The 144,179-nt window shown below is 48.3% G+C and overlaps 1 protein-coding gene across 1 annotated transcript; it reads left to right on the top strand.

The window, feature by feature from the left end:
- Positions 1–68,539: 68,539 nt before the first annotated feature.
- On the top strand, positions 68,540–130,764 carry LOC143926785 (vomeronasal type-2 receptor 26-like). The gene is made up of 3 exons (XM_077450832.1): positions 68,540–68,638; positions 70,011–70,302; positions 129,872–130,764. The coding sequence occupies exons 1-3, from the start codon at positions 68,540–68,542 to the stop codon at positions 130,762–130,764; spliced, it is 1,284 nt and encodes a 427-aa protein (XP_077306958.1).
- Positions 130,765–144,179: the final 13,415 nt, after the last annotated feature.

Raw genomic sequence — 144,179 nt, 5'->3', positions numbered from 1 at the left:
TGCCCACTGTCATACCCTCCACACTTCTCTCCTGTACATAGTGCCCACTGTCGTACCCTCCACACTCCTCTCCTATACATAGTGCCCACTGTCATACCCTCCACACTCCTCTCCTGTACATACTACTCACTGTCATACCCTCCACACTCCTCTTATACATAGTGCCCACTGTCATACCTCCAACATTTCTCTCCTATACATAGTACCCACTGTCATATCCTCCACACTCCTCTCCTGTGCATACTACTCACTGTCATACCCTCCAAACTCCTCTCCTATACATAGTGCCCACTGTCATACCTCCAACACTTCTCTCCTATACATAGTGCCCACTGTCATACCCTCCACACTCCTCTCCTGTACATACTACTCACTTTCATACCCTCCACACTCCTCTCCTGTACATACTACTCACTGTCATACCCTCCATACTCCTCTCCTATACATAGTGCCCACTGTCATACCTCCAACACTTCTCTCCTATACATAGTGCCCACTATCATACCCTCCACACTTCTCTATTGTACATACTACTCACTGTCATACCCTCCACACTCCTCTCCTGTACATACTACTCACTGTCATACCCTCCATACTCTTCTCCTATACATAGTGCCCGCCATCATACCCTCCCTCCACACTCCTCTCCTGTAATTACTGCTTAGTGTTCTACTCTCCACACTTCTCTCCTGTACATATTGCTCACTGTCATACACTCCACACTCCTGTACATATTGCCAATGCTCACTGTCATACCCTCCACACTCTTCTCTTATACATAGTGCCCAAAGTCATATCCTCTACACTCCTCTGCTGAGCATACTGCCCACTGTCATACCCTTCACACTCCTCTCCTGTACATAGTGCCTTCTGCCATACCCTCTGCACTCCTCTCATCTACATAGTGCCCACTGTTAGACCCTCCACATTCCTCTCCCTCACCTGCACATACTTCCCACTTTTATACCATCCATACTCCTCCCCAATGCCTCTTACCCACAAAAACTGTTCTTTAAAATTATACTGAATATCCTCAATGTTACCAGCTCTAGAATGGGCACTTTTGTCAGTTCAACTAAAGGAAATCTCACAGTCCTCATATTTGTTCTGCCCCATTATTAGTACTTATTTCATTTTGTAATTACTATTGTGATGTATGGAGGAACACGGGGGATGTCAGCTACTCTAAATATAGCACTTGTAAAAAAAGCGTCCCTGAAAATATTTTTGAAATGTTGACAACTATGCACTTAGGCACTGCCCAAGGGCCACAGGGTCAGTAGGGGGCCCCATGAGAGGCTCCTGTGATATTAAAGCGGTAGTAAACTTTTCTAACATTACTACTTTTTAGAGGCCCTGGGGTAGGTTATGCCATAATGTACAAGTATGCCCAGCATATTAGCACATTAGGGTACACTTACCTGTCAGACTGAGCCCTCCAGTGCTGTGCTGTGATCAGTCCGGCGGGGCACTTCCATCTTCACCCGGACTTCCTTCTGGGTTCTGTGCCTTCCGTCACTTGCCTTGGCCAGGCTGCGTTGATGTCATTCCCACACATGCTCATGTGCATCCTCTCTCTCCAACCCCCCCCTTTCTCTCTCATCCTCCCTCCCTTACCCCTCACACCTCCTTCATCCCCTTTCTCTCTCTCTCTCTTTAATTTAATTTGTTATAACAAAAAACAGTTTGCATTTTTATTTAATTATTGTTTATAAAAGGCCCCACCAAAATCCTCAGCACCAGGCCCATGATGTTCCTAATCTGGCCCTGAAGGGGCATACACAAGGCAATAAATGACAGCACAGCCCCCTCCCTTTCTCCTGGCAGAATCAGGGACCATCTAGTCTACTTTTCTACTAGTCTACATGACTATTTATCAGAAGTTCCAGCACGGCCTGATGACAAAATATGATGGAAGTCCCATTTATTATATGTATATTAATCCAAAAAAATTCTGTTGGGCTGTGAATATACACAAACAAACATACATTATATTACCAAAAGTATTTACACACACATTTAATGGCATCCCAGTCTTAGTCCGTAGGGTTCAATATTAAGTTGGTTCACCCTTTGCAGCTATAACAGCTTCAACTCTTCTGGGAAGGCCGTCCACAAGGTTTAGGAGGGTGTCTATACGAATGTTTAACCATTCTTCCACGAGTGCATTTGTGAGGTCAGGCACTGATGTTGGACAAGAAAGCCTGGCTCGCAGTCTCCACTACAATTCATCCCAAAGGTCTTCTATCAGGTTGAGGTCAGGACTATGTGCAGGCCAGTCAAGTTCCTCCACCCCAAACTCGCTCATCCATGTCTTTATGGACCTTGCTATGTGCACTGGTCCAAATCATTTGGTGAAGGGGGAGATTATGGTGTGGGGGTTGTTTTTCAGGGTTTGGGCTTGGCCCCTTAGTTCCAGTTTGGAACAATTTTATAGTCCCAACTTTGTGGGAACAGTTTGGGGACGGCCCCTTCCTGTTCCAACATGACTGAGCACCAGTGCACAAAGCAAAGTCCATAAAGACATGGATGAGCAAGTTCGGGGTGGAGGAACTTGACTGGCCCACACAGAGTCCTGACCTCAACCCAATAGAACATCTTTGGGATATATTAGAGCGGAGACTGTGAGCCAGGCCTTCTCGTCCAGCATCAGTGCCGACCTCACAAATGCGCTTCTGGAAGAATGGTCAATCATTCCCATAGACACATCTCCTAAACCTTGTGGACGGCCTTCCCAGAAGAGTTGAAGCTGTTATAGATGAGAAGGCCTGGCTCTTAGTCTCCACTCTAATTCATCCCAGAGGTGTTCTATCGGGTTGAGGTCAGGGTTCTGTGCAGGCCAGTCAAGTTCCTCCACCCCAAACTCGCTCATCCGTGTCTTTATGGATCTTGCTTTATTGGTGATGGTCAAACATTCCCATAGACACACTCCTAAACCTTGTGGACGCCCTTCCCAGAAAAGTTGAAGCTGTCAAAGCTGCAAAGGGTGGAGCCAACTCAACATCGAACCCTACAGACTAAGACCGGGATGCCATTATAGTTAATGTGTGTGTGTAAAGACAGGTGTACCAATACTTTTGACAATATAGTGTATATTCAAATAATCAAAATCATGAAGGTTCATACACTGATGAGAATAAAGTGTTATAAGTGTAAAAAAATGGAAATTCATCCATATATACATGTAAAGGTGTAACATGTGCATTCATCTATAATAATATTCAATAAAGGGCCAGGTGAGGTATACAGATTGAATATTTTCAATAAAAGTGTCAGTTATTCTGTGCAAAGCATAAAAAACCTCAAATAATGTTCATTCAAAATGCCAAATCTTCAAATGTGGAATAAAAATGGTAAATTATTTAGACAGAGGAATCCCAATTCCAAAAGTGCTCCAAGTAACCCCTTGTCTGTGCTCCACCATTAGAGAGGGACGAACTTCCGACGGGACGTTTCACGAACGCGGCCGAAAGTTCGCAAACCGCAAAGTTTGCGGCGGGCCCCATTGACTTACAGGTCATATTTGCAGCCACAAAATAATTACTAGCTGTGCACACATAGTCCCACCACATGGCCACTGACATAACACATGTATGAGGTGAATCTGGGATCGACAACTACAAGCATTCTTTTTTTATCTGTGAAAATTTGACAATTCAGAACTTAGGAGCGCATGAAGACAATGGAGGAGAGGAAAGGTCAGGGTAGGCTATGAAGAGGGTGCAGGAGATGATCACCAGCACCGTGATAGAGTGCACTGACACCAGCACCATGATATAGAGCACTGACACCAGCACTGTGATATGGAGTGCACTGACACCAGCACCGTGATAGAGAGCACTGACACCAGCACCGTGATATAGAGCACTGACACCAGCACCGTGATAGAGTGCACTGACACCAGCACCGTTATAGAGTGCACTGACACCAGCACCATGATATAGAGCACTGACACCAGCACTGTGATATAGTGCACTGACACCAGCACCGTGATAGAGAGCACTGACACCAGCACCGTGATAGAGAGCACTGACCCCAGCACCGTGATATAGAGCACTGAGACCACACCAGCACCGAGATAGAGAGCACTGACACCACACCAGCACCATGATAGAGAGCACTGACACCAGCATCGAGATAGAGAGCACTGACAGCAGCACTGATACCAGCAACTCGCTGCTGGGCCCCAAAATATGACACAGCTCAACCTCTTCAAACAGGAGGATATGGGCATATAGTACGGTGTGCTTTTTTTGTACAAGGAAGTGAGCCAAATGTAGAAAAAAGGTCAATGTGCTCGATTAAATACATTTTTTAAAGAATTATGCATATACATGGTCTACTGGTCACATGTGTTGAATTCCTCCGAGATCCATGCCTCATTCATTTTTATAAATGTGAGGTAGTCAACACTGTCGTGAGCTAAGCATGTGCGCTTATCGGTCACGATCCCCCCTGCTGCGCTGAACGTCCTTTCGGACAGGACACTGGACGAGGGACAAGCCAACAGTTCCATTGCAAATTGCCCACCCAGTAGTCCAGGGGTTCATCACTCCTCAGAGCGTCCACATCGGCCGTTAACCTGATGTAGTCGGACACCTGACGGTCTAGACGTTCCCTGATGCTGGATCCGAATGAGACCTGTCGATGGGTCGGCTGAAAGAATGACCTCATATCAGAAGTCACCAACACATCTTCAAACCGCCCTCTTCTTGCAGGTGCTGTTGGATTGGTACCCGCAACTCCTTCTCAGAATGCAGCATTTCTCGAAGCAAGGTCTGTAAGTGCTCCATTCTGACAGCCCTCTGTGACGGCGGTAACATTTCTGCCATTTTGTGTTTGTACCGGGGGTCTAAGTACGTTGCCACCCAGTACTGGTCCTTGACCCTTATGCTTTTTATACGGGGGTCCCTGTTAAAACACTGGAGCATGAAGGCCCCCATTTGCACTAAACTGGAAGCGGTGTGGTGGCCAGGCTCCTGCTCATCATCCAGGATAATGTTGTCCTCCTCGTTCTCCTCTCCCCATCCACACACAACAACAGGATCCCAGAAAGGTTTAAAGCATGCTCTTCTTGCTCCTCCTCATCAGCCCCGACACCATCCTCCTCTGACTCCTCTTCAGACTCCTGTTGTTGACTTGTCTCAGATAGAGTAGCCCCCCTGGGAATTCATCCAGCATTGCGACTTCCTCATCTTCCTGCTCCTGCTCCTCCACGGCTTGATCAATGACACGACGCAATGCACGCTCCATAAAGAAGGCATAAGGTACCATGTCACTGATGGCGCCATGGCTGCGACTGACCAGTTTGGTGATCTCCTCAAATGGCCGCAGAAGTCTGCATGTGTCGTGCATGAGCAGCCACTGGTGTGGTGAAAAAAACCCCAGCTCCCCAGAACCTGTTCTGCCACAGAGTTCATACAGGTAGACGTTAACTGCACGTTTCTGCTGGAGCAGCCTATCAAGCTTATAGAAGATTGAGTTCCATCACGTCGGGCAATCGCAAATTAGACGTCTGACCGGCAGATTGTGTTGCCGCTGAATGTCAGCAAGGCGAGCCATGGCCGTGTAAGATCTTCTGAAATGGGCCGAGATTTTCCTTGCCTGCCGCAAGATGTCCTGGACCCCAGGGTATTTGACAATGAACCGCTGCATGACCAAGTTTAAGATGTGTGCCATGCATGGCACGTGCATGATTTTGCCCTGTTTCAATGCGCTAAGCAGATCGGCACCATTGTCACACACCACTTTACCAAGTGTCAAATTGAGCGGTGTTAGCCACTGATCTGCCTGTGAACGCAGAGCTGAAAGGAGTGCTGGGCCAGTGTGGCTCTTGGCTTCCACGCACAACAGACGCAGTACGGCATGGCAACGTCTCACCTGGCATGTCGAATAGGTTCTGGGGAGCTTCAGCGGCGCAGCGGAAGAGACGCTAGCAGCGGAAAAGAAGGAGTCAGCTGAGGAGGAGAGAGAGGTGGATGGAGTAGGAGGAGGAGAAGATGAGCCAGGCCTGCATGCAATCCGTGGCGGTAAAACCAAATCTACACGGGTGCCACGGGTTACATGCTTGACGGCCGTCAGAAGGTTCACCCAGTGGGCAGTAAAAGTGATATACCTTCACTGCCCATGTTTGCTAGACCACGTGTCTGTGGTCAGATGTATCTTGGCACCGACACTGTGTGCCAGAGATACATTCACTTGCCGCTGAACATGGCCATAGAGCACTGGGATGCCCTTCTGTGAGAAATACTTCCTTCCTGGGACCTTCCATGTTCCAATGGCCACAAATTTTCGAAAGGCCTCCGAGTCCACCAGTTTATATGGCAGTAGTTGGTGGGCTATGAGTTCTGACAAGCCAGCCGTCAACCGTTGGGCAAGAGGGTTATCCAGCGTCATAATTTTTTTACGCTCGAACATTTGGCCCACAGAAGCCTGCCTTTTTGCAGAAAAATGTGAGCTTGCCATGATGGAAGGTGGAGTGGAGGACAATTGTGAGGAGAGAGGAGAAGGAGAAGTAGAAGAGGAGGCTGGATTGTGAGAGCCTGGAGTGTGGCTTTGTGTGTTCCGTTGCTCCCACTGGGCTCGGTGATGGCTGCTTATGTGCCTTCTTAAGGCGGTCATCCCTAGGTGAGTGTTGGGCTTACCGCGACTTATGCGTTGACTGCAAAGATTGCAGATGGCAACACTATTGTCAGCAGCGGACAGGTTAAAAAAAGCCCACACTGCGGAGCCATGTGCCGGCGTCCTGGGAGCGCCAGATGTGACCGTACATGGTTGATGCCTCGCTCCTGATACATTAGCAGTCTGCTTTGTCCCTCCTGTGCAATTTAAGTTCTTCCTGCTTCTCCTCCCTATCTGCTGGTCCATATCTCCCTCTGAACTCCCCTCCTCTTCCTCTCTTGTGGGCACCCACGTGGCATCAGTAGACACGTCATCATCGACGTCACCTTCACCACCGCTATAATTAGAGATCTCGGAGTAGGCTGCAACAGCGGGGACCAACCTCCTCCTTGGGCTGATCTGGGTACTGTCATCAGACTGATGAGCGGCGGTTGCTGCTACCTTCTCTTCCTGATCCAAAGCCAAGAGTGGTTGCGCATCAGAAATGTCTTGATATGGATCGGAAAATAATTCCTGTGACTCAAGCGGAAGGTATGTGGTGGTGGTGGTGTTTGTGGTAGTGTCTTTGGGAGTGCACATAGCAGAGAATGAAGAAGAGGGTGCAGAAGAGTAAGGCTGAGTGAGCCACTCAACCAAGTCTGGTGCATCGTTTGACATAATCGCACGCACCTTCTGCAATTTGCCACTTTGGCTCAAGTCTGTTGCTCCTGCCCTACCCCTACCACCCCCGCAGAAGGGCCTGCCTCTTCCTCTGCCTGTCATTTTTTAAATAACCCTGTGACAAAAGTCTCTAGAGAAGTGCAATATGTATGTGGAAGAAGATATATAACACCCCGCTTCAATCTGTCGTTTTTGGGGGCCACTGGTCTATCACACCAGTTATAATACTTTTTTTTATTGCATTTGTCGCTCTCTGTAGTATCACAGAGTATTGCAGAACTGCTCAGCAGTCACAATGCTGCACAGTGGAAATGCACTATACTATGCTTTCTATATGTGCAAGTATTTTAATACGTGTATTACACACCTATATGCTGCACACCAAATAGTACACCTATACCAGTCCTTACAAGGACCTTTGTGGACTAAGTAGCTAGTGATTTGCAGACTGTACCTCAGTCCCTACACTGATAAAGGACTGTTGCAGAATAGGGCAGCAATCTGCAGCAGTGCACCACAACCCTATATATTGTACACCTATACCAGTCCTTACAAGGACCTTTGTGGACCAAGTAGCTAGTGATTTGCAGACTGTACCTCAGTCCCTACACTGATAAAGGACTGCTGCAGAATAGGGCAGCAGTCAAGTATAATATTCTTTCTATATTTGAAAGAAAGTATATTATATGTGTACAACCCTATATACTGTACACCTATACCAGTCCTTAAAAGGACCTTTGTGGACCTAATAGTAACAGCTAGTGATTAAACTGACTGTCCCTGCTGCACACAGCGTCCTGCCCCTCCCTGCACTGACAAATGACAGGCTGCTTCAATCACCAGCACAGCAGTGCACTCAACCATATATACTGTACTACACCTATACCATACCAGTCCTTAAAGCGGGAGTCCACCGGGACTCCGCGTTTTTTTTTTTTTTTTAAAGCCAGCAGCTACAAATAGTGCAGCTGCTGACTTTTAAAATAGTGACACTTACCTGTCCAGCGCGCCCGCGATGTCGGCACCCGAAGCCGATCTCTAGATCGTCTCGAGTGCTGCCGCCGCCATCTTGGGTATGGGAATCAGGAAATGGAGCCTTTCGGCTTCATTTCCCGGTTCCCCACTGTGCATGCGCGAGTCGCGCTGTGCAATAAGGACGGTCCCCGCTGCCTCTGGGATCTGTGTGTTTCCCAGCAGTCAGCGGGGCACTTGTGGAAAGGGGCGGGCACTTGCGGAAAGGGGCGTAATCTACGCCCCTTTCCGCAGAGAGCTATCCCGGAAGTGGGTGCAGAATACCTGTACCGTACAGGTATCTGCACCCCCTCCCCCCTGAAAGGTGCCAATTGTGGCGCCGGAGGGGGGGAGGGTTCCGATGAGCGGAGGTCCACTTTAGGGTGGACCTCCGCTTTAAAAGGACTTTTGTGGACCTAATAGCTAGTGATTTGTGTCACTCACTACAGTCTCTCCCTGCTCCACACAGCAACCTCTCCCTACACTGAAATAAGACAGAATGTAAAATGGCCACCAGATCAGGTCTATTTATAAGGTAGGGGGAATGTCCAATTATCCATGTGCTGAAATGTCTCAATTGGCTGTCCTGTACCCCATGATGGATGTGTCATCATGGGTCAAAGTTCTTTCACACTGTAAACACATATTCCCGACGGGCAAACAGCGGCAATAGTCGGCAATAGTCCACTGATTGCGCGAATTGCGAACACGCAAAATTTGCCCTGAAACCACCGCCGGGCAAACAATTCGGCCATGCCTATCCACCATAGATAATGATGAATGGAGGCTTACCAGATGAGGAGACCCCAAATGAGCTCTAGCCATGCATTAGTGGGCAACACCCCCCACTGTGTGTATGTAGGTTACACTCCCTTCACACAGGGCCAGATTAGGAACATCATGGGCCTGGTGCTGAGGATTTTGGTGGGGCCTTTTATAAACAATAATTAAATAAAAATGCAAACTGTTTTTTGTTATAACAAATTAAATTAAAGAGAGAGAGAGAGAAAGGGGATGAAATAGGTGTGAGGGGTAAGGGAGGGAGGATGAGAGAGAAGGGGGGGGGGTGGGAGAGAGAGGATGCACATGAGCATGTGTGGGAATGACATCAACGCAGCCTGGCCAAGGCAAGTGACGGAAGGCACAGAACCCAGAAGGAAGACCGGGTGAAGATGGAAGTGCCCGGGCCCCGCCGGATTGATCATAGCACAGTACTGGAGGGCTCAGTCTGATAGGTAAGTGTACCCTAATGTGCTAATATGCTGGGCATACTTGTACATTATGGCATAACCTACCCCAGGGCCTCTAAAAAGTAGTAATCTTAGAAAAGTTTACTACCGCTTTAATATCACAGGAGCCTCTCATGGGGCCCCCTACTGACCCTGTGGCCCTTGGGCAGTGCCTAAGTACATAGTTGTCAACATTTCAAAAATATTTTCAGGGACGCTTTTTTTACAAGTGCTATATTTAGAGTAGCTGACATCCCCCGTGTTCCTCTATACATCACAATAGTAATTACAAAATGAAATAAGTACTAATAATGGGGCAGAACAAATATGAGGACTGTGAGATTTCCTTTAGTTGAACTGACAAAAGTGCCCATTCTAGAGCTGGTAACATTGAGGATATTCAGTATAATTTTAAAGAACAGTTTTTGTGGGTAAGAGGCATAGGGGAGGAGTATGGATGGTATAAAAGTGGGAAGTATGTGCAGGTGAGGGAGAGGAATGTGGAGGGTCTAAGAGTGGGCACTATGTACATGAGAGGAGTGCAGAGGGTATGGCAGAAGGCACTATGTACAGGAGAGGAGTGTGAAGGGTATGACAGTGGGCAGTATGTACAGGAGAGAAGTGTAAAGGGTATGACATTGGGCACTATGTATAAGAGAAGAGTGTGGAGGGTATGACAGTGAGAAATATGTACAGGAGTGTGGAGGGTATGACAGTGAGCAATATGTATGGGAGAGAAGTGTGGAGAGTAGGACAGTAAGCATTAATTACAGGAGAGGAGTGTGGAGGGAGGGTATAATGGTGGGCACTATGTATAGGAGAAGAGTATGGAGGGTATGACAGTGAGTAGTATGTACAGGAGAGGAGTGTGGAGGGTATGACAGTGGGCACTATGTATAGGAGAGAAGTGTTGGAGGTATGACAGTGGGCACTATGTATAGGAGAGGAGTGCAGAGGGTATGACAGTGAGTAGTATGTACAGGAGAGGAGTGTGGAGGGTATGACAGTGGTTCTATGTATAGGAGAGAAGTGTTGGAGGTATGACAGTGGGCACTATGTATAGGAGGAGTGTGGAGGGTATGACAGTGAGTAGTATGTACAGGAGAGGAGTGTAGAGGGTATGACAGTGGGCACTATGTATAGGAGAGGAGTGTGGAGGGTATGACAGTGGACACTATGTACAGGAGAGAAGTGTATGACAGCGGGCACTATGTACAAAAGAGGAGTGTGTAGGATATGACAGCGGGCGTTATGTATAGGAGAAAAGTGTAAAGAGTATGACAGTCGGCACTATGTACAGGAGAGAAGTGTGGAGAGTATGACAGTGGGCACTATGTATAGGAGAGAAGTGTGGAGAGTATGACAGTGAGCAGTATGTACAGGAGAGAAGTGTGTTGGATATGACAGCGGGCATTATGTATAGGAGAGAAGTGTCGAGGGTATGACAGTGGGCACTATGTATAGGAGAGAAGTGTGGAGAGTATGACAGTGGGCACTATGTATAGGAGAGAAGTGTGGAGAGTAGGACAGTGGGCACTATGTATAGGAGAGGAGGATGAAGTAATCTGGGAAGGAAAAATGTAAAGGTTTGTGGAAGGATGTTTAGGGACTGCGTAGTGGTTAAGCGGGCCATAGATGGATTGAAATTACACCAATTAAGCAGAGACCATGGGATAGCTGGTTTTACACAAGTCAACCTATTAACTGACTTGAGTACAACCAGCCTGTCAGGTTTTCCCCAAAACAATCAGTGCTGCCAGCTATAGTTAGCAACACTAATCATTGTATTGACTGGCAAAACACAATAACACTGCGGGAGTGATCGCCCCATTCACAGGTCAGCAGGTGAGAGGGTGTGTGGGGGCAGGCTGGGGAGAGATACTAGTCAGTCCCTGGGTAGGCACTGGTTAGTATCAGAGCCAGATACACACAGGTTACATACGCCACCATTGTTAGAGCGAGAGCAATAATTCTAGCACTAGACCTCCTCTGTAACTAAATATGTAACCTGTAAAAAAAATGTAAAGCATCGCTTAGTACACAACAAAAAATTGTGCTAACTTTAGTGTTTTTTTTATGAATGAAACAGTTTCTTTACAAAAAAAAGTTTGAAAAATTGCTGCACAAATATCGTGTAACATAAAAAGTTGCAAAGACCACCATTTTATTCCATAGGGTCTCTGCTAAAACATTATATAATGCTTGAGGGCTCTGAGTAATTTTCTAGCATAAAAAAATGATGATTTTTACATGTAGGAGAGAAGTCTCAGAATGGGCCTGGGTGGCAAGGGGTTAATTATCATAAGTAATATACAAATAATTATTATAAGCTCTGTGAGGTCATCCTCTCAGTCTGCTGCAGAGTGTTCCAGCTTGTATCTATACTGCCGCTCTGTATGTAGCTTCTGACAGGTTGTGCAAGGAGCCCCGTATCTCCGGAACCATAGATGATAACAGCCCCATATTTTAACCAGTGCTGGAGTGGGTCTTTAGCTACGAACCCCCCAAATGTGGGGTCTCTGTGACTCCTGATCGGCGAGCTACAATCCTCAAAGTCGATCTTTTTTTTTTTGGGGGGGGGGGGCAAATGGGCCTATCTTGAGAAAGGGGCCTGGAGCTGCAGCTCCAATAGCTCTTATGTTAATCCGGCCCTGCTCCTACTATTCAGATCTGTTCACAATAAAGGCTATTCACAGCATAGCAGAAAGTCAAATACATCTACTGTGCAGCACTACATATATATACTGTAGACTTGACATCATAATATTGAAAAAAATAAAAGCAATCAAGTGTAGCACTAACCCCAGATGGAGCTGCTGGTTTGATTGGGCTTACCGTTACCTTCTCCACCTCGATTTGTGTCTAGGGGTTTCCCGTGGTAGATGGACCAGTAAATTCAGAGACTGATAACAGATCCACATAAAGGTATTTTTATTTGCAAAAACGTAGTCAACGAACAGTCTCTTAAAATAGGATCAGAGGGTTAGGAGGAAAGTTCAGGTTCTCTTAGTGTCAAAGTCAATAATGAAGAACTTGCTTACTTTGACTAAATCCAGAGAATAGCCAATCACAGCTGGATGATCACTCAGGTTGGATAGTCCCTCTCTCACAAGGCCTAGCAGCCAACAAGGTGCTTAACTTAGGAACAAATCTCTGCCACAGACGTTGTTGTAGAACATGTAGAAAACGAAAACTTGCAGAACACTCGTGTGATACCCGGATCTGTCAGCCAGCTTGGCGATATCCACGAGATTGGATTCACTTAGGTACTTCAGCCCCACCAGGATCTTGCTAAGAAGCCAACCCGTACGTGGCCTTCTTCTGAAGAGTCCTCCCCTGGATAGCTACGGAGTTACTGGGCCTCTCCACGACCGGAGCTGGCACCCAAACACCTTAGAATCCTCTCTTTAGTTTCCTTGCCTCGGGCTAGCCAGCCCCGAGACAACAAGTCATGTGGATCCACAGCCCAGGCCATAGCCTTCCGGGGGGCTGGTCAGGAGGAACAGGACCGTGGAGTCAGAACATACTTCTGGACCGGAACCCCAAACCACGTGACATCCGCATTTTAAGTACCCTCTCCCAGAAAGCACAGCAAGAGTGACACTCCCACTGGGCAGGCTCCGAGAGAAAGTAACCTTAAAGCACCCAACCAGACTGTGATTTCATGCCTGCCAGAAGAGACAGTGCCCCCTGTGGCCAGGCTGAAACACCCTATAGTCCAGTCAGACTGATGCTCAGGGCCAAATTTAGAACAATTGTACCCAAACCAAACTGCAGTTTAGGTGTAACCTTAAATTTAAAAAAAACATAGCCTGTGCTCTTCAGGAGCCGGTGCTACACAAGAAACATAAGGATAGCAGACCTAAAGGTCCACAATGGCTCAATAATGCGTGAAATTACACTCCAAATGCCAAACTGAGAAAGTGATACTGTAATTCCCACGCCAGATGTGTCTCCGCCACAAGAAAAACATGTTACAGAGAAATCAGAATGTACTTAATACTCCACCAAACTTCCAACTACCATCCACCGTATTGGCATCAAGGGGGGATATCACTTTAAGCATCCATCTCCAATGGTCACTCGAAATACTCATGCATGTCAAAGAGAAAAAAACAGACAAGAGCTCCACACCTGATATGTTTTTATTAGAAAAGAATAAAATGCACTTACAAGTACAGAAAATGGAACAGCACCAGGGATTATTTTCAGCGGAAACGTGGGGGAACACAGTTTTGGCACCTCCAGCATTGACTGTATGTAATGGTGAGGGGTGCTGGGTTGTGCTACAAGGTCTATTAACTACTTAAGGACCGCCCACCGTCGTTATACGTCGCTACCTTGATGTTAAATACCGCTGTTATGGCAGCAGCTAGCTGCCATAACCCTGGTATTTTTTTAAAAATGGCTGGTGGTCCTCTTTCAGATAAAAGTGGTCTCAGCAGCGGATCTGCTGTGAGATCGCCCCCCTCCCGCCGCACTACAGTCATCTCTGCTGCTTACCGGAGCCGTCGGTAGTGGCAGAGATGATCGGGTCCTTTCCCCTCACTGCCTGGATTCCAAGAGAGGGAAAGATGGCCCCAGCTCAGCTCCATAGCATTGGACATCACTTCCGCCCAATGCTCTTAAAGCGGAGCTCCACCCGATTTTATGAGATTAGCTCAAGCCGATTACCTCAGTGTTATAAAATAAAAACTGGACTTTTTTTTTCCTACTGTACCTTTAATTTCCACATCTTGATCTGCATTTCCTGTATGTGGAGTGTGCTGATATGGGCGGGTATAGTGCGGCTATTTCGTAATTTCCTTTTTGCTGCACTGGCTCCTGGGAGCTTGTGTCATTGTTCCCAGGAGTCAGTGCGGCGGCCCCGGTACGAGTTACCGCGGGATTTCTTTTTTTTTTTTGGCATCACAAGAGGGCAGGAACTTCATGTGACCCCGCCCGTTGGGATGGCAACTATGATGCTCCATGAATTTACTATTGAGTATGCGTGGGAACGAGCAAGGCATGCTGGTAGTTAAACATCAAGGGAACAAGTAAATGCTTGTGGACTTCATATGCCCACAAGCAAGATGGGAACAGCCATCCCTATTTTTTATAAGTTCGGACATCGGGCAGGCTAAATCTAAAAACAAGTGAGTTTGCAATTGTTTATGTGCGATTGTGTGTAGCGCCGGCTCCTGAAGAGCACGCGCTATGCGTTTTGTCATTTAACTTTACCCTTGAACCGCAGTTTGGTTTTGGGTTTAATTACTCAAAATTTTGACCTTAGCACCAGTCTAGCTGGGCTGCATGGTGTTCTGCCTGACCATAGGTGGCGCTGCCATCTCTGGCAGGGTTTAGAACGCAGTCTAGTTGGGTGTATTAAGATTATTCTCTCTCGGAACCCGCCCAGTAGGAGTGTCACTCTTGCTGTGCCTTCTGGGAGGGGATACTTAAAGTGCGGACGTGAGATGTTTCAGGGTTTCGGTCCAGAGGTACTTTCTGACTGTTTGGTCCTGGTCCCCCTGACCAGCCCCCAGGACTTCTATGGACTGGGGTGCAGATCCACCTGACCTCATGGCTGGCTAGCCCGAGGCAAAGAAACTAAAGGAAGGATTCGGAGGTGGTCCGGTGCCATCTCGGTTAGTGGAGAGGCCCAGCAACTGTGAAGGTATCTAGGGGAGGACTCTTCGGGAGAAGGCCACGCAAGGGTTGGCTTCTCAACAAGAGCCAGAACAAGTTGAAAGACCCCAAGTGAATCCAATCTCGTGTGATATCACCGGACCGGCTGCAAGAAACTGGTACCTTACGAGGGTTCTACAAATTGTCTACAACCTTTCAGTTTTACTAAATTGTTCTACATCAAGTCGGTGGCAGAGGCTTGTTTCGATTTAAACACCCTGTTGGCTGCTAGACCTGGTGAGAGAAGGACTATCCAGTAAGGGTGAGGATCCAGCTGTGAATGTCTATTCTCTGGATTTCCTGATATGAGAGACTCTTTTTTCATACTGACTTAGTACTAAGAGTACCTGGACTTTCCTACCTAAACCCTCTAACCCTACATTGAGAGACTGTTTGTTAACTATTTTTGCAAAAACAAATCCCTTTAAGTAGATCTACAGTCTCTACAGTTCTTGGGCCATCTACCTTCGGAAACCCCTAGACGCACACGAGGTGAAGAAGGTAACGGTAAGCCCAAATAAAATCAGCCGCTCCTTCGGGGGTCAGTGCTATATGTGTTAATGGGTACAAAAAAAAAAATAGCGCTTGGAGCTCCGCTTTAAAGGGGAATTTTTTTTATTTGATTATTCATGCCATGTAACTAGGGATGAGCCGATCACCCCCGGTTCGGTTTGCAGCAGAATATGCAAACAGGCAAAAAATTTGTGCAAATTTGTGCAAACATCTATGGAACACGAATGTGAAAAATCAAAAGTGCTAATTTTAAAGGCTTATGTGCAAGTTATTGCCATAAAGTGTTTGGGGACCCGGGTGCTGTCCTAGGGGACATGTATCAATGCCAAACTAGGATTTCAAAACTGCCATTTTTTCAGGAGCAGTGATTTTATTAATGCTTAAAGTAAAAATGAAATATTACTTTAAATATTGTGCCTGGGGGGGGTTTCCTTAGTATATCTGTAAATTAGCGCATCTTTCCAGTTTTCATAACAGTACCACAGCAAAATTACATTTCAAAAGGAAAAAATCTACTTTAAAACTGCCTGCGGCTGTATTGTCGAGTCCCGGGAAATATAGATAAAAATCATTGAAAAAAAAGTGGCAGGGGTTCCCCCCAAAATCCATACCAGACCCTTATCTGAGCACACAACCTGGTAAGATGCAGGAGAAGGGGGGACAAGAGAGCACCCCCCTTTTCCTGAATCGTACCAGGCCACATGCCCTCAACATGGGGAGGTTGCTTTGGGGTCCACCCCAAAACACCTTGTCCCCATGTTGATGGGGACAAGGGCCTCTTCCCCACAACCCTTGCTTGGGTGGGGGGCTTATCAGAATCTTGAAGCCCCATTTAACAAGGGGGTGCCCCAGATTTCACCCCCCCCCCCCTATGTGAATGGGTATCGGGTATATTGTACCCCTACTCATTCACCAAAAAAAGTGTCAAAAAAGTAAAAATGATGTGACTTACGTGTTTTTGCCTGGACAGCTATTATATAGGCAAGGGCGGGCCATCCAGTAATGTAACTGGGTGGCCATGCCCCTTCTGACATCATGTGACATCACATGATGTCAGAGGCGGCGGGGTCACACGTTTTCATCCTCAGCTATATTACAGCTGTCATTGCAAAAAGGCTGGAGTCGGCAGGATGCCTCCCATGGAGGAGGAGGTTTTCCATTGTTTTTGTTTTTTTAGGTCCGTTGGTGCTGGGATTGAAGATGGATTTACATTGCGGCACACTTTTAAAAAAAATAAAATAAAGGAATTGTCCAAAACTGTTTCCTGACATTTTTATTTTCTGTCACTCTTTTGGTGAATAGGTAGGGGTTAAAGGGGGCTTCCAGATTCTGATAAGCCCCCGCCAGCAGACCCCCACAACCTCTGGGCAAGGGTTGTGGGGAAAAGGCCTTTGTCCCCATCAAGGTGTTTCGGGGGGACACCAAAGCACCCTCCTCATGTTGAGGGCATGTTGCCTGGTACAGTTCAGGAGGGGGGGCACTCTTGTCTCCCCCCTTTGCCTGCAACCTGCCAGGTTGCGTGCTCGGATAAGGATCTGGTATGGATTTTGGGGGGACTCCTACGCCATTTTTTAAAACATTTTGGTGCGGGGTTCCCCTTAAAATCCTTACCTGACTTGAGTGGCATGTTATGGATTTTAGGGGGAACCCCCACGCCATTTTTTTCAATGATTTTTATGTATATTGCCGGGATCCGACAATACATTACAGCCATGAGCAGTTTTAAATTAAATTTTTTCCTTTAGAAAATTACATTTTGCTGCTCTCATTCATTACACTATGTACGTCTGCGGTGTAAGCAGCCTTACATAGTGTGGGGTGTGGACTTAGCCCCCTGAGCCATGATCAGCCAAAGGCACCCTGCCTTTGGCCAAATTATGCAGATCAGGTGCATGCCTTGGCCAATCAGCAGCCATCAATGCACTGCGATCTCGCAGTGCATTGACCATCTCACAGTGCATTATGGGGCATTCCGTGGGCACTTAAATTTCCCGCAAATGCCCCATAATGTTCTAAATTTGGAGAACGGGCGAACACCCAATGTTCGAGTCAAACTTACGTTCGACTCGAACATCGGGCTCATCCCTACTGTTCATCCTTGTACTTATGGGGACCCTTGTCCAACACTACTCCCACCTGCACTAACTGCAAAGCTCTTCCCACAATGTTTGTCAATGCCCACCCCTTCCCCCTCTGCACCCCTCTTCCTGCACTGTTCATCTTTTGCACCTCCAGGGCACTGTGCAATAAAACTTTCTCAATGTATCAAAGTTACCATGATCACCGGTTTACAATCGATTGTAATTGATTTTGTCTACAATTGCCTTATTGTTTTCAGTAAAAGAGATAGTTCCATAGTATAGCCCCAAGGCAATAAACGGAGGGCCGGCATGGCAGGGGTTAACGGGGGCTTAGGGTATAGGGAGTTAATGGTAAGAGGGGGCGTTTCAGGGATTAGTAAGGGCTGTTCAGAGTGGGTTATGGGGATGGGGTGGAGCTTTGGGGGGAAGTGAGCTGGGGACGGAAAAGGGGGTGGTCTTCAGTTGGAAGGGGAAGAGTGTGGAACAACTTCCCCCTCTCCAGCCCTACATTTTGGGGGGCATTTTCATGTTTTGTTTTGGGGGACTTGAGCATCCTAGGGAGCAGGTTGTCGCACTTGGCAGGTGCAAGGTCCTTGTAGGTCATATGGGCCCATAAAAGGTATGCTGTAGGGACCAGTCTGAGGTACAGCTCCCAGTTGGTGTACGGGTACCTGCTAATTTTCTCTGAGTCATTGGTTTCGCGATTGGAGGCCTAATGCCTTGTACACACAGTCGGACATTCCGACCACAAAATCTGTCGGATTTTGTCCGAAACTGGTGTTACATACACACGGTCGGACAAAGTTGTCAGAAAATCTGATTGTTTGGAACGTGGTGATGTTCACTTTCGAACTATGGGGCTACTTAGAGGCTAGTAGCCAATAGCTTTGGTCTCGTAATTTGATCTGAGCATGCGTGGCACTTTGTCTGTTGGAATTCTCTACAAACGATCAGAAAAAGTCTGATCTGATTTTTTTTTGTTGTAAAATTTTTGATCCTGCTCTCAAATTTTTTCCGTTGGAAATTCAGATGGAAAAAGTCTGATAGAGCCCAAACACGATCTGATTTTCTGACATTATAATCCGATAGGACCTTTTCCATCTGAATTTCCGACCGTGTGTACAGGGCATTAGAAGTGACTAGCAGGTACAGTTCTGGTTTTATGCCTATTGGGACATTGGGCTCCCTTTTCTTTAATAAATTGTACGTTATGTTTTGTAAGGTTATTGATATGTCAATTATTGGATATTTACATTTGGTTAATAAAACGGCTGCTATGGCCAATTTACTCCAATTATGTGTGGTGTGGTCATCAGATGAAAGGGTGGGGTCAGGGCTCAAGTCCTATGGGAACGCATGGGAACAGAGTTCCTATTCTTTTTCCTCATTATTCCTGCAAGACTTTGAAGTATGTGAGCTGTGTGGCAGGTGATACACCAGCAGGCGCCGACACAGCTCGCAATAGTAAGCGGTGGACTGACCATTCAGGCATTGCCAGTAGGGGGCCCTATGACAGCTTCCTCTTCGATCTACCTGTCAATCACAGCTAGCTGACGGGTAGATCAGGTCCCTGTTGCTAAGAGATTGTATTTAGTCAGACCTCTCCTGATGCGTTCCTCCCCACCGGCCCCTCCTGATTTTCTGTCTCCTCATCCCACCCCCCCCCCCCCCCCCCGTCTCTGCGTGTCCTGTTGAATCCCCCCCTCCTCTATCTTCAGTGCCATATGATGAGAGAACCCAGAGGAGGAGCACAGCTATTCTGCTCACAGGACATGCAGGGAGAGAGGTGAGCTGAGGGAGGAACATCAGTTTGGGGTGGTAAGCTGAGCACAATACCTGACAAAGTTTAATGCCAGGAGGGAAGTTTATGTGGAAATATGTGAAGGGTTGGAATAACAGCGAGTGTGTGTTGGAGCCCTGCAGAGTTTTCAGCCCCCCAAGCTAACATACATCTCCTAAGCAGGAAAACATCACGATCTCCCCAAGCATTCTGTCCAGATAATGTGCAGTTCATTTATGACCTTTCCGTTTAACCCTGTGTTATCCAAACTCTGTCCAATGAAAAGTGTAAACTTACCACATAAACACTCTATATACAAAATAACATTCCCCAATAAAGATCAGAACATGATATTCACATTTGCATGGAAGCACAATTGAATAAATGCTGATTATTCAGAGAATTACCGTATTTATGTTTATTGAGGATTGTTTTTTTTTTAAGTACTAACAGTTAAGCTTCATACATACAATATGATAATTGGATGAAAAATACCACTTTCTTGATCATACATCACGGGACACAGGAGCTTCATTACATAGTGGGTTATATAGGCACCTCTGGTGATTGGACACTGGTTGACCCTAATTAAGGAGAATTCCTCCCCTATATAACCCCTCCCATCCGGGAGGCACCTCAGTTTTTTCGCCAGTGTCTGGTCGATGGTCACGTAAAACTTAGCTCTATGCGGGTCCCGGCGAGGGCCGAAGGGCTACAACAAACCGGATCCATACCTCGGGCCGATATTTGACTCCCAAGATGGTATGGTACCCGGGCCTCGTCTGCCGAAGACACGAGGTTTTGCCTGTAAGTCCTCTCCATTGGAAGACTGGACTCTGGGACAACCAGACTTGGGGTACTGTTTACTCAGGGCGCCCGTAAGTTTCTGGCAGAGTTTTTTACAAGGCCCAGGTAGGAGGATCTTTTCGTAAGAACCCCAGATACGCCTGAAGGTTGGCTAACAATACCCGCCGTGATGGGTGAAGGCTGGAATTGGTCTGAACACAGCAATTCCTGCGGCGGGGAACAGGTATGGGAAGTCATCCTATATATTTAATATATGAATGGATTTCTTCATTGTGAGTAGTTGTATGTCTTACCTGGTTTCCACCACTTGAGGGAGTAAGAGCAGCCTGATGCATACTTACATGCCTTTCAATACAAACACGCTCAGTGAAATGCCTGGTTCTCCCAGCTACTCACGTCTCCTTGCAGTCCCTGCCACAATAAAGGTAAAAGAGGGGTCCCACGCAGATCAGGGGGTCCCATGTCACTCCTTTTGGGTTCTCCCCCCCCCCCGGATCCCGCAGTCCTCGTGCATGCGCGCCGGGCGCGCTCCCGGCCTAATGGGGAAGGGGGGGGTGTGGTTGCCAGCTGTGCACAATCAGGTGCTCAATGCTGCAGTGCAGGCGCCAAAACGGCCGTTTTAAAAGCCCAGAGCGTCAGGGGACTGTAAGGTGAGACACAGGAGCTGTGGGCTGTAAGCATCCGTGGGATTGGATCCAGGCGAACCTTAAGACACCTACTCGGCATCATATTGTGCAGTTAAGCTTATATTGATTTATTGTGAGACTTTAAGCACAACAAAGTGATTGCATTTTACACTAGTAAGGGCCGGTTCACACAGCGAGGCGCGGCGAGGCGTCTCCGACTTACCTCGCCGCGACCTGCGGGGAGCTCAGCAGCGACTTGCAGAGGACTTCTGTATAGAAGTCAATGCAAGTCGCCCCCGAAGTCGCCCCGAAGTAGTACAGGAACCTTTTTTCTGAGTCGGAGCGACTCGAGTCGCTCCTCTCAGAACGGTTCCATTGTACAGAACGGGGGCGACTTGCGGGAGCGAGGCGAGGCGAGCCGTGTCGCCTCGTCTCGCCTCGCTGTGTGAACCGGCCCTAATTCTGCTTTGTAGCTCAGTACTATGTCTCCTCGTAAGAGGGTTTCAGGGGCAGGTAACAAAAGCACTGGCAAATCACCACCTAGGTCCAGGGGTTCCAAAAGTGCATGCAGATTACCATCCCCCTCTGCAAGAGTGGAGCCTGCATCTCAAGACGAGTCAGTGCCCCTTTCAGGCTTTGCAGCCTCTCCTAATGTCGCAGCCCCGGTCTATGTCACTGAGGACTCCCTTAGGGCTACATTGGAGGGTTTTGAAGGGAGGATCATGAATTTTATTTCTGCTTCCCTAAAAGATAGCAGAAAAAGGGGTAGATCCCCTCCCTCTGCTGAAATCCCTCTCTCAGACAGTTGCTCTGAAAATGAGGAGAGATCCCTATCTTTAGAAAGGGATCCTGAGCAGTCGGATCAGTCAGAGGATGAGGAGTTAGTCCCCTCCTCCCAGGCACTCAGAAAGCAGGTGCAGTATTACACTGAATTGGTGCGTACCACGTTCAGAATGCCGGCTGCTGAAGTCGCTACATCCTCTGTCTCTTCCCTGGGAGTCAGGAAAGCCCCACAGACTGCTTGTTCCTTCCCAATTCATCCTTTAATGGCTGACTTGATGTATGAGGACTGGGGACATCCCGATAAACTGTTTACTCCTCCCAAGAGGTTTTCTATGAATTATCCCGTGGAGGAAAGTTTCACCAAGAAATGGGGGGCCCCATCTGTTGATGCGGCTATCTCTTGTGTGAATAAAAACCTAACTTGTCCTTTGGATAATGCGCAGGTATTTAAGGATCCAGCTGACAAAAGGCTGGAAACCTTGTTAAAAGCCTCCTTTTCCATGGCCGGCGCTGTGGTGCAACCTACAGTCGCAGCCGTGGGGTTGTGCCAGTTCCTTAAGGAACAGGTCAAACAAATGTTTGAACTCCTCCCCAGCGAGGAAGTAGAGAAATATGCAGAGATGCCTCACATCCTATGTTTCATAATTGATGCGATTTTGGATTCTGTCCAACAAGCATCACGTTTGTCCCTCATGTTGGTACACATGCGTAGGGCTCTATGGCTAAAAAATTGGGCCGCTGAGATGTCATGCAAGAAGCATTTGGCTGGGTTCCCATTTAAAGGGGAGCGTTTGTTTGGAGAAGAATTAGATAAATTCGTCCAAAATATTTCAGGAGGTAAATCTACACTCCTTCCAGTCAAGAAGAGTAAGCGTCCCTCATTCAGGCGTACTCTTTCTCCCGAAGCGTCAAGCTCTAAACAGTGGTGACGGCCTTCCCAGCCCTCCGCTGCTAGAAAGCCTCAGGGCCGAGCCCAGGGACAGAAGAGGACTTGGGGGCGGAAGCCTGCCAAGCAAACCTCCAAGACCTCCCTGTGAAGGGGCGCCCCCGCTCGGCCGAGTGGGGGGAAGGCTCCTGCGGTTTGCAGGCGCCTGGCGGGAGGAGATTCAGGACAAATGGGTGATCTCTTCGGTATCTCTGGGCTACAGGCTAGAATTTCAGAAGATTCCACCCTCTCGTTTTCTAAGGTCAAGGATCCCCAAGGATCCGATAGAGCGGAAACCGCTACTCCTGGCCTTAGATCAGTTACTATCCCAAGGAGTGATAGTAGAGGTGAGCCCGAAAGATCAGGGTTCAGGTTTTTATTCGAATCTCTTCACCGTTCCAAAACCAAACGGAAGTGTCAGACCTATCTTGGATCTGAGAGACTTAAACCGGTTTCTACACATCCAGACCTTCCGGATGCAGTCTATACGCACTGTGGTTTCCTCCCTGCAGGGAGGAGAATTCATGGCATCAATAGATATCAGAGATGCATATCTCCATGTGCCAATATTTCCCGCACACCAGAAGTTTCTAAGGTTCGCGGTAGAGCAGCGCCATTTTCAATTTGTGGCCCTGCCGTTCGGCCTAGCTACGGCCCCCCGAGTCTTCACGAAGATTCTAGACCCTCTCTTAGCAACTTTAAGAGTTCAGGGCATAGCCGTCATGGCTTACCTAGACGACTTGCTTCTCGTAGAGAGAACTACAACGAGCCTAAGTCGCAGCGTCACCAAAACGCTAGAACATCTGGGCCGCCTAGGTTGGATTATAAACCTAGAAAAGTCGTCTCTGCAACCGACCACCAGGTTGGATTACCTGGGTCTCATTATCGACACCGCTCAGGGCAGGGTGTTCCTTCCAAGGCCAAAGGCCTTGGCCATTGGAGATCTGGTGCGCCTAGTTCTGGGCAGAAGATCTCCCTCTATTCGCCTATGTATGAGACTGTTGGGAAAGATGGTCGCCTCATTCGAGGCTGTCCCGTTTGCCCAGTTCCACTCAAGGCCCCTGCAAAGATGCATCCTTGCGATTTGGAACAGGAAGCCCCAATTTCTGGATCTTCCTATGCGTTTATCCCCCCGGGCACGCAAGAGTCTTGTTTGGTGGTTACAAACCAGAAATTTGCTAAAAGGCAAAACTTTTCTTCCCCTCTCATGGAAGATTGTCACAACGGATGCCAGCCTGACAGGCTGGGGAGCCGTATTAGAGGGAACATGCTCGCAGGGAAAATGGTCTGCGACCGAAAGTCTGCTGCCCATAAATATCCTAGAGATTTGGGCAGTTTACATGGCACTCAGAGAGTGGTCTCACAGACTGCGAGGCTTCCCGGTTCGGATTCAGTCCGACAATGCCACCGCGGTGGCTTATATCAATCACCAGGGCGGTACCAGAAGTCTGGTGGCCCAAAAGGAGGTGAATCGCATACTTGTCTGGGCAGAAGAGCATGTTCCGTGCCTCTCTGCAGTCTTCATCCCAGGAGTGGAGAATTGGCAGGCGGATTATCTCAGCCGCCAGCAGTTGTGCCCAGAAGAATGGGCTCTGCACCCCGATGGGTTTCGAGACATATGTTACAAGTGGGGCACTCCAGACGTGGATCTTTTTGCGTCCAGATTCAACAGGAAACTGGACAACTTTGTGTCAAGGACAAGAGATGCACTTGCTCAGGGGTCAGATGCTCTGACGGTTCCCTGGAATCAGTACAATCTGATCTATGCCTTCCCCCCGAACCCGCTACTGTCACGGTTCCTGGGAAGGGTCAAGAGGGAGGTGAAGTCGGTCCTTCTAGTGGCCTCGGCTTGGTCCAGGCGACCATGGTTCGCAGAAATCATGAAGCTAGCAGTGGGCAGGCCATGGACCCTCCCTCTCCGGCCAGATCTGCTCTCGCAGGGCCCAATTTACCATCCTGCTTTACGCAGTCTGAATTTGACGGTCTGGCTGCTGAGACCCACATTTTAAAAGGCCGTGGTCTTTCGGGGCCAGTCCTTTCCACTCTGGTCAATGCCAGAAAGCCGGCCTCCAGGCGTATCTATTACAAAATCTGGAGGGCATATGTTTCCTGGTGTGAACCCAGGAGATGGCATCCCAGAAGGTATGTCATTAGCAGAATCTTGGCCTTTCTCCAATCAGGCCTTGAATTGAATTTGGCCATAAGCACCATCAAGGTGCAGATTTCGGCCCTGTCAGTCTTTTTTCAAAGACCGCTTGCATCACATTCCCTGGTACGGGCCTTTATCCAGGGGGCTATGCAGATAGGACCGCCAGTCAGACCTCCGGTATGCCCATGGGATCTGAATTTGGTTCTCTCGGCCTTAGAAGCCCAACCATTTGAACCTTTGCATCTTGCTTCGTTAGTCCTCTTGACAAAGAAGCTAGTCTTCCTAGTAGCCATATCCATGGCTAGAAGGGTATCAGAATTGTCAGCTCTTTCTTGTAAAGAGCCCTATTTAATTATCCATAAGGACCGGGTGGTTATGCGTCCCAATAGGTCCTTTCTACCTAAGGTGGTTTCAGGTTTTCATCTGAATCAAGATATAATCCTACCATCCTTTTTTCCAAATCCTCAGTCCATAGAGGAAGAGTCCTTACACACTTTAGATGTGGTTAGAGCAATCAGTCTTTATCTTCAAGCAACTGCTCAGATAAGAAAAACTGACTGCTTATTTATTCTGCCAGAAGGCCCTAGAAGGGGTCAGGCAGCGTCAAAGTCCACTCTCTCGAGGTGGATCAGACAGGTTATTTCTCAGGCCTATAGCTTAAAGGGGAAGATTCCTCCTTTTCAGGTGAAAGCGCACTCTACTAGGGCTGTCAGTGCTTCTTGGGCAGTGCATCACCAGGCCTCCCTGGCTCAGATCTGTAAGGCTGCGACTTGGTCATCAATCCACACATTCACCAGATTCTATCAGGTGGATGTCAGAGGGCAAGAGGATATCGCCTTCGGGCTCAGTGTACTGCAGGCTGCAGTTTAGGTCCTCAGGTCCCTGGCGGTCTATGTTTATGATCTGTGTCTCCCTCCCCTCAACCTGAGCATTGCTATGGGACATCCCACTATGTAATGAAGCTCCTGTGTCCCGTGATGTATGATCAAGAAAATGGGATTTTTATATACAGCTTACCTGTAAAATCCTTTTCTTGAGAGTACATCACGGGACACAGGGCTCCCGCCCCTCTTGGGTTTTACGTGGTTCTTATTGCTTTGCTACAAAACTGAGGTGCCTCCCGGATGGGAGGGGTTATATAGGGGAGGAATTCTCCTTAATTAGGGTCAACCAGTGTCCAATCACCAGAGGTGCCTATATAACCCACTATGTAATGAAGCTCCTGTGTCCCGTGATGTACTCTCAAGAAAAGGATTTTACAGGTAAGCTGTATATAAAAATCCCATTTTTGAAGTGTTTGTGCATATGAGCGTATCATATTTTATTTTTATTTTCGTGGGGGAGTGGATCTTGGGTTGGAGTTCCCACACTTTTTTCCCCAGGACTTGACCCCTGGGTGGGGTTATTGGTATAGCAGGTAACAAGCCATAGTTAATACTATAGTCATGTCTGCTTTGTGGAATGCGGCCAAACTGAGATCTCAGAAGATACCATTTTTTTGTGTCATTTGAAAACCTCTCAATATCCTGCAGGGTTGACGTTGAAGAGTACAAAAGCATCTTGGCGATAATCATAGCTGTCTGGGAGATTAACAATTTGCCCAAGATCCTGCCCAATGTGACCCTGGGCTATCATATATTCAGTACTTGTAATGATCCAATGAAATCTTTGACATATGTCATAAGGATATTGTCTGGAGAAAAGGAAGCTCCTAACTATTACTGTAAGGGACGTGGAGAATTCGCTGGTTTTATTGGTGACAGCACTTTCCATTCAAATACTGCCGTGGCCCAGTTACTTAGTTTGTATCGGTATACACAGGTAAGTGATCATTTCAATATATTATGTGTGTAACACGTGTGTTCAATAGATGGCTTAGTACAGTCTTGGTGGAATATTTTTAGCATTACTTTTCTTTAATGAATGCAGATCAGAATTAACAGACATTTGAATATTTCAGGTACAGAACATTGTATCTAATGGAATTAGCCCCCTGAGCCATGATTGGCCAAAGGCCCCACACTATGTAAGGCTGCTTATATAGCGGCTGTACATAGTGTAATGAATGAGAGCAGCAACATTACATTTCTAAGGAAAAATTTAATTTAAAACTGCTCGCGGCTGTAATGTATTGTGGGAGCCCGGCAATACATATAAAAATCATTTAAAAAAACGGTGTGGGTTCCCCTCCCAAGTCCATTACCAGGCCCTTCAGGTCTGGTATGGATTTTAAGGGGAACCCAATGCCAAAATAAAAAAAAAATGGCATGGGGTTTCTCCCCCAAAACCCACACCCAGCTCTAATCCAAGCATGCAACCTGGCAAGCCACAGGAAAGGGCGAGTGGGAGAACGCTCTCCCCAACTGAACCATACAAGTTCACATGCCCTCAACATGGGGAAAGTGCTTTGGGGTCCCCCCAAAACACCTTGTCCCCATGTTTATGGGGACAAGGGCCTCATCCCCACCACCCTTGACCAATGGTTGTGGGGGTCTGCGGGTGGGGGGTTTATCGGAATCTGGAAGCTCCCTTTAACATGTGAATGGGTATTGGGTACATTGTATTTTTTAATAAAGGAATTGTCAAGAACCTTCAATTTTTGCTTTGACACTTTTTTTGGTGAATGAGTAGGGGTACAATGTACCCGATACCCATTCACATGGGGGGGGCGGGATCTGGGGGCTCCCTTGTTAAAGGGGGCTTCCAGATTCTAATAAGCTCCCCATCCACAGACCCCCCACAACCACTGAGCAAGGGTTGTGGGGATGAGTGTAAGAGTCCAGGGCTTACTACGCATGCACCAATGGTGCGTTGCCGCAAGTGGAAATCCGTGCCAACTGAGCATATGTCAAAGACGCTTAGTGCGCCAACCTGCACCTGCGCAGACTTGAAGGAAAAAGGCAGGAAAATGCCCAGGAGGTGCACAGGAAATTACCTCAACCTGATGAAAAAAGGCGTGGAAATGCCCAGGAGGCACACAGGAAGTGACCTCAAACTTCCCTATATAAGCCCAGCCCAGACACTGCAAAATTGCTGGATTATCTTTAGTCCCCCCTTGTTCCTGTGCTAGTGTGTGATCTGTCTGAACTTGTTGTGACCTGGAAACCTATTTGACTACTCTTGATTGCTGCTTGCCATTGACCTCAGATTTGTACCTTGGCCATTCTACTTCTTTACCCCTTTTGTACTCAGCTGCCAGATTGGAACCGACCCCGGCTTGGATCTTCTTCTTCTGATTAACCCTTTTATACTTTGTTGCCCAACTGGACCTGACCTCGGCTTGAATCTCGGACTAAGGCTTGCACAGTGCTCCGCACCCCTGGCACCCATGCCACTCGGTCTCCACCAAGTCTCTGTCTCCATCTTCAGAGGCTTTAAGGACCTGAGGTACAAGAGAGTCCACCTCATTACTTCGGTCTCACATCAGGTACGTGGCCTTTGTGACAGAATAATCCAGCCATGTATGAGACTGAGGGGAGTGCTTCTGCCTTTGAGGCCCTGTGCCAACAAGTGGCCTCTGTGTCTCAGGCCCTGACGTCCATACAAGAGGGGTACTTTCAACTGGAAGGTCAGCTGACTGAAATGGCCAATCTCACAGTTCTGAGCCCTGCAGAACCACCTGTTATGGCTATGGAGCAGCCCATCTCTACTCCAGCTCCTGAACCACAGGTTCCTATGCCAGAGCGCTTTTCAGGGGTTCGCCACAAGTTCTGGGCTTTCAGGAACGACTGTCGGCTATACTTTACCTTACAGCCTAGGACTTTCTTTTCAGAGGATACAAAGGGCGGGTTCATAGTATAGACTTACTTACAGAAGAACCTCAAGCTCGGGCTCATCAGTTATTGGAAAGGGAGTGTCCTATACTGCACTCACTGTTATAGATGGCCTTGTAGTTTGCTCGGCGGTCGGTTCGCGGCCAATTTTGCTCGTTCGCGATTAGCCAAACCGGTGGACTTCTGGCGCTGTTCGCGCAGGGGACATATGCATGTACATTGTGAAGAACTTTGACCCATGATGACAAATCCATCATGGGGTACAGGACAGGCAATTGAGACATTTCAGCACATGGACAATTGGACATTCCCCCTAACTTATAAATAGACCTGATCTGGCGTCCATTTTACATTCTGTCTTTTGTCAGTTTAGGGACAGGACGCTGTGTGGAGCAGGGACAGTCAGTTTAATCACTAGCTATTACTATTAGGTCCACAAAAGTCCTTTTAAGGACTGGTATAGGTATACAGTATATAGGGTTGTACACATATAATATACTTTCTTTCAAATATACAAAGTATATTATGGTGCACTGCTGACTGCTGTTCTGCTGAGTGTGCTGACTGATTCTGCAGCTGTCTTTTATCAGTGTAGGGACTGAGGGACAGTTTGGTGTTCTGAGCAGGGGCAGTCTGCAAATCACTAGCTACTAGGTCCACAAAGGTCCTTTTAAGAACTGGTATAGGTGTACAGTATATAGGGTTGTAATACACGTATAATATACTTTCTTTCTAATATAGAAAGCATATTATAGTGCACTGCGTGCAGTGCTGCTGACCGATTCTACAGCTGTAATTTCTCAGTGTAGGGAGGGACAGTTTTGTTTTTGGAGCAGGGACAGTCAACATAATAGGACCCCCGGTACAAACACAAAATGGCAGAAATGTTACCACCATCACAGAGGGCTGTCAGAATGGAGCACTTCCAGGCCTTGCTTCGAGAAATGCTGCATTCTGCTTTTGCGTGCGCTGGCAGAGGAGGAATTCCCACTCCCAGAGAAAGAGTTGCGGGTACCAATCCAACAGGGCCTGCAAGAAGAGAGCAGTTTGAAGATGTGTTGGTGACTTCTGATATGAGGTCATTCTTTCAGCCGACAGTACTCTCCATCTTGGTGCTGGTGTGGTGACAGTGCTCTCTCTCTGTGCTGGTGTGGTGTCAGTGCTCTCTATCTGGGTTCTGGTGTGGTGTCAGTTCTCTCTATCTCGGTGCTGGTGTGGTGTCAGTGCTCTCTATCGCGGTGCTGGTGCCAGTGCGCTCTATCACAGTGCTGGTGCCAGTGCTCTCTATCGAGGTGCTGGTGCCAGTGCTCTCTATCGAGGTGCTGGTGTCAGTGCTCTCTCTCTATCTCAGTGCTGGTGTCCGTGCTCTCTCTCTATCTCGGTGCTGGTGTTAGTGCTTTTTATCACGGTGCTGGTGTCAGTGCTCTCTCTCCATCTTGGTGCTGGTGTCAGTGCTCTGTATCACGGTGCTGGTGTCAGTGCTCTCTATCACGGTGCTGGTGTCAGTGCTCTCTCTCTATCTCGGTGCTGGTGTCAGTGCTCTCTCTCTATCTCGGTGCTGGTGTCAGTGCTTTTTATCACGGTGCTGGTGTCAGTGCTCTCTCTCCATCTTGCTGCTGGTGTCAGTGCTCTGTATCATGGTGCTGGTATCAGTGCTCTCTCTCTATATCGGTGCTGGTGTCAGTGCTCTCTCTCTATCTCATTCCTGTTGTCAGTGCTCTCTATCACGGTGCTGGTGTCAGTGCTCTCTATCACAGTGCTGGTGTCAGTGCTCTCTATCACGGTGCTGGTGTCAGTGCCCTCTCTCCATCTTGGTGCTGGTGTCAGTGCTCTCTATCATGGTGCTGGTATCAGTGCTCTCTCTCTATCTCGGTGCTGGTGTCAGTGCTCTCGATCACGGTGCTGGTGTCAGTGCTCTCGATCACGGTGCTGGTGTCAGTGCCCTCTCTCCATCTTGGTGCTGGTGTCAGTGCTCTCTATCATGGTGCTGGTATCAGTGCTCTCTCTCTATCTCGGTGCTGGTGTGGTGTCAGTGCTCTCTATCTCGGTGCTGGTTTTGTGTCAGTGCTCTCTATCTCAGTGCTGGCGTGATGTCAGTGCTCTCTATCTCGGTGCTGGTGTGGTGTCAGTGCTCTGTATCTCGGTGCTTTGGTGGTGTCAGTGCTCTGTATCTCGGTGCTTTGGTGGTGTCAGTGCTCTCTATTTCGGTGCTGGTGCGGTGTCAGTGCTTTCTATCACGGTGCTGGTGTCAGTGCTCTCTCTCCATCTTGGTGCTGGTGTGATCTCATTTCTCTCTATCTCGGTGCTGGTGCGGTGTCAGTGATCTCTATGGCCGCGTACACACGGGCGGAATGTCTGCCCAACTTAGTCCGCTGAACAGTGTTTCAGCGGACAATCCGCTCGTGTGTGGGCTTCAGTGGACTTTTTCAGCGGATTGTCTGACGAACAAAGTCTTACGGAATTTCCGTAAGACAGTCCGTCCAAACTTGGTTTCAGCGGACAGTCCGCTCGTGAGTAGGCTAGTTTGACAGACTAAGTTTGGCGCATGCTCAGAAAGGATTTACACAGCGAAGGTTGCATTGCAGTGTATTGGACGTCAAAATTTTCGTCCCGTCGTACGTGCCGTACACGTCATCGCGCAAGCTTTCAGCGGACTGTCTGCTCATCGTGTGTGGTCAAGTCCGTTCATGCAAATTTTGAACGGACTGTCTGTCGGATTGTCTGACAAACTTAATTGGCCAGATAATCCGCCCGTGTGTACGCGGCCTATCTCAGGGCTGGTGTGGTGTCAGTGCTCTCTATCATGGTGCTGGTGTCAGTGCTCCCTATCAAGGTGCTGGTGTGGTGTCAGTGCTCTCTCTCTATCACGGTGCTGGTGTCAGTACTCTCTATATTGGTGCTGGTGTGGTTTCAGTTCTCTCTATCTCGGTGCTAGTGTGGTGTCAGTGCTCTGTATCACAGTGCTGGTGTTGTCTCAGTGCTCTCTATCATGGTGCTGGTGTCAGTTCTCTCTCTCTATCATGGTGCTGGTGTGGTCTCAGTGCCCTCTATCATGATTCTGGTGTCAGTTCTCCCTATCAAGGTGCTGGTGTGGTGTCGGTGCTCTCTATCATGGTGCTGGTGTCAGTGTTCTCTCTCTATCACGGTGCTGGTGTCAGTGCTCTCTATCTCGGTGCTGGTGTGGTCGCAGTGCTCTCCATCACGGTGCTGGTGTCAGTGCTTTCTATTTTATTGCTGGTGTCAGTACTCTCTATCTCAGTGCTGGTGTGGTGTCAGTGCTCTGTCTCTCTATCTCAGTGCTGGTGTCAGTGCTCTCTCTTTATCTCGGTCCTGGTGTGGTGTCAGTGCTCTCTATCTCGGTTGGTGTCAGTTCTCTCTATCACGGTGCTGGTGTCACTGCTCTCTCTCCATCTTGGTGCTGGTGTCAGTGCTCTCTATCGCGGCGCTGGAGCCAGTGCTCTCTATCGAAGTGCTGGTGCCAGTGCTCTCTATCGAAGTGCTGGTGCCAGAGCTCTCTATCGAAGTGCTGGTGCCAGTGCTCTCTATCGAAGTACTGGTGTCTGTGCTCTCTCTCTATCTCGGTGCTGGTGTCAGTGCTCTCTCTCTATCTCGGTGCTGGTGTCAGTGCTCCCTATCAAAGTACTGGTGTGGTCTCAGTGCTCTCTATCACAGTGCTGGTGTGGTGTCAGTTCTCTCTATCACAGTGCGGGTGTGGTGTCAGTGTTCTCTCTCTCTATCTCGGTGCTGGTGTGGTGTCGGTGCTCTCTCTCTCTATATCGGTGCTGGTGTGGTGTCAGTGCTCTCTCTCAATTTCGGTGCTGGTGTCAGTGCTCTCTATCACGGTGCTGGTGTCAGTGCTCTCTCTCTATCTCGGTGCTGGTGTCAGTGCTCTCTCTCTTTCTCGGTGCTGGTGTCATGTCTGTGCTCTCTATCTCGGTGCTGGTGTGGTATTAGTGCTCTCTATCACAGTGCTAGTGTCAGTGCTCTCTCTCTCTAGCACATTGCTGATGTCAGTGCTCTCTCTCTATCACAGTGCTGGTGTCAGTGCTCTCTATCACAGTGCTGGTGTGGTGTCAGTGCTCTCTATCACGGTGCTGGTGTCAATGCTCTCTCTCTATCATGGTGCTGGTGTCAGTGCTCTCTATCTCAGTGCTGGTGTCAGTGCTCTCTATTACAGTGCTGGTGTCAGTGCTCTCTATTACAGTGCTGGTGTCAGTGCTCTCTATTACAGTGCTGGTGTCAGTGCTCTCTCTCTATCACGGTGCTGGTGTCAGTGCTCTCTCTCTCTCTCTCTCTTTATATATATATATATATATATATATATATATATATATATATATATATATATATAGATCGGTGCTGGTGTGATGTCAGTGCTCTCTATCTCAGTGCTGATGTGGTCTCAGTGCTCTTTATCACGGTGCAGGTTTGGTCTCAGTGCTCTCTATCTCGCTGCTGATGTGGTGTAAGTGCTCTCTATCATGTTGTTGGTGTGGTGTCAGTGCTCTCTATCACAGTGCTGGTGTGGTGTCAGTGCTCTCTATCACAGTGCTGGTGTGTTCTCATTGCTCTCTATCTCGGTGCTGGTGTGGTTTCAGTGCTCTCTATCACGGTGCTGGTGTCAGTGCCCTCTCTCCATCTTGGTGCTGGTGTCAGTGCTCTCTATCATGGTGCTGGTATCAGTGCTCTCTCTCTATCTCGGTGCTGGTGTCAGTGCTCTCGATCACGGTGCTGGTGTCAGTGCCCTCTCTCCATCTTGGTGCTGGTGTCAGTGCTCTCTATCATGGTGCTGGTATCAGTGCTCTCTCTCTATCTCGGTGCTGGTGTGGTGTCAGTGCTCTCTATCTCGGTGCTGGTTTTGTGTCAGTGCTCTCTATCTCAGTGCTGGCGTGATGTCAGTGCTCTCTATCTCGGTGCTGGTGTGGTGTCAGTGCTCTGTATCTCGGTGCTTTGGTGGTGTCAGTGCTCTCTATTTCGGTGCTGGTGCGGTGTCAGTGCTTTCTATCACGGTGCTGGTGTGGTGTCAGTGCTCTCTATCACGGTGCTGGTGTCAGTGCTCTCTCTCCATCTTGGTGCTGGTGTGATCTCATTTCTCTCTATCTCGGTGCTGGTGCGGTGTCAGTGATCTCTATGGCCGCGTACACACGGGCGGAATGTCTGCCCAACTTAGTCCGCTGAACAGTGTTTCAGCGGACAATCCGCTCGTGTGTGGGCTTCAGTGGACTTTTTCAGCGGATTGTCTGACGAACAAAGTCTTACGGAATTTCCGTAAGACAGTCCGTCCAAACTTGGTTTCAGCGGACAGTCCGCTCGTGAGTAGGCTAGTTTGACAGACTAAGTTTGGCGCATGCTCAGAAAGGATTTACACAGCGAAGGTTGCATTGCAGTGTATTGGACGTCAAAATTTTCGTCCCGTCGTACGTGCCGTACACGTCATCGCGCAAGCTTTCAGCGGACTGTCTGCTCATCGTGTGTGGTCAAGTCCGTTCATGCAAATTTTGAACGGACTGTCTGTCGGATTGTCTGACAAACTTAATTGGCCAGATAATCCACCCGTGTGTACGCGGCCTATCTCAGGGCTGGTGTGGTGTCAGTGCTCTCTATCATGGTACTGGTGTCAGTGCTCCCTATCAAGGTGCTGGTGTGGTGTCAGTGCTCTCTCTCTATCACGGTGCTGGTGTCAGTACTCTCTATATTGGTGCTGGTGTGGTTTCAGTTCTCTCTATCTCGGTGCTAGTGTGGTGTCAGTGCTCTGTATCACAGTGCTGGTGTTGTCTCAGTGCTCTCTATCATGGTGCTGGTGTCAGTTCTCTCTCTCTATCATGGTGCTGGTGTGGTCTCAGTGCCCTCTATCATGATTCTGGTGTCAGTTCTCCCTATCAAGGTGCTGGTGTGGTGTCGGTGCTCTCTATCATGGTGCTGGTGTCAGTGTTCTCTCTCTATCACGGTGCTGGTGTCAGTGCTCTCTATCTCGGTGCTGGTGTGGTCGCAGTGCTCTCCATCACGGTGCTGGTGTCAGTGCTTTCTATTTTATTGCTGGTGTCAGTACTCTCTATCTCAGTGCTGGTGTGGTGTCAGTGCTCTGTCTCTCTATCTCAGTGCTGGTGTCAGTGCTCTCTCTTTATCTCGGTCCTGGTGTGGTGTCAGTGCTCTCTATCTCGGTTGGTGTCAGTTCTCTCTATCACGGTGCTGGTGTCACTGCTCTCTCTCCATCTTGGTGCTGGTGTCAGTGCTCTCTATCGCGGCGCTGGAGCCAGTGCTCTCTATCGAAGTGCTGGTGCCAGTGCTCTCTATCGAAGTGCTGGTGCCAGAGCTCTCTATCGAAGTGCTGGTGCCAGTGCTCTCTATCGAAGTGCTGGTGTCTGTGCTCTCTCTCTATCTCGGTGCTGGTGTCAGTGCTCTCTCTCTATCTCGGTGCTGGTGTCAGTGCTCTCTATCAAAGAACTGGTGTGGTCTCAGTGCTCTCTATCACAGTGCTGGTGTGGTGTCAGTTCTCTCTATCACAGTGCGGGTGTGGTGTCAGTGTTCTCTCTCTCTATCTCGGTGCTGGTGTGGTGTCGGTGCTCTCTCTCTCTATATCGGTGCTGGTGTGGTGTCAGTGCTCTCTCTCAATTTCGGTGCTGGTGTCAGTGCTCTCTATCACGGTGCTGGTGTCAGTGCTCTCTCTCTATCTCGGTGCTGGTGTCAGTGCTCTCTCTCTTTCTCGGTGCTGGTGTCATGTCTGTGCTCTCTATCTCGGTGCTGGTGTGGTATTAGTGCTCTCTATCACAGTGCTAGTGTCAGTGCTCTCTCTCTCTAGCACATTGCTGATGTCAGTACTCACTCTCTATCACAGTGCTGGTGTCAGTGCTCTCTACCACAGTGCTGGTGTGGTGTCAGTGCTCTCTATCACGGTGCTGGTGTCAATGCTCTCTCTCTATCATGGTGCTGGTGTCAGTGCTCTCTATCTCAGTGCTGGTGTCAGTGCTCTCTATTACAGTGCTGGTGTCAGTGCTCTCTATTACAGTGCTGGTGTCAGTGCTCTCTCTCTATCACGGTGCTGGTGTCAGTGCTCTCTCTCTCTCTTTATATATATATATATATATATATATATATATATATATATATATATATATATATATATATATCGGTGCTGGTGTGATGTCAGTGCTCTCTATCTCAGTGCTGGTGTGGTCTCAGTCCTCTTTATCACGGTGCAGGTTTGGTCTCAGTGCTCTCTATCTCGCTGCTGATGTGGTGTAAGTGCTCTCTATCATGTTGTTGGTGTGGTGTCAGTGCTCTCTATCACAGTGCTGGTGTGGTGTCAGTGCTCTCTATCACAGTGCTGGTGTGTTCTCATTGCTCTCTATCTCGGTGCTGGTGTGGTTTCAGTGCTCTCTATCACGGTGCTGGTGTCAGTGCTCTCTGTCCATCTTGGTGCTGGTGTCAGTGCTCTCTATCACGGTGCTGGTGTCAGTGCTCTTTCTCTACATCGGTGCTGGTCTGGTGTCAGTGATCTTTATCACGGTGCGCGTGTCAGTGCTCTCTATCACGGTGCTGGTGTCAGTGCTTTCTCTCCATCTTGGTGCTGGTTTGTTCTCATTTCTCTCTATCTCGGTGCTGGTGTGGTGTCAGTGATCTCTATCTCGGGGCTGGTGTGGTGTCAGTGATCTCTATCTCGGGGCTGGTGTCAGTGCTCCCTATCAAGGTGCTGGTGTGGTGTCAGTGCTCTCTATCACGGTGCTGGTGTCAGTGCTCTCTCTCTATCACGGTGCTGATGTTAGTACTCTCTATCTTGGTGCTAGCGTGGTGTCATTGCGCTCTATCACGGTGCTGGTGTGGTGTCAGTGCTCTCTTACACAGTGCTGGTGTGTTCTCAGTGCTCTCTATCACGGTGCTGTTGTCTGTGCTCTCTATCTCGGTGCTGGTGTCTGTGCTCTCTATCACGGTGCTGGTGTCAGTGCTCTCTATCACGGTGCTGGTGTCAGTGCTCTCCATCACGGTGCTGGTGTCAGTGCTCTCTGTCACGGTGCTGGTGTCAGTGCTCTCTGTCACGGTGCTGGTGTCAGTGCTCTCTGTCACGGTGCTGGTGTCAGTGCTCTATCTCAGTGCTGGTGTCAGTGCTCTCTATCATGGTGCTGGTGTCAATGCTCTCTCTCTATCACTGTGCTGGTGTCAGTGCTCTCTATCATGGTGCTGGTGTCAGTGCTCTCTATCACAGTGCTGGTGTCAGTGCTCTCTATCACGGTGCTGGTGTCAGTGCTCTTTCTCCATCTTGGTGCTGGTGTCAGTGCTATCTCTCTCTCTCTATCTCGGTGCTGGTGTGGTGTCAGTGCTCTCTATATTGGTGCTGGTGTGGTGTCAGTGCTCTCTATCACAGTGCTGGTGTGTTCTCAGTGCTCTCTATCACGGTGCTGGTGTCAGTGCTCCCTATCAAGGTGCTGGTGTGGTGTCAGTGCTCTCTATCACGGTGCTGGTGTCCGTGCTCTCTCTCTATCAAGGTGCTGATGTTAGTACTCTCTATCTTGGTGCTAGCGTGGTGTCATTGCGCTCTATCACGGTGCTGGTGTGGTTTCAGTGCTCTCTTTCACAGTGCTGGTGTGTTCTCAGTGCTCTCTATCACGTGCTGGTGTCTGTGCTCTCTATCTCGGTGCTGGTGTCTGTGCTCTCTATCACAGTGCTGGTGTCAGTGCTCTCTATCATGGTACTGGTGTCAGTGCTCTCTACCACGGTGCTGGTGTCAGTGCTCTCTATCACGGTGCTGGTGTCAGTGCTCTCTATCACGGTGCTGGTGTCAGTGCTCTCTATCACAGTGCGGTTTTCAGTGCTCTCTATCACGGTGCTGGTGCCAGTGCTCTCTCTCCATCTTGTTGCTGGTGTGTTCTCATTTCTCTCTATCTCAGTGCTGGTGTGGTGTCAGTGATCTCTATCTCGGTGCTGGTGTGGTGTCTCTCTCTCTATCAAGGTGCTGGTGTCAGTGCTCTCTCTCTATCTTGGTGCTGGTGTCAGTGCTCTCTCTCTATCTCAGTGCTGGTGTGGTCTTAGTGCTCTCTATCACAGTGCTAGTGTCAGTGCTCTCTCTCTCTCTAGCAAAGTGCTTATATCAGTACTCTCTCTCTATCACAGTGCTGGTGTCAGTGCCCTCTATCTCAGTGCTGGTGTCAGTGCTCTCTATCACATTGCTGGTGTGGTGTCAATGCTCTCTATCACAGTGCTGGTGACAGTGCTCTCTATCACGGTGCTGGTGTCAGTGCTCTCTCTCCATCACGGTGCTGGTGTCAGTGCTCTCTATCACGGTGCTGGTGTCAGTGCTCTCTCTCTCCCTCTATATATCGGTGCTGGTGTGGTGTCAGTGCTCTCTATCTCGGTGCTGGTGTGATGTCAGTGCTCTCTATCTCAGTGCTGGTGTGGTGTCAGTGCTCTCTATCACAGTGCTGGTGTCAGTGCTCTATCTCAGTGCTGGTGTCAGTGCTCTCTATCATGGTGCTGGTGTCAATGCTCTCTCTCTATCACTGTGCTGGTGTCAGTGCTCTCTATCATGGTGCTGGTGTCAGGCTCTCTATCATGGTGCTGGTGTCAGTGCTCTCTATCACGGTGCTGGTGTCAGTACTCTTTCTCCATCTTGGTGCTGGTGTCAGTGCTCTCTCTCTATCTCGGTGCTGGTGTGGTGTCAGTGCTCTCTATCTTGGTGCTGGTGTGGTGTCAGTGCTCTCTATCACGGTGCTGGTGTGGTGTCAGTGCTCTCTATCATGGTGCTGGTGTCAATGCTCTTTCTCTATCACTGTGCTGGTGTCAGTGCTCTCTATCATGGTGCTGGTGTCAGTGCTCTCTATCACGGTGCTTGTGTCAGTGCTCTCTATCACGGTGCTGGTGTCAGTGCTCTTTCTCCATCTTGGTGCTGGTGTCAGTGCTATCTCTCTCTCTCTATCTCGGTGCTGGTGTGGTGTCAGTGCTCTCTATATTGGTGCTGGTGTGGTGTCAGTGCTCTCTATCACAGTGCCGGTGTGTTCTCAGTGCTCTCTATCACGGTGCTGTTGTCAGTGCTCCCTATCAAGGTGCTGGTGTGGTGTCAGTGCTCTCTATCACGGTGCTGGTGTCAGTGCTCTCTCTCTATCATGGTGCTGATGTTAGTACTCTCTATCTTGGTGCTAGCGTGGTGTCATTGCGCTCTATCACGGTGCTGGTGTGGTTTCAGTGCTCTCTTTCACAGTGCTGGTGTGTTCTCAGTGCTCTCTATCACGAGCTGGTGTCTGTGCTCTCTATCTCGGTGCTGGTGTCTGTGCTCTCTATCACAGTGCTGGTGTCAGTGCTCTCTATCACGGTGCTGGTGTCAGTGCTCTCTACCACGGTGCTGGTGTCAGTGCTCTCTATCACGGTGCTGGTGTCAGTGCTCTCTATCACGGTGCTGGTGTCAGTGCTCTCTATCACAGCGCGGTTGTCAGGGCTCTCTATCACGGTGCTGGTGCCAGTGCTCTCTCTCCATCTTGTTGCTGGTGTGTTCTCATTTCTCTCTATCTCAGTGCTGGTGTGGTGTCAGTGATCTCTATCTCGGTGCTGGTGTGGTGTCTCTCTCTCTATCAAGGTGCTGGTGTCAGTGCTCTCTCTCTATCTTGGTGCTGGTGTCAGTGCTCTCTCTCTATCTCGGTGCTGGTGTGGTCTTAGTGCTCTCTATCACAGTGCTAGTGTCAGTGCTCTCTCTCTCTAGCAAAGTGCTGATGTCAGTACTCTCTCTCTATCACAGTGCTGGTGTCAGTGCCCTCTATCTCAGTGCTGGTGTCAGTGCTCTCTATCACATTGCTGGTGTGGTGTCAATGCTCTCTATCACAGTGCTGATGTCAGTGCTCTCTCTCCATCACGGTGCTGGTGTCAGTACTCTCTATCACGGTGCTGGTGTCAGTGCTCTCTCCCTCTATATATCGGTGCTGGTGTGGTGTCAGTGCTCTCTATCTCGGTGCTGGTGTGATGTCAGTGCTCTCTATCTCAGTGCTGGTGTGGTGTCAGTGCTCTCTATCACAGTGCTGGTGTCAGTGCTCTCTATCATGGTGCTGGTGTCAATGCTCTCTCACTCCCTCTATATATCGGTGCTGGTGTGGTGTCAGTGCTCTCTATCTCGGTGCTGATGTGATGTCAGTGCTCTCTATCTCAGTGCTGGTGTGGTGTCAGTGCTCTCTATCACAGTGCTGGTGTCAGTGCTCTATCTCAGTGCTGGTGTCAGTGCTCTCTATCATGGTGCTGGTGTCAATGCTCTCTCTCTATCACTGTGCTGGTGTCAGTGCTCTCTATCATGGTGCTGGTGTCAGTGCTCTCTTTCACGGTGCTTGTGTCAGGCTCTCTATCATGGTGCTGGTGTCAGTGCTCTCTATCACGGTGCTTGTGTCAGGCTCTCTATCATGGTGCTGGTGTCAGTGCTTTCTATCACGGTGCTGGTGTCAGTACTCTTTCTCCATCTTGGTGCTGGTGTCAGTGCTCTCTCTCTCTCTATCAAGGTGCTGGTGTCAGTGCTCTCTCTCTATCTTGGTGCTGGTGTCAATGCTCTCTCTCTATCTCGATGCTGGTGTGGTCTTAGTGCTCTCTATCACAGTGCTAGTGGCAGTGCTCTCTCTCTCTCTAGCAAAGTGCTGATGTCAGCACTCTCTCTCTATCACAGTGCTGGTGTCAGTGCCCTCTATCTCAGTGCTGGTGTCAGTGCTCTCTATCACAGTGCTGGTGTGGTGTCAGTGCTCTCTATCACAGTGCTAGTGTCAGTGCTCTCTCTCTCTCTCTAGCAAAGTGCTGATGTCAGTACTCTCTCTCTCTATCACAGTGCTGGTGTCAGTGCCCTCTATCTCAGTGCTGGTGTCAGTGCTCTCTATCACATTGCTGGTGTGGTGTCAATGCTCTCTATCACAGTGCTGGTGTCAGTGCTCTATCTCAGTGCTGGTGTCAGTGCTCTCTATCAGGGTGCTGGTGTCAGTGCTCTCTCTCCATAACGGTGCTGGTGTCAGTGCTCTCTATCACGGTGCTGGTGTCAGTGCTCTCTCTCTCCCTCTATATATCGGTGCTGGTGTGGTGTCAGTGCTCTCTATCTCGGTGCTGGTGTGATGTCAGTGCTCTCTATCTCAGTGCTGGTGTGGTGTCAGTGCTCTCTATCACAGTGCTGGTGTCAGTGCTCTATCTCAGTGCTGGTGTCAGTGCTCTCTATCATGGTGCTGGTGTTAATGCTCTCTCTCTCTCTCACTGTGCTGGTGTCAGTGCTCTCTATCATGGTGCTGGTGTCAGTGCTCTCTATCACGGTGCTTGTGTCAGGCTCTCTATCATGGTGCTGGTGTCAGTGCTCTCTATCACGGTGCTGGTGTCAGTGCTCTTTCTCCATCTTGGTGCTGGTGTCAGTGCTCTCTCTCTCTCAATCTCGGTGCTGGTGTGGTGTCAGTGCTCTCTATCTTGTTGCTGGTGTGGTGTCAGTGCTCTCTATCACGGTGCTGGTGTGGTGTCAGTGCTCTCTATCACAGTGCTGGTGTGTTCTCAGTGCTCTCTATCATGGTGCTGGTGTCAGTGTTCTCTATGTCAGTACTGGTGTCAGTGCTCTCTCTCCATCTTGGTGCTGGTGTGTTCTCATTGCTCTCTATCTCGGTGCTGGTGTGGTTTCAGTGCTCTCTATTATGGTGCTGGTGTCAGTGCTCTCGGTCCATCTTGGTGCTGGTGTCAGTGCTCTCTATCACTGTACTGGTGTCAGTGCTCTTTCTCTATATCGGTGCTGGTGTGGTGTCAGTGCTCTCTATCACGGTGCTGGTGTCAGTGCTCTCTATCACGGTGCTGGTGTCAGTGCTCTCTATCACGGTGCTGGTGTCAGTGCTCTCTATCACGGTGCTGGTGTCAGTGCTTTCTCTCCATCTTGGTGCTGGTGTGTTCTCATTACTCTCTATCTCGGGGCTGGTGTGGTGTCAGTGATTTCTATCATGGTGCTGGTGTGGTGTCAGTGCTCTCTATCACGGTGCTGGTGTCAGTGCTCTCTCTCTATCATGGTGCTGATGTCAGTGCTCTCTATCTCAGTGCTGGTTTCAGTGCTCTCTATCTCAGTGCTGGTTTCAGTGCTCTATCTAAATGCTGGTGTCAGTGCTCTCTATCACGGTGCTGGTGTCAGTGCTCTCTCTCCATCATGGTGCTGGTGTCAGTGCTCTCTATCACGGTACTGGTGTCAGTGCTCTCTATCACGCTGCTGGTGTCAGTGCTCTCTCGCTATATATATATATATATATATATATATATATATATATATATATATATATATATATATATATATATATATTGGTGCTGGTGTGGTCTCAGTGCTCTCTATCTCAGTGCTGGTGTCAGTGCTCTCTATCACGGTGCTTCGGTCAGTGCTCTCTATCACGGTGCTGGTGTCAGTGCTCTTTCTTCATCTTGGTGCTGGTGTCAGTGCTCTCTCTCACTCTCTATCTCGGTGCTGGTGTGGTCTTAGTGCTCTCTATCACAGTGCTAGTGGCAGTGCTCTCTCTCTCTAGCAAAGTGCTGATGTCAGTACTCTCTCTCTATCACAGTGCTGGTGTCAGTGCCATCTATCTCAGTGCTGGTGTCAGTGCTCTCTATCACATTGCTGGTGTGGTGTCAATGCTCTCTATCACAGTGCTGGTGTCAGTGCTCTATCTCAGTGCTGGTGTCAGTGCTCTCTATCACGGTGCTGGTGTCAGTACTCTCTCTCCATCACGGTGCTGGTGTCAGTACTCTCTATCACGGTGCTGGTGTCAGTGCTCTCTCCCTCTATATATCGGTGCTGGTGTGGTGTCAGTGCTCTCTATCTCGGTGCTGGTGTGATGTCAGTGCTCTCTATCTCAGTGCTGGTGTGGTGTCAGTGCTCTCTATCACAGTGCTGGTGTCAGTGCTCTCTATCATGGTGCTGGTGTCAATGCTCTCTCTCTATCACTGTGCTGGTGTCAGTGCTCTCTATCATGGTGCTGGTGTCAGTGCTTTCTATCACGGTGCTTGTGTCAGGCTCTCTATCATGGTGCTGGTGTCAGTGCTCTCTATCACGGTGCTGGTGTCAGTGCTCTTTCTCCATCTTGGTGCTGGTGTCAGTGCTCTCTCTCTCTCTCGGTGCTGGTGTGGTGTCAGTGCTCTCTATCTTGGTGCTGGTGTGGTGTCAGTGCTCTCTATCACGGTGCTGGTGTGGGTTTCAGTGCTCTCTATCACAGTGCTGGTGTGTTCTCAGTGCTCTCTATCACGGTGCTGGTGTCAGTGTTCTCTATGTCAGTACTGGTGTCAGTGCTCTCTCTCCATCTTGGTGCTGGTGTGGTTTCAGTGCTCTCTATCATGAAGCTGGTGTCAGTGCTCTCTGTCCATCTTGGTGCTGGTGTCAGTGCTCTCTATCACGGTGCTGCTGTCAGTGCTCTTTCTCTATATCGGTGCTGGTGTGGTGTCGGTGCTCTCTATCTCGGTGCTGGTGTAGTGTCAGTGCTCTCTATCACGGTGCTGGTGTCAGTGCTCTCTATCACGGTGCTGGTGTCAGTGCTTTCTCTCCATCTTGTTGCTGGTGTGATATCCTTACTCTCTATTTCGGTGCTGGTGTGGCGTCAGTGATCTCTATCTCGGGGCTGGTGTGGTGTCAGTGATCTCTATCATGGTGCTGGTGTGATGTCAGTGCTCTCTATCACGGTGCTGGTGCCAGTGCTCTCTCTCTATCATGGTGCTGATGTCAGTGCTCTCTATCTCAGTGCTGGTTTCAGTGCTCTCTATCAAGGTGCGGGTGTCAGTGCTCTATCTCAATGCTGGTGTCAGTGCTCTCTATCACGGTGCTGGTGTCAGTGCTCTCTCTCCATCACGGTGCTGGTGTCAGTGCTCTCTATCACGGTGCTGGTGTCAGTGCTCTCTATCACGGTGCTGGTGTCAGTGCTCTCTATCACGGTGCTTCTGTCAGTGCTCTCTACGACGGTGCTGGTGTCAGTGCTCTTTCTCCATCTTGGTGCTGGTGTCAGTGCTTTCTATCACGGTGCTGGTGTCAGTGATCTCTCTCCATCTTGGTGCTGGTGTGTTCTCATTACTCTCTATCTCGGTGCTGGTGTGGTGTCAGTGACCTCTATCTCGGGGCTGGTGTGGTGTCAGTGATCTCTATCATGGTGCTGGTGTAGTGTCAGTGCTTTCTATCACGGTGCTGGTGTCAGTGCTTTCTCTCCATCTTGGTGCTGGTGTGTTCTCATTACTCTCTATCTCGGTGCTGGTGTGGTGTCAGTGATCTCTATCTCGGGGCTGGTGTGGTGTCAGTGATCTCTATCACGGCGCTGGTGTCAGTGCTCTCTCTCTATCATGGTGCTGATGTCAGTGCTCTCTATCTCAGTGCTGGTTTCAGTGCTCTCTATCACGGTGCGGGTGTCAGTGCTCTATCTCAATGCTGGTGTCAGTGCTCTCTCTCCATCACGGTGCTGGTGTCAGTGCTCTCTATCACGGTGATGGTGTCAGTGCTCTCTATGACGGTGCTTGTGTCAGTGCTCTCTATGACGGTGCTGGTGTCAGTGCTCTTTCTCCATCTTGGTGCTGGTGTCAGTGCTCTCTCTCTCTCTATCTCGGTACTGGTGTAGTGTCATTGCTCTCCATCTCGGTGCTGGTGTGGTATAAGTGCTCTCTATCATGTTGCTGGTGTGGTGTCAGTGCTCTCTATCACGGTGCTGGTGTGGTGTCAGTGCTCTCTATCACGGTGCTGGTGTCAGTGTTCTCTATGTCAGTAAGGTGTCAGCTGGTGTCAGTGCTCTCTCTCCATGTTGGTTCTGGTGTGTTCTCGTTGCTCTCTATCTCGGTGCTGGTGTGGTTTCAGTGCTCTCTATCACGGTGCTGGTGTCAGTGCTCTCTGTCCATCTTGGCGTTGGTGTCAGTGCTCTTTCTCTATATCGGTGCTGGTGTAGTGTCAGTGCTCTCTAGCATGGTGCTGGTGTCAGTGCTCTCTATCACGGTGTTCTCATTACTCTCTATCTCGGTGCTGGTGTGGTGTCAGTGATCTCTATCTCGGGGCTGGTGTGGTGTCAGTGATCTCTAACATGGTGCTGGTGTCAGTGCTCCCTATCAAGGTGCTGGTGTGGTGTCAGTGCTCTCTATCACGGTGCTGGTGTCATTGCTCTCTCTCTATCATGGTGCTGATGTCAGCACTTTCTTATCTTGGTGCTAGCGTGGTGTCATTGCGCTCTATCATGGTGCTGGTGTGTTCTCAGTGCTCTCTTTCACGGTGCTGGTGTGTTCTCAGTGCTCTCAATCTTGGTGCTGGTGTCTGTGCTCTCTATCACGGCGCGGGTGTCAGTGCTCTCTATCACGGCGCGGGTGTCAGTGCTCTCTATCTCAGTGCTGGTGTCAGTGCTCTCTATCACGGCGCGGGTGTCAGTGCTCTCTATCACGGTGCTGGTGTCAGTGCTCTCTATCACGGTGCTGGTGTCAGTGCTCTCTATCACGGTGCTGGTGTCAGTGCTCTTTCTCTATCATGGTGCTGATGTCAGTACTCTCTTATCTTGGTGCTAGCGTGGTGTCATTGCGCTCTATCATGGTGCTGGTGTGTTCTCAGTGCTCTCTTTCACGGTGCTGGTGTGTTCTCAGTGCTCTCAATCTTGGTGCTGGTGTCTGTGCTCTCTATCACGGCGCGGGTGTCAGTGCTCTCTATCACAGCGCGGGTGTCAGTGCTCTCTATCACGGCGCGGGTGTCAGTGCTCTCTATCTCAGTGCTGGCGTCAGTGCTCTCTATCACGGCGCGGGTGTCAGTGCTCTCTATCACGGTGCTGGTGTCAGTGCTCTCTATCACGGTGCTGGTGTCAGTGCTCTCTATCACGGTGCTGGTGTCAGTGCTCTTTCTCCATCTTGGTGCTGGTGTCAGTGCTCTCTCTCTCTATCTCGGTGCTGGTGTGGTGTCAGTGCTCTCTATCTGGGTGCTGGTATGGTGTCAGTGCTCTCTATCGCGGTGCTGGTGTGGTGTCAGTGCTCTCTATCACAGTTGTGGTGTGGTGTCAGTGCTCTCTATCACAGTGCTGGTGTGTTCTCAGTGCTCTCTATCACGGTGCTGGTGTCAGTGTTCTCTATGTCAGTGCTGGTGTCAGTGCTCTCTATCACGGTGCTGGTGTCAGTGCTCTCTCTCCATCTTGGTGCTGGTGTCAGTGCTCTCTGTCACGGTGCTGGTGTCAGTGCTCTCTCTCTCTATCTCGGTGCTGGTGTGGTTTCAGTGCTCTCTATCATGGTGCTGGTGTCAGTGCTCTCTGTCCATCTTGGTGCTGGTGTCAGTGTTCTCTATCACGGTGCTGGTGTCAGTGCTCTTTCACTATATCAGTGCTGGTGTGGTGTCAGTGCTCTCTATCACGGTGCTGGTGTCAGTGCTTTCTCTCCAACTTGAAGCTGGTGTGTTCTCATTACTCTCTATCTCGGTGCTGGCGTGGTGTCAGTGATCTCTATCTCAGGGCTGGTGTGGTGTCAGTGATCTCTATCATGGTGCTGGTGTCAGTGCTCCCTATCAAGGTGCTGGTGTGGTGTCAGTGCTCTCTATCACGATGCTGGTGTCAGTGCTCTCTCTCTATCATGGTGCTGATGTCAGTACTCTCTATCTTGGTCCTAGCGTGGTGTCATTGCGCTCTATCACGGTGCTGGTGTGTTCTCAGTGCTCTCTATCACGGTGCTGGTGTGTTCTCAGTGCTCTCTATCACGGTGCTGGTGTCTGTGCTCTCTATCTCGGTGCTGGTGTCTGTGCTCTCTATCACGGTGCTGGTGTCAGTGCTCTCTATCACGGTGCTGGTGTGGTGTCAGTGCTCTCTGCTGATGTAAGTGCTCTCTATCACGGTGCTGGTGTCAGTGCTCTCTATCACGGTGCTGGTGTGGTGTCAGTGCTCTCTGCTGATGTAAGTGCTCTCTATCACGGTGCTGGTGTCAGTGCTCTCTATCACGGTGCTGGTGTCAGTGCTCTCTATCACGGTGCTGGTGTCAGTGCTCTCTATCTCGGTGCTGGTGTCAGTGCTCTCTCTCCATTTTGTTGCTGGTGTGTTCTCATTTCTCTCTATCTCAGTGCTGGTGTGGTGTCAGTGATCTCTATCTCGGTGCTGGTGTGGTGTCAGTGCTCTCTATCATGGTGCTGATGTAAGTGCTCTCTATCACGGTGCTGGTGTCATTGCTCTCTATCACAGCGCAGTTGTCAGTGCTCTCTATCTCGGTGCTGGTGTCAGTGCTCTCTCTCCATTTTGTTGCTGGTGTGTTCTCATTTCTCTCTTTCTCAGTGCTGGTGTGGTGTCAGTGATCTCTATCTCGGTGCTGGTGTGGTGTCAGTGCTCTCTATCATGGTGCTGGTGTCAGTGCACTCTATCAAGGTGCTGGTGTGGTGTCAGTGCTCTCTATCACTTTTCTGGTGTCAGTGCGCTCTCTCTATCACGGTGATGATATCAGTACTCTCTTTCTCTGTGCTGGTGTGGTGTCAGTGCTCTCTATCACGTGCTGGTGTCAGTGCTCTCTATCTCAGTGCTGGTGTCAGTGCTCTCTATCACGGTGCTGGTGTAGTGTCATTGCTCTCTATCACAGTGCTGATGTGTTCTCTGTTCTCTCTAGCACGGTGCTGGTGTCAGTGCTCTCTATCACGGCGCGGGTGTCAGTGCTCTCTATCATGGCGCGGGTGTCAGTGCTCTCTATCTCAGTGCTGGTGTCATTGCTCTCTATCTCGGTGCTGGTGTCAGTGCTCTCTATCACGGTGCTGGTGTCAGTGCTCTCTATCTCAGTGCTGGTGTCATTGCTCTCTATCTCGGTGCTGGTGTCAGTGCTCTCTATCACGGTGCTGGTGTCAGTGCTCTCTATCACGGTGCTGGTGTCAGTGCTCTCTATCATGGTGCTGGTGTCAGTGCTCTTTCTCCATCTTGGTGCTGGTGTCAGTGCTCTTTCTCCATCTTGGTGCTGGTGTCAGTACTCTCTCTCTCTCTCTCTCTATCTCTGTGCTGGTGTGGTGTAAGTGCTCTTTATCACGGTGCTGGTGTGTTGTAAGTGCTCTCTATCACGGTGCTGGTGTGGTGTCAGTGCTCTCTATCACGGTGCTGGTGTGGTGTCAGTGCTCTCTATCACAGTGCTGGTGTGTTCTCAGTGCTCTCTATCACGGTGCTGGTGTCAGTGTTCTCTATGTCAGTGCTGGTGTCAGTGCTCTCTATCACGGTGCTGGTGTCAGTGCTCTCTATTATGGCACGGGTGTCAGTGCTCTCTATCATGGTGCTGGTGTCAGTGCTCTTTCTCCATCTTGGTGCTGGTGTCAGTGCTCTCTCTCTCTCTCTCTCTCTATCTCGGTGCTGGTTTGGTGTCAGTGCTCTCTATCTCGGTGCTGGTATGGTGTAAGTGCTCTCTATCATGGTGCTGGTGTGGTGTCAGTGCTCTCTATCACAGTGCTAGTGTGTTCTCAGTGCTCTCTATCACGGCGCTGGTGTCAGTGTTCCCTATGTCAGTGCTGGTGTCAGTGCTCTCTATCCATCTTGGTGCTGGTGTCAGCGCTCTCTATCACGGTGCTGGTGTCAGTGCTCTCTCTCTCTCTCTCTCTCTCTCTCTATCTCGGTGCCGGTGTGGTTTCAGTGCTCTCTATCTCGGGTGCTGGTTTGGTTTCAGTGCTCTCTATCTCGGTGCTGGTGTGGTCTCTGTGCTCTCTATAACAGTGCTGGTGTGGTGTCAGTGCTCTCTATCTCATTGCTGGTGTCAGCGCTCTCTATCAAGGTGCTGGTGTCAGTGCTCTCTCTATCTCGCTGCTGGTGTGGTGTCAGTGCTCTCTATCTCAGTGCTGGTGTCAGTGCTCTACATCATGGTTCTGGTGTGTTGTCAGTGCTCACTATCACGGTGCTGGTGTCAGTGCTCTCTATCATGGTGCTGGTGTCAGTGCTCTCTATCACGGTGCTGGTATCAGTGCTCTTTCTCCATCTTGGTGCTGGTGTGTTCTCATTGCTCTCTATCTCGGTCCTGGTGTGGTGTCAGTGATCTCTATCTCGGTGCTAGTGTGGTGTCATTGCTCTCCATCACGGTGCTGGTGTGGTGTCAGTGCTCTCTATCACGGTGCTGGTGTCTGTGCTCCCTATCAAGGTGCTGGTGTAGTGTGAGTGCTCTCTATCATGGTGCTGATGTCAGTACTCTCTATCTCGGTGCTGGTGTGGTGTCAGTACTCACTATCACGGTGCTGGTGTCAGTGCTCTCTCTCTATCATGGTGCTGATGTCAGTACTCTCTATCTCGGTGCTAGCGTGGTGTCATTGCTCTCTATCACGGTGCTGGTGTGGTGTCAGTGCTCTCTATCACGGTGCTGGTGTCAATGCTCTCTCTCTATCATGGTGCTGGTGTCAGTGCTCTCTATTACGGTGCTGGTGTCAGTGCTCTTTCTCCATCTTGGTGCTGGTGTGTTCTCATTGCTCTCTATCTCGGTCCTGGTGTGGTGTCAGTGCTCTCTATCAAGGTGCTGGTGTGGTGTCAGTGCTCTCTCTCTCTATCACGGTGCTTATGTCAGTGCTCTCTATCTTGGTGTTGGTGTGGTGTCAGTGCTCTCTATCACAGTGCTGGTGTCAGCGCTCTCTATCTCATTGCTGGTGTCAGTGCTCTCTATCAAGGTGCTGGTGTCAGTGCTCTCTATCACGGCGCTGGTGTCAGTGCTCTTTCTCCATCTTGGTGCTGGTGTCAGTGCTCTCTCTATCTCGGTGCTGGTGTTGTGTCAGTGCTCTCTATCTCAGTGCTGGTGTCAGTGCTCTCTATCATGGTTCTGGTGTGTTGTCAGTGCACTCTATCACGGTGCTGCTGTCAGTGCTCTCTATCACTGTGCTGGTGTCAGTGCTCACTATCACGGTGCTGGTGTCAGTGCTCTTTCTCCATCTTGGTGCTGGTGTGTTCTCATTGCTCTCTATCTCGGTCCTGGTGTGGTGTCAGTGATCTCTATCTCGGTGCTAGCGTGGTGTCATTGCTCTCTATCACGGTGCTGGTGTGGTGTCAGTGCTCTCTTTCATAGTGCTGCTGTGTTCTCAGTGCTCTCTATCACGGTGCTGGTGTCTGTGCTCCCTATCAAGGTGCTGGTGTAGTGTCAGTGCACTCTATCATGGTGCTGATGTCAGTACTCTCTATCTCGGTGCTGGTGTGATGTCAGTACTCACTATCACGGTGCTGGTGTCAGTGCTCTCTCTCTATCATGGTGCTGATGTCAGTACTCTCTATCTCGGTGCTGGTGTGGTGTCAGTTCTCTCTATCACAGTGCTGGTGTCAGTGCTCTCTATCATGGTGCTGGTGTCAGTGCTCCCTATCAAGGTGCTGGTGTCAGTGCTCCCTATCAAGGTGCTGGTGTCAGTGCTCTTTCTCCATCTTGGTGCTGGTGTCAGTGCTCTCTCTATCTCGATGCTGGTGGGGTGTCAGTGCTCTCTTTCTCGCTGCTGGTGTGGTGTCAGTGCTCTCTATCTCAGTGCTGGTGTCAGTGCTCTCTATCATGGTTCTGGTGTGGTGTCAGTGCTCACTATCACTGTGCTGGTGTCAGTGCTCTCTATCACTGTGATGGTGTCAGTGCTCTCTATCACTGTGATGGTGTCAGTGCTCTCTATCGCGGTGCTGGTGTCAGTGCTCTCTATCGAGGTGCTGGTGTCAGTGCTCTCTATCGCGGTGCTGGTGTCAGTGCTCTCTATCACTGTGCTGGTGTCAGTGCTCTCTATCACGGTGCTGGTGTCAGTGCTCTCTATCACGGTGCTGGTGTCAGTGCTCTCTATCGCGGTGCTGGTGTCAGTGCTCTCTATCGCGGTGCTGGTGTCAGTGCTCTCTATCGCGGTGCTGGTATCAGTGCTCTTTCTCCATCTTGGTGCTGGTGTGTTCTCATTGCTCTCTATCTCGGTGCTGGTCTGGTGTCAGTACTCTCCATCACGGTGCTGGTGTCAGTGCTCTCTCTCTATCACAGTGCTTATGTCAGTACTCTCTATAACTGTGCTGGTGTGGTGTCAGTGCTCTCTATCACAGTGCTGGTGTCAGTACTCTCTATCTTGGTGCTGGTGTCAGTGCTGTCTATCTCGGTGCTAGCGTGGTGACATTGCTCTCTATCACGGTGCCGGTGTGGTGTCAGTGCTCTCTTTCATAGTGCTGGTGTGTTCTCAGTGCTCTCTATCACGGTCCTGGTGTCAGTGCTCTCTGTCACGGTACTGGTGTCAGTGCTCTCTATCACGGTGCTGGTATCAGTGCTCTTTCTCCGTCTTGGTGCTGGTGTGTTCTCATTGCTCTCTATCTCGGTGCTAGTGTGGTGTGATTGCTCTCTATCACGGTGCTGGTGTGGTGTCAGTGCTCTCTTTCATAGTGCTGGTGTCAGTGCTCCCTATCAAGGTGCTGGTGTGGTGTCAGTACTCTCCATCGTGGTGCTGGTGTCAGTGCTCTCTCTCTATCACGGTGCTGATGTCAGTACTCTCTATCTCGGTGCTGGTGTGTTGTCAGTGCTCTCTATCACAGTGCTGGTGTCAGTGCTGTCTATCTCGGTGCTAGCGTGGTGTCATTGCTCTCTATCACGGTGCTGGTGTGGTGTCAGTTCTCTCTATCACAGTGCTGGTGTCAGTGCTCTCTATCATGGTGCTGGTGTCAGTGCTCCCTATCAAGGTGCTGGTGTCAGTGCTCCCTATCAAGGTGCTGGTGTCAGTGCTCTTTCTCCATCTTGGTGCTGGTGTCAGTGCTCTCTCTATCTCGATGCTGGTGGGGTGTCAGTGCTCTCTTTCTCGCTGCTGGTGTGGTGTCAGTGCTCTCTATCTCAGTGCTGGTGTCAGTGCTCTCTATCATGGTTCTGGTGTGGTGTCAGTGCTCACTATCACTGTGCTGGTGTCAGTGCTCTCTATCACTGTGATGGTGTCAGTGCTCTCTATCACTGTGATGGTGTCAGTGCTCTCTATCGCGGTGCTGGTGTCAGTGCTCTCTATCGAGGTGCTGGTGTCAGTGCTCTCTATCGCGGTGCTGGTGTCAGTGCTCTCTATCACTGTGCTGGTGTCAGTGCTCTCTATCACGGTGCTGGTGTCAGTGCTCTCTATCACGGTGCTGGTGTCAGTGCTCTCTATCGCGGTGCTGGTGTCAGTGCTCTCTATCGCGGTGCTGGTGTCAGTGCTCTCTATCGCGGTGCTGGTATCAGTGCTCTTTCTCCATCTTGGTGCTGGTGTGTTCTCATTGCTCTCTATCTCGGTGCTGGTCTGGTGTCAGTACTCTCCATCACGGTGCTGGTGTCAGTGCTCTCTCTCTATCACAGTGCTTATGTCAGTACTCTCTATAACTGTGCTGGTGTGGTGTCAGTGCTCTCTATCACAGTGCTGGTGTCAGTACTCTCTATCTTGGTGCTGGTGTCAGTGCTGTCTATCTCGGTGCTAGCGTGGTGACATTGCTCTCTATCACGGTGCCGGTGTGGTGTCAGTGCTCTCTTTCATAGTGCTGGTGTGTTCTCAGTGCTCTCTATCACGGTCCTGGTGTCAGTGCTCTCTGTCACGGTACTGGTGTCAGTGCTCTCTATCACGGTGCTGGTATCAGTGCTCTTTCTCCGTCTTGGTGCTGGTGTGTTCTCATTGCTCTCTATCTCGGTGCTAGTGTGGTGTGATTGCTCTCTATCACGGTGCTGGTGTGGTGTCAGTGCTCTCTTTCATAGTGCTGGTGTCAGTGCTCCCTATCAAGGTGCTGGTGTGGTGTCAGTACTCTCCATCGTGGTGCTGGTGTCAGTGCTCTCTCTCTATCACGGTGCTGATGTCAGTACTCTCTATCTCGGTGCTGGTGTGTTGTCAGTGCTCTCTATCACAGTGCTGGTGTCAGTGCTGTCTATCTCGGTGCTAGCGTGGTGTCATTGCTCTCTATCACGGTGCTGGTGTGGTGTCAGTGCTCTCTTTCAAAGTGCTGGGGTGTTCTCAGTGCTCTCTATCATGGTGCTGGTGTCAGTGCTCTCTCTCTATCACAGTGCTGATGTCAGTACTCTCTATAACGGTGCTGGTGTGGTGTCAGTGCTCTCTATCACAGTGCTGGTGTCAGTACTCTCTATCTTGGTGCTGGCGTGGTGTCAGTGCTCTTTCACGGTGCTGTTGTCAGTGCTCTCTCTCTATCATGGTGCTGATGTCAGTACTCTCTATCTCGGTGCTGGTGTGGTGTCAGTGCTCTCTATCACAGTGCTGGTGTCAGTGCTCCCTATCAAGGTGCTGGTGTGGTGTCAGTGCTCCCTATCAAGGTGCTGGTGTGGTGTCAGTGCTCTCTATCACGGTGCTGGTGTGTTCTCAGTGCTCTCTATCACGGTGCTGGTGTCAGTGCTCTCTGTCACGGTGCTGGTGTCAGTGCTCTCTGTCACGGTGCTGGTGTCAGTGCTCTCTGTCACGGTGCTGGTGTCAGTGCTCTTTCTCCATCTTGGTGCTGGTGTGTTCTCATTGCTCTCTATCTCGGTGCTGGTGTGGTGTCAGTGCTCTCTATCTTGGTGCTGGTGTCAGTGCTCCCTATCAAGGTGCTGGTGTGGTGTCAGCACTCTCCATCGCAGTGCTGGTGTCAGTGCTCTCTCTCTCTATCATGGTGCTGATGTCAGTACTCTCTATCTCGGTGCTGGTGTGGTGTCAGTGCTCTCTATCACGGTGCTGTTGTCAGTGCTCTCTCTCTATCACGGTGCTGATGTCAGTACTCTCTATCTCGGTGCTGGCGTGGTGTCATTGCTCTCTATCTCGGTGCTAGCGTGGTGTCATTGCTCTCTATCACGGTGCTAGTGTGGTGTCAGTGCTCTCTTTCATAGTGCTGGGGTGTTCTCAGTGCTCTCTATCACGGTGCTGGTGTCTGTGCTCTCTATCTCGGTGCTGGTGTCAGTGCTCTCTATCTCGGTGCTGGTGTCAGTGCTCTCTATCTCGGTGCTGGTGTCAGTGCTCTCTATCTCGGTGCTGGTGTGGTGTCAGTACTCTCTATCACAGTGCTGGTGTCAGTGCTCTCTATCATGGTTCTGGTGTGGTGTCAGTGCTCTCTATCACAGTGCTTGTGTCAGTGCTCTCTATCACTGTGCTGGTGTCAGTGCTCTCTATCTCGGTGCTGGTGTCAGTGCTCTCTATCGCGGTGCTGGTATCAGTGCTCTTTCTCCATCTTGGTGCTGGTGTGTTCTCATTGCTCTCTATCTCGGTGCTGGTCTGGTGTCAGTACTCTCCATCACGGTGCTGGTGTCAGTGCTCTCTCTCTATCACAGTGCTGATGTCAGTACTCTCTATAACGGTGCTGGTGTGGTGTCAGTGCTCTCTATCACAGTGCTGGTGTCAGTACTCTCTATCTTGGTGCTGGCGTGGTGTCAGTGCTCTCTATCACGGTGCTGTTGTCAGTGCTCTCTCTCTATCATGGTGCTGATGTCAGTACTCTCTATCTCGGTGCTGGTGTGGTGTCAGTGCTCTCTATCACAGTGCTGTTGTCAGTGCTCTCTCTCTATCATGGTGCTGATGTCAGTACTCTCTATCTCGGTGCTAGCGTGGTGTCATTGCTCTCTATCACGGTGCTGGTGTGGTGTCAGTGCTCTCTTTCATAGTGCTGGTGTGTTCTCAGTGCTCTCTATCACGGTGCTGGTGTCAGTGCTCTCTGTCACGGTGCTGGTGTCAGTGCTCTCTATCACGGTGCTGGTGTCAGTGCTCTCTATCACGGTGCTGGTGTCAGTGCTCTTTCTCCATCTTGGTGCTGGTGTGTTCTCATTGCTCTCTATCTCGGTCCTGTGTGGTGTCAGTGATCTCTATCTCGGTGCTGGTGTGGTGTCAGTGCTCTCTATCATGGTGCTGGTGTCAGTGCTCCCTATCAAGGTGCTGGTGTGGTGTCAGTGCTCCCTATCAAGGTGCTGGTGTGGTGTCAGTGCTCTCTATCACAGTGCTGGTGTCAGCGCACTCTATCTCATTGCTGGTGTCAGTGCTCTCCATCATGGTTCTGGTGTGGTGTCAGTGCTCTCTATCACGGTGCTGGCATCAATGCTCTCTCTCTATCACAGTGCTGGTGTCAGTGCTCTCTCTCTATCACGGTGCTGGTGTGGTGTCAGTGCTCTCTATCTCGGTGCTGGTGTGGTCTTAGAGCTCTCTATTACAGTGATGGTGTCAGTGCTCTCTATCACAGTGCTGGTGTGGTGTCAGTGCTCTCTATCACGTTGCTGATGTCAGTGCTCTCTATCACGGTGCTGGCGTCAGTGCTCCCTAACACGGTGCTGGTGTCAGTGCTCCCTAACACGGTGCTGGGGTCAGTGCTCCCTAACACGGTGCTGGGGTCAGTGCTCCCTAACACGGTGCTGGTGTCAGTGCTCCCTAACACGGTGCTGGTGTCAGTGCTCCCTAACACGGTGCTGGTGTCAGTGCTCCCTAACACGGTGCTGGTGTCAGTGCTCCCTAACATGGTGCTGGTGTCAGTGCTCCCTAACACGGTGCTGGGGTCAGTGCTCTCTATCACGGTGCTGGTATGAGTGCTCAGTCTCTATTGCGGTGCTGGTTTCAGACAGTGAGGCAAATAGCAGCGGAGAAGCCAATCAGCAGGCAGTGCCAGCAACATGGTTGAGGATCAGTACTGGACTAGCACCTCCAAACCACCACAGTGGAGCCCTGCATTGGTGGGGGTAAGGGCCGGGCAGAGGGAGGGGCTCAAGCACAGGTTGGCACACTGGGACACTGGCACAGGACTGCGCTGCCCTGAATGTGGCACTGATCATCTCCTGCACCCCCTTCCTAGCCTGCCCTGACCTTGCCTCTCCTCCATGGCCTTCATGCGCTCCTGAATTGTCAAAATTTCGCAGATAAAAAAAGAATGCTTGTCGTTGTCGATCCCAGATTCACTTCATATTTTTGTTATGTTAGTGTCCAGTGTCCATGTTGTGGGATTTTGTGTGCACAGCTAGTATTTCGTGCCTGAAAATGTGACCTGGAGATTTTTAAGGTTCGCCTGCCATTAAAGTCAATGGGGCCCGCAGCGAACTGCAGTTTTGGCCACGTTCGCAGTTCGAGTTTGCGAAACGTCCCGTCGGAAGTTCGTCCATCACTACTCACAAGCATATATCCTCATACCTGAAAAATCACCCTCCCCCATGGGCTAAACTACCACACAAAGTGTGGTCCTTCTGGACATCCACCTCCCCCAAAGCCAAAGGGATCACTCTTATGTATAACTCCTTGCAGAACAAGGACCAGTTTGCTAAAACATCAACATATAAAAGATGAGAAAGATCTACAAACCTCCTTTTCTGACTACCAATGGTCAGAAGCCATTCAATACAACCTGAAAACCTCTAAATGCATTGCATATTGGGAACTTTCACAAAAACTCCACCATAGATGGTACCCCACCCCAGTCCAAATGTATAAATTTGCAAATTTAGATGACGATCTCTGTTGGAGGGGCTGTTCCTCTATTGGATCCCTAATCCACATCCTCTGGCAGTGCCCACAAATGTACCCATTCTGGAAAGCGGATTTCACCTTTATCTCTGACATCATGGGGCACAGAACTGACCCCATCTTTAGCCATTCTTAGCCTAGGAATATACTCTTATCCAAAAGAGTTCAGAACGCTAGTAATGCACACACTATTTGCGGCTAGACTGCTATTTATGCGCAAATGTAGAAGCTCCCTAATGCCAACAATCACAGATGTCAAATTTCAACTTTCTCTAATTAAAGAATTTAAATTTAGCTCTGCTCTACAACATAACACTGTTACGAAATGCATCACTGCATGGAAACCCTGGCTTCTTACTCAAACAACTATCAAATATATAAAATTACAGGGCTGCAGTTGAAAAAAATAAATAAATAAGATCTCCTTGATTGTTCACTTGCAAATGATAGACTATACCTTGGAGTCGATAACGTTCCTTTGAACACTATTGTACCACCATCCAATGTTTGTTCCTTCTTCCATAACTGACACACCAATTACACCATACCTAACGCAAATTAAACTTTGGGCATATTGTCTCCCCCCCCATGTGACACAGTTAGCTCCCAAATGGGGTGTCTAAGGGGGGTAGATGATACATTGCTTTAGGTACTTACCATCACATATTGTTCTTAGCCCAAACTAACCTGATACCGATACCATACATTGTAACCGCTATTGTCTTTTACTGTAATATGTTTACTTTATCTGTCAATGTGTCTTGTCTTGTTAATGAAAAACAAAATAAAAAGTGTATTTTTTCTAAAAAAAAGTGAGCTTGTAAGACCGCTGCACAAATATGGTGTGACAGAAAGTATTGAATCAACCGTTATTTTATTCTCTAGGGTGTCTGAAAAAAATATTTCTTGATCATACATCACGGGACACAGGAGCTACATTACATAGTGGGTTATATAGGCACCTCTGGTGATTGGACACTGGTTGACCCAATTAAAGAGAATTCCTCCCCTATATAACCCCTCCCATTTGGGAGGCACCTCAGTTTTTTCGCCAGTGTCTGGTCGATGGTCACGTAAAACTTAGCTCTATGCGGGTCCCGGCGAGGGCCGAAGGGCTACATCAAACCGGATCCATACCTCGGGCCGATATTTGACTCCCAAGATGGTATGGTACCCGGGCCTCGTCTGCCGAAGAAACGAGGTTCTGCCTGTAAGTCCTCTCCATTGGAAGACTGGGCTCTGGGACAACCAGACTTGGGGTACTGTTGACTCAGGGCACCCGTAAGTTTCTGGCAGAGCTTTTTACATGGCCCAGGTAGGAGGATCTTTTCGTAAGAACCCCAGATACGCCTGAAGGTTGGCTAACAATACCCGCCGTGATGGGTGAAGGCTGGAATTGGTCTGAGATCAGCAATTCCTGCGGCGGGGACAGGTAAGGGAAGTCATCCTATATATTTTTAATATATGAATGGATTTCTTCATTGTGAGTAGTTGTATGTCTTACCTGGTTTCCACCACTAGATGGAGTAAGAGCAGCCTGATGCATACTTACATGCCTTTCAATACAAACACGCTCAGTGAATGCCTGGTTCTCTAGCTACTCACGTCTCCCTTACAGTTCCTGCCACAAGTTAAGGTAAAAAGGGGTCCCATGCAGGTCCAGGGGTCCCACGTTGCTCCCTTTGGGTTCTCCTTCCCCCCCCCCCGGATCCCGCGGTCCTCGTGCACGCGCGCCGGGCGCGCTCCCGGCCTAATGGAGGAGGGGGGGTGTGGTTGCCAGCTGTGCACGTTTAGTGTGCTCAATGCTGTAGTGCAGGCGCCAAACGGCCGTTTTAAAAAGCCCAGAGCGTCAGGGGACTGTAACTGGACACACAGGAGCTGTGGGCTGTAAGCATCCGTGTGGGATTGGATCCAGGCAAACCTTAAGACACCTACTCAGCATCAGGTTGTGCAGTTAAGCAAATATTGATTTATTGTGAGACTTTAAGCACAACAAGTGATTGCATTTGTACTAGTACCTCTGCTTTGTAGCTTAGGACTATGTCTCCTCGTAAGAGGATTTCAGGGGTAGGTAATAAAAGCACTGGCAAGTCACCGCCTAGGTCCAGGGGTTCCAAAAGTGCCTGTGAATTACCATCCCCCTCTGCAAGACTGGAGCCAGCCTCTCATAACGAGTCAGTGCACCTGTCAGGTTTGCAGCCTCTCCTAATGTCACAGCCCCGGTTTATGTCACTGAGGACTCCCTTAGGGCTACATTGGAGGGTTTTGAAGGGAGGATAATGAATTTTATTTCTGCTTCCCTAAAAGATAGCAGGAAAAGGGGTAGATCCCCTCCCTCTGCTGAAATCCCTCTCTCAGATGATTCTTCTGAAAATGAGGAGGGATCCCTACCTTTGGATAAGGGATCATGAGCAGTCGGATAAGTCAGAGGTAGAGGAGATAGTCTCCTCCTCCCAGGCACTCAGAAAGCAGGTGCAGTATTATACTGAATTGGTGCGTACCACATTCAGAATGCCTGCTGCTGAAATCGCTACCTCCTCTGTCTCTTCCCTGGGAGTCAGGAAAGCCCCACAGACTGCTTGTTCCTTCCCAATTCATCCTTTAACGGATAAATTGATGTATGAGGACTGGGGACATCCCGATAAACTGTTTACTCCTCCCAAGAGGTTTTCTATGCATTATCCTGTGGAGGAAAGTTTCACCAAGAAATGGGGGGTCCCATCTGTCGATGCGGCGGTTTTTTGTGTGAATAAAAACCTAGCTTGTCCTTTGGATAAAGCGCAGGTATTTTAGGATCCAGCTGACAAGGGGCTGGAAACCTTATTAAAAGCCTCCTTTTCCAGGGCCGGCGCTGTGGCGCAACCTACAGTCGCAGCCGTGGGGTTGTGTCAGTTCCTCACGGAACAAGTTAAACAGATGTTTGAACTCCTTCCCAGTGAGGAAGTAGAGAAATATGCAGAATTGCCTCACATCTTGTGTTTCATAACTGATGCGATTTTGGATTCTGTTCAACAAGCATCACGTTTGTCCCTCATGTTGGTTCACATGCGAAGGACCCTATGGCTAAAGAATTGGGCTGCTGAGATGTCATGCAAAAAACATTTGACTGGGTTCCTGTTTAAAGGGGAACGTTTGCTTCTCGTAGAGAATGGGGAGAATTAGATAAATCCGTCCAAATATTTCGGGAGGTAAGTCTACTCTCCTTCCAGTCAAAAAGAGCAAACGTCCTTCATTCAGGCATACTCTTTCTCCCGAAGCATCAAGCTCTAAACAGTGGCGACGGCCTTCCCAGCCCTCCGCTGCTAGAAAGCCTCAGGGCCGAGCCCAGGGACAGAAAAAAGACTTGGGGGCGAAAGCTTGCCAAGCAGACCTCCAAGACCTCCTTGTGAAGGGACGCCCCCGCTCGGCCGAGTGGGGGAAGGCTCCTGCAATTTGCAGGCGCCTGGCGGGAGGAGATTCAGGACAAATGGGTGATCTCTTCAGTATCTCTGGGCTACAAGCTAGAGTTTCAGAAGATTCCACCTTCTTGTTTCTAAGGTCAAGGATCCCCAAGGATCCGATAAAGCAGAAATCGCTATTCCTGGCCTTAGATCAGTTACTATCCCAGGGTGTGATAGTAGAAGTGAGCCCGAAAGATCAGGGTTCAGGTTTACATTCAAATCTCTTCACCGTTCCGAAACCAAACGGAAGTGTCAGACCTATCTTGGATCTGAGAGACTTAAACTGGTTTTTACATATCCAGTCCTTCCGGATGCAGTCAATACGCACTGTGGTCTCCTCCCTGCAAGGAGGAGAATTCATGGCATCAATAGATATCAAAGATGCATATCTCCATGTGCCAATATTTCCTGCACACCAGAAGTTTCTGAAGTTCGCGGTAGAGCAGCGCCATTTTCAATTTGTGGCCCTGCCGTTCGGCCTAGCTACGGCCCCCCGAGTCTTCACGAAGATTCTAGACCCTCTCTTAACAAACCTAAGAGTTCAGGGCATAGCCGTCATGGCTTACCTAGACGACTTGCTTCTCGTAGAGAGAACTACAACGTGCCTGAGTCGCAGCGTCACCAGAACGCTAGAACATCTAGGGCGCCTAGGTTGGATTATAAACCTAGAAAAGTCGTCTTTGCAGCCGACCACCAGGTTGGATTACCTGGGTCTGATTATCAACACCGCTCAGGGCAGGGTGTTCCTTCCAGGGCCAAGGGCCTTGGCCATTGGAGATCTGGTGCGCCTGATTTTGGGCAGAAGATCTTCCTCCATTTGCTTATGTATGAGACTATTGGGAAAGATGGTCGCCTCATTCGAGGCCGTCCCATTCGCCCAGTTCCACTCAAGGCCCCTGCAAAGATGCATCCTTGCGATTTGGAACAGGAAGCCCCAATCCCTGGATCTTCCTATGCGTTTATCCCCTCGGGCACCCAAAAAACTTGTCTGGTGGTTACAAACCAGGAATTTGCTGAAAGGCAAAACTTTTCTTCCCCTCTCATGGAAGATTGTCACAACGGATGCCAGCCTGACAGGCTGGGGAGCCGTGTTGCAGGGAACATGCTCGCAGGAAAAATGGTCTGCGACCGAAAGTCTGCTGTCCATAAATATCTTGGAGATTCGGGCAGTTTACATGGCACTCAGAGAGTGGTCTCACAGACTGCGAGGTTTCCCAGTTCGGATTCAGTCCGACAATGCCACCGCAGTGGCTTATATCAATCACCAGGGCGGTACCAGAAGTCTGGTGGCCCAAAAGGAGGTGAATCGCATACTTGTCTGGGCAGAAGAGCATGTTCCGTGCCTCTCTGCAGTCTTCATCCCAGGAGTGGAGAATTGGCAGGCGGATTATCTCAGCCGCCAGCAGTTGTGCCCAGGAGAATGGGCTCTGCACCCCAATGTGTTTCGAGACATATGTTACAAGTGGGGCACTCCAGACGTGGATCTGTTTGCGTCCAGATTCAACAGGAAACTGGACAACTTTGTGTCAAGGACAAGAGATGCACTTGCTCAGGGGTCAGATGCTCTGACGGTTCCCTGGGATCAGTACAATCTGATCTATGCCTTCCCCCCGAGCCCGCTGCTATCGCAGTTCCTGGGAAGGGTCAAGAGGGAGGCGAAGTCGGTCCTTCTAGTGGCCTCGGCTTGGCCCAGGCGACCATGGTTCGCAGAAATCATGAATTTGGCAGTGGGCAGGCCATGGACCCTCCCTCTCCGGCCAGATCTGCTCTCACAGGGTCCAATTTACCATCCTGCTTACGCAGTCTGAATTTGACGGTCTGGCTGCTGAGACCCACATTTTGAGAGGCCGTGGTCTTTCGGGGCCAGTCCTTTCCACTCTGGTCAATGCCAGAAAGCCGGCCTCCAGGCGTATCTATTACAAGATCTGGAGGACATATGTTTCCTGGTGTGAACCCAGGAGATGGCATCCTAGAAGGTATGTCATTAGCAGAATCTTGGCCTTTCTCCAATCAGGCCTTGAAATGAATTTGGCCATAAGCACCATCAAGGTGCAGATTTCGACCCTATCGGCCTTTTTTCAAAGACCGCTTGCATCACATTCCCTACTACGGGCTTTTATCCAGGGGGCTATGCGGATAAAACCGCCAGTCAAACCTCCGGTATGCCCATGGGATCTGAATTTGGTTCTCTCGGCCTTAGAAGCCCAACCATTTGAACCTCTGCATCTGGCTTCTTTAGCTCTCTTGACAAAGAAGCTGGTTTTTCCTAGTAGCCATATCCACGGCTAGAAGGGTATCAGAATTGGCAGCTCTTTCCTGTAAAGAGCCCTATTTAATTATCCATAAGGACCGAGTGGCTATGCGTCCCAACAGGTCCTTTCTACCTAAGGTGGTTTCAGGTTTGCACCTGAATCAGGATATAATCCTACCATCCTTTTTTCTAAATCCTCAGTCCTCAGAGGAAGAATCCTTACACACTTTAGATGTGGTTAGAGCAATCAGTCTTTATCTTCAAGCTAATGCTCAGATAAGAAAAACTGACTGTTTATTTATTCTGCCAGAAGGCCCTAGAAGGGGTCAGGCAGCGTCAAGGTCCACTCTCTCAAGGTGGATCAGACAGGTTATTTCTCAGGCCTATGACTTAAAGGGGCAGATTCCTCCTTTTCAGGTGAAAGCGCACTCTACTAGGGCTGTAAGTGCTTCTCGGGCAGTGCATCACCAGGCCTCCCTGGCTCAGATCTGTAAGGCTGCGACTTGGTCATCAGTCCACACATTCACCAGATTCTATCAGGTGGATGTCAGAGGGCAAGAGGATATCGCCTTCGGGCGCAGTGTACTGCAAGCTGCAGTTTAGGTCCTCAGGTCCTTGGCGGTCTAGATTTATGATCTGTGTCTCCCTCCCCTCAACCTGAGCATTGCTATGGGACATCCCACTATGTAATGAAGCTCCTGTGTCCCGTGATGTATGATCAAGAAAATGGGATTTTTATATACAGCTTACCTGTAAAATCCTTTTCTTGAGAGTACATCACGGGACACAGGGCTCCCGCCCCTCTTGGGTTTTACGTGGTTTCTTATTGCTTTGCTACAAAACTGAGGTGCCTCCCAAATGGGAGGGGTTATATAGGGGAGGAATTCTCTTTAATTGGGTCAACCAGTGTCCAATCACCAGAGGTGCCTATATAACCCACTATGTAATGAAGCTCTTGTGTCCCGTGATGTACTCTCAAGAAAAGGATTTTACAGGTAAGCTGTATATAAAAATCCCATTATAATGTTTGGGGGTTCTAAGTAATTTTCTAGCAAAAAAAAAATATTTTAACTTGTAAACACTGAGTCTGAAAAATAGGCCCGGTCCTTAAGTGGTTAAATGCCTCATGCAGTAATACCACATGGGTAATACCTGGACCTCGACTTATTTAACTAATGCATTTGTTTATTTATGTATTTCCTTTAGTGAATTGACTTAGCGCTGTTTTATTCGTTATTTACCTCGTGTTTCTGGCTTGTGAGGTATGTAACCCATGATAGGCTTGTGCAATTCGTTTTGTAACGAATCGAAATTCGGCTGAATTTTGTATCTTTCAGACATTCGGATGCAACCGAATGTCTGAATAAAGAAATAACGAATAACAACGAATACGAAAGAAATATAACGAATGAATTCAAATGATTTCGACATGATTCTGTAATACTTTAAAGATCTAATGAAACAAAAGGTCAGCTCAATGTAAATCTTATAGTCCAATCAGCTAATTAATTTTGTGCCAGAGGTTGGATTACTGGCAAAGTGCATTCCTGAGAACTGAGTGAGAAGGGTGTTGTATTGTATTTGAGCCGAGGAGAAGAGTCGTTGTCATTGTGTGTGTTAAAAGATTCAATAAACAAACGACTTTCCAAACTAGAGCGGCTGAATTGGGAGTAGTACAGTAAGAACTCATCCGCCAATCCAGCCACATGGTCAGCACTTGAATAAGCATCTAAATTATCCCACTTTCCCACTCTCCGCACTACTCCCTGCTCCACCCCCTGACTGTATAGGAGCCAGAACTACAGAGGAACCACGGGGTATTAATGGATGCTGACAATACTGACTGTCAGTGAGCATTAAGAACATACCTGAGAAAATATTGGGCGGTATACATCCACCATAAAATTGATTTGCGGCAGAATCACCGAAACCAGATGGCTTGCACCTGAGGGTACTTGAAGTAATTTGCAGACCATTGTTCCTAATTTTTACTGACAGTCTACTGCCTGGAATGGTACCAGCTGAATGGAGAATTACAGACCACTTAGCCTTACATCAATAGTATGTAAACTCTTGGAAGGGATGATAAGGGAATATATACAAGTAATGAGAATGGTATCATTAGCAGTAATCAGCATGGATTCATGAAGAATTGTTCTTGCCAAACCAATCTACTAACCTTCTATGAGGAGGTGAGTTGCCATCTAGATAAAGGAAGGCCTGTAGACGTGGTGTATCTGGATTTTTCAAAAGCATTTAACACAGTTCCCCATAAACGTTTGCTGTAAAAAATAATGTCAGTTGGCATGGACCATAGGGTGAGTACATTGAATACTGGCTACAAGGGTTCAGAGGGTGGTGATAAATGGGGAGTACTCGGAATGGTCAGGGGTGGGTAGTGGGGCCCCCCAGGGTTCTGTGCTGGGACCAATCCTATTTAATTTGCATGCATTAAAAAGGGGATCAACTCCAGAGATAAAACGATAATTCTCCCGCTCTACAAGACTCTGGTCCAGCCGCACCTGGAGTATGCTGTCCAGTTCTGGGCACCAGTCCTCAGGATGGATGTACTGGAAATGGAGCGACTACAAAGAAGGACAGCACAGCTAATAAAGGGTCTGGAGGATGTTAGTTATGAGGCAAGGTTGTGAGCACTGAACTTATTCTCTCTGGAAAAGAGACGCTTGAGAGGGGATATGATTTCAATATACAAATAACGTACTGGTGACCCCACAATATACAAATAACGTACTGGTGATCCCACAATAGGGAGAAAACTTTTTTGTGGAAGGGATTTTAACAAGACTCGTGGCCACTCATTAAAATTAGAAGAAAAGAGGGGGTGCTTTAGAACGGTGGCTGGGGGAGTGAGGTGGAGGTCAGCTACAGTCATCTATCATACATGCTTGCTCTCACCTTCTAGTACATGGCTGGACACTCTTAAAGGGGAATACCCTGCCCACTCTGCGCCCTGCTGGACTGTATCTGCTGTCCCCCAAGACCTCTGGCAGCACCTGGACACTGGAGAAACTCTAGAGCTAAACTTTCAGTCAGCCTGGCCGTTTATTGATTATCCTGTGGCTGGGAAAATTTTTAAAGGGGTCCACCTCCCTGCATACGTACAATCCTACGTGCCTTCAGTGTGTCTTCCTACTCCCTCATGTCCTCCAAAGGCAAGTCTGCAGCTAAGAAGGCACCACCGCAGCCTGCACAGTGTCCTGGGGACTTTTTGAATCAATTTAAGGCACTGATGGCAGACATGGAGCAGGCGGCACCGCAAGCGGCTGCTCCACCCGTGCCGCCAACCCCTCAAACCAATGATACCACTGTCATCCTTGCGGCAATTGAGCAAAGCAGAACATCATTGCTGGTCCACATAGACCACCTGGCGGAGGAATGCAATCTCATAAGAGCGGACTTAGACAAATTTAGGGGCAGGCTTTATGAAACCGAATCACGAATCTCGGCAACGGAGGACACCACTAACGATGCAGCCATACATGCTCTACAGGGCACTGTTCAAAATCTGGTGGCTAAAGCAGATGACGCAGAAAATCGCCTTCGGAGGAACAATGTTAGGGTCCTGGGCCTTCCAGAAGGGGCGGAGGGGGACCACCCGGCTGAGTTTGCGGAGGCATTTTTTAAGGCACCGCTCCACTTGACCGAGGTCTCCCCAACCTATGTGGTAGAAAGGTCTCACAGGGTCCCTACTAGCCGGGGTCCTCCTGGGGCCCCGCCCAGGCCTTTCCTAGTGCGATTTCTCAATTATAGGGACAGGGACCGTATACTGCGCGAGGCCCATAAACATCAGACTCTGCCCTTTGAGAACACGGCGGTGCATCTTTATCCTGACTTCTCGGCTGACTTGCAGAGACAACGCAAGACCTTTACGGACATCAGAAGAAGGCTCCATGAACGAGATTTGAAATACTCCATGCTCTACCCTAGTCGGCTACGAGTGCAGCACGGGGGCTCGGTGAAGTTCTTTGATTCCCCTGCTGAAGCAGACGCCTGGTTCCAGTCGCTGTGATAGGCGAGGCCTGGCGTATCTAGTTCTCTCCATGGTGGGTTTGGACTCTCTCCTCCTTTTTTGTCTTCTTCTCTGGCCTCCTCAAAGAGTTTGGCTGGTCTGTTCTCCGGGGGTTGGGCTACCTACTGTGTCAATATTGAGATTACCTGCTGTTAAGGGTTGCTCCCTCAGACTCTGGGTGGGGGGAGAGGTTTATAAAGTGTTACCCCTTCCTCTTATGCACATTTCAGTATATGTATGGTTCTTTGCTGGACACTTTAGATCCTGACTCCTGAGAACTGAGGGGGGGCACACAAGGTCCGGATACTATGGCAAGTACGGGAAGGGTCCCAAAGCGGAGTCGGGAGCTCCGGGAACTCAGGCACCATGTTTAGGACAGTTGACTTTTTGACACATTTTTGTTTTGGGGTGTGTCAAATTTTTCTTTTTGTGTCTCCTGGTCTTTAGTCACCCTTTAAACGGTCATGCCCTCAAGGACTGTTTTAGGACACAGTTCGGGGAAAAGCTGCGTGTACCTGTTTTTTTGGTTTGCTACACAGCAGCAGGGTGTTTATGGGGGTCAAGGGGTAGGGTGTTTAGTATGTGCAGCCCTTCAAGTCAGCCTTTCTACTTTTCATATGCTTAGTCACATGTATGCCTCGCATGGTCAGCTGTATTTCACTCTGGTATTGTATGTATATTGTTTCATATCTGACAGGTTTACTGGGGGATGATGGTGGGACAAATGTTTAATGTGGTCTCCTGGAATGTCCGAGGACTGAATGACAAATTCCGTAGAGCTTTAATGTTTCAATTTTTAAAACCGATTAGTCCCCATGTAGTGTTCCTGCAGGAGACGCATCTGGATGGGAGCAGGGTACTGGCCTTATGCAGAGCCTGGATACAGCGGGCAATCCACGCAACATACTCCACCTACTCCAGGGGGGTGTCCATTCTAATCAGTAAGGCGGTTCCTTGCACCATCCATCGTGTGATCTCGGACCCAGGAGGAAGGTTTTTGATTGTAGTTGCTGATATCAGTACTTGCAAAATGGTCTTGGTAAATGTTTATATTCCGCCTCCCTTCCGGATCCAGATCCTGTATGACCTCTTGGGTAAATTGGCGCCCTACATGCATCTCCCACTCCTTATAGCTGGGGATTTTAATGCCTTACTCTCTACCGCTCTGGACTCCTCCAATGCATCCAGAGTGGCATCGGCTGACCTTTCTGCCTGGGCAGCCACGGCTGCCCTGACAGAATTGTGGCGGTGGAAAAACCCTACTACCAGAGGTTACTCATATCTTTCCAAAACGCACAGATCCTCCTCGAGAATCGACTTAGCGTTCGCAAATGCGTCAATGCTGCAGTTGGTGGGAGGAGCTAAATATCTCGCAGGTGGTCTATCTGATCACACGCCACTGTCGATACATATTAGTCACACCTCGGTTTCTAGGGGGGGGGGGGGAGGTTGAACCCTGGCTGGTTGGAGGTGGAGGAGGTGTCCACTCAGGTTGCGCCACATTTTAGTAATTATTGGGAAGATAATGCAGGGTCTGCTGACCCAACAACGGTTTGGGATGCGTTTAAGGCTTGCATGCGCGGCCATTATATTTCAGCCATTAAGCAGGCCCGAAGGTCGTATAATAAGAAAGAACAGGAATTACAGGATAGAGAGAGGGTGTGTGCTCTGGCACATTCAGATAATCAATCCAATGTCACGTATAGTGTACTCCTGGAGGCGAGGCGCGTGTTGGCACTCCATTATACTGAATTAGCCCACACATCTAGGACGAAGCTAGCTGAATCCCTTTTTGAGCAAGGGGATAAAAATGGTAAGTTGCTTGCTATGTTAGTAGCAGAACAGAGAGTACAGACAAATATACCTTGCATTAAAAATGATCGGGGGGATATACTTACAAATCCAACAGATATCTTGGACACCTTTGTGGACTACTACAGGGCCTTGTATGCGCCTATTCCCGCCTACAGTCCCCTGGAATAAGATGGGTTGCTGGCGTCTCTGGGTGTCCCAGTGCTGTCTGTGGCGGACAGGGACATTTTGGACGCTGATATAACAGACAGGGAAATTGAGAGGGCCATTAGGTCCTTCCCTCCCCATAAATCCCCTGGTCCTGATGGTTTCTGTGTCGAATGGTATCGGTCACATTTGGAGGACTTGGTGCCTAGGCTAAAATATCTCTTTCGTTACTGTCTTGAACACAAGTGTCTTCCTGACTCCTGGTTAGAGGCACAGGTTATTCTGCTGCCAAAGCCAGGCAAGGATCCCCTGTCATGTTCATCGTACAGGCCAATAGCGCTGCTGAATCAAGATTTAAAAATCTTAACGAAAGTTTTGGCTACTAGACTTTCACAAGTCATTACCACCTTGGTGGACATAGATCAGATGGGTTTTATCCCCCAAAAATCTACGGACACCAACCTGCGCAGACTGTTTGCTCATTTACAGATTGAACATGACAGGACAGGCACGAGAGTAGTGGTATCCCTCGACATGGCTAAGGCCTTTGACTCAGTGGACTGGCAGTATATGCTGGCAGTGCTGAGGCACATGGGCTTTGGAGAGGTTTTCGTGACCTGGATATCTCTACTCTATAGCAATCCCCGGGCGGTTATTAAAATAGGTACCTCAATCTCCTCTCAGTTTAAAGTGGGCAGGGGCACGCGTCAAGGGTGCCCTCTGTTCCCATCCTTATTTGCGCTAGCAATAGAGCCCCTGGCAATAGCTTTGCAGAGGTCCCCTGAGGTTGGAGCATTGGAGGTAGGGTTCATTAAGGAATGCATAGCGCTATATGCAGATGATATGCTTCTCTTTCTGCAGGACGCAGGGTCATCCTTGGAGGCAGTGTTTGAGGTGCTGGACAAATTTGCCACATACTCAGGGCTACGAGTTAACTGAGAGAAGTCCAACGTGATGGCTATTGATGGGGAGGCCCGTGCTCTGGCGACCGTCAAGGTTCCCATTGCATGGGTGCAGGAGTTCAAGTATTTGGGTGTGCGGGTATCACCAAGGGTAGGTGACTATATGTCTCTAAATCTTCTTCCATTACTGGCCAAGGTTAAGGTGCAACTAGATGCATGGAAACACTTGCCGCTGTCCCTGATTGGTAGAGTGAATCTGCTTAAAATGAAAGTCCTGCCGGTGTTCCTATACTTTCTGCGAAACTCACCAATTTGGATTCCTTGTTCTTTTTTTAGAAGGGTGAATAGTTTATTTAGTTCATTTTTATGGGCCGCCACACATCCCAGGATAAGTCTCCGTGTTTTTCAGGAACCCTGGGGTCAAGGTGGCTTGGCATTACCAGATCTTTTTAAGTATTTCATAGCTGGACAGATGGTAGTGGCCCGGCGTTGGTTAACAAGGGATGACGGGGACTCGGCTACGGTATTAGAGGCAGCCCTTCTGGGCTCATATGAGAGTTTATCCTACTTTGTATACAGGGATACAAGGGCTTCCCCTTCTCTGACGGCCTCAATGTGAGCAACGGTGAGAGCGTGGGACAGGGCACAGGTTTTGATGAAGAACAGGGTGGGGTGTTGGTCGCCGGACACTCCTCTCTGGTTCAATCCCCGTTTGTTGCATTTTGGTGCGATTCCTGACCCAGTGATCTGGGCCAGGGTTGGCATCAAACAGCTGGGGCACGTAGTGGGGGGGGCGAGGCTATATACGTTTGACCAACTAAAAGCTAAATACAATCTACCTAATTGGTATTTGTTTCGATACCTCCAGCTGAGGCATGCCTTCCTCACTCAGTTCGATTCCGACGCTGTGGAGCTTGGTGTGACTCCCCTGGAGAGGGTGCTGCGGACGGAGGACTTGCTGAAGCCTCTGTCCGTGGTCTAAAGAGAGTTGTTCGTTGAAAGGCCAAATATGATCCAGAAATGTAGAGACACATGGAGTGCTTTAGTGACAGTTTTTGGAGGGGAAGATTTGGAGGGGAAGATTGGGAAGATGACATGTGGGATTACCCGTTTCAGACCCTGGTATCAGCAAGATATAGACTTATTCAATTTAAAATTCTATACAGGGTGTACTATACTCCTGCACGGCTAGCTGGAATGTATGGTACGGGTTCAGCGGGGTGCTGGCGTTGTACGGCGGACCGTGCTGGCTTTGATCATATATTTTGGCAGTGCCAGCAGATTAAGGACAAAAAAAGAAACTATTAGATAAGCACTTGAACGACCGAAACATACAGGTATATACAATGTAATAATGACATATAATCACACACATAGGTTGGACTTGTGTCTTTTTTCAACCTCACCTACTATGTAACTATATGTAACTATGAACCCCTGAAGGCTTCTCGCAGAACCCCGGATGAGAAACACTGGTCTGTATAATTCCATCCCATTAAAATTGTTCTCAATATCTTATCCAGATCAGTTATCGAGCCACCGACCCTCACCTGAGTGATGGGAAAATGTATCCAACTTTATTCCGTATGACCCCAGACGATCGGGTCCATTATACAGCCCTTATAAAACTGTTGCAGCATTTTGGGTGGAACTGGGTTGGAATATTAACAGCATGGGATGGCAGCGGTGATGAGGAGGCCCAAGAGCTGAGCAAGATGATGAGCCAACACGGGATCTGTACAGAATATATCCTTAAAATCCAAGACGTTTTTAAAAAAGATAATTTTCAGAATATCATCATCAATTATATTCTTGGTAATTCAACAGCTAAAGTTGCCATAGTGTGTGGAACTGCCACAATGCACTTTTTTACTCCTTATATGTCCTCGATTTTAAATCAGATCACATTGATTTTCCCACCTTCTTGGAATAAACTAAATACTGCGAATATAAATGACTCTATAGCACTCAACTGCAGCTTCGTATTTGTTTGGCCACAACAAATGCCCATAAATGTCAATATTTATCCCCATGGAGTCAACGTCTCCCACTGCTTACATGACCCGATAATGGAAGATATTTGGCTTTATTTTCTTCATTGTCTTTCCCCAAACAAAAAGAAAAATGATCTTTTTTCTTTAGGGTATTCTTTTTTGCCAGAATTTTGTACCGGTTTAATAGAGTCGTCCTCCATATTTGCTGAAGATACACCAATACCTTCCTATGCATACACGGCTGTATATGTTCTGGCCAAAGCTCTACATGACATGTACTACATGAAAAAAATATCTGAACACAATGGATTCCAGCACAGAGTAAGTTGGATAATAAGTGTTTGTATTACTCTGACCCTGTCCTATATTATATAATAATTATCAGAATGATCGGCCATCTCTCTCCTCTCTCTCACTGTCTGGGCAATCAGGAAAATTGCAAATGTGATGGGATATTTTTGGTCTTTTATATATATACATACACACACACACATATACACATATATATATTTTTTATTTTTTATTTTTTACTAATTGCTTTGTATACACCCTGTTAGGAGACACATCAAAGAAGAACTGCAGTCTGCACACATAATAAAAACATCTTTGCCATTCTGAAGCTTCCCTCCAACCACTTTGCATATTATTTTATATATACTGTGATTCTGTGTAGCATAGCAAATATGCTGCAGAAATCTCCCTCCACTGAGTCTGGCTGCATCCATTTTAACTGTGGGCAGCTGAAGCTGCTGCCTGTTCACTTCCTGGATTTACACAGACACACAGAGGCACACCTCAAGCTCTGCAGCTTTCATTGGACTTCTTATGACTCATCCCCCCTTCCTGGCAAACTCTCACGAAAGTGATGCCGCGTACACACGACCATTTCTGAAACGCTGAAACAGTCTTGCCTACACACGATGACACCAAAGTCCTAACGTCTAGAATGCGATGACGTACATCACGTATTACGGGACTAGAAAAAGGAAATTCAATAGCCAGTGGCCAATAGCTGCGGTCTCGTACTTGCTTCAGAGCATGCGTAGTTTTTGCTCTATCGGTTTTCTTTAAAAAATCTGACAATGTGATTGTCTGGATTAGGGATGAGCTTGGTGTTCGAGTTGAACGCATGTTCGACTTGAACACCGGCTGTTCGACTGTTCGGCGAAGCCAGAACTCTGTGGGCCGTTAGCGCCAAATTCGCGTGGCACTCACGGCCAACAATGCACTGCGCCATCGCAGTGCATTGCTGGCTCATAATTGGCCATGCATGCACTGTGACCCCGCATGCTTGGCCAATCACAGCGCCGGCAGCGTGGAGAGCCATGATTGGCCACAGGCAGAATGCCTGTGGCCAATTATAGCTCAGGCTGTGTTGTACACGCCCCACACTATATAAGGCCGCCAGCATGGCGGCCTTGTGTAGTGTTCCGGCATCTGCAGGAGTTAGTGGATGTTGTCTGTGTGCCTTCACCACACAATACATCTGTATCTACCCTTCATTGCTGTTCTGAGTATTCTCTAATTGAGCCATCTGCCATCTGCAGGAGTTAGTGGGTGACTGGGTGTTGTCTGTGTGCCAGCCCCGCAGAATACACCTGTATCTACCCTTCATTGCTGTTCTCTAATTGAGCCATCTGCAGGAGTTAGTTGGTGTTGTGTGCCTCCAGAGCAGTATACACCTGTAGCTACCTATATTGCTCTTCTCTAATTGAGCCATCTGCAGGAGTTAGTGGTTGTTGTGTGCCTCCAGCACAGCACAATATACACCTGTATCTACCCTTTATTACTGGTGTTCTATAATAAAGGCATCTGCGGGAGTTAGTGGGTGTTTTGTGCCTCCAGCACAATATACTCTACCCAATTGCTGGTTTTACCATCTCCCTGCAGGCCATTACCATGTCTGGAAGGCCAACAAGGAGAGGCAGACAGGCCAATAAAAGAGGGCAAGCATGCTCTGTGTCTAGAGACAACAGTGTTGGTCGTGGACGCTGTGCATCGTCATCAGCATGTGGCCATGGGACACGCTTGTCCTTATTTTCGGCAGCTGGACGTGTTGAGCCTCATCATGCCGAAGACTTGGTAGAGTGGATAACCAAGCCCTCTTCATCCTCCTCATCCTCTCTCACCCAGGCTCAGGGTACTAGCAAAGCAGCTGCCAACGCATCCTCTTCCCTCGTCTCAATGTCATCATCAGTGACTCCTTCCCTAGACCCACCACGTCCTCCTGAGGAGTCTCCTGAACTCTTTGAGCACAGTGTTGGGTACATGCTAAGTGTCACATGATCTGTCATTACATATACACACACCTTTGTGAAAGGCCCCAGAGGCTGCAACACCTAAGCAAGAGGCACCACTAATCAAACACCGCCATGAAGACCAAGGAGCTCTCCAAACAAGTAAGGGACAATGTTGTTGAGAAGTCAGGGTTAGATCATAAAAAAATATCCAAATCTTTGATGATCCCCTAGGAGCATCATCAAATCTATCATAACCAAATGGAAAAAACATGGCACAACAGCAAACCTGCCAAGAGACGGGCGCACACCAAAACTCACGGAGCAGACAAGGAGGGCATTAATCAGAGAGGAGCACAGAGACCTAAGGTAACCCTGGAGGAGCTGCGGAGTTCCACAGCAGAGACTGGAGTATCTGTACATAGGACGACAATAAGCCGCCAGCTCTATAGAGTTGGGCTTTATGACAGAGTGGCCAGAAGAAAGACATTACTTTCAGCAAAAAAAAAACAAAATGGCATGTTTTGAGTTTGCGAAAAGGCATGTGGGAGACTCCCAAAATATATGGAGGAAGGAGCTCTGGTCTGATGTATGGAGGAAGGTGCTCTGGTCTGATGAGATTAAATTGATCTTTTTTGGCCATCAAAGAAACACTATGTCTGGCGCAAACCCAACACATCACATCACATCACCCAAAGAACACCATCCCCACAGTGAAGCATGGTGGTGGCAGCATCATGCTGTGGGGATGTATTTCCTCAGTCAGGACTGGGAAACTGGTCAGAGTTGAGGGAAAGATGGATGGTGCTAAATACAGGGATATTCTTGAGCAAAACCTGTAGCACTCGGTGTGTGATTTGAGGCTAGGACGGAGGTTCACCTTCCAGTAGGACAATGACCCCAAACACTGCTAAAGCAACACTTGAGTGGTTTAAGGGGAAACATGGAAATGTGTTGGAATGGCCTAGTCAAAGCCCAGACCTCAATCCAATAGAAAATCTGTGGTCAGACTTAAAGATTACTGCTCACAAGCGCAAACATCCAACTTGAAGGAGCTGGAGCAGTTTTACCAGGAGGAATGGGCAAAAATCTCAGTGGTAAGATGTGGCAAGACTTATAGAGACTTATCCAAAGAGACTCGGAGCTGTGATAGCTGCAAAAGGTGGCTCTACAAAGTATTGACTTTAGGGGGGTGAATAGTTTTGCACATAGATTTTTTTCTGTTATTTTGTCCTATTGTTGTTTGCTTCACAATAAAAAAAAAAAAAATTCTTCAAAGTTGTGGGCGTGTTCTGTAAATTAAATGATGCAAATCCTCAAACAATCCATGTTAATTCCAGGCTGTGGGGCAACAAAACACGGAAAATGGCAAGAGGGTGAATACTTTTGCAAGACACTTTAGGCTTCCTAAAATTCGATCTATGGTGGAGATAAAGGGTTTATCGACTGTCCCAGACACCCCCTCCCCCCCCTCGTGAGCTAAACTGTCTGGGCTGGCAACAACCCTATCCTCTTTAACCACTTGAGCCCTGGAAGGATTTGCCCCCTAATGACCAGGCCATTTTTTGCGTTTCGGCACTGCGTAATTTTAACTGACAATTGTGCGGCCGTGTGACGTTGTACCCAAACAAAATTGACGTCCTTTTTTTCCCACAAATAGAGCTTTCTTTTGGTGGTATTTGATCACCTCTGCAGTGTTTATTTCTTGTGATATAAATAAAAAAAGTGTGACAATTTTGAAAAGCAATATTCTTCCTCAGTTTAGGCTGATATGTGTATTTCTACATATTTTTGGTAAAAAAAAAATTGCTATAAGCGTATATTGATTGGTTTGCGCAAAAGTTATAGCGTCTACAAAATAGGGAATATATATATGGCATTTTTATTATTATACATATATTTTTTTTTTAACAGAAATGGAGGCAACCTGCGATTTTTAGTGGGACTGTGACATTGCGGCGGACAGAAGGGACACGTTTGATACATTTTTGGAACCATTGACATTTATACAGTGATCAGAGCTATAAAAATGCACTGATTACTGTATAAATGTCATTGGGAAAGGGTTGACACTAGACAGCAATCAAGGGGTTAAATGTGTTTCCTGGGAGGTGTTTCTAACTGTAGGAGGATGTGACTGACTAGAGGAGGAGGAGCCAGATCGCTGCTCCTAGCTAGGGAGATGATCCGTCTCTCCTCTCCTGACAGAATGGGGAAGTGTGCGTTTACACGCACACATCCCCCCATTCTGGCTCTCATGGCCCACGATCGCGCATTGGCTGGTGGACATCGCACTTACCGGCCACGTGCATCGTGGGTGCCCCAGCCGCTATAGCTGTTTAAAGGGAAGACGCGCAGCTACAGCGATTTGCGGGAGAGAGCCGACCTGTCGCTGTATAATGACGGGCGGCTGGTCGGCTAGCGGTTAAGTCATTTAGTTCAATGGCGCAAATTGGTGTACATCATAGAGAACCATAGTACGGAAATCAGTAAAGAAGATAACCATTCTGATGCTCGGTTTGAACTTTGACAAGTCGTCTTCACCATTTCTAGATGCCTAAATCCATGTGATTGGCTGATTAGCAATTTGTGTTACCATGCCATTGAACAGCTGTACCTAATGAAGTGGCCAGTGAGTGTTGTATGTATGTATGCATGTATGTATGTATGTATGTACGCACACACACACACACACACACATATCTATATATATATCAAAGGGTTAGTAAAAATATATAAACGCAGTGCAAATGCTGAGAATAAAATTACTAAAACAGCACTAAAAAAATTTAAAAATCAGAGATTAGTCCAATCATGAAAATCCTCAATAATGTCCCATCCACCTTAAGATCGAATTTGGATGCATAGTGAAGTGATATACAGTTCATATGAAGAGTTGGTAAAGACTGGAAAACACAGGGTTAATAACGAAGGGTGCGCCTGTCACCAGATATACAATTCACCACGTGTTTTGCACACTCCCCCTGGGGGGGGGAGGAAACTCACAAGAAAAAACTGGGTAAGGAGACACTCAATCAAAGCTTGCAGACCATTAACTGTGTCTTATTTCCACATCCTCATCATACATCACCAGGTGTGCAGGGAAAAGACTTTCCTCATCAAGTAGATATCCAATATACATGAAAGAAATCTTCCTATTTCCTCCTCGCCATATTTTACAAGGAATGCGGGGGTTAACATATAAGGCAAAACAGATTTGCATATAGAGTAAGCCCTTGTACACACGGTCGGACATTCTGATGGACAATGTCCGATAGGACCATGTTGTCGGATAATCGGAGCGTGTGTGGGCTCCATCGGACTGTTTCCGTTGGAGTATCTGACAGACCAAGTTTTCCAGCTGGGCTATAAAAATTTCCGACAACATGATCCGATCGGACTTTGTCGGATCATGTGTAGAGAATTCCCGATCGGACAAAGTGCCACGCATTGCTCAGATAAAATTCCTAGACCAAAGCTATTGGCTACTAGCCTGAACGTAGTCCCGTCGTGACGAAAGTACGTCATCACGTTCTGAACGATCGGATTGTCCGACAACTTTGTCCGACTGTGTGTGTGCAACAGTTTTGGACAAAATCCAACGGATTTGGTTGTCAGAATGTCCGACCGTGTGTACAAGGGCTAATATACCTTTTATTCAAAGTTCCCCATACAAATAAAATCACCCCTTAGGTAAAAGCCGCGTACATCACATAAAAGGTAATCAGCATCAATGAATGAACACATGCAGGGGGCGCTCTCGCTATACTCAGCTGTTTCCAGAAGCACTTTCGTCCTGCAGGAAGTATCTCTCACCGCTGGTTAGATCTCGGAGGGCTGTAGAGCGCAGGGCGTCATTTCGCTGTAGTATCGTGTAAGCAACACTCTGACCGGTTTCGTCGCATGGACTTCAACTGAGAGCTCAGCTACACGATTCATAGACAAATATATATATATATATATATCACCTCCACTCCCACTGTCAACCAATCAGAGAAGCCTGGCGACAGATGACACCATCCGTCCCTGCATCTCCCATTGGCCAGAAGCTACGTGGATAGTGGGGCATTTTTAAATGATATCCAGCACACATCTCCAACTAAGATGCATTAATCTACTAATCAGGCAGACCTCATCACCGCACCCGGAGCGCGTATATACTCAAAAACCTATTGGGACATATGACACAAAACGAGCACCTTGTATTTATACAGCACGGCCGACTCAGGACCATACAGAGCATAGAAGCTCCCTAGCAACCGATGACACCTAAAAGGTGCCTGTGCCTGATTGGTCCGGTGGCGGCAAGGCTACAGAAATAATGGAAGCGTCACAATAGAAAAACTATTCAGCAATAGTACAAAGTAATAGAAGAATTTCTTTCATTATGAATACGATGGCTCTGCAAACAGTATATACTGTATCCTGTCACCCATAATGTATACTTATATTAAAAAGAAAAGGGTGAAGATGTCACCTATTATTCATTAAACAAGGGGCTAAAGTGAGATGTAAAAAAAATAAAATAAAAAGGTGAAATTGGCACTAATACGCCATCTAATTATATCTGTAAAATGTAGACCGTAATCGGTCCAACAGATACACCTTCCATCATGTCATTAAATGTCTTCAACTCAATTTTCCAAACACTTAAAAAGTATAATATAAAAAAATATAAAACGAAATTCTTCTATAAACCATGAATTCATATAATCAGATAATACATACATCACTGAGTCGATCAATACATGAATACCTAAATACCCCAAAGATATCACAAAACAAGAGAAGGTAACTAAGCATCACCATGCTGTTGAGGAGAGAACAGGCTAAAAATAGAAATAAAAATCAGCATAAAAATAAAAATAAATATGTATAAATAAATTAATAAATAAATAAAAATTAAACTAAAAGTCCACTAGTTCTGGATTTCTGGATGCCCAACAAATCTTTTTTTTTTTATTATTGTTTATTTCTTTATTTGACATATTACAAGTTATAACAGACCAAGTTACAATATCAGTATATATTTTACAGTTTTGTTTCCTTATACCGCTAATACATCATATTCTCGTTTTCCTATTTATTTCAATTGATCCGTGCAAAACAAATTTTATATTTTTCTCTTATTCTTGCTTGCCACTATCATATATACTACCTAACCATCCTTTAGACACAAGTATTTACAAACATACACACAGACATAAACACAAAAAAAAAAAAAAAATATAAATAAATAAATAAATAAATAAATAAAAAAATATAAAAAACACACGCACTCTCCGGGCGAAAAATCCATAGCGTAGTTTCCATAGTGAGTTATATATCACAAGCTGACAAAGGAGGAGAATGTTTATACCCACATCTTCCTTTGAATACTGCTTTTACTGTCCCACTCAAACAGAAAAAGAAAAACGATACTAACCACTCAATACAGACTCCCCCATTACCAATGAGGGTGGAGCTACCCGTGGATCCGATATCCATTGTTTCCATATTTTAATCCAGTTATTGGATTCTCCCCTATTGCAACCAATTTGTTGTTCTTTCAAGATGTTTTCATTTACCTGAAGACGCCAGTCCTCAAGTAAAGGTGCATTCTAAGATATCCACCTTAGAGCAATTAACTTACGTGCAATAAACAATGCCCAACAAATCTAAGCCCTTGTACACACGGTCGGACATTCTGACAACCAAATCCGTTGGATTTTGTCCGAAAATGTCTGACGGATTTTGTCCGAAACTGTTGCATAGGGATGGCCGAACAGTTCGCCCGGCGGTCGTTTCGCGGCGAATTTCGGCTGTTCGCGGTCCGCCAGTCCGGCAGACTATTGGCGTAGTTCGCCCGGCGGACTTCCGTGTTTTTACTGTGTAAAGGAACTTTGACCTGATGACACATCCATCATGGGGTACAGGACAGCCAATTGAGACATGACAGCACATGGACACTTGGACATTCCCCCTAACTTATAAATACACCCGATCCGGCGGCCATTTTACATTCTTTCTTCTGTCACTATAGGGAAAGGTTGCTGTTTGGAGCAGGGACAGATAAAACGCTAGCTATTTGGTACACAAAAGTTCTTTTCAGGACTGGTATAGGTGTTAGGTGTATATAGGTTTGCTGTGCTACTGATTGTTGCAGCAGCCTGAGTGTCTTTTGTCAGTTTAGATAAAGGGACAGAGCGCTGTGTCTGCTGCTATTTTAGGGACAGCCAGATTAGTCATCATCATCATCATTAGCTGTTACTATCAGGTCCACAAAAGTGCTATTCGAGTAACCAGTTATCGTTCCACTCTCCTCTGTTTTGCCAGTTTGTATAGAAACAGGAAGGAAGCAGTGTGTCAGGCAGTGAGGGTCAGTTTAAACAGTACCTGATACTATTAGTTCCACAAAGGTTATTTTCAGGACTGGTATCAGTGGTATGGTAATAGGCTTGTACACGTATAATATTCTTTCTTCCAAATATAGAAAGAATATTATACTTGACTGCTGCCCTTCTGCTGCAGTCTGCTAATCATTCACAACTCACTTGTTCCACAAAGCTCTTTATCAGGACTGGTAACTTGGTCTGTGTAGGGTGCTACAGTACATAGGGTTGAGTGAGGTACATCTGCCCTTCTGTAAGGACTGGTATCGGTCCACAATACATAGGGTTGAGGTGCACCACTGCTAACCGCTGCCCTATACTGCAGCAGTCCTTCAGCAGTATAGGGACTGACGTACAGTCTGCTAATCAGTCACACACAACCTACTTGGTCCACAAAGGTCCTTAAAAGGACTGGTAACTTGGTGTAGGGTGCTACAGTACATAGGGTTGAGTGAGGTACAGTCTGCTGTTCTGTAAGGACCGGTATCGGTCCACAATACATAGGGTTGAGGTGCACCACTGCTGACCGCTGCCCTATACTGCAGCAGTCCTTCAGCAGCATAGGGACTGACGTACAGTCTGCTAATCAGTCACACACAACCTACTTGGTCCACAAAGGTCCTTATAAGGACTGGTAACATGGTGTAGGGTGCTACAGTACATAGGGTTGAGTGAGGTACAGTCTGCTGTTCTGTAAGGTCCGGTATCGGTCCACAATAGATAGGGTTGAGGTGCACCACTGCTGACCGCTGCCCTATACTGCAGCAGTTCTTCAGCAGTATAGGGACTGACGTACAGTCTGCTAATCAGTCACAAACAACCTACTTGGTCCACAAAGGTCCTTATAAGGACTGGTAACTTGGTGTAGGGTGCTACAGTACATAGGGTTGAGTGAGGTACAGTCTGCTGTTCTGTAAGGACTGGTATCGGTCCACAATACATAGGGTTGAGGTGCACCACTGCTGACCGCTGCCCTATACTGCAGCAGTCCTTCATCGGTATAGGGACTAAGAGTTTTGTCACAGGGTCATTTAAAAAATGACAGGCAGAGGAAGAGGCAAGCCCTTCTGCAGGGGTGGTAGGGGTAGGGCAGGAGCAACAGCCTTGAGCCAAAGTGGGAAGTTGCAGAAGGTGCGTTCAATTACTTTAAAGGACGCACCAGACTTGGTTGAGCCTTACTCTTCTGCACCCTCTTCTTCACTCTCTGCTATGTGCACCCCAAAAGACACTACCACCAACAACATCACCACCACCACCACCACATACCTTCCGCTTGAGTCACAGGAATTATTTTCCGATCCATATCAAGAGGACATTTCTGATGAGCAGCCACTCTTGGTATTGGATCAGGAAGAGGAGGTAGCAACAACCGCTACTCAGCAGTCTGACGACAGTATCCAGATCAGCCCAAGGAGGAGGTTGGTCCCCGGTGTTGCTGCCTACTCCGAGATCTCTACTTATAGCGGTGGGGAAGGTGACGTTGATGATGACGTGTCTAGTGATGTCACGTGGGTGCCCACAAGAGAGGAAGAGGAGGGGAGTTCAGAGGGAGATATGGACCAGCAGATAGGGAGGAGAAGCAGGAATAACTTACATTGCACAGGAGGGACAAAGCAGACTGCAAATGTATCAGGAGCGAGTCATCGACCATGTACGGTCACATCTGGCGCTCCCAGGACACCGGCACATGGCTCCGCAGTGTGGGCTTTCTTTTAACGTGTCCGCTGCTGACAATAGCGTTGCCATCTGCAATCTTTGCAGTCAATGCATTAGTCGCGGTAAGCCCAACAGTCACCTAGGGACGACCGCCTTAAGAAGGCACATGGGCAGCCATCACCGAGCCGAGTGGGAGCAACGGAACACACAAAGCCACACTGCAGGCTCTCACCGTCCAGCCTCGTCTTCTACTTCTCCTTCTCCTCTCTCCTCACAATTGTCCTCCACTCCACCTTCCATCACGCCAAGCTCACATTTTTCTGCAAAAAGGCAGGCTTCCGTGGGCCTAATGTTCGAGCGTAAAAAAATGATGACGCCGGATAACCCTCTTGCCCAACGATTGACGGCTGGCTTGTCAGAACTCATAGCCCGCCAACTACTGCCATATAAACTGGTGGACTCGGAGGCCTTTCGCAAATTTGTGGCCATTGGAACTCCACAATGGAAGGTCCCAGGAAGGAAGTATTTCTCAGAGAAGGGCATCCCAGAGCTATATGGCCATGTTCAGCGGCAAGTGAATGTATCTCTGGCACACAGTGTCGGTGCCAAGATACATCTGACCACAGACACGTGGTCTAGCAAACAAGGGCAGGGAAGGTATATCACTTTTACTGCCCACTGGGTGAACCTTCTGACGGCCGTCAAGCATGTAACCCGTGGCACCCCTGTAGATTTGGTTTTACCGCCACGGATTGCATGCAGGCCTGACTCTTCTCCTCCTCCTCCTACTCCATCCTCCTCCCTCTCCTCCTCAGCTGCCTCCTCCTTTTCCGCTGCTAGCGTCTCTTCCGCTGCACCGCCCAAGCTCCCCAGAACCTATTCCACATGCCAGGTGAGACGTTGCCATGCCGTGCTGCGTCTGTTGTGCCTGGAAGCCAAAAGCCACACTGGCCCGGCACTCCTTTCAGCTTTGCGTTCACAGGCAGATCAGTGGCTAACACCGCTCAATTTGACAGTTGGTAAAGTGGTGTGTGACAACGGTGCCAATCTGCTTAGCGCATTGAAACAGGGCAAAATCACGCACGTGCCATGCATGGCACACGTCTTAAACTTGGTCGTGCAGCGATTCGTTGTCAAATACCCTGGGGTCCAGGACAACTTGCGGCAGGCAAGGAAAATCTCGTCCCATTTCAGAAGATCTTACACGGCCATGGCTCGCCTTGCTGACATTCAGCGGCGACACAATCTGCTGGTCAGACGTCTTATTTGCGATTGCCCGACGCGATGGAACTCAACCTTCTATATGCTTGATTGGCTGCTCCAGCAGAAACGTGCAGTTAACGTCTACCTGTATGAACTCTGCAGCAGAAACGGTTCTGGGGAGCTGGGGTTTTTTTCACCGCGCCAGTGGCTGCTCATGCGCGACGCATGCAGACTTCTGCGGCCATTTGAGGAGATCACCAAACTGGTCAGTCGCAGCCATGGCGCCATCAGTGACATGGTACCTTATGCCTTCTTTATGGAGCGTGCATTGCGTTGTGTCATTGATCAAGCTGTGGAGGAGCAGGAGCGGGAAGATGAGGAAGTCGCAATGCTGGATGAATTCCCAGGGGGGGCTACTCTATCTGAGACAAGTCAACAACAGGAGTCTGAAGAGGAGTCAGAGGAGGATGGTGCCGGGGCGGATGAGGAGGAGCAAGAAGAGCATGCTTTAAACCTTTCTGGGATCCCTGTTGTGCGTGGATGGGGAGAGGAGAATGAAGAGGACGACATTATCCTGGATGATGAGCAGGAGCCAGGCCACCACACCGCTTCCACTTTAGTGCAAATGGGGGCCTTCATGCTCCAGTGTTTTAATAGGGACCCCCGTATAAAAAGCATAAGGGTCAAGGACCAGTACTGGGTGGCAACGTGCTTAGACCCCTGGTACAAACACAAAATGGCGGAAATGTAACCGCCGTCGCAGAGGGCTGTCAAAATGCAGCACTTCCAGGCCTTGCTTCGAGAAATGCTGCATTCTGCTTTTGCGTGCGCTGGCAGAGGAGCAATTCCCACTCCCAGAGAAGGAGTTGCGGGGTACCAATCCAACAGCGCCTGCAAGAAGAGGCCAGTTTGAAGATGTGTTGGTGACTTCGAATATGAGGTCATTCTTTCAGCCGACCCATTGGGGTTAACATTGGGTTAACGGCCGATGTGGACGCTCTGAGGAGTGATGAACCCCTGGACTACTGGGTGGGCAGGCTTGACCTCTGGCCAGAGCTTGCCCAATTTGCAATGGAACTGTTGGCTTGCCCCTCATCCAGTGTCCTGTCCGAAAGGACGTTCAGCGCAGCAGGGGGGATCGTGACCGATAAGCGTACTCGCCTAGCTCACGACAGTGTTAACTACCTCACATTTCTAAAAATGAATGAGGCATGGATCTCGGAGGAATTCAACACATGTGACCAGTAGACCATGTATATGTCTATAAACAATTTTTTTAATCAAGCACACAGACCTTCTTTCTTCATTTGGCTCACTTCCTTGGCCCAAAAAAGCACACCGTACTATATGCCCCTACCCTCCTCTTTGAAGAGGTTGAGCTGTGTCATATTTCTACTGGGGCTGCTTATGAGGGGATCACACCGTCCCTGTGCTGTGCTGACTTCCTCCTGGGGGTTCTTATTATGAGGGGATCACACCATCCCTGTGCTGTGCTGATTTTCTCCTGGGCCTGCTTATTATGAGGGGATCACACCATCCCTGTGCTGTGCTGATTTTCTCCTGGGCCTGCTTATTATGAGGGGATCACACCATCCCTGGCTGTGCTTATTTTCTCCTGGGCCTGCTTATTATGAGGGGATCACACCATCCCTGTGCTGTGCTGACTTCCCCCTGGGGGTTCTTATTATGAGGGGATCACACCACCCCTGTGCTGTGCTGATTTTCTCCTGGGGGTTCTTATTATGAGGGGATCACACCATCCCTGTGCTGTGCTGATTTTCTCCTGGGCCTGCTTATTATGAGGGGATCACACCATCCCTGCGCTGTGCTGACTTACTCCTGGGGGTTCTTATTATGAGGGGATCACACCATCCCTGTGCTGTGCTGACTTTCTCCTGGGCCTGCTTATTATGAGGGGATCACACCATCCCTGTGCTGTGCTGACTTCCTCCTGGGGGTTCTTATTATGAGGGGATCACACCATCCCTGTGCTGTGCTCATTTTCTCCTGGGGGTTCTTATTATGAGGGGATCACACCATCCCTGTGCTGTGCTGATTTTCTCCTGGGCCTGCTTATTATGAGGGGATCACACCATCCCTGCGCTGTGCTGACTTACTCCTGGGGGTTCTTATTATGAGGGGATCACACCATCCCTGTGCTGTGCTGATTTTCTCCTGGGGCTGCTTACGGTGCTGCTGTCAGTGCTGTATATCACGGTGCTGGTGTGAGTGCTTAATGTCACGCTGCTGATGTCAGTGCTCTCTATCACGGTGCTGCTGTCAGTGCTCTATATCACGGTGCGGGTGTGAGTGCTTAATGTCACGCTGCTGATGTCAGTGCTCTCTATCACGGTGCTGCTGTCGGTGCTGTATATCACGGTGCTGGTGTGAGTGCTTAATGTCACGCTGCTGATGTCACTGCTCTCTATCACGGTGCTGCTGTCAGTGCTGTATATCACGGTGCTGATGTCAGTGCTGTATGTCACGCTTCTGATGTCAGTGCTCTCTATCACGGTGCTGCTGTCAGTGCTGTATATCACGGTGCTGATGTCAGTGCTGTATGTCACGCTTCTGATGTCAGTGCTCTCTATCACGGTGCTGCTGTCAGTGCTGTATATCACGGTGCTGGTGTGAGTGATTTATGTCACTCTGCTGATGTCAGTGCTCTCTATCACGGTGCTGCTGTCAGTGCTGTATATCACGGTGCTGGTGTGAGTGATTTATGTCACGCTGCTGATGTCAGTGCTCTCTATCACGGTGTTGCTGTCAATGCTGTATGTCACGGTGCTGGTGTTAATGCTTTATGTCACGCTGCTGATGTCAGTGCTCTCTATCACGGTGCTGTTGTCAGATGACTCTATCACATTGCAGGTGTCATTGCTGTATGTCACGCTGCTGGTGATCATCTCCTGCACCCTCTTCTTTGCCTACCCTGGTCCCTGACCTTCCCTCTCCTCCATTGCCTTCATGCGCTCCACAGTCCTGAATTGTCAGAACAATTTCCCATATAAAAAAAGAATGCTTGTAGTTATCGATCCCAAATTCACCTCATACATGTGTTATGTCATTGGCCATGTGGTGGGACTATGTTTGCCCAGTTAATAATTATTTTGTGGCTGCAAATTTGACCTAAAGGTTTGCGAAGTTCGCCTCCCATTGAAGTCAATGGGGCCCGCCGTGAACGTTCCGTTTCGCGAACTATCGGCTGTGTTCGCGAAACGTCCCGTCGGAAGTTCGTCCATCACTAGTAAAGAGCCTACGTCATAGACTCTTTACCAAAATCAGAAATCCAGTATGTCAGAGCGAAGAAAAAAATAAAGTGCAGCTTTTGTTCAATAAATAATGATTAACCACTTAAGCCCCAGACCATTTTCCAGCTAAAGCACCAGGCCCCTCTTTGTGATTCGGCACTGCGCCGCTTTAACTGACAATTGTGCAGTCGTGCGACGTGGCTCCAAAATAAAATTGACGTCCTTTTTTTCCCACAAACAGAGCTTTCTTTTGGTGGTATTTGATCACCTCTGCAGTTTTTTTTTTAAAACAAAAAAAGAGCCACAATTTTTAAAAATATTTTGCTATAATAAATATCCCCCAAAAATATATAAAAAAAAACATTTTTTTCCTCAGTTTATGCCGATACGTATTCTTCTACATATTTTTGGTTAAAAAAAAAAAATCGCAATAAGCGTTTATTGATTGGTTTGCGCAAAAGTTATAGCGTGTACAAAATAGGGCATAGTTTTATGGCATTTTTATTAATATTTTTTTTACTAGTAATGGCGGATCAGCGATTTTTATTGTGACTGCAACATTATGGCGGACACGTCGGACAATTTTGACACATTTTTGGGACCATTGGCATTAATACAGCGATCAGTGAAATTAAAAATGCACTGATTACTGTAAAAATGTCACTGGCAGTGAAGGGGTTAACCACTAGGGGGCAGTGTAGGGGTTAAGTGTGTGTGGTTTTTTTTAACTGTAGGGGGGGCGTGGCTTGGCGTCTGACCTCACTGATTGTCTTTCCCTATAACAGGGAACAGACGATCTGTGACAGCCTCAGTAGGAAACACGGGGGAGAGACCTCTCCTCGTTCTTCAGCTCTGTGACCCGATCGCGGGACACCGGCAGCGAACGACCCACGGCTGGGCACTTAAAGGCCAACGTACCTGTACGTGCTTGTGCCCAGCCGTGCCATTCTGGCGACACACATCGGCGTGAGGCGGTCCTTAAGCGGTTTAATAATCGCAAAAGTGAAACGTGCAAAAATGGTGACAATCCAAAACCAAAATAAAGTGTCATTCAAACTAAATCAATATTAATATGTAAATGTGCAATAAAAAAATTTATAAAAATTAATTCATATGTGAGTCCATAAATAAAAAAGCCAACGGATAGTGTGACTTGATTGAATAAAAATAATATACTTGACCACATGGGACCCGTCACCTTTAATCACCACTAATAAGATGGGGGCTTACCAGATCACCAGTGACCCCCTGTTTAAGGGAGGTCCGTCAGCGCGTATAATGTCACAAATTCCGGCTCCAGACGCCCAGATGTGAAAAAACGGGCATCTCCTATCTGCAGACTCCGCAGCTCAGGTGATCAGTCACCACAAACTTCCCAAATATTGGCCAGCGCGAAGGCTCGTGCAAAAAAAAAGTGCTCCGAATCGTGTGATATGTTTTAACACCAAAAAAATGTTTTTTTCTTTATTGCATAAAGTCAGATGCTGTAAAAAGGACTCATCCGAGTCTCCAATGTACAGATTGCATTTAAAATACAAACAGCGTTGAAAACGAAAAATAAAATTGCTAGCAGATAAAAAAAAAACCTGTATGTGGTTTTAAATTGAAATCGCACATGCGCAGGACATGTGGAAACAGCTACCTGATGAACGTTTCGTCACAGGTCTGACGTCATCAGGAGTACGCACCCACACTCCTGCTCTGAGTGCTTATATAGTCCATTGGCAAGGGGAGGAGACCTTTCCATAGGTTGAGCTGACAACGCTCCCTCTAAAGTTACAAATGATATCCCAGACAGGTATATACAAACAAAGGGTGTATCAAATCTAACAGAAATAAAACATGGACAGCCCAATACTTACAAAGGCCTGAGTGGGCAAAGATGACCATATATTTCACCTTTTTGTTTTGTTGGATACAAACAAAAGTGAAAAACCAGCATTCCACGTATAAAAAGAATCACCGCCATCTAGTGGTTGCAAAATCAAATTACAGACACAATGATCCAATTTTTTGAAATAATCATACTAATAATATAGCACCATCTAGTGATGGCAAAGTATAACTGCCAATGCAACAATCAAATTCTAAAAAAGGCATACTGCCTGCCTTTGCCGATGGCCTGCTCATATTATAATAGACCCATAATTCTAACATAAAAGATCAATGTTTAACCAATTAAGCGATCCACATAAATTTTAAATAAAAAATATATTAATAAATTAGAATAAAAATATTAAAAAATTATTTGTTAACCACTTCCCACCCGGCCAATGTACATATACGGCCGGATGGGAGCCGCCTCCTTCTGACTGGACGTTCAGGAACGTCCATCAGAAGGAGGGGATCACGCGCGTGCCCACGCAGCGGCGCGATCCCGATGCGCTCGTGTCACCCGGACACGACGCATCTCGGATCGGCAGGAGGGCTCTGTGATTGGCCCTCCTGATCACATGATGGCCGTGTCTAATCACAGCTGTCCTGTGATCTAAACAAACAGCTGGTTGCTAGGCAATCGGCTCTCCTCTCCTCACACGGAAGTCGTAGCTGAGGAGAGGAGAGCAGATCGCTGCAGCCGGCTGGTGATCAGTGAGTATGAGCTGTTTTTACAGCTTTTTACTCACTGATCACTAGTCTAGTGTAAACACACAGTGTAAACACACATGTCACCACAATACACGTCACCACACATGTCCCCAAAACACATGTCCCCACACATGTCCCCAAAACACACATGTCCCCAAATAATAAAAACACATGTCCCCAAATAATAAAAACACATGTCCCCCACATATTTCCCACTAAAATCACATGTCCCAATGATTATCTGCACACATATGTCCGTGATCACCTGCACACATATGTACATGATCATTTGCGTACATATGTCTGTGATCACACAAACCAATTATTATACACTTAACGGAATTTTTTTTACCAAAAACATGTAGCAGAATAAATTTTGGCTTAAATTTACGACAGAATTTGATTTCATCAGAATATGGCAACCTTGGGTGGACCATTTTCTACCAAAAGATTTTGATACACGTCTTATGGCCCCTTAGCCCACGCTGATTGTTAGTTTGGGCTCTGCGGGTTCTCCAGGCCTTCCGACCATACCTTTTTCTCCTCTTTTCTTTGCTTCCTTTCTCATTTTGTGCCTCTTTTCCTATTCTTCTTCCTCCCTCTCATCCTGTCTTTCCCTCTCTTCTCCTTTCTCTCTCTCTGTTATATGTGTAAAATTCACCCAGCGGAACTTTATTTTACGACATCATCTGTGGTAATAGCTGCCACTACAGCATTGTTTGTTACATGTCTCTCCTCCTATGGAAGTTGTCAGTTTTCTTTTTTATTTTTTCTTGACTCCCTTCTTGGATGCTTTTTTGTTCGCTAGCTTTCTTATGCGAGAGGCTCGTGAGCGTGCTTTAACACTGTTTGGACTATCTGTATTTGCAAAATTTTGTAGCAGCTCATTTAACTATAATCTGTTACGGTTACTAATGTAAACTGTTCTGCTTATTTCTATGTGTCTTACTTGACTTTTCAATAAAATATTTGAAACGAAAATTTGATTTCATTGGATTTCTTTTAAAATTGAAAGAAGAAAATGTTGTTGTTTTTTCAAAATTTCCGCTTTTTTTGCGCTTATATCGCAAAAAATAAAAAACAGAGTCATGAATAAATACCACCAAAATAAAGCGCTATTTGTGTGAACAAAATTATAAAAATTTAATTTGGGTACAGTGTAGCATGACCGCGCAATTGTCATTGAAAGTGCGAGAGCGATGAAAGCTGAAAATTGGGCTGGGAAAGAAGGGGGTGAAAGTGTCCGGTATTGTAGTGGTTAAACACCAATCAGTCCTACTTATAAGGCAAAAAAACCCTCCCAATAAGGGAACATCAGCTCTCTCATACTGTCGAGGAGGGGGGCATCAACCATTATTAAAGTGGTGTTGCCACCAAACAAAAAAAAAAAAAATAGCTTAAAATTCATAAAAAAAATAAAAAATAAAGAATTGCATGCGCAGTGGGTGCCCGGCCATGAAGCCACAGCCAGGTGCCCACAGTAAGAATGCCGGCGCCATGAGCGGAGCGGGGAACGTGGGGGGGGGCTTCATTCCCCCGCATCGCTGGACCCTGGGACAGGTAAGTGTCCGATTATTAAAAGTCAGCAGCTGCAGTATTTGTAGCTGCTGACTTTTACATTTTATTTTTTTTAGGGAGCACCCCGCTTTAATAAAACAATTGATGTCCCACTCCACATTGAGACCACCAGGGACATGCGACCCCAGCTTAAATATCCAATTCGTTTTAGCTCTAAGATGGTGCACTTACCATTACTCCCACGCCAGTGTGAAACATACCTTTCATTAGCCAGGAAGGTAGTTCCCCTGGGATCGCGATTATGTTTCAAATCATAGTGTTTACTGACGTTGTGTTTGTCAAAGCCCTTTGCAGATGTTTGTTATATGTTCACCAAGCCTTATATGCAACATACCGACCGTTCATCTCACATATTCCAAGCCGCATGGGCATCTAAGAAGATACACCACGCACTTAGTTGAGCAAGTAATAAACGTTCTAATGGGGTAAGTGAGCCCTGTTGCAGTAGAAGTCAACTCTGTAAATCTCCTTCCTCTCTGTGCATTTAGCTTACAAGCTCTGCACTTACCACAAGGGTAGAAGCCTTTTAAGTCACCAAAAAAGGCAGGCTTTTTTGGAGGGTCGGGAACATTGGGAGCAATCAAATTCCTGATGTTAGTGGCACCTCTAAAAATAACAGTCGGTCTTTCCGACAAAAGAGGGCCCAAAACACGGTCATTCTTTATTACTGGCCAGTGTCTTCTTATTATCCTTTCAATGGCCCAATGCTGGCTAGAAAAAGTTGTAATGAAAGCCAAACCATAATTTTCAGCCAGTAACGCCTGACGATCTTTATCCCCGACTTCCAATATAACAGAATCAAGGGTTTTATTATCGTATCCCTTAGCCAAAAATCGATTTTTTAAAATCAATGCTTCCTTGTGGTAATCATCCAAATTAGTACAATTACGCCTTAAACGCAAAAATTGGCCCTTGGGTACAGCAGCTAACCAATAATTATGGTGGCAAGAATCCAGAAGGATGAAGCCATTCCTATCATTTTTTTTTTTTTAAAAAAAGGTTGTGGTAACAATATTGTTGTCCACAATTGAGATCCTTAGATCCAAAAAGTGGATTTCAGTGGGGCTTAGTTCATGACTAAGAACTATGCCACGATCATTACTATTCAGATGGGATAGGAATAACTCTACAGATTGAACATCGCCATCCCATATGAACAGAATATCGTCAATAAACCTTTTCCAGGCTATTAGTTCTGGTGGCTTATTGCCCAGACTGGTATCCTCTTCCCATTTTGCCACAAAAATGTTGGCCATACTGGGAGCAAATTTAGCTCCCATCGCCACCCCCTTTATCTGCAAAAAAATAGGCTCCCTTACAACTTGTACCGACAGGACCCTATTATACAAATATGTTTGTTATTTACTAGTTATGTACTGTTATTAATGCAATACTAGACTCTTTTTTGCGTTGTATTATGCCCCGTATTATCTCTGTACTATGCGGGCTGTACCAACCTGTGTTCTTTTTTTTATATATACCTTCATGTATGTTTACTGATATTGTACCCTCTTCTTTATTCAATAAAAATCTTTGGAAAAAAAAAATATATATATATAGGCTCCCTCATGTCAGAAATAGTTGTGCGTCATTGAAAAATCCAATAGCTCAAGAATAAAATTATGTTGGGTCACTGAAATTATATTGTCCTGGGATAACAAAAATTATACCGGCTCATAACCCAATTGGTGGGAAATGGGCGTGTATAAAGAGGCAACATTTGCTGTTACCAGTAGATAAGTTGTTTTCCACTCCAAGGATTGCAAAACATTAATAGCATGTTTCGTATCCTTCAAAAAGGAAGGAGTGCCCATCACCAGTGGCTGTAAATAACAGTCAATATATTTCCCTACACGGGATGTTATCGAATCAAAGACACTGATGATGGGCCGACCCAGGGGGATTAGTCAAGGACTTGTGAATTTTTGGCAGTGAGTAGATGACTGGCAACCGAGGAGCCAAGGGTACCAGAAACTCTCTCTCCTTTTTTATTAGAAATGCCCACGTCAAAATCCTTGAGTTCCCTTTTGAATCTTATTGTTCGGTCCACGATCAATGAGGAATAGGTATCAGGATCTGAAACAATCCTGACCATTTCCTATGCGTACATCTCTCTATCCAGAGCGACATACCGCACCACCACGCTGTGTGCCCTCAGTGGCGTGCGTGAGTGGCTTATTCTGCTGGATGGCATATAACTCCCAGTCAGGATAATGAAACCCCCGCCCAGCCGTCATTGTGCTATAGGCCAGGGAGGATGTGGTTAAGAATGACCCACAGACTCATGCCTTGTACACACGGTCAGAAATTCAGACGGGAAAAGTCAGATCGGATTGTGTTGTCAGAAAATCTGATCGTGTGTGGGCTCTAGCGGGCTTTTTCTGTCGGACTTTCCGATGGAAATAATTTGAGAGCAGTACCTAAAATTTTCAGACAAGAAAATCCGATCAGACTTTTTCCAGACGTGTGTAATAGAATTACGACGCACAAAGTGTCACGCATGCTCAGAATAAATTTGGGGACAAAAGCTATTGGCTACTGGCCTCTACGTAGTCCCATCGTATGTTTTGTACGTCACCTCGTTCGGATTTTCCGACAACTTTGTGTGACCGTGTGTATGCAAAACAAGTTTCGGACAAAATCCGTTGGAAAAAAATCAACGGATTTCATGGTCGGGAATGTCCAACCGTGTGTACAAGGCATCAGAGTTGTGAGAATATGAAAGGGTAAAATGGAGAGCCACGGGCTCGTTATGCGGAAGTATGACAATGTGAGGAGACCATGTGCCATATACCATTACAGGGTATAAGCTAACGTGTTTCGGTTTATTAAATGTCATTAGTAATGCACTAGGGGTGCACGTCTTCCATTTTTTTTCTTTCTTCAGTGTGATGGAGTCACTTTGGGCGGGGGGCCGTGGAACCCAGAATCCCTTGGGGTGGTTGGGAAAATCTCGTTTCAGCTCCCCATTCACCTCCTATGTCTAAGTCACCCTATGTCTCTAATAGGGGCACAGGGTGACCGAGAAATCCAGTCTGATCTGTACTAATCGGACTCACTGTACAGCCACACTGGAATGTTGTGTATGTATATATATATTGTATATTGTATATTTTTTTCATTTTGTTGTGTACTCTTTGCTGTGTCATTTGGGGTGTGGCTGTATTCCAATGTTCTATTGTGTCTGTCTTAGATATTATGGGATGTGTATGTAGCTGAGTTGGGAGATTGGTGGGGGCAAATTCCTCCAACAGCTCTCACTGCTGATTGGACAGTCTACCCCACCCGGAATGCAAAGGGGGGGGGGTTTCCAGAGTATTACCTGTGTACATGTGTTTTTCAATAAAACAGTTCATGTTCAGCAACCAAACGAGTATTGCCTTGTTGTGTGGTTGTTAACGGTTGGAATATCTATATTCAGACTGGGAGGAAGCGGTATATGACGAAAGTACTCAAGCGGAGTGTGGGACGTTTTGTTACATGTATTATCTATCGGATCACCCAGTCTGAGGAAGGCGGCATCCACCCAGTCCTGAGCTACCGATGTCCCTGTTGCCCTTCATTTTAGAAAACCCCTTAGTGCTGGAAGTGACTGTCTTTTTTTGTTATCTTATATCTGTATATACCGTGTATAACTGTGTCTTTATGTCTTCCATGGAAAGCTGCACAAATATGTGAGACATTGTTATTACGAGAACCCATACGCTGATGATATCTACTTTAACGAGAGAAGAGAAGTTCCATCCGATCTTATTTTATACAACTGGCATTTATTTAATGCTTCATTTAATTGGTCTAGAACAATCTCCATTATAAAAGGCCCAGATTACATCCCTGAAACATTTATCAATACGAGTGACCCCGTCTACTGGAAGAAAGGCAAAGTAAGGAATCACTGGATTGTTTTCTCTTCATATCATTTGCTGAGGATGTTCATATTTTGGATTCATAAGGAATTTCTAGTCTTATTTTAAGATATATTAGTCAATGGAACAGGTACATCCGAGTTACTACCTCCTGTGTAATGCCTGTTGAGCCTCAAGAACACGGCACACAGCCTGGGAAATCTCTGCAAACCTCCATGTACAATCCGTGCAAAAAAGGGAGGAAGGCTGGTGCCATGGATGTTGGCTAAAACATTGTTTTATTAATGCAGGTGAACAACAGTCAAAAATTCCAACGTGTTTCTGCCATCAGGCCTTAACCACTTTCAGACCGGACCATTTTGCTGGTCAATGACCAGAGGTCTTTTTACAATTTGGCACTGCGCTGCTTTAACTGGTAATTGCGCGGTCATGCAATGTTGTACCCAAACAACATTTGCGTCCTTTTTTTACCACAAATAGAGCTTTCTTTTAAAGGTATTTGACTGACTCTGCGATTTTTATTTTTTGCGATATAAACGTAAAAAGACCACAAATTTTGAAAAAAAAATATATTTTCTACTTTTTGTTATTGTAAAAATCCAATAAACTCAATTTTAGTCATACATTTAGGCCAAAATGTATTCAGCCACATGTCTTTGGTAAAAAAAAAAAGTAAATAACTGTATATTTATTGGTTTGCGCAAAAGTTGTCACATCTACAAACGAAGGTACGTTTTCTGGAATTTACGCAGCTTTTAGTTTATGACTGCCTATCTCATTTCTTGAGGTGCTAAAATGGCAGGGCAGTACAAAACCCCCCCAAATGACCCCATTTTGGAAAGTAGATACCCTAAGGAAATTGATAAGAGGCATGTTGAGCCCATTGAATATTTTATTTTTTTGCCTCAAGCGATTGAATAATGACAAAAAAAAATTATATTTTTTTTTTTACACAAAGTTGTCACTAAATGATATATTGCTCACACATGCCATGGTTATATGTGGAATTGTACCCCAAAATACATTCTGCTGCTTCTCCTGAGTATGGGGATACCACATGTGGTCGACTTTTTGGAAGCCTAGCCGCGTACGGGGCCCCGAAAGCCAAGCACCGCCTTCAGGATTTCTAAGGGCATACATTTGTAATTTCACTCCTCACTACCTATCACAGTTCTGAAGGCCATAAAATGCCAAGATGGCACAAAACCCCCACAAATGACCCCATTTTAGAAAGTAGACACCCCAAGCTATTTGCTGAGAGGCATGTTGAGTCCATGGAATATTTTATATTTGGCACAAGTTGCGGGAAATTTACAAACTTTTATTTTTTTTTTTTATTTTTTTCACAAAGTTGTCACTAAATGATATATTGCTCACACATGCTATGGGCATATGTGAAATGACACCCCAAAATAAGTTCTGCTGCTTCTCCTGAGTACGGGGATACCACATATGTGGGACTTTTTGGGAGCCTAGCCGCGTACGGGGCCCCGAAAACCAAGCACCGCCTTCAGGCTTTCTAAGGGTGTACATTTTTGACTTCACTCCTCACTACCTATTACAGTTTTGAAGGCCATAAAATGCCAAGATGGCGCAAAACCCCCACAAATGACCCCATTTTAGAAAGTAGACACCCCAAGCTATTTGCTGAGAGACATGTTGAGTCCATGGAATATTTTATATTTTGCCACAAGTTGCGGGAAAATTACAAACTTTTATTTTTATTTTATTTTTTCACAAAGTTGTCACTAAATGATATATTGCTCACACATGCTATGGGCATATGTGAAATGATACCCCAAAATAAGTTCTGCTGCTTCTCCTGAGTACGGGGATACCACATATGTGGGACTTTTTGGGAGCCTAGCCGCGTACGGGGCCCCGAAAACCAAGCACCGCCTTCAGGCTTTCTAATGCCCCGTACACACGAGCGGACTTTTCAACATCCAAAGTCCGAAGGACCGAGTCCGTCAGACTATCCGATCGTGTGTGGGCTGCAACGGACTTTTGATTCGCCAAAGTCTGACGGACTTTAGAAATGAAGCATGCTTCAAATTTTCCCGAAGGAACTCCGCCGGACCCGGTCCCCTTCGAAAACTCCGCTCGTGTGTATGCTACTCCGACGGACTAAAACCGACGCTAGGGCAGCTATTGGCTACTGGCTATGAACTTCCTTATTCGAGTCAGGTCGTACGTCATCACGTTCGAATCCGTCGGAGTTTAGTGTGATCGTGTGTGGCCAAGTCCGTTCGGCCGAAAAGTCTGTCAGAACTCCGTCGGAACTCCGGCGGAACTCCTTTGGAAGTCTGTCGGACATAAGTCCTCTCGTGTGTACGGGGCATAAGAGTGTACATTTTTGACTTCACTCCTCACTACCTATTACAGTTTTGAAGGCCATAAAATGCCAAGATGGCACAACCCCCCCCCCCCCCAATGACCCCATTTTGGAAAGTAGACACCCCTAAATTTAGGGGTACACTAGTGAGACTCACAGGTAAAAAAGCACCTAGGCTGTCAGCGACTGTATCAAAACGCTACAAGAAAAACTGTTAGCGATCGCAGGGATCAGGCCTGACTCTGCAAACGCTGCAGTTATGTGTGTTGTGTTTTGTAAGTGACAGTGATCGATCGATACTGCACTTGGGTGGGCTGGGCTGGGCTTGGCGGAGGGGCTAAACGCAGGTGCTAGCAGGTATCTGGGCTGATCCCGCTAACAATACGTTTTGGGAAACCTAAACTGCTGGTGACGCTAATATAGATCTGATCAGATACTATATTACTAAGGGAGGTGTATGCTTTGTGCGTGGGTGTTAGCGGTACTGGCACTAACCTGACGCTGACTGGGGCGACGCAGACCTTATCCTCAAACTTATATCACCCGCCGGGTGATCAGGGGGTTAAACCTTTATTAGGTAATAAATGGCGGGTGCCCTGAAACTATAAAAAAATAACTAACCAACCAGCGTCACCTGTAACAGTTATATGGTGATCACCGGTGAAAGGGTTAACTAGGGGGCAATCAGGGGGCTTTATGCGGTAGTATATGGGGGTCCCTGGCACTATTAAAAGCTGCGGCGAACCTAAATACCTACCTGCCTAACTAGCGTCACCTGTGACACTAATACAGCGATCAGAAAAACGATCGCTTATTAGGCTGGGTTCACACTGGAGCGATGCGGGAACGCCACGAATCCGCGGCGGGTTCCCGCATCGCATGCCTCCCGGCGGCAGTTCACACTGCCCTATGCGAACTGCTGGGAGTGTCAGTGAAATGTTAATGACACCCCCAGATCAGTTCGCATATCACAGTGCGATCTGCAAACTCGGATCGCATGGTGTGAACACCCATGCGATCCGATTCTGCTGCGGACCAAAAAAAGGGTCCTGTGCGAGTTTGCGGCGGGTGAGGCGGGTGCGACGCGAATTCAGCCATACTATCTGTATGGCTGAACTCGAAGCGCACAGAGATCGGATGTGATTTGCACTGCAGTGCGGTGCGAATCACATCCGTTCTCATAAACCGCTGCAATGTGAACCCAGCCTTAGTGACACTGGCGACGGGGGGTGATCACGGGGTTAAACCTTTATTGGGGGGGTTAGGGGGGTACCTTAGAACTAAAGGGGCTAACCCTAACTGCCCTAACAGTTATTACAGTCACAAATGACACCAATGCAAAAAAAAAAATGCAATTGGTGTCACTGTGACTGGGGGGGTAGGGGTGATTGGGGGGGGTGATCGGGGGGTGAAGGGGGGGTGAGAGTGTGCCTGGCATGTTCTACTGTGTAGTGTCGTGTTGGTGCAACTCACCGATCCTCTCTCCTCGCTGCCGGAACGAAAAATACCGACACGGAGGAGAGATTACATCACTTCCTCTGCCTGTGTTTACATTACAGGAGAGGAAGTGATGTCACGCCTCACTTCCATTCGTCAGGAGCGATCGCGAGGGGGTGGCCATGAACGAATGGCCGCCCCCTCATCCCGGATCGCTCCTGAATGGATACCGACCGCCGCTGGCACCGGGGGGGGCTCGATCGGGCCCCCCACCCGCGGGAAGGCAGGGACGTACAGGTACGCCCATATGCCTGCCCATGCCATTCTGTCGACGTATATCGTCGTGCGGCGGTCGGCAAGTGGTTAATCATGATTAAGGCCTGATGGCTGAAATGTGTTGGCTTTTTAAACCTGCATGTTTTATAGACATGTGCATTCGTTTTCGTCCGAATGCATTTTCGTCCGAATTTCAGCTATTTTCGTTTTCGTTTTGACAAACGATAACGAAAACACAAAATCCGAAAAACGAAAGATCCGACATAAATAAATGCTTTATTTTCGTTTTCATTGTTACAACAGTTCGATATAGAATAGGAGATTCGACATGACTCTGACAACAATCTGTGTCTATAGAACCTGTGGTCGAATGTGCGTAACCTTACCTCTATTAGTCCAAGATTATATAGAGAAAATATTCGACAGAGAAAAAAGATTTGACAGAGAGAAAAGATTCTGCAAGTTACTGTCCTAAAAAGTGTTTGGGGACCCGGGTCCTGCCCCAGGGGACATGTATCAATGCAAAAAAAAGTTTTAAAAACGGCCGTTTTTTCGGGAGCAGTGATTTTAATAATGATTAAAGTGAAACAATAAAATTGTAATATTCCTTTAAATTTCGTAGGGGGGGGTTGTCTATAGTATGCCTGTGAAGGGGCGCATGTTTCCCGTGCTTAGAACTGTCCCTGCACAAAGTGTCATTTATGCAGGAAAAAAAGTCCTTTAAAATCACTCGCAGCTATTATGAATTGTCGGCTCCGTAATACAGAGAACACTCATTGAAAGTCATTGATAAAAAATAAATAAATAAATAAATAAAAAAGCGTGGGGGTCCCCCAAATTCAATTACCAGGCCCTTCAGGTCTGGTATGGATATTAAGGGGAACCCTGCCTCAAATTTAAGAAAAAATTTGACGTGGGGTTCCCCCTAAATATCCATAACCAGACCCTTCAGGTCTGGTATGGATATTAAGGGGAACCCCGCGTCAAATTTAAAAAAAAATTGACGTGGGGTCCCCATAAAAATCCATACCAGACCCTTTATCCGAGCACGCAACCTGGCAGGCCGCAGGAAAAGAGGGGGGACGAGAGAGCGGCCCCCCTCCCTCCTGAACCGTACCAGGCCACATGCCCTCAACATTGGGAGGATGCTTTGGGGGTCCGTGACCCCTCAAAGCACCTTGTCCCCATGTTGATGAGGACAAGGGCCTCATCCCCACAACCCTGGCCGGTGGTTGTGGAGGTCTGCGGGTGGGGGGCTTATCAGAATCTGGAAGCCCCCTTTAACAAGGGGACCCCCAGATCCCGCCCCCCCCCCCTGTTTGAAATGGTAAGGGGGTACAAAAGTACCCCTACCATTTCACAAAGAAAGTGTAAAAAATGGTTAAATAAAACAAACACACTTTTGAAAAATTCCTTTATTAAAAATAAAAAAATAAAAAAAAGATTCCAGCGGCGGTAATCCACTCTTGCTATCCAGCGACGGACGATCATCTCTCCAGCGATGTCTCATGTCATCCAGCGCAGCGAATACATCCTTCTTCTGTCTCCTCCACGGAGACACTGCAGGCATTCCGGCGGCTGACGTTTCTTATATACGGAGGGCGGGGCCACCCGTCACCTGACCCCGCCCCCCTCTGACGCAAGGGGAAACCCAGGGTTCCCTGTGACGTAGGGGTGACCCGCACCCCTCTGATGTAACACAGGCAGGTTTCCGATACATCAGAGGGGGGCGGGGTCACCCATACGTCACGGGGAACCCCGGGTTTCCCCTTGAGTCAGAGGGGGGCGGGGTCAGGTGACGGGTGGCCCCGCCCTCCGTATATAAGAAACGTCAGCCGCCGGAATGGCTGCAGTGTCTCCGTGGAGGAGACAGAAGAAGGATGGAGGATCGCTGCGCTGGATGAGATGAGACATCGCTGGAGAGATGACCGTATAACAGGGATCCCCAATTAATTTCAATGGGGAGCAGCGGTGGAGGAGCGGTGAGTTCACCGTTCCTTCACCACTCCAAAGAAGCTGCTGTTAGGACTTTTTGTGACGTCCTGCCAGCGCACCGCTCCAGTATGAAAGTGTGAAAACTGGACTTTCATACTGGAGTGAATGGAGCTGTTTTTCTCAGGCGCTATTTTTAGCTTTGTAGCACCTGAAAAAAACCTGCAGTGTGAAAGGGGTGTTAAGCCCCCCACACACTATCAGATTTTCTGATGATTTTTGTCTTCAGATTTACCAAAACCATCTAGTGCAATGGCCTGCCTGATTGCATACACATTGAAACCCCGAAGGCTTGACCTCATATTATATGGTTTTTGGTAAATCTGAAGGAAAAAATCAGCAGAAAATCTGATAGTGTGTATGGGGCCTTAGGCTGACTAGCTGCCTATAATTGATTTGCATTGTGAGAATGGATGCCTGTGGGTGCAAATGAGTTACATTTTGGAGAGCCCGCTGTCCGCCTCTTCACTATGTAACTCTCACCCCCATCCACAGTCATCCTCATCCATTTCACAATGCAACTCAATCATCTTCATCCGCACCCAGCATCTACTCCATCCCTCTAGTCTCCACAACGCACACATCCCCACCCACGCCGAGCACCATCCATCCCTCCAGTCTCCACAACGCCCGCATCCCCACCCACACCGAGCACCATCCATCCCTCCAGTCTCTACAACGCACGCATCCCCACCCACGCCAAGCACCATCCATCCCTCCAGTATCCACAACGCATGCATCCCCACCCACACCGAGCACCATCCAACCCTCCAGTCTCCACAACGCATGCATCACCACCCACGCCGAGCACCATCCATCCCTCCAATCTCCACAACGCACGCATCCCCACCCACGCCCAGCACCATCCATCCCTCCAGTCTCCACAACGCACGTATCCCCACCCACGCCCAGCACCATCCATCCCTCCAGTCGCCACAACGCTCGCATCCCCACCCATGCCGAGCACCATCCATCCCTCCAGTCGACACAACTCCCCCATCACCACCCACGCCGAGCACCATCCATCACTCCAGTCTCCACAACACACGCATCACCACCCACGCCGAGCACCATCCATCCCTCCAGTCTCCACAACGCACGCATCCCCACCCACGCCGAGCACCATCCATCCCTCCAGTCTCCACAACTCCCCCATCACCCCCCACGCCGAGCACCATCCATCACTCCAGTCTACACAACACACGCATCACCACCCACGCCGAGCACCATCCATCACTCCAGTCTACACAACACACGCATCACCACCCACGCCGAGCACCATCCATCTCTCCAGTCTACACAACACACGCATCCCCACCCACGCCGAGCACCATCCATCACTCCAGTCTCCACAACGCACGCATCCCCACCCACGCCGAGCACCATCCATCACTCCAGTCTCCCCAACGCACGTATCCCAACCCACGCCGAGCACCATCCATCCCTCCAGTCTCCACAACGCATGCATCCCCACCCACGCCAAGCACCATCCATCCCTCCAGTCTCCACAACGCACGCATCCCCACCCACGCCGAGCACCATCCATCCCTCCCGTCTCCACAACGCACGCATCCCCACCCACGCCGAGCACCATCCATCCCTCCAGTCTCCACAACGCACGCATCACCACCCACGCCAAGCACCATCCATCACTCCAGTCTCCACAACGCCCGCATCACCATCCACACCGAGGACCATCCATCCCTCCGGTCTCCATAACGCATGCATCCCCACCCACGCCGAGCACCATCCATCCCTCCAGTCTCCACAACGCACGCATCCCCACCCACGGCGAGCACCATCCATCCCTCCAGTCTCCACAACGCACGCATCACCACCCACGCCGAGCACCATCCATCACTCCAGTCTCCACAACGCACGCATCACCACCCACGCCGAGCACCATCCATCCCTCCAGTCTCCACAACGCACGCATCCCCACTCACACTAAGCACCATCCATCCCTCCAGTCTTCACAACGCATGCATCACCACCCACGCCGAGCACCATCCATCACTCCAGTCTCCACAACGCCCGCATCACCACCCACAACGAGGACCATCCATCCCTCCAGTCTCCACAATGCCCGCATTACCACCCACACTGAGCACCATACATCCCTCCAGTCTCCACAACGAACGCATCCCCACCCACGCCAAGCACCATCCATCCCTCCAGTATGCACAACGCATGCATCCCCACCCACACCGAGCACCATCCACCCCTCCAATCTCCACAACGCACGCATCCCCACCCACACCGAGCACCATCCATTCCTCCAGTCTCCACAACGCACGCATCACCACCCACGCCAAGCACCATCCATCACTCCAGTCTACACAACGCACGCATTACCACCCACGCCAAGCACCATCCATCACTCCAGTCTCCACAACGCCCGCATCACCATCCACACCGAGGACCATCCATCCCTCCAGTCTCCACAACGCACACATCCCCACCCACACCGAGCACCATCCATCCCCCCAGTCTCCACAACGCCCGCATCCCCACCCAAACCGAGCACCATCTATCCCTCCAGTCTCCACAACGCCCGCATCACCACCCACGCCGAGCACCATCCATCCCTCCAGTCTCCACAACGCACGCATCACCACCCACGCCGAGCACCATCCATCACTCCAGTCTCCACAAAGCACGCATCACCACCCAAGCCGAGCACCATCCATCCCTCCAGTCTCCACAACGCACGCATCCCCACCCATGTCGAGCACCATCCATCCCTCCAGTCTGCACAACGCACGCATCACCACCCACACCGAGGACCATCCACCCCTCCAGTCTGCACAATGCACGCATCCCCACCTACGCCCAGCACCATCCATCCCTCCAGTCTCCACAACGCACGCATCCCCACCCACGCCAAGCACCATCCATCACTCCAGTCTCCACAACGCACGCATCACCACCCACGCTGAGCACCATCTATCCCTCCAGTCTCCACAACGCACGCATCCCCACCCACGCCGAGCACCATCCATCCCTCCAGTCTCCACAACGCACGCATCCCCACCCACACTAAGCACCATCCATCCCTCCAGTCTCCACAACGCACGCATCCCCACCCACACTAAGCACCATCCATCCCTCCAGTCTCCACAACGCACGCATCACCACCCACGCCGAGCACCATCCATCACTCCAGTCTCCACAACGCCCGCATCACCACCCACACCGAGGACCATCCATCCCTCCAGTCTCCACAATGCCCGCATTACCACCCACACTGAGCACCATACATCCCTCCAGTCTCCACAACGCACACATCCCCACCCACACCGAGCACCATCCATCCCTGCAGTCTCCACAACGCCCGCATCCCCACCCACACCGAGCACCATCCATCCCTCCATTCTCCACAAGGCCCGCATCACCACCCACGCCGAGCACAATCCATCCCTCCAGTCTCCACAACGCACGCATCCCCACCCACGCCCAGCACCATCCATCCCTCCAGTCTCCACAACGCACGCATCCCCACCCACGCCGAGCACCATCCATCTCTCCAGTCTCCACAACGCACGCATCCCCACCCACGCCAAGCACCATCCATCACTCCAGTCTCCACAACGCACACATCACCCACACCGAGCACCATCCATCCCTCCAGTCTCCACAACGCACGCATCCCCACCTATGCCGAGCACCATCCATCCCTCCAGTCTCCACAACGCACGCATCACCACCCATGCCAAGCACCATCCATCACTCCAGTCTCCACAACGCCCGCATCACCATCCACGCCGAGGACCATCCATCCCTCCAGTCTCCACAACGCACACATCCCCACCCACACCGAGCACCATCCATCCCTCCAGTCTCCACAACACCCGCATCCCCTCCCACACCGAGCACCATCTATCCCTCCAGTCTCCACAACGCCCGCATCACCACCCACGCCGAGCACCATCCATCCCTCCAGTCTCCACAACGGACGTATCCCCACCCATGCCGAGCACCATCCATCACTCCAGTCTCCACAACGCACGCATCACCACCCACACCGAGGACCATCCATCCCTCCAGTCTGCACAATGCACGCATCCCCACCCACGCCAAGCACCATCCATCACTCCAGTCTCCACAACGCACACATCACCACCCACACCAAGCACCATCCATCCCTCCAGTCTCCACAACGCACGCATCCCCACCTACGCCGAGCACCATCCATCCCTCCAGTCTCTACAACGCACGCATTCCCACCCACGTCGAGCACCATCCATCCCTCCAGTCTCCACAACGCACGCATCACCACCCATGCCAAGCACCATCCATCACTCCAGTCTCCACAACGCCCGCATCACCATCCACACCGAGGACCATCCATCCCTCCAGTCTCCACAACGCCCGCATCACCACCCACGCCGAGCACCATCCATCCCTCCAGTCTCCACAACGCACGCATCCCCACCCACGCCGAGCACCATCCATCCCTCCAGTCTCCACAACGCACGTATCCCCACCCATGCCGAGCACCATCCATCACTCCAGTCTCCACAACGCACGCATCACCACCCACACCGAGGACCATCCATCCCTCCAGTCTGCACAATGCACGCATCCCCACCCACGCCCAGCACCATCCATCCCTCCAGTCTCCACAACGCACGAATCCCCACCCACGCCGACCACTATCCATCACTCCAGTCTCCACAACGCACGCATCCCCACCCACGCCGAGCACCATCCATCACTCCAGTCTCCACAACGCACGCATCCCCACCCACGCAGAGCACCATCCATCCCTCCAGTCTCTACAACGCACGCATCACCACCCACGCCGAGCACCATCCATCCCTCCAGTCTCCACAACGCACGCATCCCCACCCATACTAAGCACCATCTATCCCTCCAGTCTCCACAACACACGCATCACCACCCACGCCGAGCACCATCCATCACTCCAGTCTCCACAACGCCCGCATCACCACCCACACCGAGGATCATCCATCCCTCCAGTCTCCACAATGCTCGCATTACCACCCACACTGAGCACTATACATCCCTCCAGTCTCCACAACGCACACATCCCCACCCACACCGAGAACCATCTATCCCTGCAGTCTCCACAACGCCCGCATCCCCACCCACACCGAGCACCATCCATCCCTCCATTCTCCACAACGCCTGCATCACCACCCACGCCGAGCACCATCCATCCCTCCAGTCTCCACAACGCACGCATCCCCACCCACGCCCAGCACCATCCATCCCTCCAGTCTCCACAATGCACGCATCCCCACCCACGCCAAGCACCATCCATCACTCCAGTCTCCACAACGCACACATCACCACCCACGCCGAGCACCATCCATCCCTCCAGTCTCCACAACGCACGCATCCCCACCCACGCCGAGCACCATCCATCCCTCCAGTCTCCACAATGCACGCATCCCCACCCACGCCAAGCACCATCCATCACTCCAGTCTCCACAACGCACACATCACCACCCACGCCGAGCACCATCCATCCCTCCAGTCTCCACAACGCACGCATCCCCACCTACGCCGAGCACCATCCATCCCTCCAGTCTCCACAACGCACGCATCACCACCCACGCCGAGCACCATCCATCCCTCCAGTCTCCACAACGCACGCATCACCACCCACGCCGAGCACCATCCATCCCTCCAATCTCCACAACGCATGCATCACTCAGGTGTAGGCGTCACTTCCCGTATCCCGAGTGACACGCTCGTTGGTCTGTTTGCTGTGTGCTCTGTCCTTCCCTATTTTTTATCCACGGAGGAATTTGATGGATGACGGTGACGTTAGAGAAGTGTGAAGTTCCTCTTGTCCATCTCCTGAATCCAAGTGTTCCCCATTAAAGGCTATTTGCTGTATACCTTACAGCAGTAAGGTAATTACCTGGTGTGGCCAGCACTAACACGTGGAAATCACCTAACGGAGAGAGTTGGCTTGGCACTGTGAACACACAACTACACTATGTTTACTTGGTTGTGATATTTCACCACATTTTTCACGATTGGACTATCTATGGGTCACCTTGATTAAGCCCAATCGGTCTTGAAGTTTTCTGTTATATGCACTTCATCACTTGATATTATGCATTTTATCACAGCACTATTGCCGTAAATATTTAAATATTTAAATACTTGTATATCACCTTCAAGTTTTAATATTTTGATATGCTATGCACATATGCACTTTGTTATATTTTTATTTTTTTCCTAACATCATTATTTTAGATATATTAAGCACGTCTGTACTGTGTTTTTTAGTTTTTATTATTTACATTATTATATTTTTGATACCTTTTTTAAGATACAGATTGAGTATTTAGTAGCTGCTGAGTTCTATTTAGGAGCGCAACACCATTTTTTACTTATCTGTATCAAAACTCCTGCATTCAGAAAGTGCAGCAAACCCACAGGATATAATACCCTGTTTCCCCTAAAATAAGACCTAGTGTGATTGTCGGTGATAGCTGCAATAAAAGCCCTACCCCCCAAATAAGCCCTAGTTAAAGTCCTTGTAGGTCTTCTTTTCAGGGTAGGGCTTATTTTTGAGGAAACAGAGTAGGCCTTATTTGGGTGGTAGGGCTTATATTGCAGCCAACACCGACAATCAGGCTAGGTCTTATTTTAGGGGAAACAGGGTAGAAGTCTATGGATGAGTGCAGCAAACCCACAGGATATAATAGAAGTCTATGGATGAGTGCAGCAAACCCACAGGATATAATAGAAGTCTACGGCTAAGTGCAGCAAACCCACAGGATATAATAGAAGTCTATGGCTAAGTGCAGCAAACCCGCAGGATATAATAGAAGTCTATGGATGAGTGCAGCAAACCCACAGGATATAATAGAAGTCTATGGATGAGTGCAGCAAACCCACAGGATATAATAGAAGTCTATGGATGAGTGCAGCAAACCCACAGGCAAGCTGCAGGCACACTGCATTGCACCCACGGTGTGGATAAACTGCAGCACATCACTCGGTGTATTGCTTCACATTGACATGAAGATCTCTTCCTTTCTGCTGCTGGCACCACTCTGGAGACCACAAGCCGGGATAAGAGGTGGAGTGCAGTTGGTGTCACTCGGCATGGGACAGGAGCCAGCACTACAGAGGAGACATCGGATTATGCGGCTCTTGGTCCTTATTACACCTCCAACTTTACAAAGAGTCACTCTGCACTGCACTCTGTGATGTTCTGGAATGGCGGATAAGCAAGCCCAGACCATCATCTACCAGTCACTTGTCTGTGATCAACAGGTTGCTGTCTATGGTTGCTACCTGTTCGGGTTTTGAATCATGTGTCCGGGTTTCAGTCCGCCTGAAACCCGGACACAATATTTAAATAGAAATGTGGCTCAGAACTGGGCCTGATAGGAGGATGAGGAGGCTCTATGCACGACACATTACTATTCTCTCCAAAGGTGTCCCAGGTCTGTTACAATCCTGTAGGGTGTGCTAAAAAAATGCTTTTGTTGTCCACCTCTTGGCTTGAAGAAAAAGTGGTAACCCTATTGCTGACCCCCCACCTGATTGGATATCAAACCTGAAGAATTCAACTTAAACCCATGGTGAAGGCAAAGCCAAACCTCATTTGTAATGCCCCGTACACACGAGAGGGATTAAGTCTGACAGACTTCCGACGGAGTTCTAGCGGAGTTCCGCCGGAGTTCTGGCGGACTTTTCGACCGAACGGACTTGACCACACACCATCACACCAAACTCCGACGGAGTCGAACGTGATGACGTACGACTGGATTCGACGTAGGAAGTTCCTAGACAGTAGCCAATAGCTGCCCTAGCGTCGGTTTTAGTCCGTCGGAGTAGCACACACACGAGCGGATTTTTCGAAGGGGACCGGGTCCGGCGGAGTTCCGTCGGGAAAATTTAAAGCATGCTTCATTTCTAAAGTCCATCAGACTTTAGCTTTGCTAAAGTCCGTTGCAGCCCACACACGATCGGATAGTCTGACGGACTCAGCCCGTCGGACTTTGGATGTCGAAAAGTCCGCTCGTGTGTACGGGGCATAACACTTTTGAAAAGCCTCATGAAATATGATGGATCTTTAAAATATAATAATAATAATGAAGCGGCCATAACCCGTTGCAGGGCGGCCTTGACTGAATGGGCTTACCGATTACCTTCTCCTGGCCTGCTCCTCCGTGTCTAGGGGTTCCCAGGGTTGATACCCAATGACTTGTACACTGACACAGATAAAGCCCTTTCAAAGGTTTTATTTTGCAGTAGAACTTTCACAGAACACAGTCTCTTAGGGAACAGAGGGCACGGGGTGAAGAACTCAGGTACCTTGAACTGCAGGTTTAACAAAGTCTCTATTTCCAACCAGAGAGTAGCCACTCGCTGCTGGGTACTTCAAGGCTGAACAGACCTCTAGCCAGAGGTCATGGCAGTCAGCATGTTGACTCAAAACCTAAACAATCAACTGAAGATGAACAGGAACCTTTTTCCAACTTTACCTGCAACGTTTCCCGCTTCCTTTATGGTACTGGAAAAGTGTGGACTCATCAATGTCCTTCCCAACTGTGTAACCAGGCACTTCTCAGGATGCCACTTGCCGGCCCTCCTCCTAAGAGTCCTCCCCCGGTCACTTGCACGAGCTGTGGTGCCCCACCAAGCCAAGAGCACACCCGGACACTTTGAATCCTCCCTCAGTTACTGCGCCTCGGACCAGCAGGTTCCGAGACTCGGGAACAGACGGATCCCTACCCCAGACCAGATGGGTCTATCAGGGGCCACTGACAGGAACATGCTGTGGGATGTCAAACACCCCATGACCAGGACCCCTCACGGGGCTACCCCGGTCCTGGAACCAGAACAGACCACACGGGTCTCACAAACAATTCCGGAACCTCGAACACGTTACCCACACCTGCTTAAGTACACCCTACCAGACTCCTCAGCGGGCCCGGCACTCCCTCTGATTGGTTCAGAGAGGGCCGATACCAAAACATCCAACCATACCTGGTTCTAGCCTGTCATGTGCACCTCACCGTCCACATGACCAGGCAGAACATCAATCATGGCCCGGCCAGACTGGTGTTAAGGCCTACCTACACAATTAACCCTTAGTACTGAGCAAAAACTAAATTTACAATGCGTGTGACATCTGAACCCAAATGTCATCCGCTACAATAATAATAATAATAATAATAATAATATCTGATTTTCAGGTCACAGTATCTGGATGTTCGGATCCCTGTATTCCCGGCACCAGAAAAAAGTTTGGATCTTCAATTCATAAATGTTGCTATGAGTGTGTCTCATGTCCAGAAGGAGAGATCTCCAACATTTCTGGTAAGGTTTGTATTTGTCTTTATGAAGTACTGTACATCTCTGTCATCCCCGTGTTTTATCCTTTTATAGACCGATTCCGGCACTCCTCTCCTACATGGAAAAATCATCTAATTACTCAAAACTCCCAAACATTTTATATGGGTTTGTTTTTTAGCAGAGACCTTAGGGAATAAAATGGCAGTCATTGGAACTTTTTATGTCACACGGTATTTGCGCAGCAATTTTTCAAACACTTTTTAGGTCTCATGAATTAAAAAAAGCAATTATCCCAATTTTTTGTATAATGTGAAAGATGATGGAATGGCGCCAAAGTTTGGGGCTTAAAAATCTCCATAGGCAAAGTTTTCATTGTTTTTTTTTACAGATTCCCCATTTAGAGTTAAAGAGGAGATCTGGTGCTAGAATTATTGCTCTCGCTCTGACGTTTGCGGTGATACCTCACATGTGTGGTTGAATGTCGTCTACATATGGGGGTGCCACTTACGTATGCGCTTGCTTCTGTGTGTGAGCACGTGGGGACAGGGGGGCACTTTGAATTTAGTTTTTTTATTGTTTATTTTATTTTTATATTTTGACACTTTCCCTTTATTTATTTTTTTGATCACTTTTATTCCTATTAGAAGGAATGTAAACATTGTTTGTAATAGGAATAGGGCATGCCAGTAGGGTTGTCACATCTCTGGGATTAATGACATTATTCAGACAGCATACTTGCCAGTGAGGTGTCCCCAGTGTCACCCAAGTGTCTTCTCATCTCTGTCCCCATTCCAGTGACCACACACTCTTCTCTATTTACTTCTGCTGGTTTCTGCCCCCCTCACTGACATTCAGAGTTTACACCTCAAGGCTTTAAGTGGCCAAAACCAGCAGGTACCCCCTCAGGACAGACCACCAGCAGCTAAATGACCCCTCTTCTCCCTGTCTGTGTGTCTCATTGATGACAGGACCGTCCAGCTTCACAGGAGCCCAATAGAAGGAACAGCGGGTGCAGCCGATCGCTCACTGCTTGTAACACATTGGAGCTCCTCACAGCCTACAGAAGGGGACAGCAGGAGACACTTATGGAGTCCACCACTGTTGCCTCGCTGTACACCCCACTGTCCACCTGACTACTGCCCCCTGTCCATCCAGCTGCCCAACCCCCAGTTCACCCCACTGCCCCCCTCAAGTTTACCCCGCTGCCCCTCTATCCAGCCCCCTACCCCTCTGTCCACCCCGCTGCCTCCTGTCCAACCCAATGCTCCCCTGTGCACCCCGATGCCTCCCTGTCCGTCCCTCTGCCCCCTTGTCCATTCTGCTGCCCCCTGTCCCTCCCTCTGCCTCCCTGTCCACCTCACTGCCCCCTTGTCCATTCTGCTGCCCCATCCACTCCTCTGTCCCTTTGTCTATTCTGCTGCCCCCTGTCCCTCCCTCTGCCTCCCTGTCCACCCCACTGCCCCCTTGTCCCTTCCGCTGCCTACCTGTCCATCCCTCTGCCCCTTGTCCATTCTGCTGCCCCCTGTCCATCCCGCTGGCTCCATGTCCATCTCGCTGCCCCCTGTCCATCCCGCTACCTCCATTTCCATCCCGCTGCCCCCTTATCCATTCTGCTGCCCCCATGTCCACCCCTCTGCCCCCTTGTCCATTCTGCTGCTCCCCCTTTGCCCCTTGTTCATTCTGCTTCTCCCTGTCCATCCCGCTGCCTACCTGTCCACCCCTCTGCCCCTTGACCATTCTGCTGCCCTCCTGTCCAACCTGCTGCCTCCCTGTCCATCCCTCTGCCTGCTTGTCCATCCTGCTGCCCTCCTGTCCACACTGCTGCCTCCCTGTCCACACCTCTGCCCTCTTGTCCATTCTGCTGCCCCCTTGTCCATCCTGCTACCTCCCTGTCAACCCCTCTGCCCCTTTGTCCATTCTGCTGCCCCCCTGTTCATCCTGCTACCTCCCTGTCTACCCCTCTGCCCCTTGTACATTCTGCTGCCCCTCTGTCCCTCCCATTGCTCCTTTGTCCATTTGGCTGGCCCCCTGTTCATTCTGCTGCCCCCTTGTTCATTTTGCTGCCCCCTGTCCATTCTGCTGCTCATTGTCATCTGCATGTGTAGGATCGCTGTCTCCTATGGCAACGGTCTTATAACAGTTTCTAACACAAGTTGTAACAAGCTTCTGTACTTCCCCTACAACCTCCTCTTGTAGATCTTCACTCAACTGAGCTCCCAGTCTTTCACTAGACTTGCTAATCCACTGCCACTGGATCTCCTAAGCTCTTTCAACCTTCTCACTCAGTATCTTCCTCAATCGTCACCCCCGTGTCCCAGCTGGGTCCCTAGCTTGGCACTCACAGACTAGGGATGAGCTTCGTGTTCGAGTCGAACGTATGTTCGACTCGAACATCGGCTGTTCACCCGTTCGGCGAATACCGAACTTTATGGGCCATTTGCACCAAATTCATGTGGCGCTCATGGCCCACAATGCACTGCATCATCGCAGTGGATTGCTGGCTCATGATTGGCCAAGCATGCACTGTGACCCCGCATGCTTGGCCACTCACAGCGCCGGCAGTGAGGAGAGCCATGATTGGCCACAGGCTCAGGCTGTGTAGTACACGCCCCACACTATATAAGGCCGCCAGCGCGGCGGCCTTGTGTAGTGTGTTGGCGTCTGTAGGAGTTAGTGGGTGTTCTGTGTACCTTCACAGTATACACGTTCATTATTGGCTGATTTTGCGTTCTTGCTCTTCTGTAGTGGTTGTTGTCTGCGTGCCCTGACCGCAGTATACACCGTTATATCCACCTATATAGCTAGCTATCTTGCTCTTTTTAAATAGAGCTTGCAGTCAGTTGTAGGAGATTGTGCGTGCTGTCTGCGTGCCCTGACCGCAGAATACACTGTTATATCCACCTATAGGGATGAGCCGAACACCCCCCCGGTTCGGTTCGCACCAGAACTTTCAAACGGACCCCAAATTCGTACGAACATTAGAATCCCATTGAAGTCTATGGGACTCGAACGTTCGAAATTAAAAGTGCTAATTTTAACGGCTAATATGCAAGATACTGTCCTAAAAAGGGTTTGGGGACCTGGCTCCTGCCCCAGGGGACATGGGTCAAAGCAAAAAAAGTTTTAAAAACTGCCATTTTGGCGGGAGCACTGATTTTAATGACGATTAAAGTGAAAAAAAAAGTGACATATTCCTTTAAATATCGTGCCTGGGGAGTGTCTATAGTATGCCTGTGAAGTGCCACGTGTTTCCCGTGTTTAGAACAGTCCCTGCACAAAATGACATTTAACGGAAATAACGTCATTTAAAACTGCTTGCGGTTTTAATGTTATATCTGGTTCCTGCAATATGGTTGAAAATCATTCAGAAAAAATGGCATGGGTAGCCCTCCCTGCCCATTACCAGCCCCTTTGGGTCTTGTACGGATATTAAGGGGAACCCCCGTACCCATATTAAAAAAAGGAAATACGTGTGGCCCCCAGGCCCTATATACTCAGAACAGCAGTATACAGGCGGTACAAACAAGACAGGGAATGTGTAGATTTGTTGTGTTAAGTAGAATCTGTTTGTAATTTTCAACTGGTACACTTTTAAAGTGTAGCTCCAGACAAAAAAACTATTTTTAAGCTTTTTGGAAAACATAGGGAAGGGTTATCACCCCTGTATAATTAGTTTTGCCGTCCGTCTTTTTTCATCTCACTTGCTGTTGTCTCCTTCCGTTTGCAAGTAGGAGATGTTTGTAAGTTGGATGTTTGAAAGTAGGGGCCTGCCCTATATGCTCTGCAGAAATGGCGGAACAAGGTGTTGGTGTTGCCACAACATTGTAAGCCCTCAAAGTGACTCTTGGTGGGCGCTGGAGCGCCCTGCTGTGAACGATTATATCAAGAATTGTAATTACATGCCATTGTTGAACAGTGGTAGAAAAATTGACCTTTGGTGTTTGTGGTGCTGGTGCCACAACACTATAAGTCCTCACAGTTACTCTGGGTGGGCACAGGAACGGGCCCTCCTGTGAAATATTATATCAAGAATTGTAATTACATGTCCCTGTTAAACAGGGGCTGAAAAATTGGGCTGCTGGCACTGGTGCTGGTGCCACCACACTGCAACCTCTCCCATATACTCTAGTTGTAGTGCAGGAATGAGCCCTGCTGCAAAGCATTGCATCAAAAATTTTAATTAAACACCCCTGTTAAACAGGGGCAGAAAAATTGGGCCTTAGGCACTGGTGCTGGTGCCACGACACTGCAACCTCTCCCATATACTCTAGTTTTAGTGCAGGAATTAGCCCTGCTGCAAAGCATTGCATCAAAAATTTTAATTAAACGCCCCTGTTAAACAGGGGCAGAAGAATTGGGCCTTAGGCACTGGTGCTGGTGCCACCACACTGCAACCTCTCCCATATATTCTAGTTTTAGTGCAGGAATTAGCCCTGCTGCAAAGCATTGCATCAAAAATTGTAATTAAACGCCCCTGTTAAACAGGTGCAGAAAAATTGGGCTGATGGCATCACCCAGAACCAAAAAAGTTCTTCCAACATATCAGCGGAGGAGGAAGAGGATAGGCAATCAACATAAAAGGACAGTCACTCAGCATCAGCATAGACAGCCCTGAAGGGATGTGATATTTAAAAAAAAATGATTCAGTTACATCAGCTTCAGGTGCTTGGTAGCTGTGGGTGATCCAGGACTGATTTATCTTGGTGAAGGTCAGTCGATCAACTGATTCGGTGGACAGGCGCACCCTGTGATCGGTAACAAAGCCACCAGCAGCACTGAAGGTGCGTTCCAAAAGAACGCTGGATGCAGGACAGGCCAGTAGCTCAATTGCATACTGTGCAAGCTCTGGCCAGTGACCCATCCTCAAGACCCAGTAAGCCATAGGATTTTCAGTGGGAAAGGTGTCCAACTCTGACCTTGCCCCTAGGTGTTCCTGCACCATGTAAATTAGACGCTGGCGATGGTTGCTGGAACCGATCATACCTTGGGGCTGCAGACTAAAAAATTTTCTGAAAGCATCGGTCAGACGGCCACCTTCTCCACCGCTCCTTCTGACCGATGCCTCAGCAACACATTGTCCAGGACCAGGAGTTTGTAACCTCCCAGTCTCTGGGAACGCATTGCACAGACCTTTCTACAAGGCCTCCCGGAGATGTCTCATCCTCTGCTCCCTCTGCGACGGCAAGATAAGGTCGGCAACCTTACCGTTGTACCGTGGATCAAGGAGAGTGGCCAGCCAGTAATGGTCCCTCTCCTTGATCCGAAGAATACAAGGATCCTTCCGCAGGCTTTGCAGGATCAGGGAGGCCATGCAGCGTAGGTTAGCTGAGGCATTTGGTCCGGAGTCCTCTGGGTCACTAAGGACAACATGATCCGCAGCTACCTCCTCCCAGCCGCGTACAAGTCCACGGGTTTCTTGGGACTGTAAATCATCCCTACAAGACTGCTGCTGCTGCTGCTGATGCTGAGTGCCAGCCTCCACCTCCATGCTAACACAATCATCCTCCTCCTCCTCCCCTCATCCTCTTCCTGTGTGAAGGGTGGCACAGCAGGAACACTGTCTGGATAAAGTGGGCCTTGACAGGCAAGGAAGTCCTCCTCTTCCTGCCTCTGTTCTGCCTAAAGTGCCCTGTCCATTATTCCACGCAGCGTATGCTCCAAGAGGTGGACAAGAGGTACAGTGTCAATGATGCATGCACTGTCACTGCTCACCATCCTTGTGGCCTCCTCAAACGGTGACAGGACAGTGCATGCATCCCTGATCATGCCCCACTGGCGTGGTGAGAAAAAACCGAGCTCCCCTGACCCTGTCCTGGTGCCATAGTCGCACAGGTACTCATTGATGGCCCTCTGCTGCGTGTGCAGCCACTGCAGCATGGCCAACGTTGAGTTCCACCTGGTGGGCATGTCACATATAAGGCGGTTCTTGGGCAAGTTCAACTCCTTTTGGAGCTCAGCCAGCCGAGCACAGGCATTAAATGATCGGCGGAAATGCACACAGACTTTCCTGGCCTGCTTCAGGACATCCTGTAAGCCCGGGTACCTGCCCAAGAACCACTGAACCACCAGGTTAAGTACGTGTGCCACACAGGGCACATGGGTCAGTTGTCCCTGTCGGAGGGCAGAGAGGAGGTTGGTGCCATTGTTGCAAACCACCATTCCTGGCTTAAGCTGGCGTGGCGTCAACCACCTCTCGGCCTGCCCCTGCAGAGCTGACAAAACATCCGCCCCATTGTGGCTCCTGTCCCCCAAAAAAACCAGCGCAAGCACGGCATGGCATCGTTTTGCCTGCATATTTGCGTAGCCCCTGGAACACCTACGGAGCACCGCTGGTTCTGAGGACAGAGCACTGGAAGAGGCCATGGAGGAAGAAGAAGAGGAGGGGGTGGAGGAGAGAGGTATGTCACAACCAATAGTAGCATTTTGGAGGCATGGTGGCGGAACAACCTCCAACACTACTGCACCTTGTCCTGCATCCTTCCCAGCTGCCAGAAGAGTGACCCAATGGGCGGTGAAAGACAGGTAACATCCCTGTCCATGCCTGCTGGACCATGAGTCAGCGGTAATATGCACCTTAGCGCTGACCGCCCTGTCCAGCGAGGGAAGGACATTGCCTTCCACATGCCGGTAGAGAGCCGGAATCGCCTTCCGTGAAACAAAGTGGCGTTTGGGGACCTGCCACTGAGGAACCGCACATTGTACAAACTCACGGAAGGGGGCCGAGTCTACCAACTGAAAAGACAGCAGTTGAAGTGCTAGCAATTTAGCCAAGCTAGCATTCAACTGCTGGGCGTGTGGATGGCTGGGAGTGAACATCTTTCGCCAGTCCAGCAGCTGGGGCAGGGAGATTTGCCTGCTATAATCGGACGTGGGTGTACTGCTAGCAGAGTGCCCGGAAGCACTTGGCTGTGACACACCTAATTCTACACCTTCATTCCTCTCAGAGCAGGTTTCAGAGAGGACTGAAGGTCTAGTGGGGTTGGAGATCCCAGCTGACAAGGAGCAAGGAGAGGTCCGCTTTGTTCTTTGGTGTGGGTCTTTGAGGTACGCTTGCCAACCAGCTGCATTGCAGGTCAACATATGTCTGGTCAAGCATGTGGTGCCCAAGCGGCTGATGTTTTGGCCACGCGAGATACGCTTGAGACATATGTTGCAAATAGCAGCGGTGCGATCTGATGCACTCGTCTCAAAAAAGGCCCACACCAAAGAACTTTTAGAATAACGTGCAGAGGCAGCGCCCTGCACAGGCGGAGCTCTGCGGTGTGATTCAGTCGGTGTGCTGCCCCTAAGCTGGCCCCCGGAGGGCATCCTGCCTTGTTGGACATGTGCCTCCTCCTCCTCCTCCTCCTCTCTCCTACCAGGCACCCAGGTGGAGTCAGTGCCCTCATCATCCCCTCCCTCTTCATCACTGGAGCAAACCTGGCAGTATGCTGCAGCTTGTGGAACATGACTGCCAGATTGCTGTCCTTCTTGAGCATCCCCTCTCTCTGCATTCACGCTACTGCCTTCCTCTAGCTGAGTATCATCATTAGAGCTTACAAAACACTGGGCATTCTCCTGGAGCATATACCCAACACTGTGCTCAAAGAGTTCAGGAGACTCCTCAGGAGGACGTGGTGGGTCTAGGGAAGGAGTCACTGATGATGATATTGAGAGGAGGGAAGATGATGCGTTGGCAGCTGCTTTGCTTTGCTAGTACCCTGAGCCTGGGTGAGAGAGGATGAGGCGGATGAAGAGGGCTTGGTCATCCACTCTACCAAGTCGTTGGTAGACATGTGCATTCGTTTTCGTCCGAATGCATTTTCGTCCAAATTTCAGCTATTTTCGTTTTCGTTTTGACAAACGATAACGAAAGCACAAAATCCGAAAAACAAAATATCCGACATAAATAAATGCTTTATTTTCGTTTTCATTGTTACAACAGTTCGATATAGAATAGGAGATTCGATGTGACTCTGACAATAACAATCTGTCTGTAGAACCTGTGGTCGAATGTGCCTAACCTTACCTCTATTAGTCCAAGATTATATACAGAAAATATTCGACAGAGAAAAAAGATTTGACAGAGAGAAAAGATTCTGCAAGTTACTGTCCTAAAAAGTGTTTGGGGACCCGGGTCCTGCCCCAGGGGACATGTATCAATGCAAAAAAAAGTTTTAAAAACTGCAGTTTTTTCGGGAGCAGTTATTTTAATAAAGATTAAAGTGAAACAATAAAAGTGTAAGGCCGCGTACACACGCGCGGACTGTTTGCCCAACCTTGTTCGTCAAACAGTTTCGGCAAACAGTCCGCTCAAAATTTGCATGAGCGGACTTGCCCACACACGAGCGGACTGTTTCAGCGAACTGTTTGCCAAACAGTCCGCTCAACTTTTGAAATGAACGGACTCGCCCACGTAAGGCGGAGGCAAATCCGCCCATTTCGAGCGCGTGTACAGGTAGGCGGGGCCCGCGAAGGAGACGTCGCGGGCTCCGCCGCCTGGAATGGGCTTAAAGGGGAACCCCAACGCCGAAAAAAATCGGCGTGGGGGTTCCCCCAAAGTCCACACCAGACCCTTGTCCGAGCACGCTACCCGGCCGGCCAGGAAAGGGGGGCGAGCGAGCGCGCCCCCCCTCCTGAGCCGTACCAGGCCGCGTGCCCTCAACATGGGGGGTGCCTTGGGGAAGGGGGGGCCGCGCGGCCCCCCCACCCCAAAGCACCTTGTCCCCATGTTGATGAGGACAAGGGCCTCTTCCCGACAACCCTGGCCGTTGGTTGTCGGGGTCTGCGGGCGGGGGGCTTATCGGAATCCGGGAGCCCCCTTTAAGAAGGGGGCCCCCGGATACCGGCCCCCCACCCTATGTGAATGAGTATGGGGTACAATGTACCCCTACCCATTCACCTGTGAAATAAAGTACAAAAAAAACCACAACACAGGGAAAAAATATTTTATTGCACAGCTCCGGGGGTCTTCCGTCTTCGGGGGTCTTCTCGCCGGACTCCTCCGCTATCTGTGTGTAGCTCTTTTACTAGCGGAGGAGTCCGGCTTTCTTCCTCCCCGCCGCCGGCCTCTTCTCCCGACTTCGGGGGTCTTGTCCCCCTCTTCGGTTCTTCTGCCGGGCCACCGCGCCTTCTTGTAGCTCTTTTACAGGCGGTGGCCCGGTCTTCTGTCGCCGCTGCCTTCCGTTCTTCTGTCGCCGCCTTCGGTTCTTCTGCCGGGCCACCGCGCCTTCTTGTAGCTCTTTTACAGGCGGTGGCCCGGTCTTCTGTCGCCGCTGTCGCTGTCGCCGTCGCCGCCTTCCGTTCTTGTTCTTCTTCTTGTTCTTCTTGTTCTTCTCCAGGAGATGTTGACACGTCGCTCTCTCCGGCCGGAATGCCAGAGCCGTGCTGTGCGGTCACTTATATAGTGACAATGGGGCGGTGTCACATGGTATATGTCACATGGGTTGGTCACATGGGTTGATGTCACATGGGGACTATGACATCGTAAGGGGGCGGGGTCACCATGTGACCAACCCATGTGACATATACCATGTGACACCGCCCCATTGTCACTATATAAGTGGCAGCGGAGCGTGTCCCTGGCATTTCGGCCGGAGAGCTCGTCGAGTCAACATCTCCAGGAGAAGAAGAAGAAGAAGAAGAAGAAGAACAAGAAGAAGAACAAGAACGGAAGGCGGCGGCGGCGGCGGCGACGACGACAGCGGCGACAGAAGACCGGGCCACCGCCTGTAAAAGAGCTACAAGAAGGCGCGGTGGCCCGGCAGAAGAACCGAAGGCGGCGACAGAAGAACGGAAGGCAGCGGCGACAGAAGAACGGAAGGCAGCGGCGACAGAAGACCGGGCCACCGCCTGTAAAAGAGCTACAAGAAGGCGCGGTGGCCCGGCAGAAGAACCGAAGAGGGGGACAAGACCCCCGAAGTCGGGAGAAGAGGCCGGCGGCGGGGAGGAAGAAAGCCGGACTCCTCCGCTAGTAAAAGAGCTACACACAGATAGCGGAGGAGTCCGGCGAGAAGACCCCCGAAGACGGAAGACCCCCGGAGCTGTGCAATAAAATATTTTTTCCCTGTGTTGTGGTTTTTTTTGTACTTTATTTCACAGGTGAATGGGTAGGGGTACATTGTACCCCATACTCATTCACATAGGGTGGGGGGCCGGTATCCGGGGGCCCCCTTCTTAAAGGGGGCTCCCGGATTCCGATAAGCCCCCCGCCCGCAGACCCCGACAACCAACGGCCAGGGTTGTCGGGAAGAGGCCCTTGTCCTCATCAACATGGGGACAAGGTGCTTTGGGGTGGGGGGGCCGCGCGGCCCCCCCTTCCCCAAGGCACCCCCCATGTTGAGGGCACGCGGCCTGGTACGGCTCAGGAGGGGGGGCGCGCTCGCTCGCCCCCCTTTCCTGGCCGGCCGGGTAGCGTGCTCGGACAAGGGTCTGGTGTGGACTTTGGGGGAACCCCCACGCCGATTTTTTTCGGCGTTGGGGTTCCCCTTTAAGCCCATTCCAGGCGGCGGAGCCCGCGACGTCTCCTTCGCGGGCCCCGCCTACATGTACACGCGCTCGAAATGGGCGGACTTTCCGAGTGGGAACAGTTTGCTCATTTCGAAAGTAGCCTACACACGGGCGGACTGTTCGCTCAAACACAGTTTCAGCGGACAGTTTTTCGGAATTTCCGAAAGACTTTGTCCGTCCAACTGTCCGCTAAAACTGTCCGCTGAAAGCCCACACACGGGCGGACTGTCCGCCAAAACACTGTTCAGCGGACAAGGTTGGGCGAACAGTCCGCCCGTGTGTACGCGGCCTTATATTCCTTTAAATTTCGTAGTGGGGGGGGGGGTTGTCTATAGTATGCCTGTGAAGGGGCGCATGTTTCCCGTGCTTAGAACTGTCCCTGCACAAAGTGTGATTTATGCAGGAAAAAAAGTCCTTTAAAATCACTCGCAGCTATTATGAATTGTCGGCTCCGTAATACAGAGAACACTCATTGAAAGTCATTGATAAAAAAATAAATAAATAAATAAATAAAAAAGCGTGGGGGTCCCCCAAATTCAATTACCAGGCCCTTCAGGTCTGGTATGGATTTTAAGGGGAACCCTGCCTCAAATTTAAGAAAAAATTTGACGTGGGGTTCCCCCTAAATATCCATAACCAGACCCTTCAGGTCTGGTATGGATATTAAGGGGAACCCCGCGTCAAATTTAAAAAAAAATTGACGTGGGGTGATGATGATGCACCGCGTCCATGACCAGCACTGTTGTCTCTAGACACAGAGCCTGCTTGTCCTCTTTTATCGGCTCACGCCTGTCTGCCTCTGTCTGCTGGCCTTCCAGACATGGTAATGGCCTGAAGGCAGGGGTCAAGTCCTGGGAAAAAAAGTGTGGGAACTCCCACCCAAGATACATTCCCCCACCAAAAAAAAAAAAAAAGGTACGCTCATATGCATATATGCTTCACAGAAAATACAGTACAACATTTATTGTAAAGTGCCAGTTTACAAAAACAAAATAACGTGTCAAACAAAACAATCAACACAATGGGTGATGATCTTTCCCTCGCAGGGAATTTCTAATACAAATACACCCTGTTCCAAATTCTGTTACACAGCCCATTAGAAAATATCCCACAAACAGGAATAAGTATTGGCAGAGTATTGAAGAGTATTGGCAGGGTATTGCAGAGTATTGATAGGATATTGCAGAGTATTGGCAGGGTATGTATTGAAGAGTATTGGCAGAGTATTGCAGAGCATCGGCAGGGTATGTATTGTCAGGGTATTGCAGAGTATTGATAGGGTATTGCAGAGTATTGGCAGGGTATTGCAGAGTATTGATAGGGTATGTATTGTAGAGTATTGATAGGGTATTGCAGAGTATTGGCAGGGTATTGCAGAGTATTGGCAGGGTATGTATTGGCAGGGTATTGCAGAGTATTGATAGGGTATTGCAGAGTATTGGCAGGGTATTGCAGAGTATTGGCACAGTATTGCAGAGTATTGATAGGTTATTGCAGAGTATTGGCAGGGTATGTATTGTAGAGTATTGGCAGAGTATTGTAGAGTATTGGCAGGGTATGTATTGGCAGGGTATTGCAGAGTATTGGCAGGGTATGTATTGCAGAGTATTGATAGGGTGTGTATTGTAGAGTATTGATAGGGTATTGCATAGTATTGGCAGGGTATTGCAGACTATTGGCAGGGTATTGCAGAGTATTGGCAGGGTATGTATTGCAGAGTATTGGCAGGGTATGTATTGCAGAGTATTGGCAGGGTATGTATTGCAGAGTATTGGCAGGGTATTGCAGAGTATTGGCGGGGTATGTATTGCAGAGTATTGCAGAGTATTGGCAGGATATTGAAGAGTATTGGAAGAATATTGAAGAGTATTGATAGGGTATTGCAGGGTGTGTATTGGCAGAGTATTGGCAGGGTATTGCAGAGTATTGGCAGGGTATGTATTGCAGAGTATTGGCAGAGTATTGCAGAGTATTGACAGGGTATTGCAGAGTATTGGCAGGGTATTTATTGGCAGAGTATTGGCAGGGTATTGCAGAGTATTGATAGGGTATTGCAGGGTGTGTATTGGCAGAGTATTGGCAGGGTATTGCAGAGTATTGGCACAGTATTGCAGAGTATTGATGGGGTATTGCAGAGTATTGGCAGGGTATTGCAGAGTATTGGCAGGGTATTGAAGAGTATTGGCAGAGTATTGGCAGAGTATTGGCAGGGTATGTATTGCAGAGTATTGGCAGAGTATTGCAGAGTATTGACAGGGTATTGCAGAGTATTGGCAGGGTATTTATTGGCAGAGTATTGGCAGGGTATTGCAGAGTATTGCAGAGTATTGGCACAGTATTGCAGAGTATTGATAGGGTATTGCAGAGTATTGGCAGGGTGTTGCAGAGTATTGGCAGGGTATGTATTGCAGAGTATTGGCAGGATATTGAAGAGTATTGGCAGAGTATTGAAGAGTATTGGCAGGGTATTGCAGAGTATTGGCAGAGTATTGAAGAGTATTGGCAGGGTATTGCAGAGTATTGGCAGGGTATGTATTGGCAGGGTATTGCAGAGTATTGGCAGGGTATTGCAGAGTATTGCAGAGTATTGATAGGGTACTGCAGAGTATTGGCAGGGTATTGCAGAGTATTGGCAGGGTATGTATTGCAGAGTATTGGCAGGGTATGTATTGCAGAGTATTGGCGGGGTATTGCAGAGTATTGGCGGGGTATTGCAGAGTATTGATAGGGTAGTGCAGAGTATTGATAGGGTATTGCAGAGTATTGGCAGGGTATTGCAGAGTATTGATACTGATAGGGTATTGCAGAGTATTGATAGGGTATTGCAGAGTATTGGCAGGGTATTGCAGAGTATTGATAGGGTACTGCAGAGTATTGGCAGGGTATTGCAGAGTATTGGCAGGGTATGTATTGCAGAGTATTGGCGGGGTATTGCAGAGTATTGGCGGGGTATTGCAGAGTATTGATAGGGTAGTGCAGAGTATTGATAGGGTAGTGCAGAGTATTGATAGGGTATTGCAGAGTATTGGCAGGGTATTGCAGAGTATTGATACTGATAGGGTATTGCAGAGTATTGATAGGGTATTGCAGAGTATTGGCAGGGTATTGCAGAGTATTGATAGGGTATTGCAGAGTATTGGCAGGGTATTGCAGAGTATTGATACTGATAGGGTATTGCAGAGTATTGATGAGTATTGGCAGGGTATTGCAGAGTATTGATGAGTATTGGCAGGGTATTGCAGAGTATTGATGAGTATTGGAAGGGTATTGCAGAGTATGGATGAGTATTGGCAGGGTATTGCAGAGTATGGATGAGTATTGGCAATTTGGCAGGGTATTGCAGAATGCAACTTACTTACACACTAGTGACTGACCTCCTGGTATTTATTCTCTTCCCTTCTGTTCTGGGGGGAGAAGAAGGAAACTTGAAAAGTGCAGCGGCTGTGGCAACAGGAGGCACTGGGTAGAGGGGAGCGGGAGGACAGTCCGGCGCGCAGCGTGTGTCACACTGACTGATGGTCTCGCGCCAGTGCGTGCCCACGTGCACGGCCGAAGTCATGTGACCGGTTGCTAGATGCGGAGCGGCCCCTGCCTAGCAACCAGTCACTCGGCGGCTGAGGAGCGGCGCGGACTACGCGCTGCATAGCCTCAGCCCGGCTCAGACAGCTAATGGGAACGGCGTTCCCGCTGTGGAAATAGTACGGGAACGCCGTTCCCATGCGTTCCCGCAGCACTCGAGCCCTGCCTGAAGGGAGTTGGGAAAACCAGCAATTGGGTAGTGTATATTGTGCTGGAGGCACACACAACATCCACTAACTCCTGCAGATGGCAGATGGCTCAAATAGAGAAGAGCTATGTAGGTGGATATAGCGGCGTATACTGGGTTCAGAGCACGCTCAATCTCCTACCACTGACTGCAAGCTCTATTTAAAACAAGCAAGATAGCTAGCTATATAGGTGGATATAGCGGTGTATACTGGGTTCAGAGCACGCAGACAGCACGCACAATCTCCTACCACTGACTGCAAGCTCTATTTAAAACGAGCAAGATAGCTAGCTATATAGGTGAATATAGCGGTGTATACTGCGGTCAGGGCACGCAGACAACAACCACTACAGAAGAGCAAGAACGAAAAATCGGCCGATAACGATCGGTGTATACTGTGTTGAAGGTACACAGAACACCCACTAACTCCTACAGACGCCAACACACTACACAAGGCCGCCGCGTTTGCGGCCTTATATAGTGTGGGGCGTGTACTACACAGCCTGAGCTATGATTGGCCACAGGCATCCTGCCTGTGGCCAATCATGGCTCTCCTCGCTGCCGGTGCTGTGATTGGCCAAGCATGCGGGGTCACAGTGCATGCTTGGCCAATCATGAGCCAGCAATGCACTGCGAGGACGCAGTGCATTGTGGGCCGTGAGCGACACGCGAATTTGGAGCGAACGGCCCACAACATTCAGAATTCGCCGAACGGGCAAACGATGTTCGAGTCGAACGTATGTTCGACTCGAACACGAAGCTCATCCCTATCCACCTATATAGCTAGCTATCTTGTTCTTTTTAAATAGAGCTTGCAGTCAGTTGTAGGAGATTGTGCGTGCTATCTGTGTGCCCTGACCGCAGAATACACCGTTATATCCACCTATATAGCTAGCTATCTTGCTCTTTTTAAATAGAGCTTGCAGTCAGTTGTAGGAGATTGTGCGTGCTGTCTGCGTGCCCTGACCGCAGTATACACCGTTATATCCACCTACATAGCTAGCTATCTTGCTCTTTTCAAATAGAACCTGCAGTCACTTGTAGGAGATTGTGCGTGCTGTCTGCGTGCCCTGACCACAGTATACACCGTTATATCCACCTACATAGCTCTTCTCTAATTGAGCCATCTGCAAAAGTAAGTGGATGTTGTGTGTGCCTCCAGCACAATATACACTACCCAATTGCTGGTTTTCCCATCTCCCTTCAGGCCATTACCATGTCTGGAAGGCCAGCAAGGAGAGGCAGACAGGCTCAGGCCGATAAAAGAGGGCAAGCAGGCTCTGTGTCTAGAGACAACAGTGCTGGTCGTGGACGCGGTGCATCGTCATCATCTGTACGTGGCCATGGGACACGCTTGTCCTTCTTTTCGGCAGCTGGACATGTTGAGCCGCAACATGCCGAAGACTTGGTAGAGTGGATGACCAAGCCCTCTTCATCCTCCTCATCCTCTCTCACCCAGGCTCAGGGTACTAGCAAAGCAGCTGCCAATGCATCGTCTTCCCTCGTCTCAATGTCATCATCAGTAACTCCTTCACTAGACCCATCACGTCCTCCTGAGGAGTCTCCTGAACTCTTTGAGCACAGTGTTGGGTATATGCTCCAGGAAAATGCCCAGTGTTTTGTAGGCTCTGATGATGATACTAGAGTAAGGCAGTAGCGTGAGCACAGAGAGAGGGGATGCTCCCAGCCATCCACATGCCCAGCGGTTGAATGCTAGCTTGACTAAATTGCTAGCACTTCAGTCCTCTCTGAAACCTGCTCTGAGAGGAATGAAGGTGTAGAATTAGGTGTGTCACAGCCAAGTGCTTCCTCTAGCAGTACACCCATGTGCGATTATAGCAGGCAAATGTCCCTGCCCCAGCTGCTGGATCGCCGAAAGAAGTTCACTCCCAGCCATCCACATGCCCAGCGGTTGAATGCTAGCTTGGCTAAATTGCTAGCACTTCAACTGCTGCCTTTTCAGTTGGTAGACTCAACCCCCTTCCGTGAGTTTGTACAATGTGCGGTTCCTCAGTGGCAGGTCCCCAAACTTCACTTTTCCTCACTGAAGGCAATTCCGGGTCTCTCTACCAGCATGTGGAAGGCAATGTCCTTGCCTTGCTGGACAGGGCGGTCAGCGGTAAGGTGCATATTACCGCTGACTCATGGTTCAGCAGGCATGGACAGGGACGATACCTGTCTTTCACGGCCCATTGGGTCACACTTCTGGCAGCTGGGAAGGATGCAGGACAAGGTGCAGTAGTGTTGGAGGTTGTTCCGCCACCACGCCTCCAAAATGCTACTATTGGTTGTGACACACCTCTCTCCTCCACCCCCTCCTCTTCTTCTTCCTCCATGGCCTCTTCCAGTGCTCTGTCCTCAGAACCAGCGGTGCTCCGTAGGCGTTCCAGGGGCTACGCAAGTACGCAAGTACGCAGGCAAAACGATGCCATGCCGTGCTTGCACTGGTTTGTTTGGGGGACAGGAGCCACACTGGGGCAGATGTTTTGTCAGCTCTGCAGGGGCAGGCCGAGAGGTGGTTGACACCACACCAGCTTAAGCCAGGAATGGTGGTTTGCGACAATGGCACCAACCTCCTCTCTGCCCTCCGACAGGGACAACTGACCCATGTGCCCTGTGTGGCACACGTCCTTAACCTGGTGGTGCAGCGGTTCTTGGGAAGGTACCCGGGCTTACAGGATGTCCTGAAGCAGGCCAGGAAAGTCTGTGTGCATTTCCGCCGATCATTTAATGCCTGTGTTCGGCTGGCTGAGCTCCAAAAGGAGCTGAACCTGCCCAATTATATGTGATATGCCCACCAGGTAGAACTCAACGTTGGCCATCCTGCAGCAGCTGCACACGCAGCAGATGGCCATCAATGAGTACATGTGTGACTATTGCACCAGGACAGGGTCAGGGGAGCTCGGTTTTTTTCTCACCACGCCAGTGGGGCATGATCAGGGATGCATGCACTGTCTTGTCACCATTTGAGGAGGCCACAAAGATGGTGAGCAGTGACAGTGCATGCATCAGTGACACTGTACCTCTTGTCCACCTCTTGGAGCATACGCTGCATGGAATAATGGACAGGGCACTTGAGGCAGAACAGAGGCAGGAAGAGGAGGACTTCCTTGCCTCTCAAGGCCTCCTATATCCAGACAGTGTTCCTGCTGTGCCACCCATCACACAGGAAGAGGATGAGGAGGAGGAGGAGGATGATTGTGTCAGCATGGAGATGGAGGCTGGCACTCAGCATCAGCAGCAGTCTTGTAGGGATGATTTACAGTCCCAAGAAACCCGTGTACTTGTACGTGGCTGGGATGAGGTAGCTGCGGATCATGTTGTCCTTAGTGACCCAGAGGACTCCGGACCGAATGCCTCAGCTAACCTATGCTGCATGGCCTCCCTGATCCTGCAAAGCCTGCGGAAGGATCCTCGTATTCTTCGGATCAAGGAGAGGGACCATTACTGGCTGGCCACTCTCCTTGATCCACGGTACAAGGGTAAGGTTGCCGACCTTATCTTGCCATCGCAGAGGGAGCAGAGGATGAGACATCTCTGGGAGGCCTTGCAGAAAGGTCTGTGCAACGTATTCCCAGAGACTGGGAGGTTACAAACTCCTGGTTCTGGACAACGTGTTGCTGAGGCATCGGTCAGAAGGAGCGGTGGAGAAGTTGGCCGTCTGACCAATGCGTTCAGACAATTTTTTTAGTCCGCAGCACCAAGGTATGATCAGTTCCAGCAACCATCGCCAGCGTCTGATTTACATGGTGCAGGAATACCTAGGGGCAAGGTCAGACTTGGACACCTTTCCCACCGAAAATCCTCTGGCTTACTCGGTCTTGAGGATGGATCACTGGCCAGAGCTTGCACAGTATGCAATTGAGCTACTGGCCTGTCCTGCATCCAGCGTTCTTTCGGAACGCACCTTCACTGCTGCTGGTGGCTTTGTTACCGATCACAGGGTGCGCCTGTTCACCGACTCAATTGATCGACTGACCTTCATCAAGATGAATCAGTCTTGGATCACCCACAGCTACCAAGCACCTGAAGCTGATGTAACCGAATAATTTTTTTTGAAATACCACATCCCTTCAAGACTGCCTATGCTGATGCTGAGTGACTGTCCTGTTATGTTGATTGTCTATCCTCTTCCTCCCCCGCTGATATGTTGGAAGAACATTTTTGGTTCTGGGTGATGCCACCAGCCCAATTTTTCTGCCCCTGTTTAACAGGGGCGTTTAATTACAATTTTTGATTCAATGCTTTGCAGCAGGGCTCATTCTTGCACCACAACTAGAGTATATGGGAGAGTTTGTAGTGTCGTGGCACCAGCACCAGTGCCTAAGGCCCAAATTTTCAGCCCCTGTTTAACAGGGGCATGTAATTACAATTCTTGATATAATATTTCACAGGAGGGCCCGTTCCTGTGCCCACCCAGAGTAACTGTGAGGACTTATAGTGTTGTGGCACCAGCACCACAACCACCAAAGGTAAATTTTTCTACCACTGTTCAACAATGGCATGTAATTACAATTCTTGATATAACCGTTCACAGCAGGGCGCTCCAACGCCCACCAAGAGTCACTTTGAGGGCTTACAATGTTGTGGCAACACCAACACCTTGCTCCGCCATTTCTGCAGAGAATATAGGGCAGGCCCCTACTTTCAAACATCCAACTTACAAACGTCTCCTACTTGCAACGGAAGGAGACAACAGGAAGTGAGATGAAAAAAGACGGACGACAAAACAAATTATACAGGGGTGATAACCCTTCCCTATGTTTTCCAAAAAGCTTAAAAATAGATTTTTTGACTGGAGCTACACTTTAAAAATGTACCAGTTGAAAATCACAAACAGATTCTACTTAACACAACAAACCTACACAGTCCCTGTCTTGTTTGCACCGCCTGTATACTGCTGTTCTGAGTATATAGGGCCTGGGTATGGGGTTCCCCTTAATATCCGTACAAGACCCAAAGGGGTTGGTAATGGGCAGGGGGGCTACCCATGCCATTTTTCTCAATGATTTTCATCCATATTGCCGGAACCAGATATTACATTAAAATCGCAAGCAGTTTTAAATGACATTATTTCCGTTAAATGTTATTTTGTGCAGGGACTGTTCTAAACACGGGAAACACGTGGCACTTCACAGGCATACTATAGACACCCCCCAGGCACGATATTTAAAGGAATTTTTTTCACTTTAATCATCATTAAAAATCAGTGCTCCCGCCAAAACGGCCATTTTTAAAAACATTTTAGGCATTGACCCATGTCCCCTGGGGCAGGAGCCAGGTCCCCAAACCCTTTTTAGGACAGTATCTTGCATATTAGCCATTAAAATTAGCACTTTTTATTTCGAACGTTCGAGTCCAATAGACTTCAATGGGGTTCTAAAGTTCGTACGAATTTTAGGTCCGTTTGAAAGTTTTGGTGCGAACCGAACCGGGGGCTGTTCAGCTCATCCCTATCACAGACAGTCCTCAAGCGTCACCCCACTGGCCTGCTCGGTCCCTGGCTTGACACACAAGACTGCTCTGCAAGTGTCACCTCCGCTGGCTGGGTCCCTGGCTTGAGACCTTGCTGAAGTTTCCCAATTGTTCACCATCCCCGGTTGGTGAGAATACTGCTCTGGTACTTGCTTCAGCTACTCACTGTGATCTCCTGTAACAAGGCGGTTGGTCCCTTAGTGGCGACAGCTTCTCCTCTACCTCCGTCAACGACAGGTTCTTCGGACGGCAGAACCGTCACTTCTGGTTGAACTGCAAGCCGCAGTCCCAACCCTACTCTGCTCTCTTGCTTCTGGATAGACCCTTAGACAGCCTCGCAGCCAGATGTCCCCAGGATAGGTACATTTAAGAGCAACCCTGGCTAAACAGACCTAAATTTGAATAGTTTTCCAATTTCCAAAGAAAATAAAATAGAAAATAAAGGTGTAGCGGATGACATTTGGGATCAAATGTCACACGCCTGTAAATTTAGTTTTTGGCCTCAGAACAGTAAAGGTTCTGAGGGTTAATTGTGTAGGTAGGCCTTAACACCAGTCTGGCCAGGCTGTGTTTGTAAGTTCTGCCTGATCATGTGGACGGTGAGTTGCACACGACAAGCTAGAAGCAAGTCTGGTTGGATGTTTGGGTATCGGCCTTCTCTGAGCCAATCAGTGAGAGTGCCGGGCCCGCTGAGGAGTCTGGGAGGGGGTAGTTAAACGGGTGTGAGTCATGTGTTCGGGGTTCCGGAGTTGTTCGAGAGACTGTGTGGTCTGGTCTGGTTCCAGGACCGGGGTAGCCCCGTGAGGGGTCTCGGTCATGGGGTGTCCGACACCCCGCAACAGTGGCCACTGATAGACCTGCCTGGTCTGGGGTATGGATCCGTCTGTTCCTGAGTTTCGGAACCTGCTGGTCCAAGGCGCAGTAACTGAGGGAGGATTCGTCAGGTCTGTCTGCCAATCCCCCCCCTACTGATGGAGCATTGTGGATGACAATAGAACAAAAAGAAAACTTCACCTCTCCCAAAACAGCTGAAATGTAAAGACTGATCAGATCCATTAGAGATACCCTTTATTACCAAAAGTATTGGAACGCCTGCCTTTACCTTGACCTTGCTTTGTGCACAGGTCCAAATCATTTGGTGGAGGGGGGATTATGGTGTGGGGTTGTTTTTCAAGGGTTGGGCTTGGTTTGGGGTGAAGAAACTTGACTGGACTGCACAGAGTCCTGACCTTTCCCGCCCTTCCTGTCCAGGCCCCTTTTCAGTGCTCTCACATTTTGAATGACAATTACTCAGACACATTTCTCTTTGTTTCTGTTATAACATTTTCAAAATAAATAATCTTTCTTCATATTTTTAGGTAAAAATGTATTCTGTTCCATTTCTCTGGTGAAAATTCCCCAAATCGGTGTATATTATTTGTGTGAAAGTTATAGTCTACAGACTATGGGATATATTGTATATGTGAAGATTGATAAATCCTGATGTAGTGACGGCCAATCTAATTTCCTGAGGCCCTAAAATGCACTGATTGAAGCTCTGACCCCGATGTTCATTGTGTTTGTATTGTTCTTCTTGCAGACAGTGAAAACTGCATGAAATGTCCTGATGAAGAATGGCCAAATAAGAAGAAGGATCGGTGTGTTACAAAATTGGTGGAATTTCTCTCCTACACTGATGACACCATTGTTGTAGTATTTTCGGCTGTCTCCATCCTCTGTTGTCTTCTGACTGGTTTAATATTGAGGATATTTATACATTACCAGGACACCCCCATTGTTAAAGCTAATAACCGGAACCTGAGCTATCTTCTCCTGGTCTCCATCATGTTGAGCTTCCTCTGTGTCTTCTTGTTCCTCGGCCATCCAGTAGATGTGACCTGCATGCTCCGTGTCTCCTCTTTTGGTGTCATCTTCTCAGTTGCCGTCTCTTCTCTTCTTGCCAAAAGTATCATGGTGTGTATTGCTTTTAAAGCCACCAAACCTGGGAGTCCCTGGAGGAAATGGATGGGAGCCAAACTACCCAATTTTATCATTTGTGTCTTATCACTGGTTCAAGTCTTAATCTGTGTCACTTGGTTGTCTATTTCTCCTCCCTTCCAGGATCGGGACACTCACTCTTATCAGGGGAAGGTCATCATTCAGTGTAATGAGGGTTCAGTTATCGGCTTCTACTCTGTCCTGGGATATATGGGGCTTCTGGCAGCTGTGAGTTTCATTATCGCTTTTTTAGCCAGGACATTACCGGACAGTTTTAATGAAGCCAAGTTCATCACCTTCAGCATGCTGGTGTTCTGCAGTGTCTGGATTACCATGATCCCGGCCTATCTGAGCACCAGAGGGAAATACATGGTGGCTGTGGAGGTTTTTGCTCTAATAGCCTCAAGTTCTGGACTTCTTGGTTGTATATTTTTCCCAAAATGTTACATAATTCTGTTCAGACCTGACCTGAATACAAAAACATGTATCCACTAATAAGTATGGAGCAACGCTGGGTTACCAGTAGTTATAGCATTATCTCTATTATTGGTAATTGTAGTATTTTGCTAATGTATTGAGAATAAACATTATTAAAGTGGATGTAAACCCAAATTTTTTTTTTGTTTGATGTCATAATGTAGAGAATAAGATTTCCTATCATTTGAGCCCAGTCTTGCCACACAGAGTCCCCTCCTCTCCTCCCCCATCCTCTCCTCTCCCCTCCCCTCTCCTCTTCCCTCCCCTCCTCTCCCCACCTCTCCCCTCCCCTCACCTCCCCTCCCCTCCCCTCCCCTCCCTTCCCCTCCCCTTCCCTCCCCTCCCTTCCCCTCCCCTTCCCTCCCTTCCCCTCCCCTTCCCTCCCCTCCAACTCTCCCAGGATTGGCTGCCTTTACTGTGTTTTGACTGGATGTTTCTCATCATGGGGTGGGATCTACAGATCAGGGTGAGAGGAAACGTATGCTGCAGTTCGCACCAGAACTTTCCAACAGACCAAAAATTTGTGCGAACTTTAGAACCCCATTGAAGTCTATGGGACTCGAACATTTGAAATAAAAAGTGCTAATTTTAATGGCTAATATGCAAGATGTTGTCCTAAAAAGGGTTTGGGGACCCGGCTCCTCCCCCAGGGGACATGGGTCAATGCCTAAATTTTTTTTTAAACTGCTTTTTTTCCTGGAGCACTGATTTTAATGACGATTAAAGTGAAAAAAGTGAAATATTCCTTTAAATATCGTGCCTGGGGGGTGTCTATAGTATGCCTGTGAAGTGCCACATGTTTCCCGTGTTTAGAACAGTCCCTGCACAAAATGACATTTAACAGAAAAAAAGTCATTTAAAACTGCTTGCGGTTTTAATATAATATCTGGTTCAGGCAATACGGATGAAAATCATTGAGAAAAATGGCATGGGTAGCCCCCCATGCCCATTACCAGCCCTTTTAGGTCCAGTCCAAAAATCTATTTTTAAGCTTTTTGGAAAACATAGGGAAGGGTTATCACCCCTGTATAATTTTTTTTGCCGTCCATCTTTTTTCATCTCACTTCCTGTTGTCTCCTTCCATTTGCAAGTAGGAGATGTTTGTAAGTTGGATGTTTGAAAGTAGGGGCCTGCCCTATATGCTCTGCAGAAATAGGGGCCTAAGGTGTTGGTGTTGCCACAACACTCTAAGCCCTCAAAGTGACTCTTGGTGGGCTCTGGAGCTCCCTACTGTGAACGATTATATCAAGAATTGTAATTACATGCCATTGTTGAACAGTGGTAGAAAAATTGGGCCTTGGTGGTTGTGGTGGAGGTGCTGGTGCCACAACACTATAAGTCCTCACAGTTACTCTTGGTGGGCGCTGGAACGGGCCCTCCTGTGAAATATTATATCAAGAATTGTAATTACATGCCCTTGTTAAACAGGGGCTGAAAAATTGGGCCTTAGGCACTGGTGCTGGTGCCACGACACTGCAACCTCTCCCAGATACTCTAGTTGGAGTGCAGGAATGAGCCCTGCTGCAAAGCATTGCATCAAAAATTGTAATTACACTTGGGGGCGTGGCGACCGCCGAGCGAGATGGCCGCATAGAGAGGAACTCCGCTCCACACTGGGGTAATTAACAAATCCACAGTGGGCGTAACAGTGCACAGAGCACAGCGGAATCACCGGAGCATAGTGGAGAGACTCAGCGACACAATGTCAACAAGGAGGAGGCAGTCACAAGCACTTAAACTGCCGGATTTCTATCTGGCAGTCAGCAGAGGACTACAGCAAGATGGCGATGGGGGACACGGACCTTCGCAGATGCACAGCGCTCAGCCATCCATCCCGCCAGAGCAAGGTGAAACAATGCAGAGATAGGAGGGTGAGCGCAGCACAGCAGAAGATTCTGACTCCAGTGACACCCACTCCACTTGTGTCTCACCTTCGTCCAGGAGTCCTGCCAAATCTAAACCTAGGCTGGCCTGACACCGCACCTGACCTCACCGTTGTGGGCGTCTTTTTCGTCTGTCCTTTGGACCCTTGTTCTTAAGTTGTTTGGTTCACAAAGTAGGATGTTCCCCGTTGATCTCAACGGTTCTAACAAAAAAATGGAGCGGCAAAGATATCGGAAACTTTTCCTTTGTTTAGGATACAGTGGTCAAGAACTCTTAGGTTCACACCCTTTTCGCTTGGATAATCCATCTCGGACACTATCTGCATCGGTATGCGTGTTTGAAGAATTTCTACTATTCTCTTACCACCCTTTAAGCAGAACTTCAATCAACACTTCGACACAAATACCACACCATCCAAAACTCGAATCAACTTTCCGTCACTAATACCAACAATTACAGATGAACAATTATGGGTATTAGAATATTATCTATCAATGCAAGTGGTTTAAATCACCCTGCCAAACGCAGATCCCTATGGAGGGAGGCCAATCTTCACAGCGCGGACATACTGACAATACAGGAAACTCACTTTCACAAGCAAGCAACTCCAAAATGCTACCATCCGAACTTTCCTCATGTCTTTCAAGCTTCATTCACTTAAAAAAAAAGAGGTGTGATGGTAGCCATCAGAGATACAGTATCTTTTGAACTCAAAAAGTCTATAATTGACCCTGAAGGTTGATTTATAATATTGGTTTGTACAATAGATAATCTGCAGGTAACATTGGCTAATGTCTATGCTCCCAACTCGCACCAACTTAAGTTTGTTAATAAGGTCATAAGGAAAATTTCTCAGATGCGGGAGGGGAGCATACTTTTGTGTGGGGATTTTAACTGTGTCATAGATGAAAAATTGGATACCACTTCCTCGGGGAAGAGACATCCCTCTCATTTTCTTGGATCTTCTTCTTCGGGAGGAGCTATTTGACGTATGGAGGTGTTTGAATGCAAGTGAAAAATCGTTTACATTCCATTCGTCAAGACACAATTCCTATTCCAGAATAGACCTATTTTTAGCAGACAAGATGTTGCTCCAGAGAATATCCCACTCAGACATTAAAGATATAACATGGTCAGATCACGCTCCAATCTTAGTCCAAATCGAGAGTGGGAGATCCTTTGCTGCAACACTTGTGTGGAGATGCAATGATGCGGTCTTGCACGACCCTGATTCATATAAAGCGATTCTGTGTAACTTAGAAGAATATTTTAAGTTCAATGTGCCTGGAGACACTGGTATATTTAATAATTGGAATTGTCACAAAGCGTTTGCAAGGGGAATTCTGATAAAAGTGCACGCCAAAATGAAGAAATTAAGAAACGCGAAACTCACGGAAACTTTAAACATAATACGTGATCGAGAATTACGAAACCAAACCAACCCCTCCCCTAGATTAGCATCTCAACTTTCGGATTATCGACACACACTTAGCCCTTGTACACACGGTCGGAGATTCCGACAACCAAATCCGTCGGATTTTGTCCGTCGGATCTTGTCCGAAACTGTTGCATACACACGGTCGGACAAAGTTGTCGAAAAATCTGATCTTTCAGAACGTGATGACATAATTTCGTTACGATGGGACTACGTTCATGCTAGTAGCCAATAGCTTTGATGTAGGAATTTGATCTGAGCATGCGTGGCACTTTGTCCGATCGGAATTCTCTACGCATGATCGGAGTATGTCCTATCGGACCAGTTTGTCGGAAAATATTTCCAGCAAGTTGGAAAATTTGGTCCGACGGATATTCCGACGGAGACAGTCCGATGCATACCACACACAGTCGGATTATCCGACAACACAGTCCGATAGGACACATTCTGATGGATTCTCCGACCGTGTGTACAAGGGCTTAGAGAAATGCTGTGCTCTCATGAAAACTACATGAGAAAACTAAAATTAAACTATTACGCAAATAATAATAAAGCAGGTGGGACTTCTGGCTAATCCCCTTAAAGTTCAGAGATCCAAAGCCCAAAGCCAGGTATAAATCCAAAGGGGATCGGAGATTCGCTGTCCAAGGGCCTCGGCTATGGAATGCTCTACCAATCAACATCCGCCTGGAAGAAAATCACCTGGCTTTTAGGAAAAAACTCAAGACCTTCCTCTTTTAGCAGATGATCAAGCTCGCCACAGCGCCTAGAGGCGATTCAGTTTGTATTGTGCACTATACAAGTATTTCATTCATTCATTCATTCAAAGCCAAAATATCACACATATGTCACCCTAAGAGCTCTTCAAAGCTGATAAATCCCCAGGAGATAGCAGACACTTTTGCGGATTACTATTCATCCTTATATAATCTAGCAGATGACCCGGACACTGCCCAACCAGCTATTAAAGATATAGAGGAATTCTTGGCTAAACTCAGTCTCCGAAAAATCATAAGCCGCGCTAAACAAATACAAAAGCAAATACAACCAACTACTCGTGCAGTAATATTGGAATAAATGTTAGAATAAATATTATATAGGGTATAGCAACCCTATATATATATATACGTGATACAAGACACATAAGTGTTAGAATTTCAAACCCAAAGTTTCGCCACTGCAATTTAACACATACAATAAGAGTCCATGACATAAACCTATAAATACAAAAAAATATATATAAAACATAAACACCCAGTGTATAAACAATGAGTCCGTGTATAAAAACACCAAAAATAGTTGACGTGAAACTGTAAATGAAAGTCCTCTAAAAATAAACCGCAATGTTCCTAGGAATCCAAATATGGGAAGAGTTGTGTTCAATCCACCACCAACATACGATAAGATTTACTGCTTACCAGATAGACATGACCCCCCACTACAGAGGGTCACACGGGACTTTATGAAAATAGACGCCACTTCCAGCTGCGGGGGGGGGGGGGGGTTCCTCGATGTCCTCCTGGTTTCACTGCTTCAAGGAATCTTGGGAAGGAAACTCACTCCCGGACACTCAACTCAAAGGTCCAAGGAAAGGACTCAGAGCCAAGGGCATCAAAATCATAGAGGAAAAATAAAACTCAAAATAGTGTAAAACCCTTTTTTATTGTAAGGATAAAAATATAAAAATACACTTACAAGTGTGTAAAATAAAATCCGCCTTAAGTCCGTGGCGCCGGCCGGACGCACATGGACAGACCCGTTCTCCTGGAACCCGTCACAAAACCGAGGTAATAAGTAGCGTACCGCTCATCCCTACGCGTTTCGCAACAAAATTGCATCATCCAGTGCCCCTGGATGACGCACCAACTATTTTTGGTGTTTTTATACACGGACTCATTGTTTATACACTGGGTGTTTATGTTTTATATATTTTTTTTGTATTTATAGGTTTATGTCATGGACTCTTATTGTATGTGTTAAATTGCAGTGGCGAGACTTTGGGTTTGAAATTCTAACACTTATGTGTCTTGTATCACGTATATATATATAGGGTTGCTATACCCTATATAATATTTATTCTAACATTTATTCCAATATTACTGCACGAGTAGTTGGTTGTATTTGCTTTTGTATTTGTTTAGCACGGCTTATGATTTTTCGTTGACCTATTCTGCATGTATGTGACATAGTGAAGCCGCAGCTGAATATCTTCATATATAAGAGATTCATATATACTTTATATATCTCACATATTCACACATTTATTTTTCACCTTAGCGCAGTTTTTCCCCTTTTTTTCTTTAAACTCAGTCTCCCCACGCTCTCAGAAGATCACATCCACTTATTAAATACCCCTTTTTCAGCAATAGAAATAGAAAAGATCATAATGTCCTTACCCTCTGGAATAGCCCCAGGCCCAGATGGACTGACATATTTAAACAAATTCTAATACCCAATTTATTGACACGATTTAATGAAGCCCTAAACAAAGGTACATTTCCAGAAGAGATGTTAAAGGCGTATATTGTTACTATCCCCAAATCCGGTAAAATCCCCGATACACCAGCAAATTTACATCCAATATCTCTGTTGACCACGGATGTCAAAATTTATGCCAAAATGCTCGCCTTGAGACTGCATGATATTTTACCTATGTTAGTCAAACAAGATCAGTCAGGATTTACCAAAAAACGACAAGCATCTGATGCCACTAGACGTTTAGTAAACATTATACACCTAGCAGAATCACGGAAAACGCCTTCTCTGCTTCTCTCGATAGATGCAGAGAAGGCGTTTGATAGAATCCATTGGGGCTATATGAAAAGAGTCCTATGTAAATTTGGCTTTCAGGGAAATTTTCTCTCTGTGACGTTAGCCCTATATGCAAACCCATCCGCGCAAGTCCTTACATCTGGACTCGTCTCTCTAAGAAATTTAAAATAACAAACGGAACGCGCCAAGGTTGCCCGCTTTCTCCATCCATATTCAACTTAATGATGGAACCTTTGGCAGAAGCGATAAGAACTCAACCCCATATTACAGGTTTTAAAATACAACAAGATACACATGTAATAAATTTATTTGCAGATGATGTTGTTATCTTAATTCTCACAAATCCTATCATATCACTGCAGTTTGCGCATGACACTCTTACTTACTTTAGTAAACTTTCCTATTATAAAGTCAACTTCAATGGACTTAGGCATAAACCACCACACTCGATCGCATCTACAGCGTCACTTCCCGTACGCATGGGCGGAAAAGCAGATACCCTACCTAGGAATTCTTCTGACACCAAAGGTAGCACAACTAGCAGAAGCCAACATTAAGCCTTTAACAGGGAACATACGAGAATTGCTAAATCATATCACAAAAGTAGAAATGTCCTGGGTAGGAAAAATCTCGGCCTTCAAGATGTTAGCTCTCCCCAAAATACTGTACATATTTCGTATACTCTCAATCCCATTTAAAAACTCTCATATATCAGGTCTTCAAAATGCACTTAAACATTTTCTGTGGCAGGGGAAAAGGGCAAGATGCTCCCACAAACATCTTATTCAACATCGCAGAGTAGGGGGAATAGGTATGCCTGACATTAAGGACTATTATTGGGCCAATCTTCTTAACCAAATTGGGCACTGGTTTATCTCTGGTGAGACGCAACACTGGGTAATGATAGAGTCTGCTATGCTCAAAATTCCGCATCTATTACATCTTTTATTAGCAGATATATGGAAGCCAAGACCATTAGGACTTCTCTTTCCCCCACTCTACAGGCTTCGCTCATGGCCTGGAGACACTTGCAAACATGCAAAGATAGTGAAGTTCCGTGCACTGCTGTCAGGGTCCCTTTGGAAACGCTAGAAATACTCCTCCTGTACAGTTCATTTACTCCCTGGAAGGATAAAGGTATATTATGGATAGATGAACTGATGAGTCAGGGGACGGTTCACTCATTCGAATACTTACGGAGGAAGTATGAACTATCGCAATCAAGTATATACCTATATAGACAAGTTGTCTCATTTGTACATAAATATCCACCTCCCTTAATTAATGTACAGTCTAAGATTTGGAAGCTTTATATGACACCTGAACGTACAAACATAGGAATAGGTCTCTTTTATAACACATTGCAACTAAAACAAGAGTTTACTAAAACCCCACCTATGGTAGCATGGGAGGAAGATTTAGGTCAGAACTTTGAACAAAAAAAGTGGTTAGCAATGCTAAAATACAACTATACTGCCTCTCACTGTATAAATCATTGGGAACTAACCCAAAAAGTATTGGCGAGATGGTATAGGACCCCGCACCAACTGGCTAAAATGTACCCATCCCAGTCCTCGCTTTGTTGGAGGGACTGTGGAAACACAGGTTCTATCTTTCATATATTATGGAACTGCAAAAACCTACCCAGCCACTGGACAAAGATTTTTGGTATGGTAACAGAAATCACAGGTATCATAAGACCTCCTGCACCTGCATTAGCAATTCTTCATTTGGGCATTGAAGAATATCCACCAAATTACCGTACTGTAGTCATCCACATATTGACCACATCAAAACTAGTTATTGCTAGACATTGGCGTAACATTTTTGTTCCTAACCCTTCAGAAGTTGTCACCCAAGTAAATCTAAATTATCATTATGAAAGACTTTTAGCCATTAGGAAGAACTCTTGCGTAGCTTTTGACAAACAATGGAAATGCTGGAAAGATTGGTATACAAAACAAAGAGGATAAAGCAAGCGGGTTTTAGAGAATGATTACAATGAAAACCATAGTAAAATATTAGACAGTGCACTGCCTCACTAGCACAGCAAGATCCCGTGCGGGGTGCTGGTGTAGGCAGGGTGCTGTCGCAAACTACTTTAGATGGACATAGAAAGCCCATGAATCTTCATTGATATTATGGACCATTGTATCCTGGTTAGTATGTTTAGTATGCTTAAAACATTTAAGATCTTTAACATGATTACGCAATGTATACTGGTGATTTTACTAACATGTAATTTGTAACCTGCTCCATAAATTGTACTCATTGGAAAATCTTAATAAAAAACTATTTTGGAAAAAAAAAATTGTAATTACATGCTCCTGTTAAACAGGGGCTGAAAAATTGGGCCTTAGGCACTGGTTCTGGTACCACGACATTGCAACCTCTCTCATATACTCTAGTTGGAGTGCAGGAATGAGCCCTGCTGCAAAGCATTGTATCGAAAAATGTGAACAAAAGCGTCACCGCGGCAAGGAGCAGCGGTGGTGCAAAAAAGAAGAAAGTGGGACTTTAAATGAAGCTCAGGATGACACTGATGCTCTGGGGTGGCCCGAGGTCCTTGGCGCCCTGCCTTCCAGCGCACACATATTTGTAAGCCATCTTGTTTTATATGGTTTTGGGGGGCTTTATCAATCTCCCCTACCCTGACTTAGTATACTTACCTAGACAAATATTTTCTTATTGCAGATATCTTACATGTCTGCTCCGGAAGAGCGTTTTAAAGCCGCGAAACGCATCGAGCTACTGGTGTACGAGCTACACAACCACCATGATATGTGTTTATACCTCTTCTAACATATTTGGGTTCTTAAGCCTACTGACAGTGCAGATGTTATTATCTCAACTAGGGATGGCCGAACGGTTCGCCCGGCGGCCGTTTTGCAGCGAATTTCGGCTGTTCGCCGTCCGCCCGATCGGCGGACTATTGCCGCCGTTCGCCCGGCGGACTTCCGTGTTTACTGTGTAAAAAAACTTTGACCTATGATGACACATCCATCATGGGGTACAGGACAGCCAATTGAGACATTACAGCACATGGACACTTGGACATTCCACCTAACTTATAAATAGACCCGATCCGGCGGCCATTTTACATTCTTTCTTCTGTCACTATAGGGAGAGGTTGCTGTGTGGAGCAGGGAGAGTCTGCAGTGACCCAAAGCACTAGCTATTTGGTCCACAAAAGTTATTTTTAGGACTGGTATAGGTGTTAGGTGTAGTTCAGGATATAGGTTTGAGGCACTGCTGTGCTACTGATTTTTGCAGCAGCCTGTCTTGTCAATGTAGAGAGAGGGACAGGACGCTGTGTGCTGCAGGGACAGTCAGTTTAATCATTAGCTGTTACTATTAGGTCCACAAAAGTGCTATTCAAGTTATTGTTCCAGCAGCCTCTGTTTTGTCAGTTTAAATAGGGACAGGCATGAAGCTGTGTGTGAGGCAGTGAGGGACAGTCAGTTTAATCAGTAGCTGTTACTATTAGGTCCACAAAGGTTCTTTTCAGGACTGGTATGGTAATAGGCTTGTACACGTATAATATTCTTTCTTCCAAATATAGGAAGAATATTATACTTGACTGCTGCCCTTCTGCTGCAATAGTCCTTTATCAGTATAGGGACTGAGGTACAGTCTGCTAACCATTCACAACCTACTTGTTCCACAAAGGTCCTTATAAGGACTGGTAAGGTATAGGGTACTACAGTACATAGGGTTGAGTGAGGTACAGTCTGCTATTCCTTAAGGACTGGTATAGGTCCACAATACATAGGGCTGAGTTGCACTACTGCTGACTGCTGCCCTTCTGCTGCAGTGAGTCCTTTATCAGTATAGGGACGGAGGTACAGTCTGCTAATCATTCACAACCTACTTGTTCCACAGAGGTCCTTATAAGCACTGGTAAGGTCTAGGGTACTACAGTACATAGGGTTGAGTGAGGTACAGTCTGCTATTCCTTAAGGACTGGTATAGGTCCACAATACATAGGGTTGAGGTGCACTACTGCTGACTGCTGCCCTTCTGCTGCAGTAGTCCTTTATCAGTATAGGGACTGAGGTACAGTCTGATAATCATTCACAACCTACTTGTTCCACAAAGGTCCTTATAAGGACTGGTAAGGTATAGGGTACTACAGTATATAGGGTTGAGTGAGGTACAGTCTGCTATTCCTTAAGGACTGGTATAGGTCCACAATACATAGGGTTGAGGTGCACTACTGCTGACTGTTTCCCTTCTGCTGCAGTAGTCCTTTATCAGTATAGGAACTGAGGTACAGTCTGCTAATCATTCACAACCTACTTGTTCCACAAAGGTCCTTATAAGGACTGGTAAGGTATAGGGTACTACAGTATATAGGGTTGAGTGAGGTACAGTCTGCTATTCCTTAAGGACTGGTATAGGTCCACAATACATAGGGTTGAGGTGCACTACTGCTGACTGCTGCCCTACTGCTGCAGTAGTCCTTTATCAGTATAAGGACTGAGGAACAGTCTGCTAATCATTCACAACCTACTTGTTCCACAAAGGTCCTTATAAGGACTGGTAAGGTCTAGGGTACTACAGTACATAGGGTTGAGTGAGGTACAGTCTGCTATTCCTTAAGGACTGGTATAGGTCCACAATACATAGGGTTGAGGTGCACTACTGCTGACTGCTGCCCTTCTGCTGCAGTAGTCCTTTATCAGTATAAGGACTTAGAGTTTTGTCACAGGGTCATTAAAAAAATGACAAACAGAGGAAGAGGCAGGCCCTTCCGCAGGGGTGGTAGGTGTAGGGCAGGAGCAACAGGCTTGAGCCAAAGTGGGAAGTTGCAGAAGGTACGTTCAATTACTTTAAAGGATGCACCAGACTTGGTTGAGTGGCTCACTCAGCCTTACTCTTCTGCACCCTCCTCATCCTCTCGATCTGCACCCTCTTCTTCACTCTCTGCTATGTGCACCCCCAAAGACACTACCACCAACACCACCACCACCACCACATACCTTGCGCTTGAGTCACAGGAATTATTTTCCGATCAATATCAAGACATTTCTGATGCGCAGCCACTCTTGGTATTGGATCAGGAAGAGGAGGTAGCAACAACCGCCACTCAGCAGTCTGATGACAGTACCCAGATCAGCCCAAGGAGGAGGTTGGTCCCCGGTGTTGCTGCCTACTCCGAGATCTCTACTTATAGCGGTGGGGAAGGTGACGTCGATGATGATGTGTCTAGTGATGTCAGGTGGGTGCCCACAAGAGAGGAAGAGGAGGGGAGTTCAGAGGGAGATATGGACCAGCAGATAGGGAGGAGAAGCAGGAATAACTTACATTGTACAGGAGGGACAAAGCAGACTGCAAATGTATCAGGAGCGAGTCATCGACCATGTACGGTCACATCTGGCACTCCCAGGACACCGACACATGGCTCTGCAGTGTGGGCTTTTTTTAACGTGTCCGCTGCTGACAATAGCGTTGCCATCTGCAATCTTTACAGTCAACGCATTAGTCGCGGTAAGCCCAACACTCACCTAGGGACGACCGTCTTAAGAAGTCACATGAGCAGCTATCACCGAGCCCAGTGGGAGCAATGGAACACACAAAGCCACACTCCAGGCTCTCACTGTCCAGCCTTATCTTCTACTTCTCTTTCTCTTCTCTCCTCACAATTGTCCTCCACTCTGCCTACCATCACGCCAAGATCACGTTTTTCTGCAAAAAGGCAGGCTTCCGTGGGCCTAATGTTCGAGCGTAAAAAAATGATGACGCCGGATAACCCTCTTGCCCAACGGTTGACGGCTGGCTTGTCAGAACTGATAGCCCGCCAACTACTGCCATATAAACTGGTGGACTCGGAGGCCTTTCGAAAATTTGTGGCCATTGGAACACCCCAATGGAAGGTCCCAGGAAGGAAGGATTTTTCAGAGAAGGGCATCCCAGAGCTATATGGCCATGTTCAGCGGCAAGTGAATTTATCTCTGGCACACAGTGTCGGTGCCAAGATACATCTGACCACAGACACGTGGTCTAGCAAACACGGGCAGGGAAGGTATATCACTTTTACTGCCCACTGGGTGAACCTTCTGACGGCCGTCAAGCATGTAACCCGTGGCACCCATGTAGATTTGGTTTTACCGCCACAGATTGCATGCAGTCCTGGCCCTTCTCCTCCTACTCCTCCTACTCCATCCTCCTCCCTCTCCTCCTCGGCTGGCTCCTCTTTTTCCACTGCTAGCGTCTCTTCCGCTGCGCCGCCCAAGCTCCCCAGAACCTATTCGACATGCCAGTTGAGACGTTGCCATGCCGTGCTGCGTCTGTTGTGCCTGGAAGCCAAGAGCCACACTGTCCCGGCACTCCTTTCAGCTTTTCGTTCACAGGCAGATTAGTGGCTAACACCGCTCAATTTGACAGTTGGTAAAGTGGTGTGTGACAACGGTGCCAATCTGCTTAGCGCATTGAAACAGGGCAAAATCACGCACGTGCCATGCATGGCACATGTCTTAAACTTGGTCGTGCAGCGATTCGTTGTCAAATACCTTGGGGTCCAGGACATCTTGCGGCAGGCAAGGAAAATCTCGGCCCATTTCAGAAGATCTTACACGGCCATGGCTCACCTTGCTGACATTAAGCAGTGACACAATCTGCCGGTCAGACGTCTTATTTGCGATTGCCCGACGCGATGGAACTCAACCTTCTATATGCTTGATAGGCTGCTCCAGCAGAAATGTGCAGTTGTCTACCTGTATGAACTCTGCGGCAGAACAGGTTCTGGGGAGCTGGGTTTTTTTTCACCGCGCCAGTGGCTGCTCATGCGCGACGCATGCAGACTTCTGCGGCCATTTGAGGAGATCACCAAACTGGTCAGTCGCAGCCATGGAGCCATCAGTGACATGGTACCTTATGCCTTCTTTATGGAGCGTGCATTGCGTCGTGTCATTGATCAAGCTGTGGAGGAGCAGGAGCAGGAAGATGAGGAATTCCCAGGGGGGCTGCTCTATCTGAGACAAGTCAACAACAGGTGTCTGAAGAGGAGTCAGAGGAGGATGGTGCCAGGGCGGATGAGGAGGAGCAAGAAGAGCATGCTTTAAACCTTTCTGGGACCCCTGTTGTTGTGCGTGGATGGAGAGAGGAGAATGAAGAGGACGACATTATCCTGGATGATGAGCAGGAGCCAGGCCACCAAACCGCTTCCAGTTTAGTGCAAATTGGGGCCTTTATGCTCCAGTGTTTTAATAGGGACTCCTGTATAAAAAGCATAAGGGTCAAGGACCAGTACTGGGCGGCAACGTACTTAGACCCCCGGTACAAACACAAAATGGCGGAAATGTTACCACCGTCACAGAGGGCTGTCAGAATGCAGCACTTC

Source organism: Lithobates pipiens, unplaced genomic scaffold, assembly GCF_037356315.1.
Source record: "Lithobates pipiens isolate NorthernLeopardFrog02 unplaced genomic scaffold, aLitPip1_a1.2 Scaffold_23, whole genome shotgun sequence".
NCBI classification, from domain to species: domain Eukaryota; kingdom Metazoa; phylum Chordata; class Amphibia; order Anura; family Ranidae; genus Lithobates; species Lithobates pipiens.
Note: the sequence above shows the minus strand (reverse complement) of the source record. Positions and strands in the feature narration are given on the sequence as shown.

What these genes read in the sequence shown, in the direction of transcription:
- LOC143926785 (XM_077450832.1), top strand. Translation starts at nt 68,540, where the DNA reads ATGGCTATTGATGGGGAGGCCCGTGCTCTGGCGACCGTCAAGGTTCCC. An exon ending in GTGTGCGGGTATCACCAAGG is followed by an intron (nt 68,639 to 70,010) that starts GTAGGTGACTAT and finishes TATCTTATCCAG; the next exon opens with ATCAGTTATCGAGCCACCGA. An exon ending in CATCATCAATTATATTCTTG is followed by an intron (nt 70,303 to 129,871) that starts GTAATTCAACAG and finishes TTCTTCTTGCAG; the next exon opens with ACAGTGAAAACTGCATGAAA.